The sequence below is a fragment of the Peromyscus eremicus genome, chromosome 1, assembly GCF_949786415.1.
Source record: "Peromyscus eremicus chromosome 1, PerEre_H2_v1, whole genome shotgun sequence".
NCBI lineage: Eukaryota > Metazoa > Chordata > Mammalia > Rodentia > Cricetidae > Peromyscus > Peromyscus eremicus.
In genome coordinates, this window is record NC_081416.1 from 169,054,305 (window position 1) to 169,192,810 (window position 138,506).

At 51.9% G+C, this 138,506-nt stretch overlaps 8 protein-coding genes across 13 annotated transcripts in view; 3 read left to right on the top strand and 5 right to left on the bottom strand.

The window, feature by feature from the left end:
- The first annotated feature begins 13,875 nt into the window (after positions 1-13,875).
- On the top strand, positions 13,876-16,405 carry Znf575 (zinc finger protein 575). Of its 2 annotated transcripts, XM_059253526.1 has the most exons (4): positions 13,876-14,288; positions 14,498-14,600; positions 14,924-15,089; positions 15,700-16,405. In XM_059253526.1, exons 1-4 carry the CDS (start codon positions 14,068-14,070, stop codon positions 16,341-16,343), a joined length of 1,134 nt encoding a protein of 377 aa, XP_059109509.1. In that variant the 5' UTR covers positions 13,876-14,067; the 3' UTR covers positions 16,344-16,405. The 2 variants fall into 2 exon arrangements, with proteins under 2 accessions (XP_059109509.1, XP_059109510.1); XM_059253527.1 differs by lacking the exon at positions 13,876-14,288 and having other exon boundaries at positions 14,492-14,600; positions 14,944-15,089.
- Positions 16,406-22,339: 5,934 nt separating this feature from the next.
- On the bottom strand, positions 22,340-51,604 carry Xrcc1 (X-ray repair cross complementing 1). Of its 2 annotated transcripts, XM_059280224.1 has the most exons (17): positions 51,424-51,604; positions 50,787-50,879; positions 40,549-40,665; positions 29,043-29,201; positions 28,407-28,481; positions 28,205-28,316; positions 27,708-27,817; positions 27,529-27,634; positions 27,093-27,351; positions 26,746-26,862; positions 24,883-24,970; positions 24,610-24,739; positions 24,217-24,271; positions 23,994-24,130; positions 23,223-23,313; positions 22,609-22,684; positions 22,340-22,513 (listed from the first exon to the last, which is right to left on the bottom strand). In XM_059280224.1, the coding sequence occupies exons 1-17, from the start codon at positions 51,472-51,474 to the stop codon at positions 22,400-22,402; spliced, it is 1,890 nt and encodes a 629-aa protein (XP_059136207.1). In that variant the 5' UTR covers positions 51,475-51,604; the 3' UTR covers positions 22,340-22,399. The 2 variants fall into 2 exon arrangements, with proteins under 2 accessions (XP_059136207.1, XP_059136215.1); XM_059280232.1 differs by lacking the exons at positions 50,787-50,879; positions 51,424-51,604 and adding an exon at positions 47,314-47,427.
- A 1,596-nt stretch (positions 51,605-53,200) lies between these two features.
- Pinlyp (phospholipase A2 inhibitor and LY6/PLAUR domain containing) lies at positions 53,201-60,033 on the top strand. The gene is made up of 5 exons (XM_059253528.1): positions 53,201-53,333; positions 54,222-54,338; positions 59,146-59,298; positions 59,484-59,627; positions 59,879-60,033. Exons 1-5 carry the CDS (start codon positions 53,264-53,266, stop codon positions 60,031-60,033), a joined length of 639 nt encoding a protein of 212 aa, XP_059109511.1. The 5' UTR covers positions 53,201-53,263.
- A 6,858-nt stretch (positions 60,034-66,891) lies between these two features.
- On the bottom strand, positions 66,892-72,287 carry Irgq (immunity related GTPase Q). The gene is made up of 2 exons (XM_059253529.1): positions 71,091-72,287; positions 66,892-69,775 (listed from the first exon to the last, which is right to left on the bottom strand). The coding sequence occupies exons 1-2, from the start codon at positions 71,648-71,650 to the stop codon at positions 68,542-68,544; spliced, it is 1,794 nt and encodes a 597-aa protein (XP_059109512.1). The 5' UTR covers positions 71,651-72,287; the 3' UTR covers positions 66,892-68,541.
- A 13,864-nt stretch (positions 72,288-86,151) lies between these two features.
- Positions 86,152-96,360, bottom strand: Znf428 (zinc finger protein 428). Of its 3 annotated transcripts, none has more exons than XM_059280268.1 (3): positions 96,055-96,360; positions 92,806-93,013; positions 86,152-86,790 (listed from the first exon to the last, which is right to left on the bottom strand). In XM_059280268.1, exons 2-3 carry the CDS (start codon positions 92,879-92,881, stop codon positions 86,294-86,296), a joined length of 573 nt encoding a protein of 190 aa, XP_059136251.1. In that variant the 5' UTR covers positions 92,882-93,013; positions 96,055-96,360; the 3' UTR covers positions 86,152-86,293. The 3 variants fall into 3 exon arrangements, with proteins under 3 accessions (XP_059136251.1, XP_059136259.1, XP_059136244.1); XM_059280276.1 differs by lacking the exon at positions 96,055-96,360 and adding an exon at positions 95,628-95,827 and having other exon boundaries at positions 86,152-86,751; XM_059280261.1 differs by lacking the exon at positions 96,055-96,360 and adding an exon at positions 95,628-95,826.
- On the top strand, positions 89,453-93,067 carry Srrm5 (serine/arginine repetitive matrix 5). Of its 2 annotated transcripts, none has more exons than XM_059280244.1 (2): positions 89,453-89,648; positions 91,199-93,067. In XM_059280244.1, exons 1-2 carry the CDS (start codon positions 89,482-89,484, stop codon positions 92,844-92,846), a joined length of 1,815 nt encoding a protein of 604 aa, XP_059136227.1. In that variant the 5' UTR covers positions 89,453-89,481; the 3' UTR covers positions 92,847-93,067. The 2 variants fall into 2 exon arrangements, with proteins under 2 accessions (XP_059136227.1, XP_059136234.1); XM_059280251.1 differs by lacking the exon at positions 89,453-89,648 and adding an exon at positions 90,130-90,294 and having other exon boundaries at positions 91,099-93,067.
- A 2,806-nt stretch (positions 96,361-99,166) lies between the features above and the next one.
- On the bottom strand, positions 99,167-107,778 carry Cadm4 (cell adhesion molecule 4). Its single transcript, XM_059253530.1, has 9 exons — positions 107,649-107,778; positions 105,675-105,821; positions 105,275-105,427; positions 104,895-105,029; positions 104,262-104,426; positions 104,078-104,168; positions 102,366-102,538; positions 100,883-101,011; positions 99,167-100,167 (listed from the first exon to the last, which is right to left on the bottom strand). The coding sequence occupies exons 1-9, from the start codon at positions 107,749-107,751 to the stop codon at positions 100,058-100,060; spliced, it is 1,206 nt and encodes a 401-aa protein (XP_059109513.1). The 5' UTR covers positions 107,752-107,778; the 3' UTR covers positions 99,167-100,057.
- A 21,951-nt stretch (positions 107,779-129,729) lies between these two features.
- The window catches only part of Plaur (plasminogen activator, urokinase receptor), an 11,849-nt gene continuing 3,072 nt past the window's right edge, over positions 129,730-138,506 (bottom strand). Inside the window, exons 3-6 of the mRNA XM_059253531.1 lie at positions 133,615-133,770; positions 132,846-132,980; positions 130,873-131,019; positions 129,730-130,142 (exon numbers count right to left, since the gene is read on the bottom strand). Coding sequence (XP_059109514.1) covers positions 129,913-130,142; positions 130,873-131,019; positions 132,846-132,980; positions 133,615-133,770 — 668 coding nt within the window. The 3' untranslated portion in view covers positions 129,730-129,912. The remainder of the gene's footprint in view (positions 130,143-130,872; positions 131,020-132,845; positions 132,981-133,614; positions 133,771-138,506) is intronic.

Genomic DNA, 138,506 nt, shown 5'->3' on the forward strand with positions numbered 1-138,506 from the left:
TTCCATATAGCCCAGGCTGGCCAGAGTCGTGGCAATCCTGCCTAAAACTCCAAAAAACAAAAACAAAAAAGAAATAAGATTTTTGTTTGGGGAGGGTTTTTATGGTTTTGTTTTTTCGAGACAGGGTTTCTCTGTGTAGTTTTGGTGCCTGTCCCGGAGCTCGCTCTGTAGACCAGGCTGGCCTCTAACTCACAGAGATCTGCCTGGCTCTGCCTCCCAAGAGCTGGGATTAAAAGCATGTGCCACCATCTCCTGGCCAAGAAATAAGATTTTTTGTGTATTATTTTTAATTATGTATATGTCGGGGGGTGCAAATGAGAATGAGTGCCAGTGTAGGTCCGGGGCAATGGATCCCCTGGAGCTGGAATTAAGGAGGTTGTGTGCTGCCCAGTGTCGGGCTGGGAACAGAATTTGGGTCCTCTATACGCTCTTAACTGATGAACCATCTCTCCAGTCGAAAAATTCTTTTAAATTGTTTACATTTTTGAAGGGACTCCACGTGCATGTGGAGGTCAGAGAACAACTTTGTAGGGTCAGTTCCCCCCTTCTGCCTTTATGTGGGTTCCGGGGACCAAACTCCTCAGGCTTGCCAGCCATGGTTTCTTAGCAACTGAGCCTAAGCACTTTGTCAGAAATAGTTATTTTCCTTTTCTCTTTCCCTTCTTTCTCCCTCTTCTGTTGTTTGTTCTCTCTCTCTCTCTCTCTCCTCTCTCTCTGTTGTTTTTAGACTGGGTCTTTGTAGCCCAGGCTGGATTTGAACTCCTACATAAAATGAGAATGACTTTGAGCTGCTCTGTGTGCACACACACGAACACACACACACACACACACACACACACACACACACACACCCCACACAAACACATCTTCGCTTCCCAAATGCTGACATTACAGGTGTGGGACACCATACCTGGCTAACTGGTTTTGCTTTGTTGGGTTTTTATTTTTATTTATTTTTTGTTTGTTTTCTTTCTTTCCCAGGACAAACCCTTTCGCAAACATCTGCATGCACGTGACTTGTGTTATATATAGCAAGTTCAGTATGAGGGTCATTTGTCTTCTTTGGGAGTTGAAGACTCTAAAAGCTTACTGATCCCTTATATCAAGGATGCAGAGATAGCTGGGTGTTATGATGCATGCCTATAATCTTAGCACTCAGGAGGCTCAGGTAGAGAGGATTGCTACAAGGTTGGGGCAATTTGTGTACATTGTGAGTTAGGCCAATTCGGCCTAATGTACAGTCAGGGTTACTATAGCTCCAATGAAACTCCATGACCCAAGCAACTTGGGGAGGAAAGCGTTTATTTGGGCTTACATTTCTACATCACAGTCCATCACTGAAGGAAGTCAGGGCAGGAACTTAAACAGGGTAGGAACCTGGAGGCAGGAGCTGATGCAGAGGCCATGGAGGGGTGCTGCTTTCTGGCTTGCGGCACATGCCTTGCTCAGCCTGATTTCTCATAGAACCCAGGACCACCAGCCCAGGGACGGCACCACCCACAATGGGCGGGGCCCTCCTCCACCAATCACTAATTAAGAAAATACCTGACAGGCTTGCATATAGCCAGATCTTATGGAGGTATTTTCTCCTTTGCAGTCCCCTCCTCTTTGACGGCTCTAGATTGTGTCAAGTTGGCATAGAATTAGCCAGCACGCCTACCCACCAAACCCCGTCTCAGAAACAAACTCAGAGCTGAAGGTCAGCACACAGACTATCAAACATTTTGCTCCTGGAAGCCTATCGATAACGGGGACACTCCTAGGCTAAAGGGTGTCGGGTGTGACTTCGCCATAGAGCCCTTGTGTAACATACATAAGGTTTCTATCCCCAGCAACAAGGAAGAAAAACCCAAATTCTCCACTCCAGTGGACCTCAGTCACATTGCACTTTGTCACAGAGAACAGCCGTGATGCCTCATCTAGACGCCGAGAGAGAATCCAGCAACAACAGTCCACCCACCATTATCTTAATCTTGCAGGTCTCAAGGTCCCTGCTGGGTGCCTCACAGGAAGACCTGTTAGTATAAACTATACACAACCACATATAACTATATGACCGGCTCCAAGGTTGAGGGGAAGGTTTTTATTGTAGATACGAGGGAGAATAAAGCCAGAGTCATCTGGATGGGTCCAGAACAGGGAGAGAAAGTCGTACACTGATCGTGGCCAGAGCCCACAGGTCATGGGGCCGGGTGGGGGATGGTGAGAAAAGAAGACAGAGTGGTTTAACGAAATGAGGAGAGCGAGAATGCATGGCTGAAATAGTAGGATTTTAAGGGAAAGGAGAAGCCAGGGGAGGGAAGCCTATGAGCTGGAGAAGTTTGGGGTAGGAGGCAGGGTGAGAAGAGCTGTGAAGAGCTATTGGTCCTGGGGATCCTGAGCAAGCCTGGAGGCCAGTGTGAGCTTTGATATGCTAATGGACACCACAGATAGCCTTTTGTTTCTTTTGGACCTGACCTTGTTATTCTCTTTACACAGCCTGGTTTGCTTTGACCCAACACTCTGCTTCACAAAAAAGTTACATAAAAGCCACGTTTTCCAAATCCTCTCTCCCCCCTGCTTTGGGGAACCCGACCCAGGAGTCCCATTGTGTTCTTCTCCCCCCAGCTTCAAGTCAATAAAAGGCAAGCTATCTTCTGACACATACACACACACCTTTGGTGTGGAACAAACGTATCTCCTACACCCCAAAATAAATACCACCAGTGCTGGAGTCCTCAGCATCTCTGGGAGCCTTCATCACGAAAGAGGCTCAGAGAGCCACTCAGAGACATGCCTATGCTTAGAAAATGGAATGGGGCATGAAGAAGGAAGCCAGAGGGTTAGAAAGAGAGGTGGGAAAGAACAGAGGAAGGACCGTGGGGTGTCTAACAGTAAAGCTAACACAGGCCGGGCGGTGGTAGCACACGCCTTTAACCCTAGCACTCGGGAGGCAGTGGCAGGTAGACCTCGGTGAGTTCGAGGCCAGCTTGGTCTCCAAAGCGAGTTCCAGGACAGAGACATACAGGTCCACCTGACTGCAGAAGATTGTGAGAAACTAGGCATGGTAACTGACGCCCATAATCTCTACAATTGGGAGGCTAAGGTTGGATGGCCATGAAATTTTGTTATTGTTTGCTTCTGGGACAAAGTCTCTCTGTGTAGCCTTGGATGTCCTGGAACTCACTCTGTAGATCAGGCTGGCCTCGAACTCACAGAGATCCAGCTGCCTCTGGCTGCTGAGTGCTGGGATTAAAGGCGTGCGCTACCATGCCCAGCTTTGTATTGATTTTGAGGCCAGGCTGAGTGACAGAGTGAGACTCAAAAGCATAACAAGATTGTAAGAGATGGATAAACAGAGGAGAGCAGAGAGGGATGTAATCTGGAGCCGGGAAGGGGGAAGAAGAGATGGCCCAAAAGGAAGAGGCAGAGAATGTTGCTCAGCCTCCCAGGCACTTATGAAGTCTCTTGTTTGCCTAGCCCAAGCTTGAAGAAGCTGGGACCCAGAAGACAGTCACCAGGCCCACTGGAGAGGGGAACAGTGCATACAGTCAGGAGGTATTAAGATTGTGGAAGCCCAGGACAGAAAGAGGCCAGGAAACCAGGACCTTTAGGCACAGCTGAAGAGCCAACCACACCTGTGGGGCCCTCCTGTGGTGATATTGTGTTCCCCAAAATATTGTGCACCCTAATAAACTTATCTGGGGTCAGAGAACAGAACAGCCACTAGATATAGAGGCCAGAAAATGGTGGCACACACGCCTTTAATCCTACCATTCCAGAGGCAGAAATTCGTCTGGATCTCTGTGAGTTCAAGGCCACACTGGAAACAGCCAGGCGTGGTAACAAGAGCCTTTAATCCCAGGAAGTGATGGCAGAAAGCAGAAAGGTATATAAGGCGTGAAAACCAGGAATTAGCCCAGTTAAGCTTTCAGGAATTCGAGAAGCAGTTCAGCTGAGATCCATTTGGATGAGAACACAGAGGCTTCCAGTCTGAGGAAATAGGATCAACTGAGGAACTGGCAAAGTGAGGTGGCTGTGGCTTGTTCTGTTTCTCTGATCATTCACCCCAATACCTGACCACGAGTTTTTTTTATTAATAAGACTTTCTAAGATTCGTGCTTCACCTTCCACTAGTGCTTTAGCAGGATTTTGGCTCCCTGTCCCTATAAGGGAATCCCTGGCCTGCCACACTCTAGATACAGGCTCTGCTAAGTCTTACCTGAGCCACACCCCAGCCCCTCACTGGGGGATGCTAGGCAGGGGCTCTACCACTGAGCCACACCCCCAGCCCCTCACTAGGGGATGCTAGGCAGGGGCTCTACCACTGAGCCACATCCCAGCCCCTCACTGGGGGATTCTAGGCAGGGGCTCTACCACTGAGCCACACCCCCAGCCCCTCACTGGAGGATTCTAGGCAGGGGCTCTACCACTGAGCTAAACCCCCAGCCCCTCACTGGGGGATTCTAGGCAGGGGCTCTACCACTGAGCCACACCCCCAGCCCCTCACTGGGGGATTCTAGGCAGGGCTCTACCACTGAGCCACACTCCAGCCCCTCACTGGGGGATGCTAGGCAGGGGCTCTCCCACTGAGCCACACCCCAGGCCCTCACTGGGGGATGCTAGGCAGGGCCTCTACCACTGAGCCGCGCCCCCAGCCCCACTTCCACTGTTTAAATCCCTGCCCAGGTTCCTCCCTGAGTTTACATTCCTTCCTAAGCCCTTTGACCCTGAGTTCTACTTCTGTCACCCCACTGTCACCCCACTGTCACCCTTAGTACAGAAGGCTTCCTGCTGGCTGTCTACGAGATGCAAATGTGTAAACATCTGTGTGAAAAGCCCTGTTCTTGCCTTGGAGACAAACAAGAAGGGTGAGCTGTCCATGTACATTCTAGAAGACAGACACACAGTGGGGAAGGGCAGAGATAACAGAGGAGTGGAGGAGAGCGTGGGAAGCCTCCTGCCGTGGTGACTTCTGAGGGAGACCTTTGAAAAGGGAACCAGAGGAGCCAAGAAATGAAGGAAGACTCCTGGGAAGAGTGCAAAGGCCCTGAGGTAGGACTGGCCACAGCAAGCACAAGAGCCAACCAGCGAGCCAGACTCTGGGGAGGAACAACACTTGATAGGGGAGATCCCCTAAATACAGCACAGTCCTTTCTTCTTGAGGCCTGATCACCTGCTGTTCCCAGGACAATTTGAGCCCATTCGGCCTAATTGAACGCACAACAAAAACAAAACACTGGACTCACAAGATGCCTCAGCGGTAAGGGTGCTTACCTCATAGCCTGAATACCTGTGTTCAAGCCCCAGAACCCACCAATAGAAAGAGTCAACTCACCACTCAGGGGTGGTGCACACCTTTAATCCTAACACTCAGGAGGCAGAGGCAGGCAGAGTTCAAGGCCAGCCTGGTCTACAGAGCAAGATCTAGGACAGGCACCAAAACTACACAGAGAAACTCTTTCTCAAAGAAAACAAAACCAAAAGAACAAAAATAGTCAACTCCCACAAGTTGTCCTCTGATCTCCGAATACAGATTGCCACGGGCATACATCAAGCACACGCATATAACTAACAAATGTAATTTTTTTTATTTTATTTTATAACAAATGTAATTTTTTTTAAAATATCGGTAAAGGGGCTGAAGAGAGCCCCGTGCTTAACGGCACTACCTGGGACAGGGTGTGGTGGTGCAAACCTTTTATTCAAGCTCTGGGAAGGATCTCTGTGCATTCAAGGTCACTGGTCTACATAGTGAGTTCCAGGACAGTCAGAGCCACATAGAGACATAGAGACCCTGTCTCCCCCCCCCCAAACAAACAAACAGAAAACAGAGAAAACAAAACAAAATGCTTGCTGGTGTTCCAGAGGACCAGAGTTTGGCTCTCGCCACCCACATCACATGGTTCACACTCACCAGTGTCTCCAGTCCCAGAGCATCCAGTACCCTCCCTTCTCTGGCTGCTGCACATGCCCATAACTAAAAATAAAATAAATCTTTAAAAAAAATATTGGCAAAAGCCAGGTGGGGTGCCACATCTCTTTAATCTCCTCGTGTCTTTTTAAAAAATGATTTATTTTTATTTTATGTGCATTGGTATTTCACCTGCATGTATGTCTGTCTGTCTGTGAGGGTGTCAGATTCCCTGGAGGTAGAGTTACAGGCAATTGTGAGCTGCCACGTGGGTGCTGGAAATTGAACCCAGGTCCTCTGGAGGAACAACCAGTGTCCTCAACCACTGAGCCCTCTCTCCAGCCCCTAATCCCCTCATGTCTTTAATCCCAGGCAGGCTGATCTCTGTGAGCTCAAGGCCAGCCTTGCAGCAGTCCGCTGGCTCAAACGCCATTACAAGATGGCGCCGGTTTCCTGTTTATCCCGAATGCTAACGTGTCGCTCTCCCGCCCGATAGTACTGACCAATCAGCTTACCGCCCAAGCTCCGCCCCCAGAACCTGCATATAAGCCAGCTTGCCCCGGCGCCCGGGGCCCTCCTCCCGTACCAGCTCTCCCGAGAAGCCATAACCGAGCAGCGTTCAATAAAACCGTGATAGAGGAAGAATCTTGGAGTCGTGTCTTGCTTCCCCGCTGGTCGGGGCGCGCCGCAACTGGTGCCGAAACCCGGGAAACTTCGGACCTTGCGAACGACTCGGAGGAGGGCCGAAGATTCAGAACCTCACACGGGAACGGTGAGTACTCATAAGGTATGACTGACGCCTATGACACCAATCTTGCCTTTTTGTTGGACTTTTTCCCGTTGATAATTTTTGTGTGGGTTATCTTGGTGATTGGGTGCTGCTTTTGGCTGCGCTGCCACCGCGCGGAGGAAACTTGTTTGTGTTGCTGTGAGCGAAACGAAAGTAAAGTTTGTGTTGCTGCGAGCGAAACGAAAGTAAAGCTCCTTAGTGGGGACAGTCTTTCGTTAGCTCGTTGTTTTCTTTGAGTAAACCTGGTGTAGAGAAATCAGTTTCAAAGATGGGGAACTTTGACTCACATATTGAGTTTTTTGTCAAACCTGTGAAGGAATTACTGGGTGCAAGGGATATTAATGTTTCCTCCGGTTCTATAAAAAGGGCGCTTAAAGAGATAGATCAACATGCGCCATGGTTCGCGGTATCCGGTGATCTCACGATGAGTTCCTGGGAAAAGCTAGGAAAAGATTTAGAAAAACACAAACAAGATCTAGGAAAAGCCACCTTGCCTTTTTGGAGATTGGTGAAATCTTGTCTGGATGAGGAAAAGGCACAGGAAGCAGTAGCAAAGGGGAGAAAGGCTATGGCAGAATGGCAGGATAGTCAGTCCGAAACCGGTAAGGAAACAGAAGCTAGCAAAGAAAATTCTAAACGTAAAGAAAATAAAAGAGAAAAGAAGAAACAAAAATTACAACATACAGAAAGGGAACCTTCAGCACCAGCGTACCTATGGTCGGAGCTGGCCGCTATTAATTTGTCTGATTCTGACTCAGAGTTAGATACTGAGGATGAGATAGACCTAGAAAGGGAGGCTGCGGGGTATGAGCGTGAAAGCTATGGCCCAGGGCCCGGAGCCGAGCTATCACGACCACCGCCCTTCGCTCCTAACTCACAAGTGAGTACAGGAAGCTGCGCAGGAAGTCATCGCATTCCTCCCAAAACCTGGACTAAACTAGCAAATGCTTTCCCGGTGTTCGAAGACCCAAACACACAGGTCAGGTCTCATGAGCCTGTATCTTACAAGATGTTAAAAGATCTAGTACAAGCAGTTCAGACCTATGGCCCAACTGCCCATTATCCTCTGTCTATTTTAGACAGAATAGCTAAGGATGTTTTGACTCCGGCAGACTATCAGGAAGTTGGAAGGGCAGCTTTACCCCCTGGTACTTATCTAGAATGGAGGTCTCTGGTCACAGACCATGCCCAAATTCAGGCCCGGCGTAATGCACAAAATGGCCAGCCAGCCTGGACGGCGGATATGTTGTTGGGTCAAGGACAATGGGTAAATAACCAGATAAACTTCCCCATTGAAATTTACAATCAAGTGAAAGAGATACACGTATCCGCCTGGAAAAAACTGGTCAGAAAAGGAGAAGTGAGTGGAAACCTTACTAAGATCATTCAAGGACCAAATGAGCCTTTTGCTGATTTCGTAGCCCGGATGCTTGATGCTGCGGGAAAAATTTTTGGGGATATGGAAACAGCTCTCCCCTTAACGCAGCAACTTATTTATGAACAATGTACAAAGGAGTGCAGACGGGCTATCACGCCCTGGAAACAGAAGGGGCTTGAGGCTTGGTTGAAAGCATGTAGGGAGATAGGGGGCCCTCTCACCAATGCTGGCCTCGCTGCAGCAGTTATGACAGCTGTCAACCGAGGAAGTGGCTCTAAAGGAAAATGTTATAATTGCGGAAAGCCAGGACATCTAAAGAAAGAGTGTCGGTCTCCTTCAGGAGGAAACCAACAGAGGATGCCAGGCACCTGTCCCCGATGCAAAAAGGGAAAACATTGGGCAAATGAATGTAGATCAGTGAAAGATGTTAATGGGCAGCCCCTCCAGCCGATGTTCCCTGCGGTCTCAAAAAACGGATCACGGGGCCCGCGACCCCGGGGCCCGAAAGTGTTCGGGGCTATTCAGAACGAGGCATCGGGGGAATTCCCCCCGCCTCCCTCCAATCAGGGCAAAGAGCCACGTCAGCAGCCGCAGGGTTGGACTTGTGTGCCGCCTCCTCAATGGTACTGACTCCTTCTATGGGGGTGCAGGCCATTGATACTGATCTTATGAATCCATTAAATAAAAATGAGGTGGGCCTTATAATTGGGAGATCAGGTAGTTCCATTAGAGGATTGATGGTTTTGCCAGGTGTTATTGACCCTGATTACCAGGGGAAAATCAAGATTATGTGCTGGTCTCCCAAGGGATTGTTTTCAATTGCTCCAGGAGACCGCATAGCTCAGATGTTGGTTCTCCCCTCTCATCATTCTAGATTTCCAGCTTCTGATAGGGAACGAGGCCTTAATGGGTTTGGATCTACAGGGAAAAATGCCTTCATGCTTGCCATGGGTTTGGATCAGAGACCTACGTTAGAATTAATAATAGAGGGAAGGCGATTCCTTGGATTATTGGATACAGGAGCTGACCGGAGTGTCATAAGACAGGAAGAGTGGCCCTCAAAGTGGCCACTTACTATCGCCTCCCAGTCCCTTCAAGGCTTAGGATACCAAGAAACACCTAGCATGAGCGCTAAGGAGCTTACTTGGCGCTCAGAAGAACAAGAAGGAAAGTTCCAGCCTTTCGTTGTATCACTCCCCGTTAATCTATGGGGACGGGATGTGCAGCAACAGATGCATTTGCAGCTTACCAATGAGTATTCCCCTGCATCACAAGCTATCATGAGGAAACAGGGATATTTTCCAGGAAAGGGGTTGGGAAGGAACCTTCAGGGAAGAAGTAGTCCAGTTCAGCCGTCATCCCATAGGTATAGAGAAGGGTTGGGTTTTTCATAGGGGCCTCTGAGGATAAGCAACGATTAAAGATACCCTGGCAAGTTGATACACCCGTTTGGACACCTCAGTGGCCCTTGTCAAAAGAGAAGCTCCAAGCGGCAAAACAATTAGTTGCAGAGCAGCTTCAGTTACATCATATTGAGCCTTCCACGTCACCGTGGAATTCTCCCATCTTTATTATTAAAAAGAAATCAGGAAAATGGAGATTGTTACATGATCTACGCTCCATAAATGCACAGATGGTTATTATGGGACCCGTACAACGAGGTCTCCCTATGCTTACAGCATTACCAAAAGGATGGCCTGTGATAACAATAGACATAAAGGATTGCTTTTTTTCTATTCCCATTCATGAAGAGGATAGACCTAGATTTGCTTTTACAGTTCCAGCCGTTAATCATGAAGCTCCTGATGAACGCTTTCAATGGCGAGTTTTACCACAAGGCATGGCTAATAGCCCGACTATGTGCCAACTTTATGTTGGCCGCGCCATTGACCCTATTCGAAGTCAGTTTCCCAATTTGAAAATTATACACTATATGGATGATCTTCTTATAACTGGAGAAAAGGTTAAGCAAGTCGAAGAATGCTTGCAAAGCCTTTTGAAAGCTTTAGCAAATGCAGAGCTTTATATTAGCCCTGAGAAGTTACAAAAGGGCATACTTGTTGATTTTCTTGGTACCCGTATTTCCCCAGATGAGATTATGCCCCAGAATATTACCTTACAAACTTCATGCCTTCATACATTGAATGATTTTCAAAAATTTTTAGGAAATGTTAATTGGCTAATGGGATATTTGAAAATACCAAAAGGAGACCTTATGCCCCTATATAAGATATTGGAAGGTAATCCTGATTTGACCTCTCCCCGACAATTGACATTGGAAGCTCAAAATTCTATCCAAAAGATACAGGAAGCGTTAAAAACAGCTCAATTAAAAAGATTAGACTATACTCAGTCATTCCAATTAGTAATCCTCCCTACAAAGGTTGTCCCTCTAGGAGTGGTTTGGCAGAATGGACCTCTTTGGTGGCTGCATGGACAAGGATTGGGATCTAAAAATGTCCACTATTATCCCGATTTAGTGGCAAGGCAGGCGTTAAATGGCCTGAAGTGGTGCCTTGAGTTTTTCGGCGAGCCACCAGCAACATTGATAGTGCCCTACACCAAAGAACAAATTGAGATTTTAACAGGTGCGACCTCATGGTGGGCTATTCTTGTGGTTAGTTTTGCAGGATATATTGATAACCATTACCCTAAACATCCTCTGTTAACATTTGCCTCGGAGGATACTGTTTATTTTCCTCGAATCACATCTCAAAATCCCATCATGAATGCCCCTGTAATTTATACTGATGGCTCAAAGACCGGCAAGGGTGCCATGTCCATCGATGGTCAGACCTACAGTTTCCAGTTTCCTACCACCTCCCCTCAGGTAGCAGAATGTCTTATTATACAAAAGGTTTTTGAGAAATATCCTAATATTTCTTTTAATTTGGTCTCTGATTCCCTATATGTTGTCAATTTACTTAAAAATTTGGAAATTGCTGCCTATATACAACCTTCTAGTATGGTGGCGCCGGTATTAAGACAGATTCAAGCCTTGATGTTACTTCGCTCTCAACCTTTTTATGTGACTCATATTCGAGCACATAGCGGGCTTCCAGGGCCAATGTCAGCCGGGAATACGTTGGCAGATGAGGCCACCCGCATAGCCATAGCTGCTTGGATTATGAGTACACCTTGTGAACAGGCACAAAAGTTCCATGATAATTTTCATGTATCTGCTAACACCTTGCGCCTGAAGTTCAATATCTCCAGGGAACAAGCTCGTAAGATTGTCAAAAACTGCCAACATTGTGTTGCCTTTCACCATCCACCGCATATAGGAGTTCTCCCCAAAGGGCTGAAACCCCTAGCCTCGTGGCAAATGGATGTTACCCACATCTCAGAGTTTGGGAAACAAAAATATGTTCACGTTTCAGTGGATACCTTTTCTGGCATTATTTTTGCCACTGCCATGACTGGTGAAACGACACGCCATGTCATTGCCCATTGTCTAGCTGCATGGGCCAGCTGGGGTAAGCCTTTGTTCTTGAGAACGGATAATGGTCCGGCTTACACTTCTTCCTCATTCCATTCCTTTTGTGCAACAATGGATGTTCAACACTCCACTGGCCTCCCTTATAATCCACAGGGACAAGGCATAGTGGAACGTGCAAATCGTACTATTAAAGAACTGCTTCAAAAACAAAAAGGGGGAATAGGGCGCACCCCTGGCGAGCGCCTCTCCTTGGCTCTTTTCACTCTTAATTTTTTAACTTTGGATGAAGCATCTAAGACCTCTGCTGATCGCCATGTGGGCGTAACACCAGTCCTTCGGGAGATGGTGTTATGGAAGGATGTGCTAACAAATAAATGGATGGGCCCTGACCCCGTATTACGTAGGTCAAGGGGATCTCTTTGTGTTTTCCCACAGAATGCAAGAGACCCGATTTGGGTGCCGACAAGACTAACACGAGGGGTACAACAACATGAGGAAGATGGAGAAGATGATGCTGACCTTCCTGAGAATTTGAAATGTTACAATTGAATTTCACCGCCTCTATTGCTGCCCTAAATCAGACGCGTGCTCATTTGACCACCTTGGGAGAATTTACTGATTTTTTGGTCACAGCTGCATCTTATGTGAAGGAATGGGCTGGGGTGTGGGCGATGGGAACAGTGGGCTTGATTGGTCTAGTCATACTGGGTTGGATCCTCTGTAGGTTGATAAAGCGCAATCGTACAGAGCGTACACTTATGCTCAAAGCTATGGCCGCCCTGGATGCTGGCGGTTCCCCAAGTATCTGGTTGGCCCAGCTGAGGGAACTGTAGGCTGTCCTTGCACTCGGAGGGCTCTGCCCATTGCACCCGATTAGGAAGCCTATGATACTGCTCCTGCACACGGAGAGCTATGCTCATTGCACCCGTTTTGAGAGTATCATTGTTCCTCCTACTCAGCACTCGCCCATCGAGCAGGAAGCTCATCATGAGGAGACTCCTAGCTCTGGGTTGCCAAAAACAAAAAGGGGGAACTGCAGCAGTCCGCTGGCTCAAACGCCATTACAAGATGGCGCCGGTTTCCTGTTTATCCCGAATGCTAACGTGTCGCTCTCCCGCCCGATAGTACTGACCAATCAGCTTACCGCCCAAGCTCCGCCCCCAGAACCTGCATATAAGCCAGCTTGCCCCGGCGCCCGGGGCCCTCCTCCCGTACCAGCTCTCCCGAGAAGCCATAACCGAGCAGCGTTCAATAAAACCGTGATAGAGGAAGAATCTTGGAGTCGTGTCTTGCTTCCCCGCTGGTCGGGGCGCGCCGCACAGCCTGGTCTACATAGTGAGTTCCAGAACAGCCAGAGCTACATAGTGAGACCCTGTCTTAAAAAAAAAAAAAAAAAAAAAAAACAGCATTAATTGAACACTTAGCAAGTTGTAAACACTTTCCATTGATAATTCAATACCAAGAGACCTCCATTTTCTGGATGAGGACATTGAGACCCAGAAATGTGAAATAACTCATGGTCATGCAACTGGAAAGTGGCAGAGTCCAGGGCAAACCAGTTACTCAGCCCCACCAAATAACTCCTGTGGCTCCCAGGCCTGGCCAGATCTTGCGGGTTACCCGGATGAAGACACACCAGTGCAGAGGACTTTTAGGAGCACTTTACAATCAAGTCAGTGCAGGGCAGGATATTGCACATCACTGCCTGGAAGAAGGCCAAGCACTCAGTGTCACCCTTGGCCTGGCACTCCTGGACCACCCAGGTTAGGGAAGGGAGGTACCAGATGCTGGGTGTGGCCTGAGGCTCTAGTCACCCAGTGGTGACTTTTGGGTGTGTCACCCAGTTCACTGAGCTCAGAGTCCTGCCCCCTGCCCTCTCTGGAAGAAACAGGCAGGCCTTCCGTAAACACTTGGAGGAGTGGACTCTAATCTACCCGGAGCTTTTGAAACTGCTCCCAGAGGTTGAACTCAGACTATCTACAGAATTCTCAGTACAAGGCCAGAGAGCCATTGCAGCGGATAGCAGCGGCGGCCAAGCCTAAAGATCCAAGTTCGCTCCCTGGGACGCACACGATGGAAAGTGAGAACTGATTCCCACAGGTTGTCCACTGACCTCCACACACTCAAACACATCCACATACAACAAATAGTAAGTGTAACAAACTTTTGAAAGAAAACAACATGGGCACTAACAAAAAGAAGTAGGGCGTGGCTGTACATGTCTGTCTCAGCACTCGGGAGGTGAAGGTTTGAGGATCACCAGTTAAAGGTGATCCTCAAACTCCCTCGATTTTGTAGGGAGTTCAAGGCCAGCCTGGGCTACTTGAGACCCCATCAGAAAAAAAAAAAAAAAAAAAAAAAAAGAAAGAAAAGAAGAAGAGGAGAAGAGGAAGATGCATGCAGCCAGCCACGGTAGGCCCCACACCGTGCCAGCCATGCACTTTTTTAGGGTCCTTTGGCCGATAGCTTCGCGCTTGCTCACGAACTTGCCAGCTGGGTGGCGTATCCATCCCCGCCTTCCACCGTGTCTTCCCCCGGCGGCAGCCTCTTACTGGCCGTGACTGCGCATGCGTGCCGACGCCCCCTCCAGCCCCGGATGGGAGGAGGGGGATGGAAGTGAGGTTGGGCCCCGCGGCTTTGCTGGTCTCCTTCTCTCTCTCCTTCCCTCGGGCGGCGTCTCTCGGCGCTCACAGGGCGATGCAGATCCGAAGGTTGCAAGATGGCACACAGGTTTAGCTAAGACGGGAGGGTTCCGGAGCCCCACCCCCGGGAAGAGGCCGCCCTGCAGGTGAGGAGGGCAAGATCCTGGTCCCCTGGAAATAGATTGGGGGCAGGACACCAGGATCTCTCCGCGGACCGAACGTAGACTTGGGTCCGGGTGTCCTGGTTCTTGAGGAGTGCATGCGATGCCAGACGTTTGAGACTCCCTCCAGTGAAAGTCTACTCTGGTTCTCTAGGTGGCTCTACACACACCTTCCTTTTCGTCTTTTTCTCCAGGTCTCCTTATCCTCTGAGGTTCCCAGTTCTATACCAGGGATGCGATTTATCGACCAGAAGGACAGGGTGGACACCGCATCCATGGACTGAGACTAAAGGCAGGGTAAAGTTCCCCCCTTTCCACTTGAAATCCCTCCCACTGCACTCGGAGGGCCCACCTCTAGGACAGTGTGTCCAGGGACACGCCCACTGAGCTCAAAAACCCGCCCCTGGGTTTGGGTGGCGCGGCCACTGACTGTGATCCTTTTTGTATAGCCCCGCCCTCCCAGGCTTAGCCGTCCCGCCCACTCCGAAATAGCCCCACACCCCACTAGCAAAAAAAAAAAAGATCTCTTGATTTGATTTGCATATCCCCGCCCAGTGTGCGCTTAGGCTCCTCCTTCCAGCCCCGCTGCTCGGTCTTAACAGCTGACCTCCTGATTTTAGGCTCTCACCCCTGTCTCCAGGAACTTGGTAATCACCGGCTTCTTCCTCGCCCTCTGCTCTGCTGCCCCTGGTTCCTCTGCCAGCAAGATGCTGGGTGGAAGCTTGAATTCCGAGGCCAGGATCTCGGAACCTAGTCTCACTTGCCAGGACCCAGTGACCAAAGGAGGTGAGAGCAGCCCGGGTTGTACATAGGGATCATTCCCCAGGATTGACAGCTGTGAAGAACCAACGTTAGGACCATTTGGGATTACACACACACACACACACACACACACACGCGCTTGCATGCAGGTTACGGGGGATTTCCCCATCTGCCTGGACCTCCCATTTGCTGGGGCTCAGGAAATAACAGGAGGTGCATAGGGGATAATGTGGGATTATGGGGAGTACTAGAAATGAACACTTTAGTAGGTTTCAGGACCAAGGTTGGCAATTCTTTTTTGGCAGCCTTTGAGGAGGTCAAGATAGAACGTGGGGTCAGAGGGCAAGCAGACGTGAGGTCCCATCCTTAATGGGACCCCAGTGTGACACTTGCCTGCTCAGACACTTTGAGATGTCCCTCTGGTGTACGGTGGTAGCGCAGGCCTCTAATCCTAGGATTCCGGAGACAGAGGCGGGGGATCTCTGTGAGTTTGGGGCCAGTTTGGTCTGCAGAGCGAGATCCAGGCCACCCAGGGATGAGGCTGTTTCAGAGAGAGTGGGGAGGGGAGACAGAGCCTGGCCTGGGCCCTGGGAGTGCCTGTTACCAGAAGCTCATCAGCTCTCCTGTCCCCAAGTTCCCCACCAGGACCTGCTGAAACTCAGCCAGCCGGGTGCATCTGGGAGCGAGCCCTCCCGGCCCCGCCGGCGGCCCCCACCCCAGCGCCCGCACCGATGCCCGGACTGCCCCAAGGCTTTCTCGTACCCGTCTAAGTTGGCCACGCACCGGCTAGCACACGGCGGCACCCGCCCGCACCCGTGCCCCGACTGCCCCAAGGCCTTTTCGTACCCGTCCAAGCTGGCCGCACACCGCCTCACGCACAGCGGAGCTCGCCCGCACCCCTGCCCGCACTGCCCCAAGGCCTTCGGCCACCGCTCCAAGCTGGCAGCACATCTCTGGACCCACGCGCCCGCCCGCCCCTACCCGTGCCCCGATTGCCCCAAGTCCTTCTGTTACCCCTCCAAGCTGGCGGCCCACCGCCACACGCACCATGCCACCGACGCCCGCCCCTACCCTTGCCCGCACTGCCCCAAAGCCTTCTCGTTTCCCTCCAAACTGGCGGCCCATCGCCTGTGTCACGACCCCCCAACTGCGCCCAGCAGCCAGACCACTGGCAACCACCGATGCTCCAGCTGCGACCAGGCCTTTGGCCAGAGGCGCCTCCTGTTAGTTCATCAACGCAGCCACCACCCGTCCGAGGGCCAGGGAGAGAGGGAGTGAGCAGTGGGTCCTCACACCCCCTCGGCCTCCATCACGTGTCAATAAAGACCTGGAATTTCTAAGCCCTGCTCTATGTGTGGACTTCCCTTTAACAGGGAGAAAGAAAGGGTCTTGATACATGTAGCCCAAGCTGGCCTGGAATTCTCCGTCTTCTTGTGTGGCCTCCCAAATCCCGGGTTCCCCAGTTATGTACCCCCCATTCCTCCCCACCCCCACCCCCGTGCTCGTTTGGGATTGGCTATATTGGAATCTGGTTTAGATGTTTGGGAAAAATTCTATTCCTGTGGAGAGGCAGGTGTCAATCAGGTTGGCACTGGATTCAAACCTTGATCACTGGCTCCACCTGCTCCCCTACGCGCGCGCGCGCGCGCACACACACGCACACACACACACACACACACACACACACACACACACACACACACATATTGGTATGGCAACGGTAAAAAGCCTGCTGGCATCTTGGGTTGGTGAGGCACACGGGCACACAGGCTCTTTGCTTACTGTTGAAAGTAACTCGGTGCCTCTGCCTTAGCCATAAGGCATTTACAACACGCACTTATTTGTTGCAGGGATTTATCTCGTACGCTCAAGCCTGTAGTAAAGGCTTAAGGGGATAGCACTGTGGTGTGGCCACACTGGGGCCAGTAAACAGAGGGGAATGTGTGGCTGTAGGAAAGAAGCCAGCACTGTGTATACAAAGTGCCCTGAGCTCAAGAGGTGACAGGGGCCAAAACAAAGGGCAGTCCGCCAGCAGCACACATACTGGAACAAAGCTGGAGTGCCTCTGAATCTCTTGGGGATCTTGGACAAGGTTTGTAACTTCTCAGGACTCAGGTGCATTATCTGGGAGATAGGACTTTGTGTTTGTGGGATATTTTATTTTATTTTTTGGACAGGGTCTCATGTCTCCAGGCTGTCCTTGAACTTACATGGTGTTGGGGATTGAACCAAAGCCGAATGCTAGGCAAGCATTACACATACAGACTCGCACACCTTTTTCTTTTCTCTTTCTGTGTGTCTGAGCATTTTGCCTGCATTCATGCATGTGCATCACATGTGTACCTGGTGCCTGTAGAGATGAGAAGAGGGGGTGAGATCCCCCGGAACATTAGAGAGGGTTGGGAGCCGCCATGCCGGTCCTAGGAGCAGAACCCTGGTCCTTTGCACAAGCAACAAATGCTCTTAACCACAGAGCCATCTGTTAAGCCCCAATAAATACACCCTCCCCCCACCCCACCCCCCGCTTTTGGCTGTTTATCTTTTTTCATTTTATTTTTTTTAAGATATGGTCTGTGTAGCCTTGGAATTCACGATTTAGATCAGGCTGCCTTCAGTTTCAGAGACCTGCTTGCGTCTGCCTCCCAAGTGCTGGGATGAAGTGCGTGCCACCACACCTGGTCCCCTTTTTGGTGTTTTAAGATAAGGCCTTATTCTGTAGCCCAGGCTGGCCTTAAGCTTATGGCAATCCCCCTGCCATGGCCTCCTGAATGGGGATTGCAGGCGTTTGCCAACGCTCTTGGTATAACAGGGATGCTGTAAACGGTGTGGAAGAGAAAGCTGTCGTGCCAGCACAGTGAAGCATTTGAAGTCTGGAGTCCGTAAGGATGAGGGAACTGATGTTGCCTACACCTGTGGTCTGTAGCTCTGAATTAAACACCTACTGCGTGTGGAGCCCTGCATGGGGCACTAAGGGTACAACGGTGAAGACCCGGTCTAGAGACAGTGGACACTAGTCAAGTAGTGGCCCAAACCAAAACAACACAGGGCTGGCAAGATTGGTCAGCCTGATGACCTGGGACCCACATGGGGTGGGGGGCCGACTCCTGCAAGCTGTCCTCTGACCTCCATGTGCATGCTGTGGTACGCGTACCCCCTCGCCCCACGCACACACTAAATAAATAAATGTAATACCAAAACCGAGCTGGGAGTGGTGCCACACACCAGTAGTTCCAGCACTCAAGAGGCAGGAGGATTGCAAAAGTTCAAGGCCAGACTGGTCTACATAGCAAGTTCCAGGCCAGCCAGGGCTATAGTGTGAGGCCTTGTCTACAAATAAAATATACTAACAACACACATGCTAGGTCTACTTGCAAGAACAAGTCTGAGAGGCTTGGCACACTGCTTTCCAGACACGGGAAGATGGGAAGGCTGCAGTGCTAACATCTGTGGTCTTAAATGCTCACAGTCCCATGCTTGTACTGACATATGCCAAGCCTTACCCGTCTCCGGGGGATGACAAAATATTCATGTGAGGAGCCAGACAATTTACAGGATTTGTTATCTTCCTCCATCACGAGGGTCCCAGGGATCGAACTCGGGTTGTCAGGCTTGGCAGCAAGCACCCTTACCCACTGAGCCGTCTCCCTGGCCACCTGGTTTTTTGTTTGTTTGTTTGTTTGTTTGTTTGTTTATTTAAGAGATGAAAGGAGAGGTTTTCTTGGCTAGGTTTCAGGTAATACATCATGATGTAGAAAGTGTGATGGCTGAGGCATTCAGGGGTTAGATCCATGGCAGTGGGAACACTCAAGATTATAGCATGGCCTGCTCATGCCGTCTTAGGAAGCAAGAGGTGTTTTGGTTTTTGAAATAGTTATTTCAAGCTGGTCTTACATGCATTATGTAGCTGAAGATAACCTGGCCCTTTTTTTTTTTTTTTTTGAGACACTATGTAGGCCTGGCTGGCCTGGAACTTACCATGTAGATCAGGCTAGCCTAAAATTCAGAGATCTGTCTGCCTCTGCCTCCCAAGTGATAGAATTAAAGGTATGCACCACCACCACCCGGCTCTTAGGTTTTTTTAAGTTTAGATTTTACTATTTTATGTGTATGGGTGTTTTGCCTGCATGTATGTCTGTGTACCATGTGCATGCCTGGCATCTGCGGTGATCAGAAGAGGGCACTGGATCCTTTAGGACTGGAGTTATAGGTGGTTGTGAGCCACCGCGGGGGTGCTGGGAATTGAACCTGGGTCCTCTGCAAGAGCCAGTGCTTTTAACCGCTGAGCCAACTCTCCAGCTCCTAAGTTCTATTTTTCCCCCCACCAAGGGTGGTATCTCACTATGTAGCCCAGGCTGGCATCAAGCCTAGAGTCTACCCGCTAAATGCATATGCCACCTAGACCTGGGTTGAGATACAAATCTGAAGAGTAAAATCCCAACTGTTTAGATGGAAAGGAGAATTACATTAGAGACCAGAAGCAAAGAACGTTTATTTGAAACCAAAAACTGAGCACACGTCATGAAAGGAGAGAGATGAGCCTGACCACGCGCAGGCGCAGTTACACCCAGGAGGAGACTCACGCCTGCAAGCATGTTAGCTGGTGCACTGGGACCTGAGGAGGTGAGGAGCTAAGAGCTGAATGTTCCGGAAGTGGACAGAGGAAGTGAGCAGGCCGTTGTGCTGCCAGCCGCTGGGGAAGCCTTGGAGGAGGGGGGAGGGGGGAGGGGGATCCTCCCTGCCCAATCCTAGCTGTGGGCCCTCTCTCTGGGTTGAGACCTGTCCATTAAGGGTCCTTCCAAAGCTCTCACAGCAGCAGTGGTTGCACAGAAGTGAGGCACGAGGGGTGCATATTGTATAAGGCCAGCACTTATAAAAGTGGAGAAAGGAGGGTCAATTCAAGGTCACCCTCAGCTACCTATGGAGTTTGAGGCCAGCCTTGGGCTATGAGACTGTCTCAAAAACAAAGAAACCAAAGGCATTGAGGCCGAGAGGACTTACCCAGGAGCAACAGGACAGTGGCTGAGTGGGTGGAAGGGGGTCTCTCGGCAGCCCTACTTCCTGCCGCTCCTCCCCAGGGCAACTTGTGCATGTCCTAGTCCCTGTAGAGGGCTGGTACTCCTTTGAGAGTATAACCTTCCTCATAACCCTATCTAAACGACCCCATCCTGCCCATTGTTTGCCATGCTGCCCTGTTCAAAGTGCCCACGCTGCATTTGCCACCGCCCAATGCTGCGCTGAACACCTGCTCACTCCCCTGCCCTGCTACTGCCAAGCACTCGGGTCCCATGAAAGCAGGGACTAGCGTCTTTCTTCACTCTACATCCCTAGCATCTCACAGATGGAGGACATGTCACTTCATGGTGCTGGGAATGTGTGGGTACGGCATGTGGCAAGGGAGTATGAGGCGGGAAAGATGAAGGTTCTGGGTCAGTGGTTATTAAACAAATCAGTGCAGGGCCTGGGACACAGCCCAGTGGAGTGGTTGAATGCGAAGGCCTGCAACCAATCCCCAGTACTGTCACCAAAATAGTGATTAGCCCAGGTGGGGACCATGTCACCAGGGAAGTCTTTCTCTGTGTAGCCCTGGCTGTCCTGGAACTCTTGCTGCAGACCAGGCTGGCCTTAAACTCAAAGATCTGCCTGCTTCTGCCTCCCAAGTGCTGGGATTAAAGGCACACACTGGCTTTTCTTTCTTTTCTTTTTTTTCCAAGTTCACCAAGACAGTCTCGTGTCATCCAGGCTGGCTTCAAACTTGCTATGTAGCCAAGGATGACTGACCTTAAATTCCTGATCCTCCTGCTTCTACATCCCAGACCCTGTGATGACAGATGTGTACCACCCCATGTGGCTCATCACGGGGTCTTTGTAAGACAGAGAAGCAGGAGAGGCATGAGCCCAGTGATGTGAGGTGGGCAGCCCCTGTGGGCTGGAAAACGTTGCCTGCTCAGTCACACCTATTTTAGTCTAGACACCCACTCTGGATCCGAGACCTCCAGACCTGCTGGAGAACTTGTCTGAAGCCACCAAGTCTGTGGCACCTGACTTCAGTGCCGGGAGTGCGGCTGGACCAGATGAGCCACGACCCACTGACCAGGTACACAAAGCCCCAAAACAGGGCCAGTGTGGCCAGTCAGTCAGCGAGACAGTGGAGGGCGGAGAAGATCGGTGACCCTTGGCTGGGTAAAGTTAGTTAGCAAAGGGCCTGGCACGTCCAAGAGGAGGTTACCCAGGGTCAGGTCTCAACTCTGACCCTGGCCTTTGTCCTGCTTAAAGCCCTTTCTGGCCCCACCCCAGAAGGTCCAAACTCCTAGGCCTGGAGTTCACAGCCCTCCAGGGCAGGCCCATCCAAAAGAACTTTCCCTGGAGATGGTGTGTTTTGAAATTTGTGACCCTGTGACCGAGGACTGATGTCAGCCTCCCTGACTGTCTTTTCTCTCCCTCTTCTTGGCCTTTTTTTTTTTTTTTTGTGGTGGTGGTGGTGGGGTAAGGTCTCACAATGCACCTTACGCTGGCCTCAAACACTTACTGATCCTCCTGTCTCTGCCTTCAAGAACCAGGGCCATATACCATTATTCTTTTATATTAAAAGGCTACCTGTGTCTAGTGGCAACCACAATGGCTGGCACCTGAGGACTGTGCTCATCTTTCCAGCCAAATCTACCCCAGAGCCCCTCCCTGTGAGCAGCCTCAGGCTACGCCCACCTCCTCAGGCTACGCCCACCACTGGCTTTTGTCCCTGTCACACACACACACACACACACACACACACACACACACACACACACACCTGTTCCTTTTTCCCTGATCCCCTTACAGCCCTGTTCCATTCCCACCTTCAGCTTGGAGTCTTGAAGGGGCCTCCAGGATAACCTGATGACAACAGCCTTCCTTCTGCCCACCCTGCCTCCCAGGTGGATGTAAACTATGCTGGCAATACCATAGTGTCACCAGGAAAGGGACCTGGGAAGCCGGCACATGCTCTGAGCATCCACGCCTCCAGCTCAGAGCCCACAGAGAGACACCCGACGCAATGGCGCAGATCAGGGAGAGGGACAGTGCCGAGTGAGAGTTTCAACTCCCCACTCCTGTCAGCACAGGACTGCAGAGCCACTGGGGAGAGGGGCTTCTCAGCGGATCTCCGGTGGAGGGGCCCGCCTGCCTCTTCCCAGAGCCCTGGCCAGCACGGAGGGCAAGCTGACCCCAAGCCGAGCTGGAGCCCCCGAGGAAGGAACAACTGCTCCAAACAAAGTCTCCTTTATTAAACCCCCGTGTGCGCACACGGGTGTGCACACTCAGGCCTGTGCATACATCACATGTGCACACGATGCGCATGCTCAGGCCTGGGGCACCACCCCATACAGCTGGTGGGGGAGTAATTTCTGCTTCTCGTTACAGCTGTAGATCCAGCGGGGCCGGACGAACGCCAGGGAAGGGTTGTCCATCAGGGCCTGGGGGAGAGGGCCACATGGGAATACATAATCAGAGGACAGAGGGAACACCAAGGTGGGTCGGGGTTCCCCACCTCTGGCCCTCCAGGGCTCACCTCCTCAAAGCTGGGGTCCCACTCCTGGGCTGTGATAACAAACTGGACCCGCTCACTCATGTAGTCCTCAAGCTCCCTGGGGGAGAGAAGAGGTGGGGGGGTGTGAGCGGCCTGCCCACACGCTCAGGTGTGTCTCACTGTCCGATAGAGCACGTTCTTTCTCTTGCCTCTCTGGCTGAGATCCATATTAAAGTCTCTTTTTAATAGCCCCGACTCTGCTTGAGGCGGAGGGACACCATGATGCAGGGCCCTTCCAACACACAGCTCCTAGTGTTCTCCACGTGGTAGGCAGTGTCCTCTCTCCAGCCAACTTTTCATTCTCTTTTCTTCCTGTTTTCTGTTGTTTTTTAGCTTGACCTCTGCCCCTTGGAGCTGCCTGTGAGACCTCCCACACAGCGGCCTTGACAGGTCCCACCAGCAAAGTCCTCCAGAGTGCTAACCTCTCTGGAGTGGGAGATGAGCAGGGCTCCACGGCACAGTGGACGGGGCTGGCACGTGGACTCTGCGGCCTGTGCTCGCCCTGCTGGGCACTCTCACGTCACCTTCCCACAGCCCATACCCTCTGAGTCAAGCTGCCAGCCTGACCGGGACCCAGCACCAAGCCCACAACTGACCCATTGAAAGCTGTCACGTATCGGGTGAGCTTCCTCTTCTCGTCCCCAGGGAACTCCCCGTACAGGAAGAAGTGTTTGCCCTGGAAGAAGTCTGTGCGAGAAATGGGAAAAGGGAAAACGTGAGGCCCCCAAACCCCAGACCTCGACCAGGATCCTAGAGTACTTGGGAACAGAGGAAGGTGGAGGTGCTCACAGAGTGGGGACCCATGACATCCAAGGCGTCAGGGGCACGGGCACGCACGCACGCACGCATACGCATACACATACACACACACACACACACACACATACACACACACACCATTGGCTTAACATTGTCAGCAACGAGTGTTAAACATACAATGTGCCAAGCTGGGGAGTGGTGGCGCACGCCTTTAATCCCAGCACTCGGGAGGCAGAGGCAGACGGATCTCTGAGTTCGAGGCCAGCCTGGGCTACAGAGTGAGATCCAGGACAGGCACCAAAACTACACAGAGAGACCCTGTCTTGAAAAAAACAACAACAACAAAACAAAACAAAAACAAAAACAACCCCCCACTCAGGTGTGCAGGGACAGCAGGGCAGCCAACAGCTGAGTTTGGGGGCAGGGTGGGGAGTCTTGAATCACTGGTCAGCAAATGAGGTCGCTCACCCTGGGAGGTTCACCATACAGCAAGATCACACTGGTGGGAGCAGGAAGCTGTCGGCAGGGGTGAAGAGGGAGCCCCAGGAAGGGAGTGCTGGGGGGGGGTAAGACACAGCAGTGCCCCTCAGAAGTCAGGGACTTCGGACCTGGGAGCTCTGGAATCGGCAGGTCAGCCTCCGTGGAAGTCTCGTTGTCTGTGTTCTCGTCTGTGGAGCCAGCATACGGGTCCTCGCCGTTCTCCCCCGGAGCTGCCGGCTGCCTCTGCTCCCTCTGCTTGGCCACCCTGGGACGTCAAGCCGTGTGGAGAGAGCACTCAGGGAGCAGACGCCCACACCCAAGGCCAGGCCACACCTGCCCAACCCAGCCTACCTCCTCAGCTCATCCTCGGTGTCCCCGGAATCTTCCGCCCCGTTGTCCTGCCCTTCTGCAGTAGCAACTCAGTCAGCAGGCTGTTTTTCTGGGGAGTCTGTTAATACCCCTCTCAGAACGGCACCCCCGAAAATAGAGCCAGGGGCTGCGAACTCAACCTCAGCTGCCTTCTCAATCTAGCTTTCTGGACCCACAATGCCCTCCTTCACTCCACTCATTGAGATACAGCCCCTCCCCCTCAGACTCAGAAATCTGTACCCCAGTCCTGTCCCAAGACCCAGGATCCAGGCCCAGCCCTCCTCCCTCAGACCCAGGATCCAGGCCCCGCCCTCCTCCCTCACAGACACAGGAGTACAATAGGAGTACAGACCTCCCCCTCACTCAGACTCTAACCTGACTGTTCCCCCTCGGTGTCACTATTGTCCTGGGGTCCTGGTGAGGGCACTTTGGTGTCTTTTGGAGTTGGTGGTCTTTGGGGTGAGCTGGGTCCTGCTGCCTCGGTCTTGGCTTTGGCCTGGGGCCGCTGAGGAAGGAGGGCTGGGTGAGGTCAGAGGCAGTGTGAAGCTGTGGACAACCAGCAGGGGGCAGAAGCGGGAAGGCTGAGGCAGTACAGCAGACCCTGGTCGACTCCCAGCACTCCCTCCTGGCCGGGTCAGGGCATCGGACCTTTCGGGGAAGCTTGGGAGTTTCTTCTTCACCGCTCTCACTGGGAGAGTCGTCCTCACTGCTGGAGCCGAGACCTGCCATGAGGTACCTAGGGAAGAACAGGCCCTCAGGCACAGAACTAACGAAGAAGGCTGCGGGTGTGTGTGGGGGGTGTGTGTGACTGTAATAGGAATCCACTGCCCTGCCCCCTCCCAGCTCCAGAGGGGGTCCACAGCATGCTAGGGGAAGATCTGTTCCATTTGAGAGAGAAAAGAGCAAGGGGAGAAGGTCTTCCCTTTGGGAATCCAAGTAGGATGCTGAGCAACAGGGGGAAATTCTCAAAAGCAAATTCAGGTGGAACTCTGAATCTGGGGTCCCTGCACCTGCACATTCAACCAATCACAGATCAAAGCGGCGTCTGTACTGAACATCCACAGACCTGCTCATTACTCCCAACAACATGGTATGAGAAGGGCTTACATGGCATCCACATAGTGCTGGTTATAAACCACTGGAGATGATTCAGAATATGAGAGGAATCTGGCCTGGTGGGCAGGTCTGTAATCCCACTATTCAGGAGGCTGAGGCAGGAGGATTGCAAGTTCAAGGCTTGCCTGGGCTACAGAGTAAATTTAAGACCAGCCTGGGTAATTTAGTAAGACCCTCCATCAAAATAAAAACTGAAAAGGATAGGGACACAGCTCAGTGGTAGAGCCCCTGCCTAGGATCCCCCAGTGAGGGGCTCAGCAATTGCTCTTAGCATATGGGAAGACTTGGGTTCAGTTCTTAGCAACACACAGACACACACACACACACGAGGCTGGAGAGACGTTTCAATGGTTAAGAGCTTGTACTGCTCACAGAGAACCCCCAAGTTGGGTTCCCAGCACCCACACCAGGTGCACAACTGTCTCTCACTCCGGCTTTAAGGGATCTTGACACCACTGGCCTCCTCAGGTACCTGAGCACACACATGCATACCCCCACACAGATATACACACATACACATAATTTAAATAACAATAAAATATTTTAAAAGTATGTGGAAAGATATGTGCACTTTTATGTAAATACTCTTTTGCGGCTTATAAGCAACTTCTGTATATGCATATTTTTAAAGATTTACTTATTTTTATTTTACATGTGCAAGTGTTTGCCTGCATGTATGTCTGTGCATCATTTGTGTGCCTGGTGCCCACAATGACTAGAAGAAGTCATGGGACACTCTGAGACTGGAGTTAGATGGTTGTGAGCTGCCATGTGGGTGCTGGGAATTGAACCCGGGGCCTCTGGAAGAGCAGCCAGTGCTTTTAACCACTGAGCCATCTCTCCAGCCCCAACCATGTTCAGAATCTTGATCCTCAATAGATTGTGTGTGTGCTGAAACTAGGCCCCACTCTGACATACTAGGAACCATCAGGACACACCTGTGGGATAAGAGAGCCCACAAACGCCCTCACATTCCTTCAGGATGATCACGGGGCTGTGGTCGATGCTGACACCAGAGAACTAGCTTCCACGGGGTATGTGGATCCCAAACGCAATATGGAGTGCACTGCCTCCTCCAGGTCAGTGGACCCTCCCACCTCGGACACAAGTACGCCAGGTTGAGCCTACTTCTGAACACTCTCACGTGACATCCTGTGACCCAAGTCTCCTCGCCCAGTCCTCAGTGCTTGGATCTGACTGCTCTCCTCCACCTCACAGGTCGTCCCTAGCTCCTGCTGTCAGCAGCCCTGTGGTTCTTCCACCTCCCACTGCATCCTCAAGGGGACGGACGGACGGACGGACTGACGGACGCGGCTGTCGGTCCCTGCACGCCCAGCTCTGGACCAGAGGCAGGTGTGCGAGCTGCCTGGGAGGCGGGACATAGCGAGGCCTCACCTCCGGGAGGGCAGCCGGCGGCACATGCGGTGACAGTCCAGCACCCACTCTTTCCGCACAATGCGGCCTCCGAGGCCCAGGACCTGGCTGTACTTGGGAGTGTTGGCAAAGGCACACCTGGGGGATGCAGAAGAGGGACGTCAGAGGTGACCTGAACAAATGCAGCAGGGTGAGAGACAGCAGAGACGGGGCCGAGGGAGGCAGGAAGCAGAGAAAGCGAGGCAGCCTCCAGAGAACTAAGGAGGCAGAGACAGACAGACAGAGACAGACCAGGGACAGTGAAACCAAGAGGACACGCAGGGCAGCACAGGGATCGGGGAGGGTGGCATGGACGGTCGGAGGCCTACACGAGGTGTGTGCTGTCCGGGGTCCAGTCTGGCCGATACTTGGCCCCCAGCTCCAGGGCTTTGTCCCGAAGCTCCGAGCGGAAAGGATTCTGGAAGCCACTGAGCACCACCACCACACCCTGAAGAACCTTCCCCAGCTCCTGCGGGCCAGCTCGAGCTACCCCGGGCTCCGGGCCCTCTCCGCGGGGCTTCCCTGGGACTGCCTTCTGTGCTGGGGTAGAGGCTGGCGCTGCAGCTGGGGCGCGACCAGGAGCAGGCACTGGGAGTCAGAGAACGGAGGTTCAGTTGGTACCCTGGGGCTGTCACAGCGTCAGGAAGCACCAGCTCCCACAGGACGCGGGAACCAAGGCCCTCCTGCCTCCTTTCTTAGACCCCGGCCCTTCCTTTGTGACATACAAGCCCCGGTCTCTCAGAGTAAGGAATCCAGTTTGCTTACATTTGGGTCTCTTGAGGGCGGGTGGCCCTGCTGAAGGTTTGCTGGGAGGCTTCCTGTCTTCTAGACTCAAGTCTGGTTTCCTCTTCCCTTTGGGAGACTCCTGAGGCTGAGGAGGCAGGGATGGGTTGAGGCTTCCAGCTTCTGTCATTCTCCACACCCCCAGTGTCTGACGCCCTCACCTTGGAAGAGCTACCCAGAGCCTTGGAGACTGGAGAGGCAGAGGAGGCCGCACTAGAGGCCTGCAGCGTAGCTGCCGCGTAGCTGGGTCCTGCTGGGTCGCTAGCAGAGGCTACAGAGGGAGACAGTGGACTGACATGAGAGGTCAGAGCCAAAGACACTGCAGCCCTATCTACCAGCTACCCTCAATCCAGAAGTGACCCAGGGCTCTAGACCTCCCTCCTCGAGACTCAGCAGTCCAGGCCCCAGCCTTCCTTCCTGGACAGCCTCGGCCCGGACCCAGGATCTAGCCGTGCCCCTCAGCACTAAGGTTTCCCTTTGTTAAGACAAGCCAAGTGTCACACAGCTGAGGCTGAACTCCAATTTTCTAGCTAACCGAGGAGGACCAGAACCGTCTGATCCTCCTGCCTCGTCTCCCCGTGCTGCGGTTTCCGGCAGGGGCCTAGGAGGTGAGCCCTCTGTCACCGCCAGCCACAGCAACCGTGCTTCCCACACGCACCCGAGGACGGCTTGCTGATGCGGCCGAAGAACAGGGCCCCTGGCTTCAGGGAGTTGGCACCGTCATCCTCCTCTCTCACACGGAACTGGCCGAGCTTGGTCACCGTCACCTTCTAAGGTCCCGCAAGGTCAGTGCTGTGGGAAGGCTGTGCAGGCAGGGGAGAGGCAGGGAGAAGGCCGTGGGGGTGACAGGTGCGGCTTACCTGGGACGGCGCCTCCGCCTCATCTTTGTCTGGAGGGCTGTGAAACCTCACAAAACTCAGGCCATAGGGTGAGTCCTGGAACGTGAGGTGTCTGGGTAGGACAGAGCTAGGCTCTCATGCCCCTTCATGTAGGGGGGCCCTTTCCGGCTCAGTCGAAGCAGGTGCCCAGGGAGGACGATGGTGATGATAATCACATTACCCCTCACTGAGCCCTAACTGCAGACAAGGTCAGGGCTCAGCCCTCAACCTGGACTGACTCTCCGGCTTTCATTGCAAATGGAAGTCAGCTGGCGGGCAGCGAGGCCACCTCCAGGTGCCCTGTCTGGGTCCACTTCTGAGATATAGAACTACCCAGGGCTCTTTGCTCCTCTGCTGTCGGGATGCAGAAGGTAGGAGCCTGAGTTCCTGGCCCCAGTATGATGGCATTAACCAGAGCCTGATGGGCCTCAATTCACCCTCTAACACTCCCTCCAGGGAACTAAGCTGCTTGTCACTGGAGGACCTCAAACCCACGGCTGGAAACAGAGACCAGGATCCGACAGGGACAGCAGCTGTCCACTGCTCCCCGCTCTCTGGACTCAGTATGGGCCTCTCGGCACCCCTGCCCTGGGCCAGGTCTGCCTCCACACTAGGTACCTTGCTGTACGGCTGGCTGCACACAATTTTAACGCGGTCCCAGCGCTTCTCGGCTGCTGCCCGGACTAACTTGTCAGGTCCAAACATACGCACTCGGTTCAGGTTCGAGCCACTTCGGCTCTCAGACGGGGACATGAAAGAGGAGGTGACCAGAAGGACCTAGGCAGAGGACAGCACAACGAATGAGGAACAGAGCGAGATGACGACACAGAGGACACACACCCCAAGGAGTCCCCCGCAGAGGCGTCTTGGTGAGAGGCGCAGGACTCGAATGCTCTTTGGAAAAGCACAGCCGAGTCAACTCAAAGGCCAGGAGAATTACAGGAGGCCAAAACCGAGAGACCCAAATCCAAAGATGGAGAGAGCAGCGTCAGTTATCAAGGGGTGCTTCCCCGCCCACGCCCACAGGCAGGGCTGGCCCTGTGCCGTCATGGGTGGCTCTGCTGAGCGGAGGAGGAGGAGGAGGAGCGAGAGGCTGCCAGCGGCAGGACAGAAGGCCCCCTCGGCCGCGTGCAGACGTTGGGAGCACTACCCCAGCTCCCTCTGCCGCATCCCGTGAACCCAGTCTGCAGCATCCTACACTAAGCCCCTCTCTGTGACACAGCAGTAGAAAGGGGGGGGCACACCTGCTCTTCAGGGTCTGTTTCAGCCCCCATGACCCCTCTACACTCTGGCAGATGTTTCCATTGTCCCAACCTACCTCTGTGCCTCACCCCAGGGGCCACGCTGCCCTGCATTTTCTTCATCAGACCCCAATCTTACAGTACCAGTTGGTAACTACATTCTCATGTAAATCCTGTCCACAAAAATAATGGGCATGGTCTCTGGCTCCAGGTCATGGCAGGGCCACCACAGAAGCAAGGATGTGGATAGCCCTGTCTGGACTACATAGTGAAGCCTTGTTTTAAAAATAAATACACCAAGCTGGGCAACAGTGGTGCACACCTTTAATCCCAGCACTTGGGAGGCAGAGGCAGGCAGATCTCTGTGAGTTCAAGGCCAGCCTGGTCTACAGAGTGAGTTCCAGGACAACCAGGACTGTTACACAGAGAAACCCTGTCTCGAAAAAACAAAAACAAATCAACCAAATAAATAGAATATAATGGTTCATGACTATAATCTTAGCTCTGGCTACAGAGACTAACTCTGTCTCAATAATAATAATAATAATAATAATAATAATAATAATAATAATAAGAAAGAAGAAATAAATGAATAAATACACACACTTATGAGGACACAGCTGCCATGACAGGGGTCCCAGAACCCACACACAGCAAACTCTGACTCAGGAAGGCCACAAAGATTCAAACCATCAAACATACACTATGCATGCTTAAGAGTTCAAGGAAATATTTCGCCAGGTGTGATGACGCACATCTTTAATGCCAGCACCCTAGAGGCAGAGGCAGGCAGATCGCTGTGAGTTCAAAGCTAACCTGGTCTACAGAGTGAGTTCCAGGACAGTGAGGGCTACACAGAGAAACCCTGCCTTGGGGGGGGGGGGGTAGAGTTCAAGGAAACACATGGAGATACTTACAGCAGATGAAGGAAGAAATGACCATCAAAACTGACCGAGTAGGTCTGGACGAGAGAGCTGTGTGCCCAACACAATGGACTAAATCAAGATTGGGAGCAAGCCCCACCCTTCTGCCGTGGTTGGACCATGATGTAGCTCTGACCAATCAGACAGAACACAAAGACTTTTTCCTTCTTTTTTTTTTTTTGTTTTTTGTTTTTTGTTTTTCGAGACAGGGTTTCTCTGTGTAGCTTTGCGCCTCTCCTGGAACTCACTTGGTAGCCCAGGCCGGCCTCGAACTCACAGAGATCCGCCTGGCTCTGCCTCCCGAGTGCTGGGATTAAAGGCATGCGCCACCACCACCCGGCTTTCTTCCTTCTTAAAGGAAGGTTAGAGCCAGCTGGTCATGGGGGGCGGGGGGGGGGGGCTGGCCTCTAATTCTAGTACTCAGGAGGCTGAGGCAAGATCACAAGTTCAAGACCAGTCTGAGCTACACAGTGAGATGCTGTCTCAAAAAAAGGGGGAGGGGGAGAGGTGCGGCTCAGCTGGTGTAAGTGTTTGCCTCACACACAGGAAACTGGAGTTAAATCACTTGTGCAGCATAAAATGGGCTGTGGTGCTACACACTTGTAATCTGAGCACTCAGGAGGTGGAGAGAGGACGTTCAGAGTGCAAGGCCACCCGTAACGACACAGCTATGTTCAAAGTCAGTGAAAGAGGGGTGGGGAGCCAGGTGTGGTGGCGTACCCTGTAAACCTGGCACTGGCACTTGTGAGGTGTCGTCACGATCAGTGTGTAAGGCCAGGCTTAATAACATAGCAAGTTTGGGACAAGCCTGGGCTACATATGACCTTTTCTCAAAAAACCACAGGGAGCAGACGATGCAGGGAGGGTGCAGAGGATGCAGGGAGGGTGCAGAGGATGCAGGGAGGGTGCAGAGGATGCAGAGAGGGTGCAGAGGATGCAGGGAGGGGGAAGAGGATGCAGGGAGGGGGGAAGAGGATGCAGGGAGGAGGCAGAGGATGCAGGGAGGGGGCAGAAGATTCAGGGAGGAGGCAGAGGATGCAGGGAGGGGGCAGAGGATGCAGAGAGGGGGCGGAGGATGCAGGGAGGGGGCGGAGGATGCAGGGAGGGGGCGGAGGATGCAGGGAGGGGCAGAGGATGAAGGGAGGGGGGAAGAGGATGCAGGGAGGGGGCAGAGGATGCAGGGAGGGGGCGGAGGATGCAGGGAGGAGGCGGAGGATGCAGGGAGGGGCAGAGGATGCAGGGAGGGGCAGAGGATGCAGGGAGGGGCAGAGGATGCAGGGAGGGGCAGAGGATGCAGGGAGGGGGAAGAGGATGCAGGGAGGGGCAGAGGATGCAGGGAGGGGGAAGAGGATGCAGGGAGGGGCAGAGGATGCAGGGAGGGGGAAGAGGATGCAGGGAGGGGCAGAGGATGCAGGGAGGGGGAAGAGGATGCAGGGAGGGGCAGAGGATGCAGGGAGGGGGAAGAGGATGCAGGGAGGGGGCAGAGGATGCAGGGAGGAGGCAGAGGATGCAGGGAGGGGCAGAGGATGCAGGGAGGGGGAAGAGGATGCAGGGAGGGGGCAGAGGATGCAGGGAGGGGCAGAGGATGCAGGGAGGGGGCAGAGGATGCAGGGAGGGGCAGAGGATGCAGGGAGGGGGCAGAGGATGCAGGGAGGGGGAAGAGGATGCAGGGAGGGGGCAGAGGATGCAGGGAGGGGGCAGAGGATGCAGGGAGGGGCAGAGGACGCAGGGAGGGGGGAAGAGGAAAGAGGTATGAATGGGAGAAGGAGGCAAATCCAGGGCAAGAGGGCCACTGAATTTCTCCCATGCCACTTCCTGTACCTGCTGCTTCTGGAGCTTCTAATGCTTGATGGAGTAACAACCACTTCTGACCACTGGGCCAGATCCAAAAGAAAGGTGTCCATCACCACCCCCACCCCCGCAACTGTCAGATAAGCTGGGTCTGCCTAAAGCTAGCCTTTCCTCCTGAGGAGAGAACATATTTGTCTCCTGGTGCTGTAAGCAACATTCAGCTGGGCTTTTTGTTTAGTTTTGTTTTAAATTTCATTTCTTTTCTAACTGACATACTGTCAAATTTATAAAATTAAAAATAAAAACTTCACGAGGGTGAAAAAGGAGAATATAAGGACGCGCCTCTTGATGCACAGCTCTGACTATGGGAAGGAAAAAACAAAGAAAATCACACAGAACAGAAGCCACTCACTGGCCTCCACTCCACTCGCTACCAAGGGCCAGACTCTGAACTAAACTGCAGGGCTGCATTTCACACAGAGGGAGGTGGGTGGTGAAAAGAAATGCAACCGGCAGCTGGGGGCTGCCATCAACACTCAGCGGCAGAGACCGCCACACATCTCTTCCTACTCACTGTGAAGAGAAACCACTCGGCTTGACATGCTGCCTTTAGGCTTCCAAATTAACCTTTTACTCCCTAGTCTGGGCTACCTCCAACGCTGATGAATCTCTTTTGTACAATTTCTTGTACTGGGGATGAAGGCCAGACCTTCACATATGCTAGACAAGTACTCTACCACTGAGCCACACCCCACCCCTCACTGGAGGATTCTAGGCAGGGGCTCTACCACTGAGCCACACCCCAGCCCCTCACTGGGGGATTCTAGGCAGGGGTTCCACCACTGAGTCACACCTCCAGCCCTCACTGGGGGATTCTAGGCAGGGGTTCCACCACTGAGTCACACCCCCAGCCCCTCACTGAGGGATCCTAGGCAAGGGCTCTACCATTGAGTCACACCCCAGCCCCTCACTGGGGGATTCTAGGCAGGGGCTCTACCACTGAGCCATACCCCACCCCTCACTGGGGGATTCTAGGCAGGGGCTCTACCATTGAGTCACACCCCAGCCCCTCACTGAGGGATCCTAGGCAGGGGCTCTACCATTGAGTCACACCCCAGCCCCTCACTGAGGGATCCTAGGCAGGGGCTCTACCATTGAGTCACACCCCAGCCCCTCACTGGGGGATTCTAGGCAGGGGCTCTACCACTGAGCCACACCCCACCCCTCACTGGGGGATTCTAGGCAGGGGCTCTACCACTGAGTCACACCCCCAGTCCCTCACTGGGGGATTCTAGGCAGGGGCTCTACCACTGAGTCACACCCCCAGTCCCTCACTGGGGGATTCTAGGCAGGGGCTCCACCACTGAGCCACACCCCAGCCCCTCACTGGGGGATTCTAGGCAGGGGCTCTACCACTGAGCCACACCCCCAGCCCCTCACTGGGGGATGCTAGGCAGGGGTTCCACCACTGAGTCACACCCCCAGCCCCTCACTGGGGGATTCTAGGCAGGGGCTCTACCACTGAGTCACACCCCCAGTCCCTCACTGGGGGATTCTAGGCAGGGGCTCTACCACTGAGCCACACCCCAGCCCCTCACTGGGGGATTCTAGGCAGGGGCTCTACCACTGAGCCACACCCACAGCCCCTCACTGGGGGATGCTAGGCAGGGGTTCCACCACTGAGTCACACCCCCAGCCCCTCACTGAGGGATTCTAGGCAGGGGCTCTACCACTGAGTCACACCCCCAGCCTCTCACTGGGGGATTCTAGGCAGGGGCTCTAACACTGAGACTACATCTCCAGTCCACAGGTTATTTCCAATGCTGTAATCTATAACTTCCTTTTACTTTATACTGAACATGAGAAACCAGGCAACATGTATATAACAAGACACAGGAATTGCAAAAGAATTTTAGGCACAAGCACACAGAAATGGAAAAGTGCTACTCAGGGACACCCCTGGTTCTCACTGAAGGCGTCTAAGCAAGCACTCCACCACAGATCTCTAATCTCAATGCCAACCTCATTTTTCTCCTTTTTAATTGTGAAACTTTTCGCCAAGTTGCTCAGGCTGGCCTCAAACACTCTGTATAATAGCCTAAGCTGGTCTTGAACTTGCAAACCTCCTCTCTCATCCTCCAGAGTAGCTGGTACTACCACCAAGCCTGTCTTTCTTAGCACGATCTGGATGGAGGAGAAATGTTGACTTTGAAGGAAATGGTGTTGCTGCCGTGTGCTCTGGAACTAAGATGGAGGAGGAGCCTTGACTGACTACCCTGATCTGCCCCTTTCTCCTTCCTTTGCTCTTCCAGCTGTCTCTAGTTCCCATGTGGAAACCAAGCATTTTAAGCCCCTGAGCTTTGACACAGTTGTGACTGAAATTTAACAACCTAAGACTTAAGTAAAAGTACAATTCAAAATTTTGCAGAAATATAGCTGTTTCTAGACCCTGGGAACACAAAGGCCTGAGCTGGCCACACCACCTTCTAGAGGGCAAACACTGAATAAATACTCACATATAAGATGCAACAGTTTAGCTTAAAAATGCACCATATTCTATGTTTGCTATTATGAATTAAATTCCAAACTATGTTTTGGAAGAGAAGCAGTAATTTTTAAAGATTTCTTTTACTTGTAGTATGTGCATGAGTGTAGGTACCTATGGAACCTAGAAGCGTGGCATCCCCTGGAGCTGGGGCACAGATGGTTGTGAGCTGTCTGACACTGGTGCTGAGAACTGACGCAGGTCCTCTGCAAGAGCAGTACTCTCGCTTAACCGCTGATGCAGCTCTCTAGCACATGTGGGGGCGTGACTCGGTGGTAGAGTGCTTGACTAACCCGTGGAAGACCCTGCAACCCATTTCCAGGTTGAGAAAAACATAAGAAATTCAACACACACAGGTGGCCATGTTGCACATGCCTGCAATCCCAGCACACAGTCTGATGGGGTAGGAAGATCGGGGTTCAAGGCCAGCCTCAGCTGCATGAGTTCAAAACCAGTCTGGGCAACATAAGACCCTATCTTTAAAAAAGGGTAAAGGTATCTTTATTTGCAACAGGCACAACTGTTGTGTGGTATTTTAATCACATTCTGACACTCTCAAGACTGCCAATAAAAATTTGCTTTGAATCAGAGGGCGGAGCTAGCTACTAGCTAACCAGAGTTAACCAGAGACGTTTGGAGAACTGAGGACAGAGAAACAGGAAGTAATAGGATGTGGCTGAGAGAGGGTCTTGGAGAAAGAGAGAGAGGAGGTCACTGGTTGCTTCTGCGCTGCTTTTCTGATCATTCAGGTTTTTACCTCAATATCTGACTCCCGAGTTTTTATTGTTAAAGAATAATTAGATAAACACATCATCCGGTGCCCAACGTGTGGCATGAAATAATGAGGTAGCTGCTCACCTCTGGCTTTGCAACCGCCATTACATTATAAAACTGGAGAGGCCCAAGGTTATTAGAAAACCAACCTTAATATATCCAGTTACCATTCAAGAATGACCACCAGATAGATGATAGGTGCCCAAAGGCTATTCAGAAGTTCACTAGGATCCTATAGAAATGTTAGATTTGAAGAGATTTAAGGAAGCAGTAGTTTCATATGGTATGCACTCACTTTTCATAAAGCAAATGTTAAATTCATGGGCCACTCAGAATAGAATTATTCCACAAGACTGGAAAGACTTAGTTACAGCAGTATTGGAGGCTGGTCCTCAGATACAATGGAAACCTTGGTGGAGAGAGGAAGCTAGGGACATAGAACAATGAAGTAGGGCTAGAAGTATAGAAATTTCCAAAGAACACCTTCTCACTGAGGCCAGTTTGCTGATGTGCAAAGACAGATTAGGTTTGATGATCACACCTCGGCCCTATGCTGTACAGTAGCTTTGAATGGTTGGGACAAGGTTGAAGAATCAGGAGAGAGGACTGAGTCACTTATTAAAATTACACAAGGCCCCAAAGAAGCCTTCACTGATTTTTTACAAAGATGACTTCAGCTGTAAATAGAATGATATCAGATCCATAAGTTAGACAAATATTATTAACCTTTGGCTTTTAAAAATGTTAATTCAGAATGTAAAAGGGTGATTAGGGCTTTAAAGGCAAGATCAGCATCAACAGATGAATGGATAAGAAATAGGCTGATATTGGATCTCACATTTATGATAATACATCAATAGGAGAACTGATTTCTAAAAGTTTTAAGAAAAATCAAAATATCAGGTGTTTTAATTGTGGTAAACAAGGTCATCTAAAAAGAGATTGTAGGCAAGTTGTTCCTAGAAACAATGCTTTTTCTAGAAATAATCCAAAGAGAAGGCCCCAGCCTTCTGGAGTATGCAGAAGGTGTGGCAAAGACCAACACTGGACTAATGAAAGCAGATCAAAGGGACAGACAAGGTAACCCTTTGCCATGGAGAAACACCTTAGGGGGCCTCTCACAGGCTCCCATGTCAAATTTGGTTCAGTCATTCCTTGTCAGCATTGGGGAAACTCCTCCACAGAGCAATTAAAAGACTGAATGCCTGTTGTTAAAAACCATGCTGTTCAGAATGACAGAACAGATTCATTCGATAAAACAAAATTTTCAGGAGAGACCATAAAACAAGTATTTTGGCAAACTTCTAAAATGATCAGAGATCAAAGTTAAAATACAAATAAAAGGCATTGAGACTGAGGGTTTGGTAGACACAGAGGCAGATGTAACAACTGCACCAAAATGTTGCATCCAAATTGGCCTCTTCAGGAGGTCAATATTCAGCTCCTAGGGATTGGAACTCTATCGCAGGTAAAACAAAGTAGAAGATGGGTTGAGTGTATAGGGCCAGAAGGACAGATAGAAAAATTAAAGCCATATATGGCTAATATAGCCATGAATTTATAGGGATGTGATTTGTTGGAAAAGACAGATTAACATTCCCCCAATCTCAGAAGCAAATTGTAAAATAAAGAATGCTTCTGAGAGAAATATTAAAAGGTATTATCAAGAACAGTCACAGACTGTTCAAATTGTACATAAACAGGGCACAACAGCTGTTGGTCTTCCAAGGTACCAACAGCTCTACCCTTAAAATGGTTAACTGACAAACCTGTGTGGATGGAACAATGGCCTCTGACATCAGAAAGATTCCAGGCCTTAGAACAGCTGGTTACAGGAGCAGCTAAATGCTCAACATATTGAAGAATTGACCAGTCCTTGGAATTCTCCTATATTTGTCAATAAAAATAAATCTGGAAAATGGAGAATGGTAAAAGATCTAAGAGCTATTAATAAGGCGATTCAGCCAATGGGCTCTTTACAGACTGGAATTCCCTTGCCTTGTCTAGTACCTAAAGAATGGTCTATTATAGTGACTGATTTAAAAGACTGTTTCTTCACTACACCTTTACAAGAACAGGTTAAAGAAAAATTTGTCTTCACAGTGCCTACTTATAATAATTTCTAGCCTGTTAAAAATATCAGTGGGCCGGGTGGTGGTGGCACATGCCTTTAATCCCAGCACTCGAGAGGCAGAAGCAGGTGGATTTCTGTGAGTTCGAGGCCAGCCTGGTCTACAGAGTGAGATCCAGGACAGGCACCAAAACTACACGGAGAAAAACCCTGTATTGAAACAAAATAAAAAAGGTATTAGTGAAATGTTTTTCCACAAAGGATATTAACTAGCCCTACCTTGTGTTAATATTTTATATTAAGAGCCATTGAAAATAATTGATGGGCTGGAGAGATGGCTCAGAGGTTAAGAGCACTGACATCTCTTCCAGAGGTCCTGAGTTCAATTCCCAGCAACCACATGGTGGCTCACAACCATCTGTAATGAGATCTGGTGCCCTCTTCTGGCCTGCAGACAGACATGCAGGCAGAACATTGAATACATAATAAATAAATCTTAAAAAAAAAAAAAAGTTTCCTCAATCTATAATTTACCATTATATGGATGATATCTTACTAGCTGTTTCAGACACAGATACCTTAGAAAAAATGTTTGAAGAATTAAAGAAAATTTTGCCTTGTTGTGGGGATTACAAATTGCTGAAAAAAATACTAAGAGGAGATTCTATTAATTACCAGGGATATAAGATAGGTTCACAAAAAATTCACAGAAAGTACAAATCTGGAGAGATCAATTACAAACTCTTAATGACTTTCAAAACTTGCTGGGAGATATTAACTGGCTACAGCACAGAAATGGATTGACAACTCAAGAACTAAGGAATTTATTTCAAACCTTACAAGGTGATAAGGGCTTAAATAGTCCAAGAAAATTATCAGCTGAGGCTGAGAGAGAATTGGTTCTGGTAAAAAAGGAATTACAGGATGAACATGTGGATAGTTTGGATCCAGAACTTGACTGTGTTCTGGTTATTTTACCTTCTACACATTCTCCTACAGAAATTCCAGCACAGAGAGAGATAATTTCTTAGAATGGATATTTTTATCACACAAACAGAGTGAAAAATTAAAAACCTATGTAAAAAATGTTTCTGAATTGATTCTGGAAGAAAAATTATGACTTCGTCAATTAGCAGGAATAAACCCAGCAGAAATTGTGGTACCTTTTACTCATGTTGAAATTTTCTCTTTATGGGCAGAAAATGAACACTGGCAAAGAGCTTGAGACAATTTTTTGGGAGCGATTAGCAACAAGTATCCCAAAAGCAAGAGAATTCAGTTTATAAAGAGAATTAATTGGGTCCTTCCTCACATTGTATGATGAATCCTACGTTCTATACTGATGCAAATAAATCAGGAAAGGCAGTTATATAAATCAGGAAACAAATAAAATGGCTCAAAGCCCTTATGACTCTGTTCAAAAGTCGGAATTATGCTATTCTCATGGTATTATTAGATTTTCCAGAACCTCTTAATAATATAGTTACCGATTCTCAATATACAGAAGAATTGTTTTACATATTAAAACTGATACATTTATTATAGATGATTCAGAATTAACTTTGTTATTTATTCGATTACAAGAAATAATCAGAAATAGAAATCATCCTTGTATATAACACATATCAGCTCCCATACAGGTCTACCAGGCCTTCTAGCACAAGGTAATGCTGAAATTGATCAACTATCAGTAGAAAATGTGCTAGAAGCCTCAGCATTTCATAAGAAACACCATGTTTTTTGGGTTTTTTTTTTTTTTATTTTTTCAAGACAGGGTTTCACTGTGTAGCTTTGCGCCTTTCCTGGAACTTGCTTTGGAGACCAGGCTGGCCTCGAACTCACAGAGATCCACCTGCCTCTGCCTCCCAAGTGCTGGGATTAAAGGCGTGCGCCACCACGGCCTGGCTAAGAAACACCATGTTAATAGCAATGGTTTGAGGAAAGATTTTTCTATCACATGGCAACAAGCCAAGGAAAGTATAAGGAAATGTCCTTCTTGTTCTTTGTATAATCAAACTCCACTAACTGCAGGAAGTAACCCAAAGCGTTCTGAAAGAAATGAAATTTGGCAAATGGATGTGTTTCATTTTTCAGAGTTTGGGAGATAAAAATACGTACACCATACTATAGATACATATTCAGAATTTCAATGGGCAACTGCTTCCACTTCTGAAAAGGAGAAAACACCTTGTAGTAACTGGCTTCAACTTAGACTTGTCAGTTCTATCGCGTGAGTTTAATTTTTACCCGCTATCACTTCACTGGTAAACCAGTAGGCTAATACTCTGAGCTATACTGAACTCACCAGTCAAAACAGGACCTGCGAGCCAGGCTTGGTGGAGTGCACCTGATACTCCTGGCTGAGAGAGGCTGAGGCAGGAGAACAGCCTGGGCAAAAGGAGAGGCCCATCTCAAATCAGTACAAAGCATCAGTCACAAAGAACTCTATTTTGTCTCTAGCAGACAGGCTACCAGAGTGGTGACCGACAACGTGGAACCCCAGTTCCCAGGCCACCTGTGAGAGACTTGCAGGCCTGACTAAAGCAGCTTCATGCTCAAGCTGCAACTGGATTTTACAGCCAGTGACAGCCTCGCGTGGCTTATTTAACCAGGCAGCCGGCCTTTCCCGGTGATCAGGCAAACACTCTGTGCCTGCTCTGTCTCCTCAGCACACACAGGACCCTCCACAAGGTAGGCTAGGTGGCTCCTCCACCGCCGTGTAAGCATGAGGGACAGAGATGGGGATTCAGGGGTGTCAGCATCTCCCAGCCCTGCTTACCTCATAGTCCTGTTCACCAGCTGTGGTCCCTCCGGCCGAGCTGCCCACCAGCACCTCTACAAAGGCTGAGCCGTCATTCCCAATGTCTATGCTGTGTATCTGCTCCTCCTTCTCCAACTGTGGGGCAAAGAAAGGCCACCGTGAGTTCCTCCCTGGCTTGCTTTGGAACAGGGGACAGGAAGAGAGATGATGTCCACCTGGGCTGCAGTGTCCCCTGGAATGTCACCTATACGTCAGTGGGGACCAGAAGTGAGTGGTGTCATGATGTCTCTGGCAGGCAGCCTAGAACACGACATGGAATTCACAGAATGAATGCACACATACTCCAACCCTACTACACACTTGCTTCACCAACAGACAGCTGCACACCCCCACCTCGGCCGGTCCACTGCCTGCCGTGGAGCTGTCCTTGGTGGCAATGACCAAAGGCACAGCTAGGTTCAAGTTGTCATACAAGGGGCACGTGGCTATAGAGGCTCCTGGACAAACAAAACGGTGCATGTCAGGGGCTCCTGGGGTTCTGCTCATCACCAAGTCCGGCGTTTGAATCGCAGCTCTGACACATACTAGCTGTAAGCCCTTGCTGGCTCGCCTCCAGGGGCCTCTACTTCCTCGTCTGTGAAAACAGAGGGCTCATCAAATCAAGGATCACCCACATAACTAACTGGCTGGAGGTCATGGCACACAGTAGGCGCCCAGTAGCTGCCAGCCAGGCATTGTTTTGATATTGGTGACTTCTGTCACATGTTTGTTTGTTTAAGACAGGGTTTCTCTGTGTAGCCCTGGCTGTCCTGGAACTGACTCTGTAGAGCAGGCTGGCCTCGAACTCAGAGATCTAAGTTCAGTCTGCCTCTGCCTCTGGGATTCAGTCAGGACTGGAATCATTTTTCTGAGATAGCTTGAAGACTGCCATCCAGTGCTGTGGGATGGTCTGTATGGCAAATGTGTTGCTGATTAGTCAATAAATAAATCACTGATTGGCCAGTGGCCAGGCAGGAAGTACAGGCGGGACAAGGAGGAGAATAAAGCTGGGAAGTGGAAGGCTGAGTCAGAGACACTGCCAGCCGCCACGATGACAAACAGCATGTGAAGATGCCGGTAAGCCACGAGCCACGTGGCAAGGTATAGATTTATGGAAATGGATTAATTTAAGCTATAAGAACAGTTAGCAAGAAGCCTGCCATGGCCATACAGTTTGTAAGCAATGTAAGTCTCTGTGTTTACTTGGTCGGGTCTGAGCGTCTGTGGGACTGGCAGGTGAGAGAGATTTGTCCTGACTGTGGGCCAGGCAGGAAAACTCTAGCTACAATCCAGTCCAAACATGAGGCTCTAGTTTTCCTTTTTTTTAAGTTTATTTATTTTATTGTATGTGTATGAGCATTCTGCCTGGATGTAGTTTGTATGTCACGTGCTTTCCTAGTCCCTGCAGAGGCCTGAGGAGGGTGTCAGATCCTCTGGAAATGGAGTTAGACAGCTGTGAGCTGCTGTTCGGGTGCTGGGAATCAAACCCAGGCTCTCTATAAGAGCAACAAGTGCTTGTAACTGCAGAACAAACCCTCCAGCCCGTTCTCATTTTCTGAGGCATGGCCACTATAGTCCAAGCTACACATTATCCAAAAGCTGGGATTACAAGCATGAGCTACCACAGCTCTTCAGTTTCACGTGCTTATTTTTAGTTTTCTTTTGGTGTGTGTGGGGGGGGGGGGTGCACAACAGACAGGGTCTCATTTTGCAGCCCGAGCACATGTGGACTTAGGATCCCCCTGGCTCCATCTCCCAGATACTGGAATTGAAGGCAGGAGCCACTTTGCCTGGAGTGGCTTTGTCAAATGCTGCCCCAGAAAAGCCCCAGGCTTCCCACTGAATCTATTATCTGGGAGCAGGAGCATTACTTGATACAGGCTCATTATTCTTGGGAAGAACGAGCTATTTATGAAGACTCTCACAAAGGCCTGCAGCTCCAGCCTGAGGGCTGAAGACACAGAAAGGTGTGGGTGTGGGGCAGTCAGGACGGGCACTGCTGAGTCTCCGGCTGTCCAGTCTGGGGCTCTTTTATAAGGTCCTAGGATGAAGTCATTACAGCCCTCAAAGATATCTAGTCTTGGGTTCAGATGTAGTTCAGCTGGTGGAGTGCTTGCCTAGGATGCAGGAACCCTGAGTTCGAGCCCCAGTAACGCATAAACAGAGCATGATGGAGCATGCCTGTAATGTCAGCATTCTGTGGAGGCACTGAAATGAGAAAACCACATTTGCTCAATCCTGACCCGCCATCCGGCTAAAACTGAGTTCAGCCTGACCCTCAGGCGTGCATAGTATTTACAGGAACCATAACTCACCGGCCATGGTTCTGCATGGCGACACAGCTGTGCCCTAGTCTTACTGAAGTTCATATCCTGTCATGCTAGCTAACAGCCATCCTAGCCGCGTTACCGGGATGCACCAAACTTGTGGTTTTTACCTCTATAACACCCCCCCCTCACTGAGCTCCCGCCTCTTTATCATGTGATCACAGGAGGGCGTGCTCCTGGCTGGGCCTGGGTGGCTCAATAGAACCTCCAAATCCACGAGGAGTTCGTCCTGCTCTCCTCTTGGTGAGAACAGCAGGAGGATCAGGGGCTCAAGGTTAGGGCTGCAGAGATGGCTCAGCTGCCAGAGCCCCTCCAACCCACAAGAAGCTCACAGCCTCACGTAACTCTAGGTCCTCGGGGACCCAACGCCTCTGGCCGCTGCAGGCACCTGCACTAAGACGCATCCACCCCTCTACACACACTTAAAAATAAATCTTTTTGTAAAGCAAATTTTTAAACTGCCACTCAACACTGCCCTCCTCTGCCATATTCTAAACCACAGCCAATATTTCTGAGGGGGAGCTTCCTCAGATGAGAAAGGGGAGTCGTGGTGATATCCCTCACAGGAAGCTAAGACGCCCCAAAGTAATAACTGCTGCCAGCTGGGCCTGCAACCACAGCTACTTGGGAGGTGAATCCAGAGTTCAAGGCCTGCATGGGCCACAGAGTAAGTTCAAGAGCAGACGGAGCAACTTAGCAAGACCGTGTCTCAAAGGGGGGGGGGGGGGGGGGCGGGGTTGGATGTGGGTCAGTGATGGAGTGCTTGTCCAGCCTGTACAGGGTCCTGGGTTCGATACCCAGCACCACAAAAGCAAAGCAAAACTGAGCGCTCACGTCAGTGACAGTGGAAACAAGGCAAAGCCTGCTCTTCTACCAGGGCTCCAAGTAGGGACGCTGCAATCACCTCCTCGCCACAGATGAGCCGCCTCGGGCAGGAAGTGGTTGTGCCAGGGCTGTGCAGGAAAAGCCCGAGAGAAGGCGGCCAGCTGTCCACAGGGCTGTGCGTGGGCTCACAGCACCGCCCATGGAGAGAACGTAGGCCAGCACAGAACCTTCGGGACACTGAGCCCAGCTGACTTCCTGTACGCTCAACCATTCTTCTCCAGCTACATCACCCATCTCGTATCTAAGAAGGCTGAGGCTCGGGGCCTTGGCTCCGGCCACCCCAGAATCTGAAATACTCCTCACACCTCGCCACCGCCTGTACCTTCTCTCTGAGCAAGATTCGGATGTCAACGCTTCAGACCAAACAAAGCGGCACCCACAAAGGGCTCCTCTGCTCCTGAGTGCTTCACCTGTCCTCACTAGTACCCCCTGGAGCCCGGGCTTCTTACTGTTGTCTCCCTGCCCCCAGGGCTGGGGATGTCCTGGGGCTGCCACATCAGGCTGAGCTCTACCACCGAGCCCCACCTGGGTCTCCTGTGTCCCAGGCAGACCTCAAACTTCCTATGCAGCCAACAATGTCCTTGAACTTTTGGTCCTGCCCCTTCTCTCCCTGGATTAACACAGTGCTAGGGACCAAACTCAGGACACCACCAAGTGGGCTGCACAAGCGGCCCCAGCCTGCTCTTCTGTACTTGCATTTTTGTTTGTATTTTTCTCATCTTCCCGGGCAGACCGCGAGGCATGAGACCGGACGACACGGGCCACACGGGCCACAGAGAGTGGGCAAAGCTCTGAGAGACGGCTGGTGAACAAGCTGTGCTGTGTGCACTAGCTGAAAAGAGAGAGAGGGACTGGAAGACGGCTCCGTGGGGCGCGTGCTGGCCTAGCACACAGGGGGCAGCACAGGCCTGCAGTCCCAGCACTCAGGAGGCTGAGACAGGAAGGTCACAGGCTCCAGGCCAGCCTGAGGTACAGAGTGAGACCCTGTCTTGAATTAATACCAGTAACAAATATCAGGATAGTGGCACACACCCCTCATCTCAGCAGTCTGGAGAGGAGCACAAGTCAAGGCCAGCCTGAGCTGCACGCAGTGAACGCCTTTCTCAAAACTTTGAAGAGCTGGGGGAATGGCTCAGCGGTTAAGAGCGATGGCTGCTCTTCCAGAGGTCCCAAGTTCAATTCCCAGCAGCGACATGGTGGCTCACAACCATCTACAGTGGGATCTGATGCCCACTTCTGGCCTGCAGATGTATATGCAGACAAAGCACCCACACACATAAGTAAGAAGAAGTTTTTAACATGGAAAAAACACAGCAAGTACAGTGATGCAAAGGTTAGGGGTCAGAGGCTCACAGAGCTGGAGGCCAGCCTGGGCTCCAGGAGACCCTGGCTCAAACGACAATAACAAGACAGAGCAAGCATCATGTGTTCCACCGTGCGGCTGACACTCAGGCGGTCTACCAGTGTTCTAACTGGACCTGTCCCAGCATCCCCTCCAGGACAGGTGGGGTTGGCAAGAGGTTGAACTCCCAGGCTGGAAGCAGGTGACCAGCTGGGCACAGAATAGCCACGGCTAACAAAAAGAGGTGTGTGGAGCTGACATAAGCAGAGGCTGAACCCTGTGTGGCAATACCAGTGTTGTGTAACAGTGTTTGGAGGACACACGGGGAAGTAGGAGAGCACACAGGAGTCTACTGTCTTCTCCCCTGTCACTGCAAAGGAACCACAGCGAGCGCTGGATGAACTCAAGAGTTACCCACAAACTGGCAAGGGCAAAGCACGACCGGATCTTCCCGGGGTCTCTGATGCGACGGACTCTACAACGTGGCAGTGCTGACTCTCGGCTCCTGAGCCTGACCCTCTCGTGTATTCTGGACAGGGAACGAGGAGCCTGTGCAGACCTAAGTGGGAGCCTATCTTTCCGCTGCAGAGGCCCTGGTGGCTCCCATCTCAAACAGCTTTCCCAGCCTTGAGTGCTGTGGGATGCTCCTACCCTCACCCCATCATCAGCTCTGGTCCTACCCTGCTCACGGGCCTCCTCGGCCCACCTCTCATGTACCAGATGGATGCAGCCTGCTGACCTGTCCGTCCCCTCCCTGTGGATGCACAGCCTCCTCTGCGCAAAGTCACCAGACTGCAGGCCGCAGAGGTGGCTCAGTGAGCCAAGATGCTGGCCTGAAAACCCACATAGAGGAAGGAAAGAAGTGACTCCTGCAAGTTGTCCTCTGACCTCTACAGATGTACACATGTGCAGCGATGCACACACCCACACCCAATAAATGTAGCTTAAAAAAAAGGTTCAGCCGGGCAGTGGTGGCGCACACCTTTAATCCCAGCACTCGGGAGGCAGAGCCAGGCGGATCTCTGTGAGTTTGAGGCCAGCCTGGTCTACAGAGCGAGATCCAGGAAAGGCGCAAAGCTACACAGAGAAACCCTGTCTCGAAAAACCAAAAAAAAAAAAAAAAAAAGTTCACGCCTTTAATCCCAGCACAGAGGAGGCAGAGGTGGATTTCCATGAGTTTGAGGCTAGCCTGATCTACATAGCAAGTACCAGGACATCCAGGGCTCTATAGAATGACCTTATCTCAAAAATAAGTCACCAGTTAGCCAGGCAGTAGTGGTACACACCTTTTATCCCAGCACTCGGGAGGCTGAGGCAGGTGGATCTCTGTGAGTTCAAGGCTAGCCTGGTCTACAAAGGAAGTTCCAGGACAGCCAGGGATACAGAAAAAACCCTGTCTCGGGGCGGGGGAGTCACAAGTGGGGCTGGATTGCTCAGTGGTTAACAGCACTTACTGCTCTTGCAGAGGATCCACATAGCTCACAAACACCATCCCTAACTCCAGTTCTAGGTGATCCAGTGCCGCCTTCTAATCTCCAAGGCACCAAACACTCGAGTGGTTTGTGTACATGCACACAGTATGACACTCACATACATAAAATAAATCTCTAAAAAATTGGGGTGGGGGTTGAGACAGGGCTTCTCTGTGTAGCGCTGGCTGTCCTGGAACTCGCTCTGTAGACCAGGCTAATCTTGAACTCGGAGATCTGCCTGCCTCTGCCTCCCCAGTGCTGGGATTAAAGGTGTGCGCCACCACACTCAGTTTAAATTTTTCAAAAAGTAACCAGACTTCATATTTAATTAAAAAGCTGACCGCACCACTTCCCGGCTGGACTCTCCCACTCCCCTCGCTCTACCGCACTCATGGCTGACTACCTGATGGTACAGGACCAACTTTCTGAGCCTGATAAAGACGCTGGCATCTCACGTAGCCCAGGCTGACCTTAAACTTGCTATATAGCAGAGGATCTTCAATTTCTCATCCTCCCGAGTAGTGAGATGACAGGCATGCAGCACTATGCCCAATCTGTGTGGTGACCGGGCTCGAACCCAGGGCTCGGAGTGTGCTAGGCAAGCTCTCCTCCAACCCACAAGCCCAGCCTCCAGAGGTGAATATGCTCATTTGTGCTGCCCCCTGCTGTACCGACACAGGACTACAGTACCAACTTACTGAAAGCACTTAACACACACCTGGTGCCCTCAGAGGCCAGAAAGGGCATCTGATTCCTTGGAACTGCGGTGACAGAAGGTGACACACGTGGGTACTCTTACCCACTGAGCACCTTCCAGCTGCACGCTCATTTATTTAACGGGTGGGGGTGGGGGTGCACGCACGCCATGTGATGCTAGTTCTCTCCTTCCACCAGGTGGGGTCCAATGACTGAACTCAGTCTGTCAGGCTTGGCTCCGAGGACCCTTACCCACTCGGGAGCCTCTTAGAACTCCCCAAGTCGCATCCCAAAGAAATTGCATGCTCTTCCCAAGCTGCTTCCACTCTGGGTTTCCTAATTCCGTGAGAGCCACATTCTATTTCAGTCTTTTCCATACAGTCCTGTGCTTCACCTGTCTGGCTCGCTAGCTCTCCAAGTCCGTCTCCAGTCTTTTGTTCCCACCGAGTGCTCTTACAGAACTGAACGTCATTTTGCAGTGTGTGGGGGATGTCACCTGATCATAAGCAAGGCCTGAGGAATCACTGTCCCACAATGAAATCGCCAGTCCCTCCCTTTGTATCAACTCCTACATGTTGACAGAGCACTTCTGCAGACATTATGTCACCAGGTTTTTACAACCACCCCAGCCTTGGGTGTCTTTATTCTCAATGGGTACATTCAGAGAAATGAAAAACATTTGCCTGAGGTCGGAGTGAGTAAGAGGGAGAGCTAGGATTTGAATCCAGATCCCCAAACTAAATGGTAAGCAACCTGGTTCTCACACAGCTTAAAAGACGGGCTCTCAGTTGCATAATTTCGCTGAGCCTCAGTTTCTTTATCTGTAAAATGGGATAATGACAGTTTGTAGGTCATGGGGTTTTACAAGGGCTGAATGAATCAAGCCATGTGAGGTGTGTAGGCTGCTGACTGGCAGGTTATAATGGTGAATAACATTAGTTTTCATTACCAGTCTCTTATTAGGGATTTAAGAGACACTTAAACACCTAAAATTGGTCAAGAAATGTCATGGATCTATGTTGGTTTGTTTGTTTAAACTTCTCTATAATCTTCAAAAGGCTCTGTGAGCCAGAACTACTGAGCAAAGAGGCCACGGATACATTCAGTATGAGAGACAGTCTGGTAAAGTCTCGTCCCCTCCAACGTCCTTCACCTAATACCCCTCGACTCGGAACGGAGAAATGTGGCCGACACCAAGGGAAGTGTGAGCTGGGCACAGTGGTTGTGGTGGTGACTGGAGCTTGTAGCTCAGCAGTGCATACGGAAACAAAACAGGCTGGCAACACTGTCAAAAGCACCAATACTCAATGTGGGCTATCTCAGCACCGTCACCCATGAGTGGTCACAGAGGCAGGACAGTAGGACGCGCAGATAAAACACTTGGGCCACCACACAAGTACCAATGGGCAGGCGCTTAAAAGCATCTAATTCTCTTTTCCCACCAATTTTTTAAAGACTTATTTTTATCAGCCAGGTGGTGGTGGCTCACATCTTTAATCCCAGCATTCGGGAGGCAGAGGCAGGTGGATCTCTGTGAGTTCGAGGCCAGCCTGGTCTACAGAGCGAGTTCCAGGACAGCCAGGGCTACACAGAGAAACCCTGTCTCAAAAAAAACAAAACAAAATAAGATTTATTTTTATCGTTTTAAAGATGTGTATGGAAGGAGGGTATGTCCCCAGAGGCCAGCAGCTTCAGATCCTTGGGAGCTGGACTTACAGGCTGCTGTAAGTCATCAGTGCGTGCTAAGAACGGCACTCAGTCCTCTCTGGGAGGGTAGTTTGCACTCTCAACCACGGAGCGATCTCTCCAGCACCTTCCTCAAATTTCTTGTTCCTTTCAAAAACAAACTTTTTTTTTCTTTGATTTTTTTTTTTTTTTTTTTTTAAAGACAGGGTCTCTCTGTGTAGCCCTGGCTGTCCTGGAACTCACTCTGTAGACCAGGCTGGCCTTGAACTCACAGAGATCTGCCTGCCTCTGCCTCTGCCTCCTGAGTGCTGAGATTAAAGGCCTGTGCCCCTGCCACACAGGGTCAGAAACAGACTCTTGGGCCAAACTTTACTATGTCTTAATTCCAGGACTTGAGAAGCAGTGGGGAGGGACTGTTAGGAGTTCTCACAGAGAGCCTATCTAAAAAAAGAGTCACACGTGCCCCAAGAAAAAGAAAAGGTCTCCAAACTTGCAGAACTGTGTTTAGCTTCAGTTAGAACATTATAAAACATACTCAAAGGCCAGGTCTGGGAGTCCACTTGGGGGATCACAACGCGATGACAATTATGAATTTCAGGCTGAGGGTAAGAACCAGGACCCACACAGTAGGAGAAAAATGACTCCCACAAGTTGTCCTCTGACCTCCACATGCATGATGCCACAGGACTTGTGTGCCCATGCACATAAAAGAAACTGAAGTAAAAATTTTAAAAAGCGGTCAGAAACAATTAAAAAACAAAATACAGTCAGAAACAAGTCAGTCAGGCTGGGGACATGGCCTCTTGTCTGGCCTGCACAAGGCCTTCAGTTCAAACCTCAGTACTGTGTGTGTGTGTGTGTGTGTGTGTTTGTGTACTGTAAGTCAAATAAAAGAAAGGTAAACAGACAGAGGCCAGCCATGATGGTATCTACCTGGAATTCCTCCATCCCAGATGGACAGAGAATCAGGAGTTCAAGACACCCGCTTCAATTTAAGAAAATGAAAGAGAGTCAGGTGGTGGTGGCTCTCGCCTTTAATCCCTGCACTCAGGAGGCAGAGGCAGGCAGATCTCTGTGAGTTGGAGACCAGCCTGGTCTACAGAGTGAGCTTCAGGACAGCCTGGACTGTGTAGAAAGACCCTTCCTCAAAAACAAAAACAAACCAACCAACCAAGAAAAGCCAGTCAACTGGCTACTTCCAGTCCCATCTTATACCTGCTGCATTAACTTACTAATTTTGTGGTACTAGGGATGGAACCAAGGGTCTCAGACGGTCCAGGCAAGCCCTGTACAGCTGAGCTGTACTCCTAACCCTTTAGTAGTCCCTGTGATGCGAATTACTTTTTATTTTTGAGACAGGTTCTAAGTTGTTCAGGCTGGCCTTGAACTTGTGACACCCTCCTGCCTCAACCTCCCAAGCAACAGGGATTACAGGCCTAGGCCATCAGCTCCTCCAAGTCTGCCCTCTTTATAATGAAACTGATTTACGTCGATACCCTTCATGGCTAACCTTCTGGTCCCGAGGACACAAGAAACATAATCCTGACGGACACTGTCCCAGCTGAGGCCCAGAGGTAGAATCAACCTACTCAGGTGCACCCACTGACTCCTGCTCATCTCTGGGCTTAGACTCTTCCCTCCTCTGCTGAGGGGGCACTGGGATTTCAACTTGCCCGTTTTGCAGGCAAGGGAGCCGAGCAGCACTGTCTCTACCACAGAAGGGGACGCAACATTCAGGCAACTGGCTCGGGAATGTGGGCCCGGAAACTCACAGCCCCGGGACGAGGAGATGGGAAAGAGCAGCATCACCTGTAGGACCACAGAGATGGTCTTCTCGCCTGCCTTAGCTGCCCGCCACTTCCGGTACGTGTCCGCCTTAAGGAGGTTTTCTGCACAATGGGTCTGCAGAAAAGAGCAGAAAAGTGGAAGTTCGTTAAAGAAAGCTTATTTGAAAAAAATAAAATAATTTGCCGGGCGGTGGTGGCGCACGCCTTTAATCCCAGCACTTGGGAGGCAGAGGCAGGCGGATCTCTGTGAGTTCGAGGCCAGCCTGGTCTATAGAGTGAGTTCCAGGACAGGCTCCAAAGCTACACAGAGAAACCCTGTCTAAAAAAAGAAAGAAAACAAGACAAACAAATAGTGAAAATAAAATAATACAGTAATTTTCGAAAAGCTAGCCGGCTCTCAACGCTTACACTCTGCCCCGAGTTTTCCTCCCAGTTTTCCCCCCTAGAAGTTGCCCAGGACCCCCCTTTTTCCTTCCTTCTCCGGGAGTTCCACAGTGGCCCCAAACTTCCCAAACTGCCCATCTCTCCCGATGCACGTCCAGCCTCCACCCCGCAGCCCCCCTCAGAATGCCACCACGTTCCCCTTGGCACTTCCCAAGTCCTCAGTCTCCCTGAGGAAGCCCCAGTGTCTTCCCGCCGCTCCCACGTCAGCCCCTCACCGAGTCCTGGCTGCTGCAGGACACAACGTGGCGGAGGCTGATCTCCGGCATGTCCACACCCGTGGACGTCCGTCCTACCACCCACAGAGTGAAGAGGAAGGGTTCCAGCAGCAGCAGCAGCAACAGCAGCAGCAACAGCAGCAGCAGGGGCCCGGGAGGAGGTTGGGGGGGAAGCGCGCCCTGCACCGGACTCAGTGCGCAAGCGCGCCAGGCTTGGGCCTTTCAAACCGCGGCGCGCCGCCGCGCACGTCGACACTGCGCATGCTCGGTTGGACCTCGCCAGAGCGAGGCGCCGGGTCCCCTTAGCAACAAGCCGTCCCTCCGTCCCCGCCTCTCTCTGACCCCACCACTCTCAGGCCGGGCTTCGCGATGACGTAGGGACTCGGCTTTCTGGGAGCCTAGCAACAGGAGCGGCCTCGGTGATTGGGTCCTACGTGAAATCTGCCCTGCTCATTGGGCCGAGCGGTTACCAACCAAACCCGAGCTTTGGAAACGCAGAGGCTTGCTGAGAGTTTCCGGAGCCTGAATCCTGCTTGCAATATGATCCCCTCCACCTGTTGTTGCGGACACGCTCTGTTCCCCTTCTCCCTCCAAACACGCGCACACACACACACACACACACACGCACACGCACACGCACACACACACACACACACACACACACACACACCAGACAGACGCGCGCACAGAGACAGACAGACGGACAGACAGACGCGTGCCCGCGCGCACAGGGAGACAGACAGACAGACAGATGATAGACGGAGATCTCATATCTTTCTTAGCCCTTGGCTTGAGACCAAAGAGAGGAAGAAAAATCTTAAACACAAAACATATTCCCAACACATAGGCGCGAACACACACACACACACACACACACACACACTCGCAGAGATAATAGATAGATGGCAGAGAGCTCTCAGACCTGTATTAGCTCTTGATCTAACACCAAAGAGAGGAAGAAAGATCTTAAATACAAATTATGGCCGGGCAGTGGTGGCGCACGCCTTTAATCCCAGCACTCGGGAGGCAGAGGCAGGTGGCTCTCTGTGAGTTTGAGGCCACCTGGTCTACAGAATGAGTTCCAAGATAGCCAGGACGGTTTCTCAGAGAAGCCCTGTGTCGAAAAAAAAAAAAAAAATTATGCACCGTATACACGCGCTCACGCGCACAGGCTAGCACGCTCCCACAAATGCCTTGGTTTCCCAATGCTCTGTGAGCATATCTCTCCATCCTAGCCCATTTCTGGCCCCTGACAGGCTCTCTTCTGTTCAGGCCCCTCAAGACCCAGGGACACGTCCCTGGGCGGGGTTGGAGCTGGACACAGATCAAATTCAGAAGAGTGAGTTGAGTGTAAGGCAGGCACACGAAAGGGAAAGGAAAAGTTGACAAGGTGCCCAGCCCCCGCAGGACGGGCCTAGACATGCTGGGCGCTCCCAGGTTAGGATCCAACCCACGCTGGATGCCTCCTTGGGAAAAAGGGAAGAGGGGGTGCCAGTCTCCGAACTTGCTCTGCACCCGCAGGGAATCAAGTGGCCCAACTCCAACCTTAAGCTTTGTGAACAAAAAACGGGGGGGCGGGACATAAGTGACCTTCTGGGTCCAGGTGGAAGAAGACACTGGGAATCTAGAGACCTCAGGTCCCGGTGCAGGAAGGGGTTGCGTCCAAGATGTTCGGTTCTCTTGTGGATGCTGGCTTCATGGCTCCAACCCGGAGGCTGTGGAGGACTGCCATGGGTTCTGACCTCAGCTATTTCTCACCCCAGGGTGAAGGTGGGACCAGACCCGCCCTTCCCCAGCTTCCTATAAGGGCAGAGGACCTGGGACTACAGGTTCACACACCATGAGGCTGTCTAGAAGACACAGGACCTTTCTGCTGGCTTTCACACTGCTCTGCACCCTCTTGGGTCTTGGTAAGTGACAAGGGGACCCTGTCTCCTTCCTGGTATCTCAGAGGGCATTGAGCAAGGTCCGAAGAGAGAGAGAGAGAGAGAGAGAGAGAGAGAGAGAGAGAGAGAGAGAGAGAGAGAGAGATCCTGAGAAATCAGATTCATGAAGGATGCAGAGAGTAAGGAGGAGACAACCTGGGTCTGAGGAAGCTTGATGGGCCCTAGGAAGGGCCTCAAAACATGGCATCTGAGTTCTGGGAAATCAGATGAAAGCTTGATTATCAAGAGAAAATCTTTAAAATGCAACTAATTAGTAAGGAGAGAGGTGTCCTTTCTCTCTGGACTTAGAGGAATTCAGGTCTCCTAAGCCAGCTTCACTGTCCCTGGGTTCCTCCTCTATCAGGACCGAGGAATTCATGTCAGTGATCTGTCTAGACCTCACTCTCCCGGTTTGCCTTAGGACACAGACCTCAGAGTCAGATACCCCTGCCTGAGCTACCAGACTTCTGTGGTACCTTCAGGGAGGCGCGTTCCACACCCCAAGAACCAGCTGGACCTGAACTTTTACAAAAGCTCCGTAGAAAACTCTGCCACGACCCCTCCCTGCCTCTGAGCTTGCTCAGAGGACCCTGGCGTCCAAAGTCTCCAAGCCTTGTAATTATTAAGTAAAACAGGCTCTGTGGTAGAGTCATTTCCCGCCCTGGAAGCCACTTCGCTGGCATCGCCACCGCTTCCACGTCAGAGTCCGAGCAATTCCCTGGACAGTCCTCGGGGCTCCACCCACGAAAAACCAGGAAGACCCTAGCCCCTCCCCCAAAGTCATCGCTCCCGTGAGCTCCAAAGCCCACGTCCTGGTCTGAAGACTACCCCAGCCATGACCACACACCCTGCTCTCTGCTCTCTTTGCTGCAGGGTGCCCTCTAATCTGTGAGGTGTGCAAAGGCTCGGGGCACACTTGCAGCGGGAAAATGAAGACCTGTGAAGCCGGCAAAGACGCATGCGTGGTTCTTGTGGGCGAGTCCAGCACAAGTAGGAGGGTGTGGCTTCAGCCAAGAGGGTGGGAAGGCATGGGTACCTTTACGGTAGAAGATACCACCCTGTAGGTGGGAGATGGTGACAGTGAGTTGTGGGAGGAATGTGATGGGCTGGAAAACGCTATGGTCAGCGCAGTCAAGAGCACTGGCTACTCTTGCAGAGGACCTCTGTTCAATTCCCAGCACCCACATGGTGGCTCACAATGGTCTGCAACTAAAGTCCCAGGGGATCAGACGCCCTCTTCTGGCCCCCACCGGCACTGCATACTTGTGGTGCACATACCTACACGCAGGCTAAATATCATACAAATAAAATAAAACGGGGAAGGGGAGGGGAGCTGGGTGAGGAAAAGATGAGAGGACACGGGAGCCTAGCAGGAGGGAAAGAGTCTTCCTTTAAAAACCGTTTTTATTTGTAATTATGTGTATGGAGGGGAGGCGTTACGCAAGTAAGCGCAGTGCTTGCGGAGGTGGGAAGAGAAGGACAGATCCTTGGAGCAAAAGTTACAGGCAGTTGTGAGGCACTGATGATAGGAGATGAACTGGGGTCTTCATGCTCTTAACTGAAGAGCCATCTCTTCAGCACAAGGGAAGGACAGAATGGAGGGCAGGGCAGAAGCCTGGGGAGACAGGAGGGAGATGGTGTTAGGGTCAGGGGGAAACAGAAAAGGAGGGACCTGACTGGAAGAGGGCTGTAACTCTGAGGATTGGTGCAAATACGTTTGGAGAAAGCAGGGATGTCGGAAAGGGGTGAGGAGCAGGAGAAAGCAGGGATGTCGGAAAGGGGTGAGGAGCAGGAGGATGATATCCAGTCTGAGGCCAGCCTGGGCTATATAACAAGATCCTGACTTAAAACAGATAAAAAACAAGAGGAGGAGGGAGGTGGGGGGGTAGGAGGAGAGAAAGAGACTGAGGGGAGGAGGGAGGGGAAGATATGGAGAGGGAGAGGTGGAGGGGAGGGGAGGAGGGAAGGGGAGATAAGGAGAGGGAGGGGAGGGAGGGGAAGATATGGAGAGGAGGGAGGAGGAGGGGAGGGGTCAGGGAGAGAAGGGGATGGGGAGGCCCAGGAGTACATCGGGAGTGGGGAATCTGGCCTAAATCAAAGACAGCACCCCAGACCTCAGATGAGGAAATAGAGAGCAATGGGGTGGGTGTTCATTCTCAGTGGAAAGAGAGCGTGAGTTACAGGGGGGCGGGGTGATTTCCAGCCAGGAGGGGGACTGAAGGCTGGAACAAGTGAAGGTCATGTTGCTTTGTCATGATCTCTTTCAACATTAAAAAACTCTGTGTGTGTGTGTGTGTGTGTAGGTCAGAAAACAACTTGTAGAATCAATCCTCTTTCCACCATGTGGGTCTCAGAGATAGAACTCGGGCTGGGAGGCTTGGAGCCTTGGTGGCAAGCACCTTTACCTATTGGGCCATATCGACAGTCCCAAAGGCCATCTTTGAGGGCAGGACAGTACCTATAGAGACAGCAAGTGTGAAAGGAAGGTAGGATTGAAGGCTGACTTTATCCGACCCACTCAGCCAGTGTTAGGTGAGGGTGACCAGGAAGAATGAGGGATTTGAGTCCTGTAAGCCAGAATGGAGGCCAGAGCCTTGGGTTTTATTGGGAGAGACCATGGTGGGGGGGTGATATCATGATGAAGGTGAATTTTTTTTGTTTGTTTTATTTTTGTTTGTTTTGTTTTTCGAGACAGGGTTTCTCTGTGTAGTTTTGGTGCCTGTCCTGGATCTCACTCTGTAGACCAGGCTGGCCTTGAACTCACAGAGATCCGCCTGGCTCTGCCTCCCAAGTGCTGGGATTAAAGGTGTGCACCACCACCGCCTGGCAATGAAGGCAAATTTTAAAAAAGACATAAAAAGGAAAGGACAGGACGGCTCCTGAGTATGCTGGAGGAGAACGTTTATTGTAGATAAAAGGGAGAGCATAGCGAGAGTCAGAGACATCTGGGAGAGTCCTGAGTGGACATGACCAGACTGAGTTGGGCCGTGTGGGAGACGGGGAGGGGAAGGAAGAGGGGAAAGAGGGGAACCAGGTGTAGCAGCCAGGAGGCCAGAGGTACAAAAGGGAAGGGGTAACCCAAATGCCTGGACTATACAGGGAAAAACCTCTGGGGGAAAGGCAGCCAAGCCCCTGGGCTTGAGAGTTCAAGGTAGAGGGTGAGATATGCCAGCCATACCCTGTAACAGGCAGGGACTGAGGGATGCTGGGAGAACCCGGAGGCCAGGTCCCTTTGATATGTTAAATAGGCACCTCAGCCATTTGTCCAGGGTTTAACAGAAGGTGGGGGGAAAGTCCACCTCACAGAGACACAGGGGTAGCCTTAGGCAGCTTGGGAAGAACTTGCATCCACAGCACAGGGGACTGGGTGGAATGGGTAAAGGAACTGGGTCACACGCAGGGGGGCTACCTACAAGCCGCTGTACACTAGGCAGATTGTGAATATGGCCTTTCTGGGCTGCTACGGGCAGATGGCTCAGCAGGTGGAGACCCTGGTGTGGAGGACCCTGAGTTTGCTGCCTGATCCCACAGGTGGCAGAAGAGAACAGACTGAGGAGAGCCGGCCTGGACTCTTACCACACTCACTGGGGGCACGTGTGCATACATATACTATTCATGTACATATAAAACAAAAACTTTATGAAATTTGGTAGGTATGTACAATCTATGGTGCTAGTCATAGGGGACCGTCATAGAAAAGAAAAACAAAATTACATACATATCGTCATCATTTGGTTCATTGTCTCCCTTCAAAGATCCCATAGCATATTTCTCTACGTCCTCCCTTTCTTTCTTTTTTTTTTGGGGGGGGGGTTCGAGACAGGGTTTCTCTGTGTAGCCCTGGCTGTCTTTGAACTCTGTAGATCAGGCTGTAGACTCACAGGGATCCGCCTGCCTCTGCCTGCCAAGTGCTGGGATTAAAGGCGTGCGCCGTCACTGCCTGGCCCTCCCTTACATCTTCTGGAACAATGTCATGTCTTCCGTTAGTTCATTCACCAACCCAGCTGAGCTCTAGTTCCAACGCTCCATCCTTAACTCCGTCATGTACTGTGCAAACTATTTTTTGCAACTTAACTACGTCATGGCAAGCCATTTCTTGCACTTGAAGCTCTTCTAATTCTGTCTCTGTGGCTTGCCCGGTCTTCCCAGTGGCAAAGCCTCAATCACCACGGGAAACACCTCATGGGTCAATCGCACAGAGCTGTGTGCCTTGATGCCTACCGTAAGACCCTACCGGGATGCCGGGCGGTGGTGGCGCACGCCTTTAATCCCAGCACTCGGGAGGCAGAGCCAGGTGGATCTCTGTGAGTTCGAGGCCAGCCTGGGCTACCAAGTGAGTTCCAGGAAAGGCGCAAAGCTACACAGAGAAACCCTGTCTCAAAAAAACCAAAAAAAAACAAAAAAACAAAAAAAAAACAAAGACCCTACCGGGAAACTACAGCCCAAAGGCCCAGCTGCACTGCCACGTGTGGAAGCCTGTACACAGCCACTCTGTCAGCGAGATGTTTTGGAGGACTGTTATAGCCAACGTGGGCTCTCAAGTTGGACGATTCTTCTCTTGCTGTGTCTGCTAACAAACAAGTGTCTGCCAACAGACCTGCTGCCGCCTGTCAATCAACGTGACAAGGGCGTTTTGTGTTTGTTTGGTTTGGTTTTTGTTTTTTTGTGGGTTTTTTTTTTTTTTTTTTTTTGGTTTTGTTTTTTTCGAGACAGGGTTTCTCTGTGTAGCTTTGCGCCTGTCCTGGATCTCACTCTGTAGACCAGGCTGGCTTCGAACTCACAGAGATCCGCCTGCCTCTGCCTCCTGAGTTCTGGGATAAATGGCATGCACCAACACCACCACGCGGCCTGAAAAGGGCGTTTTGGCCGGGCGGTGGTGGCACACGCCTTTAATCCCAGCACTCGGGAGGCAAAGGCAGGCGGATCTCTGTGAGTTCGAGGCCAGCCTGGTCTACAGAGTGAGATCCAGGACAGGCGCAAAGCTACACAGAGAAACCCTGTCTGGAAAAATCAAAAAAAAAAAAAAAAAAAAAAGGTGTTTTGTGGAACCTTCTTCACAGAGTTTAGAGAGGACTAGCTTTCCTACCCCAAAGACAACACCATCTTTACATCTCTTCCCTACTGTTCCCACAGTCTTCATGACATTCTCAACTCAGGAAACTCTTCCGTTTGGAGAGAATGAAGAGGCTGACGGGCCATACCCAGTGCCAGTGGAACTCATGGTGCAGACCAGGAGGCCGAGGAGCACTTCCAGGCCTGAAGCCACACACATACATTTTATTAAAAAAAAAAAAAAAAAAAAAGTACTTATTTTAGGCAGGTGTGTGTGGTGGTGCACACCTTTAATCCCAGCACTAGGGAGGCAGAGACAAGTGGGTCTCTGAGCTCTAGGCCAGCCTGGTCTCCAGAGCGAGGTCCAGGGAAGCCAGGGCTACACAGTGAGACCTCGCCTCAAAAATGTTATTTTATATGTAGGTGTATATAGGTCTATGTGTTTGTATGTGCATGTGGGTGCCCAAGGAGGCCAGAAGAGGGCGACAGATCCCTGGAACTACAGTTGTAGATTGTTGTAAGCGCCCAGGTGTGGGTGCAGGGAACCAAACTTGGGTCCTCTAGAAGAGCAGCAAGTGTTCTTAACCCACGAGCCATCTCTCCAGCCCGAGTGGTTTTATTTTCGTGTGTGTGTGTGTGTGTGTGTGTGTGTGTGTGTGTGTGTGTGTGTAAGAGTCCCCGTTAGGGAGTGGTGAGATAAGGAGGTAAGAGGAGGGAGTGATTGATTCCTGTCCCTACTCCGCAGAGGGCCGGAAGTCCGTGAGCACCTTCAAGGCCTGCATGAAGTTCAAAGACTGCTACTCAGGCTTCGTATCCACCACCATGAGTCCCAATGACTACATGGTGTCCAACGCCCACTGTTGTCAGAGCGACGGCTGCAACCGCGGCTCGGTGCCCCGTAAGTGCCACCCCAACCAACAACAGCAGGCCTGCCGCTGTGACATCTGGCAAGCCCTTGGCGGCTGCGGGGCCTCTGTTTCCTGACCTGCAAACTCCACCAACCAACCCAGCGTTCCCCAGGTTCCCAGGATGTTGGGGGTAACAGTTCTCCCAACCTGCTTTATACCCCGTCTTCATTCACAGCTCCCCAGAACAATCGAACCGAGAACGGCCTGATGTGCCCCTCCTGCATTGCGCCCTTCCAAGAGACGTGTCCCGGAACCCAGGCGGCCCGTTGCGTGGGCCCGGAAACACACTGCATCTATTTTGCTGGCAATGTGCAGGCCGGTGAGCTGCTGCATAGACTTTGATGGGGTGGGGTGTGGTGTGTGTGTGTGTGTGTGTGTGTGTGTGTGTGTGTGTGTGTGTGTGTGTGTGAAATAGAGGTCCACACTTCCCCATTATGGGCGATGAGGGGGAGTTCCAGAGCACTGGACGATGAAATGATGGGGCAGGGCGGGGGGGGGGGGGGGGGGATGTGTGTGTGTTAGACTCCTGGGTCGTGAAGAAGCTGACTCCATTCTGAAATGCTGTCACAGGTATCATCAACACAAAATTTGCCACGAGGGGCTGTGCTACGGAGAGCGCCTGCTATACCAAGACTGGAGCGGAAGTGCCTTCGGCCTCCTACCTCTACTTCCTGCGCCGGGCCGACTGCCTTCCAGCCCCCTACCCCCCTGGCAGGGGTGAGTGAAGAACTAAGGAGTATGTGCCTTGAGGTCCCCATTTGTCCTCAGCCTACAGCTCTCCAGGCGCCTGTGAATTAAAACAGATGAACAGAGCAAACCTCAGTCCTTGTGACCAGATGCATCTTGGGAAGGTGGGTGTAAACAGTACAGGTCCTGGCGTTCCTCTCGGACCCAGTTCAAAGGCTGAGGCTGAGGTAGGAGGATCCTGAGTTCAGGACCAACCTGAATTCAGGTTGCACAGCCAGACCCTGTCTCAAAAACAAACAGAAAAAGGAACCAGGCTGTGGTGGCGCAAACCTTTAATCCCAGCACTGGGGAGCACTGGGGAGACAGGGGCAGGTGGATCTCTGTGAGTTTGAGGCCAGCCTGGTCTACAGAGTGAGTTCCAGGACAGTCAGAAAGCCACACAGTAAGACTGGGGTGGGGGTGGGGAGGCAGGTCAGCCTGGGCTGTGTGAGAACCTACCTTTTTAAAAAGAAAAAGGAGTGGCCAGGTGGTGGTGGCGCACACCTTTAGTCCCAGCACTTGGGAGGCAGAGCCAGGCGGATCTCTGTGAGTTTGAGGCCAGCCTGGTCTACAGAGTGAGATCCAGGACAGGCACCAAAACTACACAGAAAAACCCTGTCTCGAAAAACCAAAAAAAGGGACTGGAGAGATGGCTCAGTGGTTAGGAGCACTGGCTGCTCTTCCAGAGGACCTGGGTTCAGTTCCCAGCCCCCACATGACAGCTCACAGCTGTCTGTAACTCCAGTTCCAGGGCTTCTGACACCCTCACACAGACACACATGCAGGTAAAACACCGAAGAACATAAAGATAAATAATTATTTTTTTAAAAAAAAGAAAGAAAAAGGAAAAAGAAAACAAGCAAGTAGTGCTTGCTTTATATTAAGGGTACCATGCCAATCTCCCACACTAAGTATTTTATATTTGATTTTATTTATTTAGTTATTTATTTTTGGTTTTCGAGACAGGGTTTCTCTGTGTAGCATTGAGCCTTTCCTGGAACTTGCTTTGTAGACCAGGCTGGCCTCAAACTCACAGAGATCCGCCTGCCTCTGCCTCCCGAGTGCTGGGATTAAAGGCGTGCGCCACCACCCCCGGCCGTATTTTATATTTTATAATCATGCTATGATCACAGTTCCATGAAGTTGATTTGTTGCTTTGCTGTTATTGTTTGAGACGGTCTCATTAGGTAGTGCAGTCTAGCCTCAAACTCAAGGCACAGTCTCTGCCTCACCCTCTAGAATGCTGGGATTACAGCTGTGAACAACCCTGCCCAGTTGAAATTGATATTATCCCACTTTACAGGTGGGAAAACTGAGGCAGATTGTGGCTGGCACTCGCCTTGAGTCCAACAGCTAGGATAGGTGAGAAGCCTGATTTGAACCCTGGTCTGTCACACACTCCAAAGGCCTTGGTCACCTCTCTTGACTCTCTGTGTCTCACCTCAGTTTTCATGTCTTGGACGGGTGGCTATTAATAGTGAGAACCTCAGGGTTGTCGTATGATGGAAAATGCTACTTGCAAAGCACTTACAGCAGTGGGTGCCACCTTTAAAGGAATGTCTCCAGACACTATGTTTCAGTAAATACTAATCAGTGTGATGGCTGCCACTTACAGGGTGGCCATTAGTCCGCAGGCACCCACTGGAGCAGGCTACAGTGTGCTACAGTATCAACTTCCTAATCTCAGGGGCTGAAAACAACAAAGGTGTATGAGTCAGCCAGGGCTGCAACAACGCCACGTAACAAACCAGCCCCAAACGAAGACTTAAGACAACAAGCATTCTTGTTTCTAAGGGCCTGTAGGTTGGCTGGGATGGCTCTTCTTCTAGCTGGTTTGATCTAGAACTGGCTCCTCCATGAACTTCCGCAACTCCTCTGCGTCAGTGGCTCCCTGGCAGATGTTCTCACAGCTGAAAGCCAAGTGCATATAAGGTGGTTGTTGTTGTTGTTGAAATAAGCACTGGAAGCACTCCATTGACTAAGGTGAGTCACAAGGTCAAAGCCAACATCAACACGGATGTCTCACTGGGAGGGAGGGGTGTGTATGTGCTGAATGAGCACCCATTCACAAAAGCCTGGTGCTTTCCTTCGCTCTACAAGTTTGGCATAATCCAAAGTGGGTTTCAGCTCATTCCAGGCATGGATCAGCCCATTTCTTTGCCAAAGGGAAGTACCTAGAAATGCCTCACCTGTATGATTAAACACTGTGTGACCCAGAAGTGATTCAACACTCTCAGCTCCATGGATGGAGCTAGTCACATGGCCACACCTCACCAGGAGTAGACTCCTCCTCCAGTCACAAGGCTGAGAGTTAGGTATTTCAGAACCAGCGAGTATGACACACCCTTCCCCCACCCCCTCACCCCCGGCCTTTGAGAGGCGGACTCTCATCTGCTTCAGGGATCTACACAAGAGGCACTAACATTCTCATCCTGCCTCTCAGGAGGTGGGTCTTGAGGCTCACAGGGAGATGCCAATTCGAAGATCACATAGCTTAAATGTAATAGAGCTTGAGATTTTAGCAGGGCTTGGTAGAGTACACCTTTAAACGCAATGCTTGGGAGACTGAGGCAGGAGGATAATGAACTTAAATATAGCCCAGGGAACATACCAAAAGCTTTGATCAATTTTGTGTCAATAGTGGGGAAAGGCCTTGACTATGCTAGGAACTTACTACTTACTTACTACTGAACTTACTACCCCCAGCCCCTCACTGGGGGATTCTAGGCAGGAGCTCTACCACTGAGCCACACTCCCAGCCCCTCACTGGGGGATTCTAAGAAAACGCATCGCCATTGTGCCTCTCAATGTGGCAGTGACGGCAGGGAGCCCAAGGACAGCCAGAGGAAGTCCAATCAGGACACTTCAAGCCTCTGATCGCACCGTGTTTGCTGTTGTCCCCGTGGCTAAAATCCAGAGTCAGGCCGAGAGAGCATATCCAAGTGTCCTCGGAGAGACTGAACTTGGGAACCATGGGTCAGGCTGGCTCCAGAATTCAGTTGCTTGGCCATCACAGGTTCTTACAAATCACCAAGTTCACCAGGCAGTGGTGGTGCAGGCCTTTGATCCCAGCACTCGGAAGGCAGAGGCAGGTGGACTTCTGTGAGTTCGAGGCCAGCCTGGGCTACAGAGTGAGTTCCAGCCAGGGCTACAGGGCTACACAGAGAAACCCTGTCTCAAAAAACCAAAAGAAAAGAAAAATCAAGTTCAAGGCTGAAGAGATGGCTCAGGAGACGAAAGCACCTTTCCCAGAACAGACCCGCACACAGATGCTTAAAATTAATAAATCAAACCTTTAACAAAAAGCCACACATAATAGGATTTCTACTCTCTTTTATTCGTTTTTCTGAAACACACCATAGGTTGACCAGACTGTTGGATTTGTCCCCTGTTCCAACAGACAGTCCCTTCATGAGCCAGAAATGTAGGGTTCTCCCCCATGTTGAGGGTTATCTCATCCACTCATCAACTTTTGGAACCTGCTGTTCTGACAGGGCCACGGCCAAAATCCACTGTACAGTTGCAGTTCCAGCCTGGAGGGCTGACATTTCCCAGAATCCCTGCCTCTAGGCTCTTCCAGACCGAGGTGCCTCATGGGAGCATCCTGTTAGCAGCCCACAAGGGAGGCTGAGCCTTTTCTGTTTGTAGGCTTCCAGAGATGGGCACCTCACTCTCAGCTTTACTTACACCCTGGAAAAGCCTAAAACCCTAACAAGAGATGTAGGCACACTATGTCGTAGCTTACACCTGTAACCCTAGAACCTCAGAGGCCGTGGCATGAGTTTGAGGCCAGTCTGAGCCATAGAGTAAGACACCCGACCTCGGAAAAGACACACACACACACACACAAAAGTCATAGTTTCAAAGGCAGCCATCCCTGCCTGTAACCCAGGACAGAAGAGTGACAGGACGATACCTGGACCAAGAGTTTGAGACAGTCTGGACCCTCGTAACAAAAGCACCAGCAACACAAAATCGCTGCTATATAAGTATGGAGCTGACCAGCCATGCAACGGCTACAACATGCTGCTTTTTCCGATGCATCTCAAGAAGAGACAGCAGCAAAGCGCAGCGCAGGGCAGGGATGCCAGGAGGCACCAGAGTAAGACACGGTCAGAGCTGGGTACGGTGACACATGCACGTGAGGTGGAGGATTTCAAGGCCACCGCCAGCTACATACTGAGTTTAAGGCCAGCCTAGGCTGTGTCAAAATATCAGAAAATAAAATAACACAGAACCAGCGTGTTAGCGAGAGTGGGGCACTTCACAGGAGTCACCGAAGGTGCCAGGTTGGCTGTCTGACCGTTACCAGGCCAAGGGGAGTAGGACCCAGGCAGTACAGACTGACATCTGTGTTCAAAGCCTCTCTGGAGGGATGGCGGTACATGTGAGCTGGGCATGTGTTCGAGCGTGTTCACGTGCCAGTGTGCATGCTCAGACACGTGCCTGTGTCTATACAGCGAAATCTCAGCTACCTGCTGTGGCGGTGAAGGCTGCTGACGGACAGTCTACACTCTCTGTCCCGATGTGGCTATGGAAGATTGCCTAGATTAGCTTAGCTGAGCTCTACCTGCTGTTTGAGGAACCATTCAACAGGCTGTGGTCCTGGGGTGAAGAAAAAGGAGGAACTGAACCGAGTACCAGTATTTCTCCGCTTCCCAAACGTGGCCTCACCGTGACCAGCTGCCTCACCCTCCTGCTGCCGTGACTCTCCCTCCACGGTGGACTGCATCTGTGGATAAGCTGCTCTCCCTCCAGTATTTTGTCACACAACAAGGGACGCAACTAATACACCTTGCTAGATGCCCTCTGCTGGTGACTTGCCCAGTATCCTCTTATCTCAACTCTGCCCCTGGGCCTTGTGCACAGACCCCCTATAATCCTGGAGTCACTTTCACATCTGCATTGGTATACAGTGTGGCCACTAAGTGTCCGACAGGTGGGCTAGTGCCGCTGAGAAAGAGCAACCTCAAATTTTATTTGTATTTGATTCACTGACACAGGGCAGGTTTGGAAAAACTATAAAGCCAGGAGTTGGTGCAGGCTTGTGACCTCAGTGCCCCAGGAGGTTGAGGGAGAAAGATCCCAAATTCAAGGCCTGTCCGGGAGGGAGTGTGTTCAAGGCCAGTCCAGGCAACTTAGTGAGACCTTGTCTCAAAAAGAAAGAAAGAAAGAAAGAAAGAAAGAAAGAAAGAAAGAAAGAAAGAAAGAAAGAAAGAAAGAAAGAAAGAAAGAAAGAAAGAAAGAAAGTGGTAGAGCCCCTGCCTAGAATCCCCCAATGAGGGGCTGGAGGTGTGGCTCAGTGGTAGAGACCCTGGCTAGAATCCCCCAGTGAGGGGCTGGGGTGTGACTCTGTGGTAGAGCCCCTGCCTAGAATCCCCCAGTGAGGGGCTGGGGGTGTGGCTCAGTGGTAGAGCCCCTATCTAGAATCCCCAGTGAGGGGCTGGGGTGTGGCTCAGTGGTAGAGCCCCTGCCTAGAATCCCCCCGTGAGGGACTGGGGGTGTGGCTCAGTGGTAGAGCCCCTGCCTAGAATCCCCCAGTGAGGGGCTGGGAGTGTGCCTCAGTGGTAGAGACCCTGCCCGTAAACAATACCCACCCACCCCCACCCCACCCCCTACCCCACCCCCCACCCTGCGTCCCCAATGAAGAGCTAAGGACATAGTTCCAGTATAGAGTGTTTGCCTTGAATATGTGAGGCACTGGGTTCAAACCCCAGTTTTGGGGGGAACTTAATCGACACAACATGGGTATGTGAATTGGGTTCTCCACCTAGGAATTCAAGTATTTCCAATTGGGTGTATCACGTGAGCTGAGGTGTAAGGAGCAATGGGCTCCCAGTGGAAATAATGCCAGGCATCTCACTAAGAGCTAATGGGAGCTGGGAGCTGGGGTTTAGGGCTGTAATCAAGCCCCAGGGAGGCTGAAGCAGGGCCTAAGCTAGCTGACTCAAGCATCAGAAGGACCTAATATCAGGCAGGATGGGCTGGGGCAGGGAGAGAGAAGAGGCAGGGGCCAGAACACCGGGAGTTCAAGGCCAGTCTAGACTAAATAGTGAGACAGGGCATGTTGCTCAGGTGGGCCTGCGACTCTCTATTGTCACTGAAGATGGTCTTAAACTTTTTTTTTAAAGATCTATTTTATTTATTCAGTGTGCACTGGTGTTTTGCCTGTATATACTCTGTGTGAAGGAGTCAGATCCCCTGGAACTGGAGTTACAGACAGCTGTGAGCTGCCATGTGGTGCTGGGAATTGAACCCGGGTCCTCTGGAAGAGCAGCCAGTGCTCCTAACCGCTGAACCATCTCTCCAGCCCCGGTCTCAAACTTCTAATTCTATCTCCACCTCTCACATGCTGGGGTTCCATGCACACGCCGCCATATCAGGTGTCCCCTTGACTTTCACGGGGGCACACTCCGTCAGTGCTGAGGCTTTAGGGTTAGATGGGGATAGAACCTAACAGTGTAGCCCTCTTATGGTTCGAATCCTTTCATCTGACAGATGGACTTATACAACACTCATTCAAGTGGTGACCGTGGCCAGCCTGCACCTGCTCCCCATTTCCTCTCCCACCAGGTGCTTGCCTCTCCCTAGCTTGTCCCTTTTTGTAACAAGGTATTGACAACCTGAATTCCAGGCCATGTGCCAATGATCAGTAAACTAAAATAATAAATACTAGGCACGTACCGCGTGCCAGGCACTGCTCTGGATGCTAGGGTACACCCAAGAAAAGGACGGGCAAGGGCAAGAGCCGACAAACAGGAGAACGAAAGGATGGATACATAAGTAAAGCCATTATTTTTCTTTTCTTTTTTTTCGGTTTTTTTCGAGACAGGATTTCTCTGTGTAGTTTTGGTGCCTGCCCTGGAGCTCGCTCTGTAGCCCAGGCTGGCCTCGAACTCACAGAGATCTGCCTGCCTCTGCCTCCCGAGTGCTGGGATTAAAGGCGTGCACCACCACTGCCCAGCCTGTAAATCCATTATTGATAGTAATGTTTACTACAAGGACCATCAAGTGGCCAGGATCCGTGTAAGCTACTTGGGGTCATTAGGAGGCTTCTGAAGGGGCCATTTCAGGGAGACCTGATGGATGAGGACACAATCTGAAAAAAAGGATGGGGAGGCAGAGCATTGCACAGAAAAAGAGAAAATGCCCCAGTCCTGAGGTGGGACCCAAGCATCAGAAAGATAACTCAGGCTTGCTGGAGATGGGCTGGAAATGGAGAGAGGTGGGGACCAAGGCACACAGTGACTTGCTATGTTGATGAGCCTCTGGCCTGCATCTCTGAGTCTGGTGGTCCCATCTACCAGGTCCTCCTTTTCTGCTTTTGACACTGAACAACCTTATGGTGGCACTTGCCACCTAAACAAACCACAGCACTGTGGTTTCTGCCTCTGCCTCACTCCTGACACCTTCCCACAGCAGCGAACGCCTGCCCAGCTATTGTAGGAAACCCTGCCCACAGCAGCATCCTGTGTGGGCCAGGTATCTTGGGGACATGGGAGGAGGCCATGCAGAGAAGTCTAGACTGCCACAGCAGGACCCTCCTGTCTTTCCAAAAAAGCAGGACCACAACACTCCAAGGCCCAAGAGTTAAGGTCGTCACAACAGAAGAAACCAGTGATAAACTCAAGTGAACAGAAGCACGCATGCCAGAGACCCCAGTCACCCAGCACCTATAAAGTGGGGGTACTCACACCCCTTCCCAGTAAAGCACAGAGAGGCAGTTGCCAGGATCCCAGGACATCAGGGACTCACCGGAGGTATTTCTTAAGTGTAGGTTTCTACTCCTCCATACCCCAAAGACCCAATTCCCAGATTCTGGCCATCAGGAGACCACCATTCCCAGACCTCTTGTCCCTTCCCTTCAATTTTGTGGGACAGTGTTCTCTACAACAAAGCCTTGGAGAGCAAATGGTGGATGATCCTCCACTCTCCATGAGACCAGGGGGTCTCCAGCAAGCCCCTGATCTCCACGGATTTCCCACCACCCAGGAATTGACAACCAATGTCCACAGAGCCTTCTTAGGAACCAGCGTTTAAGATTCTCATTTGAAATGAAGGTCCCAAGTCCTCTTGGGTCGGTCCTGAAAACCTGTTCTTTCTGGGGCAACTTACATCTCGTTTTCCTTTGGGACTCAGCACTCCAAGGGTTCTAACTCCCTATAGCACCGTCCACAGCCATAGGTCCACCTACAGTCAGGCAGGAATTGAGGCGTCCAGATCTAGGACCAGATGCCAGCTGGAGGCCAAGCGGCTCCCATTTCCAGAGTCCAGCCCCCAACTCCCCTCACTACATTACTGTCTGAATGGCAAACTAATGGTGCTCAGACCCTATGGTGACTCATTCAGAACCCAGGAAATCGGGTGACTGTGAAGTTGCAGATTTCATCGAGAAGTCAGTCTCCTTCAAGTCCCCGGGTTTGAGTACTACCCCTCACCCCTCAATCTCAGAAGCTGTGGGGCCAGAAACCAAGTCACCAGACACTCCGGCCCCCCCACCACACCCCTCATTGGTTGGGCTCTGGGGGTCCCAGCACCGCCTCAGCATCAGCCAGCATCTCATCCAGGGCCTGCAGCAGTACCCCATGAGCAGCCCGGTAACCCAGCCCACCGGTCGCCGCTGCGCCACCTGCGGGCCATAGGAAGGAGAGCGCACCCAGCGCCGCGCCTCCCGCGGTGCCCTCGCCAGCCCAGGATCCCAATCTGGCCTCCACCTCAGCGCGGGTCACCGGGCCCGGGAAGCGCGTGCGCGCGGCCAGCACTCCAGGGGCAAGGCCCAGGGCACGCTCACGGCGTGCCACTGCCGCTGGTTCGAGGCCTAGCGCGCGCCGCCATTCAGCCAGTTGTCCCCGGAGAAGTGCCACATCGCAAGCCCAGCCCAATCCTGGTACTGGGGCGGCCGCCGCCGCCAGGCTGGCCAGCAAGGCTGGCCTCCACGCTCCTGCCCGCAGCGCCGCCGCCTTCCTCCGCGCTGCGCGGGGACTTGCGGGTGGCAGCGCCAGCAACAGCGCCCCGGCCTGAGCCGCAGGCAGTGCGCGCTGAAGCCAGGTTCCCAGCCCCGGGAGACCACCCGGCCGCAGAGGGAACACCGGCGGAGGCACCTCCTCCAGTACCTCCCACGGCTCGTCCTCCGGACTCCGAGCAGCCGTGGGGCCCGAGTCCCCGGAGCCACGGTTTTCTTTTCCTTCGCTGCGGGCATCCCCTGAGCTCCCGCCGCTTGCTTTCTCGAGCTTCTCAGCCTTTTCTTCTTCCAGAGCCTCGGGTGGATCCTCGCCCTGGCCGTCCGTGCGCACGCCGACGAGTGGAGCATCTGGTGACACCAATGAGCGGACCTGGGCCCAGGTCTCTTCGGTGGGAGCCCCAGGAGTGACGAGGATCAGGGCATCGTAGTGGGTTGGGTGAGGGGTGGTGGCAGGGGATGTGGCGGTGGGGCCCAGGGGAACGGTCCAGAGCACCACGTTAGGGCGCTCTGGAGCCGGATAAGGGGTGGGCCCAGTGGGTTCCGAAGCAGGCGCAGCACCTGGGTCGCCAGGATCCAGTCCCAATAGCATGTCTAGTACAAGGCCTACGTTGGTAGTGCCGGCCACCGCCAGGTCCAGTCGCGCGCTGCCCAGGCGCTCAAGGCCAGCGCGCACCCACGACAGCGCCGCCTCCAGGCCACCGGTTTCGAAGGCTTCGCGCACAGCTTCCAGCTCTGCTGCGCCCAGCACCTCGAAGCCATCCTGGGCAGGTGGCAGGAACCTGCGGGTGGGGGAGGGAGAGTAGGAAAAGGTCAAAGGCAGAAGAGTTTTAAAAGCAGGAAAAGCACGGGCGGCGGTGGCGCACACCTTTAATCCCAGCACACGGGAGGCAGAGCCAGGCGGATCTCTGTGAGTTCAAGGCCAGCCTGGTCTACAGAGCGAGCTCCAGGACAGGCACCAAAACTACACAGGGAAACCCTGTTTCGAAAAACCAAAAACCTAACCAACCAAACAAAGAAACAAACAAAAACAAAAACAAAAAGGAAGAAAAAGAAAAAAAGAAACCAGGTGGGGCGGGACCATAAAGTTAAGGGAGGGTCTTAGGACTACCCAGAGGTCTGGATACTGCAGGGCAGATTTCCAACAGACCCTAAAATGAGGACCCTGTTAGGATTTCCCCAGATACAGTCCTCAGGACCAGGACTTTTCCAAATATGTGCTGGGCAGGAGAAATTTTCTAGGGGGTGGTGGCAACTGCCTTGTGGCCTATGGCACCCCCAAAGGCTTTTTTTAATTTTATTTTACTTATTATTATTATTATTATTATTATTATTATTATTATTATTTTGCTAAGGGTGGATGTTAGGAAGGGCATGTGAGGGGAGAAATCTCATCTAGCACTGGCGGGGCAGGTGAGGCTAATAAATGAGAAGTAGCTCTTGGACAGATGCATAAACTGAGGTAGCTGGCCGCTGGGGAGGGGTGGATTTAGGAGAGAGCCAGTAAGCAGCACAGACCTGAGAGGGGGTTGGGGAATGGAAGAGCGGAGTGAGCAACGGAAACAGAGCTCCTTAAGGGTTTGGTGCTGGGGGGGGGGGGGAGTGTCACTTGAGAACCAAGCTGATGAGGAGTACGGGAGTGCTGGAAAGTCTTCGGGGAAAAATCATCGAGGAATCACAAATGTCACAGAGAAATGGAGTCCGGAATTTTGTCTGTAGATAGTATTTGCGTATGTCTGGGCCTCTTCTCAAATCTCACCAGAGAGGAGGCTTGTGATATCAGAGAGCTTGCACGAGATAAGACCTTTGTGGCGGGCCCTCCGGTTGACCCTTGGCGGGTGCAAGCTTTTTAAATAACAGAAAAGGGTCAAAAAAGCACCCATTTATGGTGGAGCCTCCCTGATCTCAAAATCTGTGCTCATGGGCGGGCGGGCGGGGGTTGGGGGATCTAGGGTAGGGTATGGAAGAATAGACAGCCAATAAAGTCTTGTCTCCAACTGTCTAGGAACAGGGCTCGAGAACCTTAAAGAGCACGGTGGCTGAGCTGGGTCTAAGCTAAAGGCACCAGGCCACCCCACCCAGCGCATGTCTCCTCACCTCTGCAGCGCCTCCGCCTGGGTCCGCAGCACCACCCGCAGGCGCTCTAGCTCCTCGCCGCAGTCACCGCTGTTGCAGTTGGCCGGCAGCACAAAGAGAGGCGCAGCTCCTAACCCAGCACTCTTCAGCAAGGCCGCAGTCTGATCCCGGGCCTGAGCTGCATTCTGGGAGTCTCCAGGACGCAGATTCCGTACTGCCAGCAGCGGGGTCCCTCGGGCCAGGGCGGCCCGCGCTGCCTCTCCCAGAGCTGCGGTCAAGGGCTCCTCGGTCCCCTCAGGTCCTGGTAGCACCAATACCAGCAAGTTGGCCTCCGCCGCCCAGGGCCCCGGAGCTGCGGGTGGGCAGCTCAGCTCGCCCAGGAAGAGGCCTGGAGCCGCAGCTCTCAGACTGGGGACTCCAGAATCCGGCCGTCCTTCAGGAATCTCTACCATGTCTACATTCTTGTCGCATAACGCGGCGATCAGCGCGGACTTTCCCGAGCCCGGAGGCCCCAGGAATAAGGCAGTCACGTCACCCTGCGGCAGAGGCATTGCTGGAAAGCAAGATGTGGGGAAAGACATGGGTCAGGGAACACGCAAGACTTTTTGTTTGCTTCTTTTTTTAAGGCGGGGTCTCACTGTGTAGTCCTGGCTGGTCTGGAACTCAGAGAGCCTCTGCCTCCCAGAACGCTGAGATTAAAGGCATGCGCTACCACACCCGACAACACCCTTTCCTAGCTGCCCCACTGTAAATCCAGATTTCACTCCTCCAGCCTGTCCTCCACTTCCATTCTCCAGTGTCACCCTGTAGGACCTAGAAACCCAACGCCCATGACCTGTTCCCTGAAGAGCTAGGCGTCTGTCCATTCTCCACCCGAATGCATTTCTCTATTTCAAAAACTCAGAAATCTGACTGCCAATCTCTCGGAGACTCGAGGATGACCCTCCCTCTCCCGGTTCCAAATCACCAACGGAGCAAAGTGTAGACGCGCCGGGAGAGCAGCGGGAGCCCCGCCCCTTAAGACGAGCTGCTGGAGGCCAAAGGGGTTGAAGCGTCAGGATTCAGAGACATCCAGACGCCTTCGGTAGCTCTATCCTGACGTCTTTCCTTCCAAGACCGGGTGTGTCTTGGAGTGCCGCCGCGAAGACACAAAGTTCTGGCAGCACTCAACACCGGGGGCGCTCTCTCTTCCTAGCTAAGACTCTGGGCATAGGAACAATGTAGCCCAAGCGCGTGCGCAGAAAGCTTAGTGGTGGTATTCCCACCACGACCAGCAACCAAAACGCCTGCGCAGTAATTTAGGCTTGTACGGCAAAGGGAACAAGAAGCGATGCGCCCGCGCAGAAAGCCTCGCGTTGTACGGAACGCAGTCTAACGTCATCATCATGCAACTCGGTACAGGGAAGGACCTCTCCACCTGCTAGTCCCAGGACCTGGCTGGCGTGACTGTACTAATGCCGGACTGCAACCTTGTATCTGGCTCGGAGACACGCGTGGGGCAACAGGCCCGGAGATCACTAGAGTCTGGAGACTGGGAAGACTCTACCCTGCTCTCCTCCGGTGGCAGCGCTGTGGCGATCGACTGCCAGGCGCAGATAAGGCTTTCCTTGCTAAGAGAAGGAAAGCTAGAGGGCGTCGCGAGCTAAGGGCAGAAGGCAGTGCGTGGGAACAGCGCAATCCAGATGGTTATAGGTGACACAAGAATCATAGATGACAGAGAAGGATATCTCCTGGGAAGAGGCGGGCTAAAGTGTGAGTGCCACTAATTTATCTGGACCCACGTGAGAAACTAGGACGAGGCTGGTATGAAAGATCAAGGGTTCCACCTTTCAAGGATTTAGTTTGGTGAAGATCAGAGAGCCAGGCGGTGGTGGTGGTGCACGCCTTTAATCCCAGCACTCGGGAGGCAGAGCCAGGCGGATCTTTGTTGAGTTCGAGGCCAGCCTGGTCTACAGAGCGAGATCCAAGACAGGCATTAAAACTACACAGAGAAACCCTGTCTCGGAAAAACAAAACAAACAAAAATCAGCGGTCACAGGGGCTTGAAGACCAAGGGGTCACAAACCCGAGGAGTCTCTCATATGAGACGGGTGAAGCCTTTCTAGTGAGTGTGTCATCAGAGTTCAATGGCTATCAAAAAATTAACAGGCCCTCTATGGCTGGTGACACATGGGCAGCCTCACCCATTCTTTTTCCTTGACTAGTACATGGAGGGCCATCCCTCTAAAGAGACCATGGAGTGGCAGGCTTCTCCCAGGGAGAGGAGTCCTGGAGCTCAGGAGTGACATTAAAGGGGCCTCTGTATCTCAACCCTTCCTGCTGGAGGTGGCTGCAGTGACCCTAGCTAGCTACGTGCCAGAAATGGCCTCCCTCCTGGATCAGGTGTACTTTGCTCTGCGTACAGGCAGAAGCAGGATATTATTCAGAGGGACCAGGGGCTTCCAGGTGAGGCTTGGGCTGGGGATGGGACAGTGCAGCTGGGGCCTGGGAACGAGTCCACAAGGTTCTTGTCCCAACTCGTCCCTAGACACTCAATGTGACTGGGCTTCATTTTCTCACAACAAGAGGGTGCAGCAGCCGGGCCGTGGTGGCGCACACCTTTAATCCCAGCACTCAGGAGGCAGAGGCAGGAGGATCTCTGTGAGTTCCAGGACAGCCAGGGCTATACAGAGAAACCCTGTCTCGAAAAACAAAACCAAACAAAAGCCCTCTATTTTGTGGTGCTTGCAACAAATTTATTCAGGGGGCTGGAGAGATTCAGGGGTTAAGTTGCTCTTGTGGAAGACTTGGGTTTGGTTCTCAGCACTTGAATAGTGGCTCACAACCATACATAACTCCAGTTCTAGGAGATCCAGTGCCTTCTTCTGACCTCTTCAGGCACCAGGCATGCACTCGTTGCACATACATACATGTAGACGAAATAGAATAAAGAATATAAAAGTATGAATCTAGGGGCTGGAGAGATGGCTCAGAGGTTAAGAGCACTGGCTGCTCTTCCAGAGGTCCTGAGTTCAATTCCCAGCAACCACATGGTGGCTCACAACCATCTACAGTGAGATCTGGTGCCATCTTCTGGTGTGCAAGGTTACATGGAGGCAGAACACTGTATACATAATAATTAAATAAAAATCTTTAAAAAAAATATGGCCGGGCGGTGGTGGCGCACGCCTTTAATCCCAGCACTCGGGAGGCAGAGCCAGGCGGATCTCTGTGAGTTCGAGGCCAGCCTGGGCTACCAAGTGAGTTCCAGGAGAGGCGCAAAGCTACACAGAGAAACCCTGTCTCGAAAAACCAAAAAAAAAAAAAAAAAAAAAAAAATGAACCTAACTCAGGGGCTTGTGCATGCTATGCATGTGCTTGACCACTGAGCCACACCCTAGCCCTGCACTGGGGGATTCTAGGCAGGAATCATGTTTTAAAAGGGTTTTTAGGGCCGGGCGGCTGTGGTGGTACGCACCTTTAATCCCAGCATTAGGGAGGCAGAGGCAGGCAGATCTCTGAGTTTGAGGACAGCCAGGGCTACACAGAGAAACCCTGTCTCAAAAAACAAAAACAAGTGTGTGTGTGGGGGGGGGAGTGTCAGGGGGCACTATAGGATTGGGCTTGCGTGTCTGGTTTTAGGAAGGACTCAAAGAGGAAGGCTATTGCTCAGGGGTGGGTGTTGCCAAAAAATAGAGGCATCCATGATTTTTTCCCCCTTTTGTTCTGTTTTTCTGAGACAAAGTCTCAGTTTGGAGCGTGCTACGGCATCTGCAATTAACTCCTGAGAGACTGACAAGCAGCTCAGACATCTGGGAGTCAAATGTGTATCCCCGACTGTCCCATAGACTGGGCTGGCCTTCAACTCAGAAGTCCACCTGCCTCTGCCTCCCAAATGCTGGGACTAAAGACATGTGCCACCATGCCTGGCAATGACTGACCCAGGAGGGAGGGAGTGGGGCTGAAGCCGAGACTGGTACAGCAGCAGTCACTTGGGTTAACCAGTCACGCGCTTGGCTTGGGCAATCTTCAGTCTTGTCTGTCTCCCACCGGAGCCTTGTCTCTAACTGATGTTCTGTGAAACTGCATCTGTTCCCCAGAGGCCTGGCAGTGTCAATTCCCAGATGTCAGGGCTGCTTGTCACTGTCTCAGGAGCAGTAATGGCTGACACTGTAGCATTACAATGGTATGGAGCTGCCAAGTTCAAGACCCCAGTCTTTGGATGATGAAACTTGTCCTTGTCTAGCAAATGGAGATTCACCTCAGGCAGTGTCTTAATCACCATGCTCACCACTTTGTCGGACAGGCAGACCTTCGGTTCTGATGCTGGCTGCACCTTTCATTTCTTTGTGCTTCTGCCTGCTCATCCACTACAGCAGGGATCTATATATATATACACACACACACACACACACACACACACACACACACGTGTGTGTGCACGCGCGTGCACACGCGCGCTCGCGTGCATCTTGCTTTCTGCATAGAGTAGTCATGGGTGATTGCTGGCGTGGTTCAAAGGGTTTGGAAATTCCTCCTGCCCTTCCCCCTCTCCCTTCCCCATATCCCTCAGGCCACCTAGGGGTTCCACATTGCACCCATGACCTCATCACCTTCACCAAGGCAAGTTCCAGGAGCATCATCTGAAGTGAGAGCACCGGAAGACGATGGCCCCTGAGCTGCAGGGGCCTTCTTGACTCTGCTTCACCTGTGCCTGCTCATCCCCCTCCTCCAAGGCCTGGATTGTCCACCAAGACCCAGTCCACTTCTCAGGCAGCACCACCAAGTCCGTGATGCCCACAACACCCCTGGCTCCTTTGCCTGGACTGAGTGTGGTCGGGACTTTGCCCAGAAAGCAGGGCTCCATCAGCACTACATCGGGCATGTTTAGGGGAGCCCTTGAGTAGGCATGAGCCCTCTCTGCAGTGATGGGGCTCCACAGCTGGGGGAACCACCCATGCTAGGGCCGCAGGTCTCCTGGAAGGATTTAATTAGCCTACCAGGAAGGCAAAAGTCGAGGCCACATCTGCAGTTTTTCGAGAACATAGGGTCTTTCCAGAAGCAGAGACATTGGATGAACAGATGTGTTGAGAAAGCGAGAAGGAAGAATTACTCCTATCTCCTTCATTCCCAGTTAAATAGCTTCGGATTCTATAATCACCTTTAATTTTTCCCAGATGGATGCCAGGGGCTGCAGGAGGAAATCGCCCTGGCTCTGTGCCTGGGTGGGGGTGGGGGAGTGAAGGGCTGCTAGCCTGCGATGCTGAGTGAGTTCCAGGCCTGCATAGAGCCTTTGGGGATGGGGAAGTAGGAGTGAGCTGGACCCTGAGGTCCCAGGGCTGGGGGTGGGGGTTACAGTTTTAGGCCCTGTCTCTTCCTTCCCTACGCCAGCTTTCCCCGACTCAGGGGCAACAGCGCAGCAAGGTGCTGCCGGCCGCCAGATAATTGGCGCTCCATTTTACTACTATGTATACCGTTCTAGTGATGGGGTACTTTTATATGCACAAATGGGGTGCCACGAGTAAACCAGCAGAAAGGGTGTCTGAAAACCAAGCATCCATGTTAAAATAGCTGAAGAGGGAGCCCTGGCTTCCGAGTGGGAACTGCCAGAGAACATACGGAGTGAGGAGGAGGGCACAGGGCAGAGCCGGCCCAGCCCTGCAGAGGAACCAGTTTGGAATCAAACAGAGATGCCTTCTGCTTTGTGTTTCATTTGGCCAACACTGAGATTTCCTGTGGAGGCCCTGGCTTTGGCTCTCCTCAAAGGCCCAACCAAGAGTTCAAACTGTCATTAGGGGCAGAGCAGTAAGTGTCAACCAGCCCTGGGAATGAGTCCCACCAAGCCTGTATTACTCCCTGAGGAATGTTCTAAAAGCTCACAGGAGAGCTGGGCATGGTGGTGCACACCTTTAATCCTATCACTGGGGAGGCCAAGGTACGTGGATCTCTGTCAGTTTGAGGCCAGCCTGGTCTACAGAGTTCTAGAACAGCCAGGGCTATTTCACAGAGAAACACAGTCTGGAAAAACAAAAAAACAGCAACAACAAAAGGCCACAGGTGAAGTGGATGTGGTAGAAAAAATTCCAGTTTTAGTGAGACAAACAAAAATGCACTTTCCAGATTCTCTTGCAGCTAGCTGTGGCACTGTGACCGAGTTCTGACCACAAATTTGGGAGAGAGACTTACCTTCCCTCTCCCTCTCTATGTGGAATGTGGACGTGGTTACCCAGCAGTCTTCACCATAAAGTCAAAAGCAATAGAGAATGGCAGAGCAACAAGATAGTAGGAGCCTGGGCCGCTGTCACCTTCATAGAGCATTGTGACTATGTAACAGAGAAACAGAAACTTCTGTCTTAAGCTGCGGTTCTTTTAGGTCCCTGTCCCATACAGGAGATTTCACAGCACAAGGCAGGTGTCTACAAACTGACTAGTTCCAGCTTGTTGCTTGGGTTTTCAAAGAAAGTTTTGGAGCACACACACTTGGACTCACTCAGTTCTTTTCTGCCTGGCTACCTTCACACTAACAGAAGGCTGAGAAGCTGCCTCAGAGACCTGAGGACCTATATCACCTGACCTTTTTAGAAAGTACAGTCCAACCCCTGGCTTCACCTTCTCAGATCTACTCGGAGTCTGGACAGCAGTTCTCGTATGGAAACTGTTACCTCCGGCTGGTGTGTGGGATGTGTGACAGGTTTCGCCTGGAGCAAGCTTTTTTTCTGGGGTGATGAATGGGGAAACTGGCATGCAGTCATTTGGCCAATACTTTTCTCTCCAAGACGCCAGTTTTACAGAAGTGAAGCCTTCCCTTTGGTACCTGGTGAAAGCCCTGTTTCTGTCTCAGGTGTTCTCCGACCCCACACATCTGCTTCCTTAACCAAACTGACAGATCAAATCTAATGTGTTCTCCTAAGACAGTGGTCTGGTCAGGTGTGCTTCTCACACCCCTCAGATGTCAAGGTCGCCAAGACTTGGAATGGCATGGGTGGTGTCGGTACAGCCACCTGAGTGACAAAAGGTATAAAAAGGGTTGGTGGGACTTCTGTGGTCTCTGAATTGCCACCATACTTGTGAGCTGTGCACGCTACTGTGTTCTGGCAAATTCTCATGCAGCTATATCCCTGAGGCCTGGCTGCTCCCCTTCCTACCACACGCACCTTCCAGTCCCTGCTGGAGACCACACTGTACCAGCCTGCACTGCCTTATGGCGTCTGCTGGCACCCTATCCATAGCATCTGAAAACCTTACTCATGAGGACCGAGCAGTCTCCTCCTCCCAGCTGTGCAGTCAGTATTTTCTAGCCACAATGCCAGGCTGGGTTCTGCCCCAGGACCTTTGCTCTTGCTCCCTATGCAGTGTTCTTAGCACAGGTCTCTGCAGAGGCCACATTGCTACTGGGCTCTCAACCCTGCCACCCCTAAGAGAAGCTGCAGCCTGCCCAGCTGACGTGCACCTACCCTATTTCTCTGCTCGGGCCTGCAGTTGCAGTTTTGGAGGGAATTCTCTCTATACTTGAATTCGATCTCTTAGGGATAAGAAATAGTGTGTCTCCAGGCCTCACTGCCTCACCCCCAGAAAGACAGTGTGTGGGATGCAGGCTCAGCATGCACTCTTGACTGTGTCCTGCAGACCAGCCTTTCCCAGGGGCTCAGTGATACTAAGGCTTTCTGCAAACTGCCAGGCTTCCTTCAGTTCTGAGCTTGAGGTGAGGACAGAGGGCTAAGGACATTAAGTGGTCACCGTGGCCATGGGGCTGGGCTGCCCCACCTCTCCAACACTGAACATTTGAAGCGCCTTTCTGTACTCTGAGTACAAGAGCCACTGTGGCCCTCTTGAGGTGGAAGCACCAGCCAGTTAGTCACTGCACCAGCTGCACAGGGCTTGTCCCCACCCCCACCTCCTGCTGTCCCAGTGAGTCCTACAGTGGAACAGATTTCTTTCTTCCTATCTATCTACACACAGACTTCTAAGTACCTTTTTTTGTTTTTAATCTTCATTTTTGGCCATTCTGACAAAGGGGCCAGAATCCTAGGTGTGTTAGGGCAAGCACTCTGTCACTGAGCCACACCGCCAGCCCCTCACTGGGGGATTCTAGGCAGGGGCTCTACCACTGAGCCACACCGCCAGCCCCTCACTGGGGGATTCTAGGCAGGGGCTCTACTACTGAGCCACACCCCCACTCCCTCACTGGGGGATTCTAGGCAGGGGCTCTACCACTTGAGGATGCTAGGGAAGGAAGCACTCATCTGCCTGTTTTTTTTAACTTTCTAATTTTTTTTTTCAATTTTGTGTGTATGGGTATTTTATTTTGCACTTATTTTATGTATATGGGTGCTGTTTGCATGCATTTCTTACACCAGAAGAGGGCATTAAATCACATTACAGATAGTTGTGAGGCATTATGTGGGTACTGGGAATTGAACTTAGGACCCCTGCACAAGCAGGCAGGGCTCTTAACTACTGAGCCATCCCTACACCTGGGAAATTTTGCTTTCATGTGTACCACATGTGGAGGCCAGTAGAGAGCATCTGATTCCCAGGGAGCAGGCTTACAAGCAGTCATGAGCTATGATGTGGGTTCTTGAAACCAAACCTAGGACTTGTGCAAAAGTACTCTTTTTTTTCTTGCAGTTTTTTTTTTTCTTTTTAAGATTTATTTACTTATTATGTATACAGAAGAGGGCTCCAGATCTCATTACAGATGGTTGTGAGCCACCATGTGGGTGCTGGGAATCGAACTCAGGACCTCTGGAAGAGCAGTCAGTGCTCTTAACCTCTGAGCCATCTCTCCAGCCCCGCAAAAGTACTCTTAACCACTGAGCCATCTCCCCAGCCCTAAATTGCACAGGCTGCCCTTAAACTTGGGGTAGCTGGCATCATAGACAGGCCTGTTTCACCAGGACCCACTCCTCCTTTTCCCAAGTTTGAACTCTGAGCACTGCTACCTGCATCTAGTGGGCCTAGTCCTTCAGAATGCCCACTTTAGTTCCCAGGTCCTGACCAGCTACTGACCGAAATGGCAGCCACAGTGCTTTCCGCTGCCTGGAATGCAGTCTCACAACAGGAGGGCCAGGCATGAAGGTATGGATCACTCCTGGGACATGCTGCCTCTTTCTCAGTTATCTATGCACTGTGGTCACAGGTATGTCCCCCAGTGTTCATTTGCCAGGATCCTAAGACTCAGTGTGACAATACTGAGGGGTGGATCCTTTAGACGTGGTTCTCAGCCTGTGGTGTGTGTATATGTGTGTACGTGTGTTTGTTCGAACGACCCTTTCACGGGTCACCTAAGACCTCAGAAAACACTGATGTTTACATTATGATTCATGACAGCAGCAGAACAAGAGTTAAGAAGCAACAGTGAGCATGTTATGGTTGGGGGTCACCCATTAGGAAGGGTGATGGCTAAACTCAACCAGACTGCATTGAGGACAGCCTTGATCTGTAGAGTATAACATAGGTGTGTCTGTTCCAGAAAAGATTAAGAAAGACCCACCCTGAACAAGAGCAGCAACACCATGCTGGCCCTGGGCCTGGATACAGCAATGCGCAGAACCAAAAGCAGAAGTATGGTCTCTGCTCCCGACACCATGGAGCCAGGTGACCATGGGCTTTCTCCATTCAGCTTTCTCCCCTTGAGGGGCTTCCTCAAACACAGTTAACAAGGGAGCACTGAAGCTGGTCAGACCCTTGGTCTTGAACTTCCCGGTCTCCAGAACTGTAATAAGTTTACATTCTTGCAAGGTGGTGGTGGCGCACACACCTTTAATCCCAGTACACGGGAGGCAGAGGCAGGCGGATCTCTGTGAGTTCACGGCCAGCCTGGTCTATGGAGTAAGTTCCAGGACTGTTTCACAGAGAAACCCTGTCTCAAAAAACCTAAATAAATAAATTTACATTCTTTTTTTTTTTTTTTTGATTTTTCGAGACAGGGTTTCTCTGTGTAGCTTTGCGCCTTTCCTGGGACTCACTTGGTAGCCCAGGCTGGCCTCGAACTCACAGAGATCCGCCTGGCTCTGCCTCCCGAGTGCTGGGATTAAAGGCGTGCGCCACCACCGCCCGGCCAAATTTACATTCTTTATTAAGTACCCAGCCTCAAGCATTTTGTTATGTCAGCATAAATGGACCAAGATACCCTATTCCGTGCACATGAATTTGTTGCCAGTTCTTGGATACTCAGCTATTATCGGTTCTGGGAAGAGTGGGTTTTAAGACACTTTGGCAGCCTGGGCTACCAAGTGAGTCCCAGGAAAGGCGCAAAGCTACACAGAGAAACCCTGTCTCGAAAAACCAAAAAAAAAAAAAAAAAAAAAAAAAAGACACTTTGGGGCTGGAGAGATGGCTTCACAGTTAAGAGCACTTGGCTGCTCTTCCAGAGGAATCAAGTTCAACTCCCAGAACCCAATGGCAGCTCTCAACTGTAACTCCAGTTCCAGGGAATTTGACACAGATATACGTGCAGACAAGACACCGATGCACATAAAATTTAAAAAGTAAATAAACTGGGGCTGGAGAGATGGCTCAGAGGTTAAAAGCACTGACTGCTCTTCCAGAGGTCCTGAGTTCAATTCCCAGCAACCACATGGTTGCTCACAACCATCTATAGTGAGATCTGGTACCCTCTTCTGGCCTTCAGGTATACATGCAGGCAGAACACTGTATACATAATAAATAAATCCTTAAACAAACACACAAACACACTTTGGTCTGTGAACCTTCAACAGGCTATCAAAAACGTAACAGCTCAGCAGATAAAGTGCTTGACAAACCTCCTGATCTGAGTCTGACTCCTGGAATACAGTGGGAGAGAAAACAGACTCCTTCAAGTTGTCCAGACACACACTTTTCAAAGATTTTCAATCATGTGCATCATGTTCGTGTGTGTGTGTGTGTGTGTGTGTGTGTGTGTGTGTGTGTACTAGTGAGGCCAGAAGAGGGCATCAGACCCCCTGAACTGGAGTTGATAGGCAACTGTGAACCACTCTCACAGACAGAATCCCATTCATGAGGGCAGACTCCGTCTCTGTAGCCTAATACATTTAAAATGCAAAGCTCCTTTGCTGAGGCTGAAGCGTCCAGGTGACAAGGGGGAACAGAAGGCCTCATCTATGGGAAATGACCTCTGGCAAACTACTGACCATGAGACTGGGCTTGGCAGTCCAGATCTCCATTTCTTTTTTTCTTTTTCTTTTTCTTTTTTTTTTTTTTTTTTTTTTTTTGAGACAGGGTTTCTTTGTGTAGCCCTGGCTGTTCTGTAACTCACTCTGCAGACCAGCCTGGCCTTGAACTCACAGAGACCCGCCTGCCTCTGCCTCCCAAGTGCTGGGATTAAAGGCGTGCACTAGAGATCTCCATTTTCTTTTAAATTTATTTATTATGTATACAGTGTTATGCCTGCATGTATCCCTGCACTCCAGAAGAGGGCACCAGGTCTTACTATAGATGGTTGTGAACCACCATGTGGGTGCTGGGAATTGAACTCAGGACCTCTAGAAGAGCAGCCAGTGCTCTTAACCTCTGAGCTATCTCTCTAGCCTGAGATCTCCATTTTCAAGAGAAGCCAGAAAGCTGTCTGTGGTATTACTCACCTTTCACAGGGCTGGTGTGGAGAGGGCTGGTAGTTCTTGCAGACCAGACCCGCCCTGTGAGGCACCACTTCTGACTTAGTGGTCAGAATACAAGCACCTCTTCTTACTGGCAGTGGACTTCCCCCAACTCAACCTCTATACCCGTTGTGGCGGTTGTAAAATGTTCCCGAATGGGCAGGAGACACAGCTCAGTCAGGAGAGGTTGTCTAGCATGAGCTAAGTCCTGGGTGCAGTTCCCAGCACTGCATAAAGCTAGACTTGGGGGGAGGGGAGGACCTCACACCTGTGATCTCAGCACTCCGGATATGAGGTCAGAGACTCAAGGTGGCAACACAGTGTGTTCCAGGCTGGCATGGGCCATGAGACCCTGTCTCAAAACAACAAAAATAAAACAAACAAATGTCTGTAGAAATCAGCCTTGTGGGGACTAGGGGTGTAGCTCAGTGGTAGAACACTTGCCCATCATGCACAGCGGCCCTGGGTTCATTTCCTGGTACTGAAGCTGCCTGGCCCTCTGCTCCTTTCAGCCCCCTGATGTCACCAGGCCTCCTCCTGCCCGCTCCACTCCCTCTCAAGCATCCCAAGAAGGCCCCTCCCTCAGACCTCCCACAGCACTCCCTCCGCCAACCCTGCAGCCTGAGCTTCTATCCGTCCGCTCATTCTCACTGACCGGTTGTGCATTTGTCCTTGGAACACTCACCTTCCAACAGTCTGACTCTGTGGCCCAGGCTGGCCTTGACCTCCCGCCTCAGCTTCCAGAATGCTGGGATTACAGGAATGTGTCACTCTGCCTGGTCCCACACTTTGCATGGCTTACCTAAGCACGTGCTTGCAGTCTCCCTGTCATGACACAACCCCCAGGGGTTGGGGCACAGCTGTCAGTAGTGCCTGTGCAGCACCCGTGAGGCCTTGGGTCCATGCCCAGAACCTCACAGACTAAGAGACGAAGGCAGGAAAACGCTACGGAGCTGTTTGAGGCCAGCCTGGACACACACAACCTTGTCTCAAAACAACAAAAAGTCACCCTCCGCTTCTGCCCACCCAGTCTACCACTGTACTCCCAGCTCCTGGGACAGCGCAGGCCACTTCAGAGGCTCTCCTGAATCAGCTGAGTGAGCCCAGCACCCCCTCTTCTCCATACGAAGCACTCCCTGAGCGGAGCCTGGTCCACTGTGAGCACGGACTTCATGATGCCATTCTGGTAACTCGGGTCCTGTTCCTAGAGGCTCCTAGCTGCCAAGCGTCTATGAGCTAATGTGTGAGGTGCCTCAGAGCAGGGCCTGGCAACGGCAAACGCGTGGTGAATGGTGCTATCATTATAACCAGCCTTCTATTTTGAAAGCAGCTTTGGTGCCAGGCCTCTCCCAATTAGTATTTCTTATCTTTTTTTTTAAGCAACTTTTTATTTATTATGTACAGTGTTCCAACCTGCATGTACGTCTGCACACCAGAAGAGGGCACTAGATGGTTGTGAGCTATCATGCGGTTGCTGGGAATTGAACTTAGGACCTCTGGAAGAGCAGCCAATGCTCTTAACCTCTGAGCCATCTCTCCAGCCCTATTTCCTATCTCAAAGCAGGGGCCTGGTCTCATTTCTTGTCTTTCTTTCTTTGTGTGTGTGTGTGTGTGTGTGTGTGTGTGTGTGTGTGTGTGTGTATACTGTTTTTTCAGACAGGGACATCACTCTCTAAACCTGGGCTGGCCTTGAATTCTCTCAACAACTTGTCACACCTTCCAGAGTGCTGGGATTCCTAAATCACCACGCACAGCATCAAGACACTAAACCTGCTGTCCTCAACCTCAGGGACCTGGTCTTAATCCCCAGCACTCAGTCATTCTGGCCTTCCTTATTATCCCAGGTAGGCTCCTGCCTTGTCCAGCCTAGAAAACAGTTCATTCTCATGCACAACTGCCTCCTTCCCTGGCAGAATTATAAGATTTAAAATTACATGGTGTATTTTTTTTGTTTTTTGTTTTTTTTTTTTTTGGTTTTTCGAGACAGGGATTCTCTGTGTAGCTTTGCGCCTTTCCTGGGACTCACTTGGTAGCCCAGGCTGGCCTCGAACTCACAGAGATCCGCCTGGCTCTGCCTCCCGAGTGCTGGGATTAAAGGCGTGCGCCACCACCGCCGGGCCTACATGGTGTTTTAAATAGGTGGCCCCATGAGTTTTGAATGCTTAGTTACCAGGGAGTGGCACTATTTGAAAGGATTAGGAGGTGTGGCCTTCTTGGAGGAAGTGTGTCACTGGGGATGGGCTTGGAGGGTTCAGAGCCCAGTGTCTGTCTCTGCCTCCTGCCTCAGCATCAGGATGTAGCTTTCAACTACTTCTCCTGCACCATGCCTGCCACAATAATGGACTAAACCTGACACTCTAACCAGCGTCTAATCAAATGCTTCCTTTTATGAGAGTTGCCTTGGTCATGGTGTCCCTTCCCAGCACAGAGTCACTACCACACCTTTCCAGACAGTTTGCCCTTCCCTTGTTTTTCTTCACAGCGCTCACCCCACCTAACATATGTGGCATCCTTTTCACTCTATCTCCAGTGTCAGCCCCACAGGGCCCACGTCAGCTCTGAGAAGATGAGGGTGTCATTTAATATGCAGAGCTGGAGCCAGGGCTCACTGGTTAAGAGTGCTTGCTTCTCTTGTAGAGGACCCAAAGCAGCCAAGTCCAGTGGCTGGCTCACAACAGCCTGTATTCCAGGGAATGGCACCCTCTTCTGGTCTCCTAGGGCACCACACACACATAAATCTTATTTAATGGTGCATTTACAACACTTAGCACATGGGAGGTACTCAAAACTATTGTTAAAGAGATCATGCAGATCAAGGGTAGTGCCGGGGTGCTGGGTATGAGTTCCTGGAATCTCTGACTCCAAACAGACAAGGCCATTGGCCAGGCACTGCACATCAAGGAAGCCCGGGGGAGCTCGCTATCATGGACTGTAGTCCTCTCTGTAGGAGGGAATCGGGTGTGATGATGACAGACTACTCATATACTCATAGCCTTCATGGCCCCTGCAAGCTACATCCTACTCGGAGGGCTTGGCTAGCTAGCCTTTCCCAGGCTTCTTTGCAGCTGGCTACAGCAATCAAATGACTTTCCAGCAGGGAAATCAGCCTATGCCACTGGCAGGCACCTCACCTCTTGCTGACTCCCTGTCCTCTACCAATAAACCAGGCAGGACACCCAGCATGGATCCAGGGGTGGCCTGGACCCCAGGACTCCTAGCTAAGTATGGTTGGTGGCTTCGTGCCTGTGATTCTGGCACTCAGTCTACGACAACAGAAACACAAGTTCAAAGCCAGCAGAACCTTGTCTCAAGAGAAAAATGGAGCCAAACAAAAATGGCTGGGGATGTACCTTGCCTAACTCAAAGCCCCGGGTTCAATCTCCAGCACTACATAAAATCAGTCAAGGTGGTGCATGTCAGCAATTCCAGCACTCAGGAGGTGTTTCCAAAACAGAGAGATGCTGGTGTAGACCGCTCACTATGTTCAGTCCCACACATGCAGCTCAGCACACACAGAATCCGGCTTTTATTCTGCCCTTCACACATTACTGCTAAGACAACACAGGTGGGTGGGAACCCAGCCCCACTCCAGCTTCCTCAGCCCCTGCTCCCACCCCCCCCTCACCAGCTCCCTGAGGGCCCTGCCTAAACCTCACCCCGGGCATGCAGCATGAAGTGACCATGCAGCTCCCCGAGGTTGTCAAAGGAGTCCTCACACTCCGTACAGTGGTAGGTACCCCCCTCCTCCTCGTCTTCATCTCCATCCCGCCCTGCTGGCCGGCTCTCCCCAGTACGAGATGGCTCCTCTTCTTCCTCACCAAGAGCCCTGCCTTCAGGGGCTGGGGCTTCCTGGGTTGCTGTTGTAGGGCAGCAGAGTCGGCAAGGTGGGGTACCCGGTGGGGCCTCTGCCAGTGGTGATCGGCCACAGAGCTGGCAGGGCTGTGCCGGTGGGCCAGCAGGCTGGGCTGCTCGGGGGGCCCGGCGGGATGGGCCTCCCCTGCCCCCACCTATGCGCTGTTTCACCTTATAGCCAGGGTCATATTCGGGGTCGTCAGTGGTCTCCTCTTCCTCCTCTTCCTCTTCCTCCTCCTCAGAGTCGGGCTCTGAAAGAGTGTATTCAGAGTCAGAAGAATGCTCCGGGCCTGTTGGGGCAGGTAGGAGAGACATGGCATCAGGGCTGTGTGTGTCCAGCTGCCCCCTTGAGCCCCATTCAAGCTCACTGTATGGGCAGGACAGCTTGGCACACAACACAGGTGCAATGTATCTATCTATGTGTCTAGCAAATGAATGTCTGGCAAGAATTGTAGCTGTCATCTGTAAAGCTGGTACTCAAGGAGGCTGAGGCAGGAGAATCACTGTAAGCTCCAGGACAGCTGGCTTAGAGAGAATGAGATACTGTCTCAAATGAAAAATAGACAGATGGGCATCAGCGGTGGGGTAGACAGCAAAGACAGTATGTGTGTACTCACCCAGCTCTTACAGCAACACCTGAGCCAATGTGGAAACTGAGGCATAGAGCAGGCATATGACTCACTCACCTACAGTTGTCACACAGTCTACCACAGAGAGCTAAATATGAAAATGGCCTGCACTGGACCATTCCAGGAAGACAAGCATCACAATAGGTGGCTAAGTAGTAAACGAAAATGCAGAAAATGTTTTTCCCCATTCGTATATGAGTGCGTGCGCGTGTACACAGAGACTTTGTGTGCTGTGGAACATTTGTTTAATGATGCAAAGATGTGTTGCATTCTTTTATGTTGCATTTGTATAACTCTGTGAAGCTGTGTTACTGTGCCTGTCTACAACACCTGACTGGTCTAATAAAGAACTAAATGGCCAATAGCAAGGCAGGAGAGGGACAGGCAGGGCTGGCAGGCAGGGAGAATAAATAGAACGAGAAAAAAGAGAAGAGGGAGGACACCAAGGGCCAGCCATGGAGTGCTGTGGGATGGTCTGTATGTCAAATGTGTTGCTGATTGGTCAGTAAATAAATCACTGATTGGCCATTGGCTAGGCAGGAAGTATAGGCGGGACAAAGAAAAGAATTTTGGGAAGTGGAAGGCTGAGGGAGAGACACTGCCAGCCGCCATGATGACAAACAGCATGGGAAGATCCCGGCAAGCCACGAGCCATGTGGCAAGGTATAGATTTATAGAAATGGATTAATTTAAGCTGTAAGAACAGTTAGCAAGAAGCCTGCCACGGCCATACAGTTTGTAACCAATATAAGTCTCTGTGTTTACTTGGTTGGGTCTGACGGCTGTGGGACTGGCGGGTGAGAGAGATTTGTCCTGACTGTGGGCCAGGCAGGAAAACTCTAGCTACAATGGAGTAAGGAAAGAAAGACATAGAATAAAGGAAGGAAAAAAGCCCAGGGGCAAAATGTAGTTAAAAGAAAAATGGGTTAGGGCAGGTGGTGGTGGTGCACGCCTTTAATCCCAGCACTCGGGAGGCAGAGGCAGGCGGATCTCTGTGAGTTCAGGGCCAGCCTGGTCTACAAGAGCGAGATCCAGGACAGGTGCCAAAACTACACAGAAAAACCCTGTCTCGAAAAACCAAAAAGAATAAGTCTCTGTGTACTTATTTGGGAGCTGGGTGGTGGACCCCTAAAGACTGAAACAACAATAACAAGAACCAAGTACACCTGTGCCGTGGAGAGGCCAGAAGTCAGTAACGGTGCTCTCCTTAATCACTTGCCATCTTGTTTTTTTTAGATGGTGTCTCTCACTGACCTCAGAGCTCACCACGACGCATCTGACGGGCCGACCCCAAGACCCTCTTGTCTGTGCCTTCCACGGTGGTATCCCAGGTGTGGAGACAGTGCTGGGTTTTGACCTGGACGCTGGAGACCCAAACTCCTGCATTCACGCTTCTACGGCAAGCATTGTACCTACTAATCTATTCCCAGACCATTTGGTTTTGAGACAGGTTCTCATATAGCCTAGGGTTGGCCTTGGACTCCCGATCTTCCTGCCTCCACTTCCCAAAAACTGAGATTACAGGCCATACCTGGCTTTTCTTTTTTGTTGTTTTTAGAAGACAGAACACATATATGTGCATATGTACATATGTATGTATGTACATACATGTTTCAAGATGGCCTCATCATCTTGCCTCAGATACACAAGTCAATTAAGTATAGACACATTACTATGATTTCAGGGCATAAAATACATATACACAAGTTTGGGTTTAAAAACATGATCAGGCTGGGCGGTGGTGGCGCACGCCTTTAATCCCAGCACTCGGGAGGCAGAGCCAGGCGGATCTCTGTGAGTTCGAGGCCAGCCTGGGCTACCAAGTGAGTTCCAGGAAAGGCGCAAAGCTACTCAGAGAAACCCTGTCTCAAAAAACCAAAAAAAAAAAAAAAAACATGATCAGAGGCTGGCAAGACAACTCAGTGGTAAGGGCACTTGCTGCTAAGCCTGACAACCTGAGTTTGATTCCTAGGACCCACACAGTACTGGGACCTCCATTCCTGGTACCAAGAAGGTATATCCACCCTCATTAAATCAATTAATAAAATGTAGCGAAAGCTCTGAAATGAGAAAAACGTGAAGTGATGCTAAATACACGAGTAGCTGGTCTGGGGCCACACGCATGCTGGGGTCTCTATGGCCAAGGGCTGGCAGTCCTCAAGATGCCTGCTGCAGCCCCACTGGGAAAGGCCTGCTGGAAGTACCCCACTGGACTGTGGCAACAACTTCCCTCTGCCCCTGCTTCGTCCTGCAGCTCACGGGGATGGTGTTTCTACCCTCACTCACATCACCATGGTGGCAACAGATGCTCAGGGGGCCCTCCGACCTCATCATCTGTCCTCACCAGTCACCATGGGCTCCTTGCTGTCTCAGTACCACAGGGGACCCCTCCGACCTCATCATCTGTCCTCACCAGTCACCATGGGCTCCTTGCTGTCTCAGTACCACAGGGGACCCCTCCGACCTCATCATCTGTCCTCACCAGTCACCATGGGCTCCTTGCTGTCTCAGTACCACAGGTGTGCTCCTACCCAAGGGCCTTTGCTTCCCTTTCTGCAGATCAAGCTCCAACCCTCTGTCACCCTATTCCATAGCAGCCCTCCCCAGCACTGCCAATACCCCTCACCCTGCCTTAATTTTCTCTTGCAGTCCAATCAACTGCATACCAATTGTACTGATGTTTCTTCTTGTCCCCAAGAGAAGTAGTGGTTGTGTGTGGTGGCCCTGATGGCTAGGACACTCTTCATGCTGAGTATCTGTGGAATGGACACTGACCTTCTGTATGTTGTCCCCTCTGCTATGGATGCTCTGTCCTGCTCTCCCCTTGGTGAGCCACCCTAGACCTCCTCTTCCTAGGTAGCCAGTCATCTTTTCTACTGGCCTCTCACTGTCCCCTCTGAACCACAGGGCTGTGTCCTCTGTGCATCCCTCCCAGTCTCAGGACTGCTTCAATGTCCCTGCCCCATTCTGCTGCCCTCTACCTTCAACAGGTATCTTCCTGTATGCTGTGAATATGTGTTGCTACTATTGGTTAATAAGCTGATTTGGCCTATGGCAACCCAGGATACAGCCAGGAGGGAAATCCAAGAGAGATACAGGGAGAAGAAAGGCAGAGTCAGGGAGACGCTGTGAGCTGCCAGGGGAGCAAGATGCAGTAGAACACAGGTAAAGCCACAAGATATGTGGCGATACAAGGATGAATAGAAATGGCTTAATTTAAGATGTCAGAGCTAGCTAGCAATAAGCCTGAGCCATAGACCAAAGAGTTTGTCATTAATATTAATTGACTTGTGTATCTGAGGCAAGATGATGAGGCCATCTTGAAACATGTATGTACATACATACATATGTACATTTATAAAAATGGCTGATGCCTGGGCGGGACCAAGAAACTTCAGTCTACAGATATTCCCTGAGGCCTAGGCATCTCTCTGCACATCGTTCCACACTATGTCCACTTGGCCCTTCCTATTCAGGCCTCAGGACCCAGCACAGGCAACCCTCTATCACAGCCACTGCCCTGACGGTACTGGTTATTGCTGCCCCCATCACTTTCTAGGGGCTGTGGCATTCTAGGCCTGATGTCTCTCGTCAGCCTGGGAACTCTTGGGGTTCCCACCTCAGTCTAGGAGAGGACAAGTGGGTCATAACTAATGGTGAGCCCAGGCTCTGAGCTCCCTCCTCCAGGCTTTTCCCTCTGCTCTTCCCTGTGAAGACCCTTCTGTGCTCTACCAGCAACTCCAGCTCCTTTGTGAGGCCTAGCTCAATGTCACCTCCTCTATAAAGCCTTCTTGCCACCCCCAACCCAGCAATAACATCACCGAGGCCTGAAGACTCAAGGCAGACCCTTGTGAACCCAGCTACAATTTTCAGCCCTGCTGAGTCTGAGTGGATATGATTCCATTTACTAAGAGGCTCCAGCCTTGTGCCAGGGCCCCACCTGCTCTCACCTCTCGCCTCACCCTCCAGGGTCCTCAGTACCCACTATGACCTCACGAAGTTGCTTGTGATGAGCCACCTGGTTGTTGTCCTTGGCTACCAAATCTTGCATGTTTACCATGACTTCCAGGAGCTCAAGCCCCTTTGCACCCGCCATGCATTCTCCATCAAAGAGATCCTCCAAGCCCGGCATGGCTCCGGCACCCACTGGGCCCTCCGTGCCCACCACAGCTCCCACAGCTCCAGCCTCCCTGAAGACCACCACAGCAGCAGTATCCAACAGTCCCTCCGTGCATCCTAAGTCCCCTAACTTGGTCATGAGCCCTAATAGTCCTAAGTCTACCAGATCAACGGGTACCAAGACAGCTCCTTCATCCCGTCCCAGCAGCAGGTCCCAAGGCCACAGCAAGATGAGAACGTCCAGTCAGGTGAGCACTGACACCAAGGCCAGGAAGGCCAGCAAGGGCAGGAAGGACGGGAAGACTGGCATTATAGGACGACATCAGCAGAAAGGCCCACACAGCCGAGGGCGAACTCCAGGCAGGAGGGGAAGCCACAGCTCCAAGACGTCCCCAAGCAGATCAAGTACTCCTAGCAGGAAGAGAACTCACTCTGCCAAACCAGGTGTGGCCAAGAAGGCAAGGACCCCTACTTCCCACCGCAAACAAAGCCAAGGCAAGAGTTACAGCCAACCTAGAACCAGCACCCAGGAAAGGAGCGCCAGCCAGTCTAGAAACATGTGCCAGGAAAAAAACCCCAAGCTACCAGGAGCCTCAGACCCGAGGAGCAGCTCCAGACTACCTATAATCCCCAGTAGGGCCAAGAGCCACAGCCTAAGTAGGACAGCCTTAAAGAGCTCTAGCAAATCTCCTGTGGCGTCCAGGAGAGCCAGGAGCTATAGCCAGGTGATGTCCCCCAGCAGGGAACAGACTCACACCCTGGCCAATGCCATGTCAGGAATGTTCAAGAGTTACAAGCAAGACAGCAGCCTCAGCAGGACCCAAAGCTTCAGCCGTTCTAGGACCCCCAGCAGGACCCGAAGTCACAGTCGCTCTAGGACCCCCAGAAGGTCAAGAAGTCGCAGTCACAAGAGGACCCAGAGCCAGGTGAGAAGTTACAGCTGGAAGAGAAATCGTGGTAGGGCAAGAAGTCGTACCCGGAGGGTCACACCCACACATATGAGATGCAGCCAGTCCAGAGCCCACAGCCAAGAGGAAAGTCACAACCCATGGAGAGCTCCAGGAAGAGAGAGAAGCCAAGCGTGGTCCAGGACTTCCAGTGAGGAAAAAAGCCACAGCCGGTCCAGAAGTACCAGAGAGAAAGACCAGAGCCGACCAAGACCCGCCAGGAAGAAGGGGCACAGGCGGTCTAGGAAGCCTAGCGCTGGGAGCGGGCGCAGCCAATCTAGAAACCCCAGCACAGACACAGCCCAAAGCCAGTCTCCAGCCTCCACCAGGAAGAGAGCACTGAGCAAGGAGAGCCGCGGCGGCCAATCGAGAACCACCACCGAGCAGAGCTCCCGAAGGCACTCTAGAACCCACAACAAGGACCAAGAACCCAGCCAAGCTGCAGCCCCTGAGAGCCGCCTAGGGAAGCCATCTCCCACCAGGACCAGGAGTGCTAGTCAGAAGAGAGTCCACAGCAAGGGAAGGGGTCAGTCCTCATCACGACTTCCCAAGGGAATCCAAGTCCAGGACGACAGCTTTGTCAACCCCAGGACTTGTAAGGCCACCTCACCTGGGGAAAGGTCTTCATCATCTTCCTCCAAGCTGGCGTAGCTTCCAGTCTCAGTGGGCTCACGGGTCTCTGTCATGGCCAGGGGAGGGGACAAGAGACAGGAGCAGAGCAGCGACTGGGCAGGGTCCCTCCCCGGCCAGCTCTCCCACGGTCACACCTCCAGCCACAAACTCTTCTAACACGGGATGTTGGCAGGTAGAGAGGGACGCTGGACATGGGGAAAGGAAAGGCCTGTGGTGACTCAATAAATTTTTACAAAACACTTGTCCCCATTCCAAGACCGCTGTGTGCTCAGTGAGGTAACGATGACCTCCAGACTCTGCCTCCTGGAGGCCTCAACTTCTGTATTTTGTCAACAAGACTTAGTGGTTCTTATTCAGTAGGGTAGGGAGAGATGACATCCCTAGTTATTTAAAGGTAGGCACTGGCATGGGCACCAATCATAACTAAGTGTAAAAGGAAAACACCTGTGCCAGGCATTAGCTCTTTAGCTGCTGGATGGTAGGGAGGTCTGGGGCTGAGGGAAGATACCTTTGTTAACTATTAGGGACACAGAAAACTTGGTACAGCTGTGACACTATCCCGGAAGTGTTTTGTTTTCGTGAGACACGATCTCAAATACCCTAGGCTGACCTTGAATTTCTGATGCTCCTGGATCTACCTCCCAAATGCTGGAGATCAAACCTAGGGCTTCATATATGCTTGGTAAGAACACTACCAACTGAGTCACATTGCTACCCTTCAGTTTTTTTCCTTGCTTGAAATGGGGCCTCATGTATCCCGAAATTGGCCTCAAGTTCACTAAGTAGCCTCAGATGGATCTTCCTGCCAAGTGCCAGGATCACAGGTGCACCACCATACCTGGTGTGCCAAGCATCAACTACACTCATTTGTGAAAGTCAGCCTTGCCTAGGTCTGAACTTTCTCTGGCTATAGCTTCACAAGGAACCCAACTTCTCTTGTTTCCTTCTCTGGAAAGCCTGCTTCCATGCCTTCACTAGTACACTCATAACCACGCAGAAAAGGCTCCCTAGAGGCAGAAGAGGGAGAGTAAGTAAGGAACTTACTTACAGAAAGGACCTGCAAGGTGGCCCAAAGCCCAAGATCACAGGTCACCTCACCAGACTGGTGGTTGAACAAGGATTCGAAGCCATGCTTTGAATATCAGTAAGCTCAGACACATGGCAGCCCACACCTGCAATCCAGCCCTTAGGCTGGCAGAAATCTCAAGTTTAAGGTCACTGGTGACTACACAGAGTCTGGGCTACATGAGACCCTATCTCCAAAAAACAGACTCATAGAACTTGTAGGTGTGTGGCAGACTACTGCCCCGCCCATCCCTCCAGCCACTCCAAACTTCTGGAGGGTGCATACAGGCCCTTTATAGCTGGAGGCGGAGGGGTCCTAGTTACATCCTGCAGTGGCCATCGGCAATTTTCTCCTTCCTCTTTGTGGGCCTTGGAGAACTAATTTTCACCTTGCAAAGCCCATATATAAACATCTTCTGTACATCTCCTCAGCCCTAATAATCCCTGTCTCTCCCAAAGCACACATTTCCTCCTCCTCCTCCTGCCCTGTGAGAGGGCCAAGGTAGAACTAAAAACCACCATATCCTTACATTCTTCATGGACTCTTGCTATACAGCCCAGGCTGGCCTTGAACCTGCAATCTTACCAACCTCAACCTCCCAGGTGCAGGGATTATAGATATGCAGCCACTCCATCTGTCTCAGCCTCACTGAAAATATGACAAAGCCTGTATGTTAGGCACTGGGGACCCAATGGTAGAAAGCACACTATCTCTTCAAAGCATAGATGTCAAAGTCACTGCCAGGGGAATGAAGCTGAAGCAGGAAGAGTCGGGTGGCATCAATGGATGGGGACTTAAAAGACACCTGGATCAGGCCTTTTAAGGACAGAGCATCAGTAATTGGCAAGGAAGAGCTCTCATGATTATCGATCACATGCAGGGCCCCTCTAATTCTGGAATTCTACATTATGCCTGGAAAAACTCAAAACAACTGGTTCCAATATTTAATATTAAATATTTAATATATCCGGGCGGTGGAGGCACACGCCTTTAATCCCAGCACTCGGGAGGCAGAGCCAGGCAGATCTCTGTGAGTTCGAGGCCAGCCTGGGCTACCGAGCGAGATCCAGGACAGGCACCAAAACTATACAGAGAAACCCTGTCTCGAAGAAACCAAATAATAATAAAATAATAATAATAATTTAATATACGTGTTCATGCAGTACCTAGGACTACGTAAACGCATTCTGTTTTGAGATCGGGTCTCACTATGTAGCCAGAACTGACCTAGAATTCCTGACCCTCCTGCCCCAGCCTCGGGTTGCTGAAGTTATAGGCATGTGACACACACTGGGCTTTAACTGTTATTCTCCTGGCTACCATACCCGGGATCGTCAGGACTTTCCCTGGGGTTACCTGGGGACAACCATCCCTTTCCAAACCCACATTACACAAAGCTCCTTTCCAGAATGTTCTGGACATCAGGTGGAACCATCCCTCAGTACGGAAATCCTGTACGCAGCCAGACTGACTTCCAAGACCGTACGGGTACAAAAAAGAAAACATCCTCAGTACTACAGGTGAAAATCAGCTGGGCGTGGTGGTGCACCCCTGCAAACTCAGCACTTGGCAGATTATAAATTGTAGGTCATCCTCCACAATACTGTGGGTTCAAGGCCAATCAGGGCTACATGAAACCGTCTCTCCCACCTCCCACAAAGGCCAATACTGTGGCCCGGACCCCACACAACACTGAACCAACACCGTGTGCGTGAACACAATTAGGTAGGTACCTTGCCGCACAACGCTACGTAGGACAAGGGCTGGGACAAACCCGAATACCAAACAATGCCCGGTGACAACTTCCCACGATGCCTCGGGCCTTTAACGACCACCTTCTAAAACGCCAAGCACCGAAACGCTCCTTGTCTCGCGGAAAGCAAGCGTGTGCGACACACAAAAAATAATAATAATAAAATAAAGGACCCCCTCCAGGAGCCCAGGCCCTGCCCAGAATGCCCCAGGCTCGTAAAACGCCTGGGCCACCGGCTCCCACGGCTGCAAGGCGAAGCCGCGGTGGGTTCTGAGCCGCGTGCTGGGAGAAGCAAAGGGACTCTCGGGCCGGTCACCCTGCCAAGCGGCCGCGGGCTCCCGGCATGCAGCGGGGCTGTATCGCCCGCGTCCCAGCATGCCCCGCGCACCCCAAGCACGGACACTCACCGACGCCGGCGGCCCCGGCTCGGGCTCGGCGGTGGCGGCGGCTACAAGCCCGGGCACTGCGCCTGCGTTCAGGGAGCCCCGGCGAGCGAGCGAGCGAGCGAGGGGCGAGGGGCGAGTGGAGCTCAGGGCGCGTGCGCGGCCAGACGGACCATTGCTGGCCGTCGGTGGGAAGAGGGGCTCCGAGAATCGGCGCAGGCTGCGGAGCTTGCAACCGGCGAGGGTGTCGGTCTCCGCCGCTCAGGGCCCCGCTGGACTTGGTACAGTCCGCGGCTCGACCACCGGGGAGCTTCAGGAATCGAGCGTGCGTGCGCGCTGGAGCTAACGCGCCTTATAAATAGGGGATGCCTTGGGGTGGGGTGGGGGGTGGGGAGGGCTGGGGGCCTAAGTCCTCGGCTCGGATCCCGGGGTTGGAGGCTCTCTCATTTGCATAATCCTAGCGCGGGACAAAGGAAGGCCTCCCGCACTGGAGGATGTGATTTGCATATTCCCGGGAGAGGCTGTCCTTCCGAGCGCAGTGATTAGCATATGGATGGGAGGAGGGGGCACCTGGGCACGGCGCATGCGTGTAGGGACTGCCGACTTGCGCGAAGTGGGCTGGCCGCCTTTTCCTGAAACTACAGAAGGTCTAGGACCCGGTTCATGCCCCTGCCACCCAGGATAAGTCTTTATTGCTCTCTTGTGAATTAGGCCAGCACGTGGTTTCTGCGTTTCGAGAGATCTGGTACCCCACACACACCCAATTTAAGGAAGACGAACCACATTTGTTTAGACTAATACCTAGAGCTGCTGACCTCGAAGAGGTGGAGAATGGGAGGCTGTGGGTGCCAGAAACGCCTGCTCCAGCCCAGGGTTCTGCAAGGGCTTCCAGGGCTTGATTTTTTAAGCCAAGTCTGAACAGGAGCCAACTAGGACTCTCTTGGCAGAGGGACTAGCTAATGCAAATGCCCAGAGGCAAAGGAGTTGTCTGCATTCTTAAAGGAAGTACAGGCAGCTTCGTTTGCTGGAACACAATTGGAGAGCAGAAAGTCTCCCATGGGTGTTTGCTTCCTTTTCTTTTTCTTTTCTTTTCTTTTCTTTTCTTTTTTTTTTTTTTTTGAGGCAGACTCATGTAGCTCAGGCTAGCCTCTAACTCCCTGGGTCAAAGAGAATGACCTTGAACACTGCCTCTTGAGTGCTGAAATTACAGGCATATGGCAGCAAGCCCAACTCCAGTAGGTGATTTTAAAGAGCTGTAACTCTATGTTGACTATACGTAGCCGTCACCACAACCCCCCCCCCACACTGTGCTCAGAAGAACTGATTTTATCACTAGCGACCTGAAACGCTCCCATTAAACCGTAGAATACGAAGTTTTGCTTTGTTTTGTTTTTGAGACGGAGTCTCCTAGTGTAGCCCACGATGGCGTGGAACTCTCGCTCGCTCCAGGCTGGTTTTCAGGCATTCCCCACAGTTCTCCTGCCTCCGCTTCCCAAACGCTGGGATGACAGGGTTGCGTCACCACACCTGGCCTCTCAGTTAAAACTCTGACCCTGATGCTTTTTCTGGACCCACCCACCTTTTTTATCAGGTCCAGATCCCCAGCACTTCAAACACAGTCATCTTTTTACTGTCTTGGGCTTTGATCTTGCTGTCCGCTTTATCTGAGAATGCTCCCCCCCCCCCCCCCCCGCACCCTCCCCCTGCTCTGTGCTTACTCCATCTCAGCACTGATGTCAATCTGAGGGACCTTCCTGGGTGATATAGCCTCTGCAGACCGAGTTAATTAGGGAACTGACACAGCACCTGTTTCAATAAATGATGCACTTTTGATGGTGGATGAAGGTGGGGTGAAGAGTGCCTGGGACTTTGTGCTCCTTTCTGTCTCCTTCACTTTGTACCAAACAGTAGCCGCCCCCAACCCCCCCACTTCCTCCCCCCACCCTCCCACCCCCTCACTCGCCTGAGGCTTGCTATGTAGACCAAGACGGCTACGGGAATCTACCTGCCTCTTGTCTCCGAGGAGCTGGGATTAAAGGTGTGTGATTTTTTTTTTTTTTTTTTTTTGAGACAGAATTTCACCATGTAGCCCTGGCTGTCCTGGAACTTGCTCTGTAGACCAGGCTGGCCTTGAACTCAGAGATCCACCTACCTCTGCCTCCCAAGTGCTGGGGTTAAAATCGTGAGCCACCCCCACCCCCCAGCTTCTTTTTTTAGACAGGAACTTAATGTGTAGCCCAGGCTGGCCTCAAACTCAGTCTCCTACCTCAGCCTCTAAAGGACTAAGACACTCAGCTGGCATTTTAATGGCCTTCTTTACAATTCTATTTATTTATTTGTTTGTTTATTTATTTATTTATTTTGGTTTTTTGAGACAGGGTTTCCTCTGTGTAGCTTTGTGCCTTTCCTGGAACTCGCTCTGTAGACCAGGCTGGCCTCGAACTCACAGAGTTCCTCCTGGCTCTGCCTCCCAAGTGATGGGATTCACCGCCTGGCTTCCAATTTTAAAGAAAGCATTAAACTTTTTTGTTTGGGGGGAGGGGTCACATAGTCTTGCTAAGTAGCTAGGAGTGGCCTGGAGCTTGCTGTGTAGACCAAGATGCCATGGGATTTGCTTAGGCCCCTGTGCCTCCACTCCCTGAAGGTTGCAGGTGTGTGCCACTGTTCCTAGCTCGGAAATTGTCTTCTGGCTTGGTTTTGTTTTTCAAAGCAGGGTTTCTCTGTGTAGCCCTGGCTGTCCTGGAACTAACTGTAGCCCAGGCTGGCCTCAAACTCACAGAGATCCACCTGCCTCTGCCTCCCGAGTGCCAGGATTAAAGGTGTGTGCCACCACCATCAAAATTATTTTCTCTGCTACCTTGCTGAGTCTGATTCCTTCATCAAAGTTTCATGAAGGTCAGCACAGGGTCCCCTTTTCACCCTGAGTTCTTAGTGCCTAGAACAGGATCACATTTCAGATTCCTGCTGAACTGGAGTAGGTAGAGGTGGCCTTGGTGGGGTCTGGCCCCCTTACCTTCCTGTGTATCAGAATCCATATCACTCCCTTCCCACCCCTGCATCTCCCCCTCCCAGTGTATAGTAGTGGACAGACACACACAGCCACCCCAAACACGTGTTCTCTCCTCAGTTTAATGGTGGTTAGTGGGATTGCCAAACCCCCTCCCTATCCCCTCCCCGCCCCGTACAAAAATGTGTTTTGCTTTGTTTTTTTAAACAAGAAAAAGGGGCAAAAGCCAGGAATGGGGGAGAGGGGTGCAATCTGATATTTTTCATACAGATTTTTGATTTTTTAATATATTATATATAAAACCATAGAGACCACACATCCCCTTCCAAACTCCTTTCCCCCTCCCCGGGGGGCCTGGAGGAGAGATGGGGAAGGCCCCCCCAGGAGTGGGTGGACAGACAAACATGGGAGGGGAAAGACATGGGGGTGGAGATGGAGGGAAGGGGAGCCGCCCAGGAACCCGGAAGGGGGACTGGATAAAAGTTGGGGTTGTTTCCCTCACTGCCCCCATCAGAGTTTTCACACAAAGACACAGAATTCCCGTTTCCACGCCCTCCCCCGCCCCTCCCCCCACCGTGCGAACATGGCTTTGCAAAGAGGTGCCCAGAGCTCTGTGGAACTCTTACAATGGCTGGCATGGGGTCTGGGACCCCTAAGAAATCTGTGTTCCCCTTCCCTGCCCACCCCACCCTTCCCAGAATCTGACTCCCTCCCCACAAGACCTGGTTCTGTTGCCTAGGGGTTCTGGCTTTCCCCTGTTTTCTTCCCCCAACCCAAATCCCTATTACCCCTCCCTGGACTTGGGGTCTAGAAGGGACCTTCGGTCCCTGTCTCCTCTAGGGGACCCTAAGCCTCTGGACCCTAGCCTTTGTCCCTGGGAGAGGTCCAGGCATCCAACACCCCCAATCCCTGCCCAAACGCCTGAGGTGTTAGCTGTGGGGGGAGAAGCCCGCCATCCCGGACTCTGGTCAATCAATGTCTTTGCTGGTTCCTTGCAGCTGGCAGTGGGTGGGGATGGGGTCAGATGAAGAACTCTTCTTTCCGCTTGTGTCCGTCGCTGCCGTTGAGGAAGGCTTCTCTGGCTTCTCCCTGCTCGTCCAAGCCGCTGGCCTCATGGGTCAGATAGGAGCCTGAGGGAAGAAAGATGCCCCCAGGGCAAAGGGTTGTGTTGTGTATGTGGACCCAGGAAGTGGATATAGGGGAAGGAGACAGGCAAGAGACACATCACATGAAGGAAGGAGGAGAAAGGGAACCAGAGTCAAGTTGAGTGAAGCACGCACGTGACAGAGGCAGAGAAAGAGGTAAAAGCGGAATTAGGAAGACCCCAAAAGTTCACAGAAAAAAAACCCACCCTTATCCCTCCAACTGCCCGGCCTCCGTTTTTGAGACAGGGTCTCCAAAGCTTCAAGTGGCCTTGAACTTTGCATACTTCTGCCACCACCTCCCAAATCCTGGGGTTAGAAGCATGCACCACCACGATCCATTTTGTGCAGTGTTGGAGGACGGAGTCCACGGCTTTGCTAGACAGTCTATCGATTGAGCCCTATCCCAGGACCCTTCTCTCCTCCCCCTTCCACACCCGTTTCTTTTCTGATATTATTCCCTCACGTCTATGCTGTCAATAAGTCCAGCTATTTGAAAAATAAATTATCCAAAATCCCTCCCCTTAATTCTACTAAATTTCAGCCCTTTCAGAGCCCAGGTCCCAAAGCCCTTCCCCTACAGAGTATTGGTCTAAAATACGGCGTGATTTCGAATCCAATCTAGGGTCTAGGCTCCGCCCCCTCGTTATCCAGAATCAAACCGTCCACACCCTTCCAAGACTTCAGGTGCCGCCCCACTTACCCTTCTGTCGGACGGAGCACCAGACCATGCCCACTAGCACACATATGATCAGAAACACTAGTAGCGCCAGGATGCCGCCCACAATGGCGTAGGGAACTGATGTCTGGGCTTCTACCACTGCGCCGGGGTCTGTCAGAGGGACAGGGTCGTCAGAGAAGGTCCTAATCCGGCCTACTGTTGCCAGGCCATTAAACTATTCTGCACACAGCTTCGCTCCTCAAAAATGCCTGCCGTTTGTAGACCATTTTTCTTTAGCTCCAGTTCCTCTGGGAATCCTTGGCTTTTACACTCGTGGGACTTCCATTCCGAGTATCTATGAACCTCCTCACCTTTTCACCCCTAAGCCAGAAGTAACACATCCCACTCTAGCTTTGGGGTTTTCAAAAACATTTTACTTAATTTTTTAAAAAAGATTTATTTATTTGTTATGTATACAGTGTTCTGTTTGCATGTATCCCTGCAGGCCAGAAGAGGGCACCAGATCTCATTACAGGTGATTGTGAGCCACCATGTGGGTGCTGGGATTCCAACTCAGGACCTCTGGAAGAGCAGCCAGTGTTCTTAACCTCTGAGTCATCTCTCCAGCCCCTATTTTACTTAATTTTATGTATCCGTGCTTGCTTGGATTTATGTGCACCAAGTGTGAGGACACTGGATCTGGAACGTGAATTATAGAGTTGTGAACTGTCATGTGGGTGCTGAAAATCCAGCCCCGGTCCTCAGCAAAAGCAGTAAGCACACTTAACTACAGAGCCGTCTCTCCAACCCCTGTTGTGTGTTTATTGAGACAGGGTCTCACTATGTAGCTCCAGCTAGCTAGGATTTAGGCTTCCACTATGTAGACCAGTCTGGTTTGCTTTTTTTTTTTTTTTTCTTTCTTTCTTTTTTTTTTTTTTTTAAAAATGTCTCCTGTATTATAGACTGGTCTAAAAATCGATGAAAGTGGAGCTGGAGAGATGGCTCAGCGGTTTAGAGCACTGGCTGCTCTTATAGAGGACCGTGGTTCAATTCCCAGCACCACATGGCAGCTCACAACTGTCTGTAACTCCAGTTCCAGGGGATCCAACACCCTCATGCCAATGCACATAAAATAAAGTTAAATTAAAAATCGGTGGAGATGGCCTTGAACTTCTTATCCTTCCTCTGCCTCCAGAGTTCGGGGATTACTGGCATGGCATCGGATTTATGTGGTACTGGGAATTGTATCCAAGCTTTATCATACATACAAAGCAAGCACTCTTATTAACTAAGCTACACCTCCAGCCAACACCCCCTCCAACCGCCTTTTTTGGTAGACTGGTTATTTAGTTCAGGCTGGCCTCGAATGAGTGATCCCTTCGCCTCAACCTCCAAAGCGCTGGGACAACAGTAGAGTCCCGCCATGGTCAGCTAGCGTGTTCCTTTTCTTTTGACTCAAATTCCGCCCTCACGCCCGGTAGCCAGTCCCGGCCCCGCCCCCAGGCCTGACACGCTCCGCCCTCACCGTAGACCACAAGCACGTAGAGCGCCCTCGCGTGGCCGTGCTTGTTTGCCGCCTCGCAGGTGTAGGTGCCGTTATCTGCAGATACCAGGCCCGGCAGGGTGAGCGTCTCACCCACCGCCTCCGCTCTCTCCGGCAGAGACTCATTCCCCCGGTTCCAGCGGATCTGGCTTGGCCTGGCCATGGGTAAAAACAGAGTTAGCAACCCAAGAATCTGACTTCTCCAGGAATCTGGATATGCAGCTCCGAGCCAGCATTAACTTCCACTGTCACTGCTGGTGTGTGTGTGTGTGTGTGTGTGTGTGTGTGTGTGTGTGTGTGTGTTTTCCAATGGTAGACCCTTTACCAACTATGTATAAGGTGCCAGGTTCAATCCCCAGCAATGAAAGGGAGTGAAGAAGATCCGACAACTCTGTCTGTGAAATGTTTCAAAGGGTAGACACTTGCTGATAAGCCTGATTATGAATGAGATTCCTGGGACCCACATAGTGGAAGGGCAATTCTCACGAGTTGTCCTCTGACCTCCCTGCATGTGCAGCGGTATGCGTCCCGCCTCTCGCAAAAATGTATTTTTAAAAGTATGTATGTGTATGGGGGTTTTATCTGCATGTATGTCAGTGCACCTCGGGCCGGCAGTGCCCTCAGAAGCCAGAAGAGGGCGTCGGATCCCCTGTGACCGGAGTTACAGAGGACTGCAAGCCACTACATGGGTGCTGGGATTTGGACCAGGGTCTTCTGGATGAACAGCTGAGCCATTCCTTGGGCCCCATAATTTTTTTTGTTTTGTTTTGTTTTTCAAGACAGGGTTTCTCTGTGTAGTTCTGGCTGTCCCGGAACTCGCTGTGTAGACCAGGCTGGCCTCGAACTCACAGAGATCCGCCCGGCTCTGCCTCCCAATTGCTGGGATTAAAGGTGTGTGCCACCACCACCTGGCACCGCCTGGCCATAACCTTCCTTCCTTCCTTCTTTCTTTCTTTTTTTGTTTTGTTTTGTTTTGTTTTGTTTTGTTTTTTGAGACAGGGTTTCTCTGTGTAGCTTTGCGCCTTTTCCTGGAACTCACTCTGTAGACCAGGCTGGCCCCAAACTCACAGAGATCCGCCTGCCTCTGCCTCCCGAGTGCTGGGATTAAAGGCGTGGTCACCACCGCCCAGCCTCTTTCTTTCTTTTAATAAAAAAGGGCCATCTCGGGCTGGAGAGATGGCTTAGAGGTTAAGAGCACCGACTGCTCTTCCAGAGGTCCTGAGTTCAATTCCCAGTAACCACATGGTGGCTCACAACCATCTGTAATGAGATCTGGCGCCCTGTTCTGTATACATAATAAATAAATAAATCTTAAAAAAAAAAAGGGGGGGGCCATCTCAGTCCAGCGGTGGCGCTTGCCTTTAATCCCAGCACTCGGGAGGTGTGCTACAAAGTGAGTTCTAGGATAGGCAACAAACCTACACAGAGAAACCCTGTCTCGAGAAACAAACAAAAACAAACAAACAAACAAAAGAAAAACCAAAACCAAACAAAAGGACCATCTCTCAGCCCTTTTCTTGTGGAAAACCAAGTGACAGGCTTGAGGCCAGCTTCTACATGTAGCCAGAGCTTTAAGGATTCACCTCTTCCCAGCCCTTTTCATCAGGAGTCCGGCTTCACTATGTTTTCCGTAGGACCCAGGAGTGCAAGCCCCAAGTCTCCTCACCCCTCAGGAGCCAGCAGTTAGGTCTCACCTGGGGTTCCCTGTGACAGCACACGTCAGCACCAGCGTGTCTCCCTCCCTCACTACAGCTTGAGAGGCATGGATCCGCGCCGTCGGGGAGTCTGCAGCGCAGGAGGGAAAAATGAGAGATCGTTCTGCGGGGTGGGGGACCTCCAGGGCCCGGCGGCCAGTGTGCAGACCCCAGAGCTACTTACACTGCACGTCCAGCACGTACTGCGTCTGCTTGCTGTGTCCCGAGGGCAGCGCCTGGTTCTGCGCCTCACAAATGATGATCCCGCCGTCGTCCTTGCGGTCTACACGGAACCGCACGGTGCTCGCCACGCTCCACACCTTGCCGTTCTCCTGGCCGCTGCTCACTCCTGCCGGACCCAGTCCAGAAACGTCAGGCCAGGGGTTCTGCCCTGCCTCCTGATCCCAACGTAGGCTGCTGGCCAAGCCATATTCCTAACGATATAAGCCTGGCCTTTTTCACCGAGCCACACCCCCTGTCTCTTCCACACCTTAGGAGTCTGGTCTAAGGTTTGTTAGTTTCGCTTTGTTTGTTTTGAGGCAGGGTCTGGAGTGGTCCAGGTTGGCCTCGCTCTGTAGGCGAGGATGATCTTGAACTCCTAATCCTCCTCCCTCCTCCTCACAAAGGTTGGGATGACAGGCGTGTGCCATCACGCCTAGCTCAACTGCTGAACAGCGAATGGAAAGCGTCAGTCAGAACCGGTGCGCTCTTCCCCAGGCCGCGCCCACCATTAGCCCCGCCTCTTTCCCAAGCCCGGAGCCCCCACCCCACCCCTGCCCTGCTCTTCCACCCTGCCTGCCTAGCTAGGCCTGGGTACCTTTCAGCTCCTTGCGATCGCGATACCAGCGCAGAACCGCTGCGGGGCGCGACCGCGGAACCAGGCAGCTGAGTTCCACCTCGCCGCCCTCCACCGCTTGCTCTCGGACCTCCACCACAGGATTCTCCGGAGCCACTGCGCAGAAAAAGGGCGCGGGTGTTTGGCGGGGGAGGGGGGTCAAGGGAGGCACCGAGGTAGTCTCAAGTCAATCTGGCTGCTGGATCCTAGGGACCAATGGGAGCCAGGGTCCCACAGGTGGCAGGGGTCATACGCAGGGACCAGAGGTCTGGTGGAGCCAGACGTCCAGGGCGCATAGGTCTCAGGACAAGTGAGAAGCAGAGAACGAATGAGTGGGGCTCTGAGAGGGGGAAGGCCAGTACCTAGGACAGTGAGCGTGGCGATCTGGTGGTGGGTGTCCTCCGTGTAGAGCTGGCAGAAGTAGCCCCCCTCGTCTTCCAGGCGGGCGTCAGAGAGCCGGATGCGCACTCGACGCGGGGAGAACTCCTCCAGCTGGAATCGCTCGTCCTTTAGAGCTACAGGGAAGAGGGGGCTTCAACTTGGGGGCTTCTGGTCTCCAGACAGATGCAGCCCCCTACCTTTCCCCAGACATGGCTTATTCAACTGTTTGTTCCCTTGGGAACCCATTCCAGCGCCGCCCTACCCCCGCCCCCCCCCCCCCCCGCAGGACCACGACAGCAAAGGCTTTCAGCCCTGTTCCCCGTCAGAAGTGTAGATGTGTCCTCTTTGAGGTCACAGGTGTCAAGGGTCCCCCGCACTCACCTCGGGTGCCATTGAAAAAGAGGGTCTGCCGGGCTGGGTTCTGGATGACAACTATGGACCCATCGTACTGATGCAGACGGCAGGTGATCTCAGCCACCCCACCCTCGGCCACTGTCACATTCTCTGTCTGCACTTCCTGTCCCGTTCCTGAACCGAGAGAGAAACAGATGGGAGAGTCCCTGAGATGACATTCAGTTGTGCGTGCATGCGTGCGTGCGTGCTTGTGTGTGTGTGTGTGTGTGTGCGCGCGCGCGCGCGTGCGCGTGCATGCACTTGATCGCACATGAGGCCCTGTGTGTTTATATAAGTGGGGGAACATGGACATGTTCACATGCGTGTGCTGAGATCCAAGGCTGACCTATGGAGTCTTCCTCTAAGGTTCTTCACCTTATTCATTGAAGCAGGGTCTCTCAGTCGAACCCAGAGATCACAGATCCGGGCTGGGATTGCTGAACAGCAGGTCCACTAGCCAGTTTACTCTGAGGATCCCATCTCTGTTTTTGGTGCAAGCTTCCAGGACCACAGCCGACTTATGTGGGTACTGGGGACCTGAACTCTGATCCTTGCACTTGCTGAACTCTGATCCTGGTTTGTTGTTGAGAATAGTCTCTCACCCTGCAGCCCAGATTAGCCTCAAACTCATGGCAACCCTCCTGCCTCAGCTTCATGAGTGCTGAGATTACAGGTGTGAGCCACCAAACCTGGCCTTTAGTCCTCTCTCTCTCCAGTCTGGAGAGACAAAATGGTCTCCAGAGGAGCCAAGGCAAGACCCTGGCGTGTGTCTGTGGTAGCACAAGGAGCGTTAGGAGCAAGAGGAAGGGGAGAGAGAACTGCCCAGGAAGATGGACAGGAACTGGAGGCCCTGACAGAAGAAAGCCCCGTTGGATCTCAGAGCTGGAGTTCGCCCGGTGTGGGCACCCACTGAGGCTCACTGGATGGGTTGTCTTCCCACATCTGGAACATATATAGACCAGGCTGGCCTGGAATTGACAGGATCTTCCTGCCTGTGCCTCTCCAGTGCTGGAGTTATAGGTTTACATCATCACATCCGGTTACAAATTCCTTTTCCCTCTCCTCACTCAATTCTCTCCCTATGTTCCAAGCCAGCCTGGTCTACAAAGATCCTCTGCAAGCTGATTCAGCTGACCGTTCCATTCAGGAGGCTCACCATCCTGAATCTCCTGAATCTGGGCCAACTTAGGACTTGCAGTGACCAAGAGAACCTGGTAAATGTAGCCCTGAAAATTCTAGTCCTTGGGAGGCAGAGGCAGGAAGGATCTGGAGTACAGGGCCAGCCTGGGCAATATAGTAAGATCAAAGCTGGGATATATCAAAAGCAAGACCTTGTCTGAAAGACAAAAGATACAGATCTCTCTCTCTCTCTCTCTCTCTCTCTCTCTCTCTCTCTCTCTCTCTCTCTCTCTCTCACACACACACACACACACACACACACACACACACACACACTGGGGTGGGAATGTCTGTAGCTAGAGTGCCTGCCTAGCAGGCATGAAGCTCTGAGTTAGGTCCCCCGCACAGCATAAACTGAGTGTGGTGGTGAATGCCTGCAATCCCAATGCTTGAGATCAAGGCAGGAGGGTCAGAAGTTTAAGGTCATCCTCACTTACATAGGGAGCAGTAGGAGACCAAGCTGGGGAGGGAGAGGTGTTTTTGTCAGAAATAATCTAGTAAGAGTCACAAAGCCCAGGCTTAAAGATGCCTAACAACTTCCTGTGTGCCATCTGCCACCCAGAGACTGTTGGTAAAAATACCCAGAATAGCCTCTTTGAGGCACCTGCCACCCATCCTGTGATGGAGGCCACCTTGAATCTCACACTCTAACTGACCCCCAGGTGGCCCCAGTGTAAACCGAGAGAAGTCTGCCCACCTGACTCAATCTAAACCTCCCACCCACAATCTGAGTAAATAGCGAGTTTCCCCCCACCGTTTTGGTGTTCGGAGACAAGGTCTCACCATGTAAGTCAAGCTGGTCTTGTACTCCTAATCCACATGCCTCAGCTTCCACAGTGGTATGGTTACGAGTGTACAGCACTGCCCTCGGGGTCTCAGCCGTCATTTTTCTACATTCTGAGTGGTCTGTTCCACTGTGACGTCCTGGCTCTGTCACACGCCTATGCTATTTTCCCCTAGCATCCCTGTGGCTGGGTGTGGCCATGTGACTGACTGGGGGCCAATGGCTGTAGTGCTGGATATAATTTTTCCCACCTTGTCTTTCTCCCCTACAACTGAGCACAAGTGTGCACATCTACAGGGCCAGAACAATCCAGGAAGCACATGGAAGAGCGGGGCCTCACATAAGAAAGAGCTCCACAGCTGCTTGTCCTCCATGGCCCTGCCTGAGACATAATTTTATTTTTAGACACGGTCTCTCTATACAGCCCTGCCTTACCTAGAACTTGCTCCATAGATCAGGCTGGCTTAAAATTCACAGAGATTTACCTGCTTCTGCCTCCCGAGTGCCGGGATTAAAGGCGTGCGCCACCACATCCGACTTGGTTGTGCACACCTTTAACCCCAGCACTCGGGAGGCAGAGGCAGGTGGATCTCCTAGTTTGAGGCCAGCCTGGTCTACAGAGCAAGTTCCAGGACAGCCAGGGCTACACAAGTAAACCTTGTCTGAAAACAAATAAAGTCTGGAAAACAAATAAAATAAAAATTTAAAAGGTGTGCACCAGAATGCCCAACTCAGATTGAGTTTCTGTTAACACATTAAGAGTTTGGGATTAGGGCTGGAGAAATGGCTCAGAGGTTAAGAGCACTGACTGTTCTTCCAGAGGTCCTGAGTTCAATTCCCGGCAACCACATGGTGGCTCACAACCATCTGTAATGAGATCTGGTGTCCTCTACTGGCCTGCAGGCAGAACACTGTATATATAATAAATAAATCTTAAAATACATATTAAAAAAAAAGAGTTTGGGATTATTTGTAACAGCAGTTAGCCCACCTTGAATAACTATTAGAAGAACCAGTTACAGGGCTGAAAGGTAATATTGGGCTGGGGGTGTGGCTCAATGATAGAGTCCCTGCAGAGAATCCCCAGGGAGGGGCTGGGGGTGTGGCTCAGTGGTAGAGCCCCTGCCAAGAATCCCCCAGTGAGGGGCTGGGGTGTGGCTCAGTGGTGGAGCCCCTGCCTAGAATCCCCCAGTGAGGGGCTGGGGGTGTGGCTCAGTGGTAGAGGCCCTGCCTAGAATCCCCCAGTGAGGGGTGGGGTGTGGCTCAGTGGTAGAGCCCCTGCCTAGAATCGCCCAGTGAGGGGCTGGGGTGTGGCTCAGTGGTAGAGGCCCTGCCTAGAATCCCCCAGTGGGGGGCTGAGGGCATGGCTCAGTATTTCCTTGACCTGGGCAAGGTCATGGGTTCCATTTCCATTAGCAAAGAAAGGAAGCTGAAAGCCAACCCTAACCAGCATCAGTACCTCCAGAAGCCTCAGTTTCTTTCCCAAGGTAACAGCACTACCATAGCTACCACTGATGAGCATGTGCTGCTGGAGCTCCTGTGGTAAGGGCACTGCCATGTCCTTCCCGACTGATCTTCACATTGCAGAAAAGGGGGCTTTCTCTCTCTCTCACTCTCTCTCTGTCTCTCTCTCTGTCTCTCTGTCTCTGTCTCTCTCTGTCTCTCTGTCTCTGTCTCTGTCTCTGTCTCTGTCTCTCTCTCTCTCTCTCTGTTTTTGTTTTTCAAGACAGGGTTTCTTGTGTAGCCCTGCTGGCTGTCCTGGAACTTGCTCTGTAGATCAGGCCAACCTCAAACTCACAGAGATCCTCCTGCCTCTGTCTCCTGAGTGCTCAAATTAAAGGCGTGTGCCACCACCGCCTGGCAGGGGGGCTCTATTTCAATCCCTGTTTTCCCAATTCCCTGATAATGAATCCGTGCCAGAGACTGATCTCAGAGCCTCACACCTCAAGTCCCAGGGTGTAGGTGAGGAAATTGGCCATAGTCAAAACTGCCAAAGCCAGGACCCTCTGACCTTTCGGCCTGCCTCCACATCCCTTCCGACCATCTGGGTAAATGTCCAGCACTGGTGAAAGGTTATGGACTATGTTGTGAGAGGCTTGCCATGGCAAGAAGCTATATTGGTTTTTTTTCTATCTGTTTGCTGATTTCTCATCTCACTAGGTTGCCCAGAGGTTCTGAACTTCAGGACTCAGGTGACGTTCTTGTCTCAGCCTCTCTGGTTCTGGAATTAGAGACATGTTCTACGGTGGATGGCCAGTTATTTGGCCAGAATCTATCTATCTATCTATCTATCTATCTATCTATCTATCTATCTATCTATCTATCTATTTATTTAACTTTCAATTTTATTTTATATATACAGGTGTTTTTGCCTGCCTGCATGTGAATGCACCATTTGTGTGTCTGGTGGCCACAGAGGCCAGAAGAGGGCATCTGAATCCTGGAACGGGAATTACAGACAGTTGGGAGTTGGTGTGGGTGTTGGATATGGAACCTGGGTCCTCTGGAGAAGCAGCCAGTATTCTTAACCACAGAATCGGCTCTCCAGTCTCTGGATTTATACTTATTTACAATTTAGTTGTGTGTGTGTGTGTGTGTGTGTGTGTGTGTAAGTACTCATGTGTGAGTGTCTGCACAGAATCCAGAGGAGGGCATTAGGATTGAATATCCCCTCTGTCACTCACCCACTTTAGTCCTTTGAGGCAAGGAGTCTCCCTGAACCTGGAATTCACGATTTGCCTTGGTTTTTCCTGTAGCGTGGCAGCTTCCACTTCCTGAGTGCCACGAGATAGATATGAGGCACCGAAGCCATTTCAACTGTCTTTAAATTATTAATGGCTGGGCATGGCAGAGCACACCTGTAATTTCTGCACTGGGGACGATGTGGAAGGAGGTTTTCCAGTCCATCCAGGGCTATATTAAAAGCACCTCTGCTTCGAAGAAACAAAACAACAAAATAAGCCGAGCGATTCTCCTTGTGTCTTTCATTCTGCCTTGTAATAGGTTGTCCGGTATGGGCAGCCCTTGAGTATCAGGGAAGTTTCTGGGCCTGGTACCCAGAGATAAGTCAGATGAGGTCCAGGCCCTTAGAAAATCTTTACCATTTATAAGGAACTAGCCACAAATCAATGTCATATTCCGTCAGAAGTGGTAGATTCAAGGGATTCCTTCTGTAGGATATAAGTAGGGACTGCTGGCTTCCCATCTCAACACTCTTCCACTTACCGTCAAGGAAGCCTCACTGTACTTTATGGTTGTGCCCTGCCCAGCGAGATATTTCTGACTCCCTTGCAGCTAGGTAAAGCCATGTGATAAAGTTTATTCTAATTAGACCTAAGCAAAAATATCATACAGTCATTTATGGAGTACTTCCTAATAAAAGGGGAAAAACCCTTTTTTCTACTGGGATACCCTCACGCATCCTGGAAACAGGATGGGATTGTGGGGTGCTGGCAGCCATTTTGGGTCCCAGTGACAAAGGAGTGATGGAATCAAGAGTTGGAAGTGCCCGGGTCTTTGGTGGCGATGTGGAGTGGACACACTTTCCAATTCTGGACTTTTTTTTTTTTTATGTTGGTGATGTCTAAACCACCCTTTGGATTTTATCTAGTGCCTCCCAGAATGACAAACGCAACACATTGAATCTTCACCTTGAATATTTTCTTCCCTACATTTTTACAAGTGCAGTAGGTGCCGCAAACCATCCACTCAGTTACTCAGGCCAAAAGACGACAAGCCACCCAAGAGTTCGACCTCTTCCTCAGCCCTAACACCCGTCCCTTCAGCAATGTCTGCATATTTTACCTCTTACACATGTCGGAATCCGTGTGGCTTTGTCTGTCTCCCAAAATCCTGGCCTCATCTCTCATCTGGATCTCTCCAGAACCTATCTGTGGGTCTCAACTTCCAAGACTGCCTCTCATGTCCAGGCTGACCTGTAACACATGACTGTCTTGACTTTGCCTCCTGAATGCTAAGGTAACAGGCATGCCACCATGCCCAGATTATATGGATTTTTCTTTTTCATTCCTTTTCTTTCTTTTTTCTCCTCCTCCTCTTCTTCTACTTTATTTTTCAAGACAGGGTTTCTCTGTGCAGCCCTGGCTGTCCTGGAACTCACTGTGTAGACCAGGCTGGCCTCAAACTCACAGAGATCCACTTGCCTCTGCCTCCCAAGTGCTCGGATTAAAGGTGTGCGCTACCACCATTCGGCTGCTTCCTTTTTTAGGTACAGTCTTACTGTGTAGCCCTGGCTGACCTGGAACTTGATATGTAGATGAGGCCTGGATTAAAGGTTTGTACCACTGTACCTGACTAGGGGGACTCTTTTACATTTAAGATTTGTTTTATTTTTTCATTATGTGCATGATGTGTCTGTGTGTGGGTATGTGCACATGCTGCAGGTGCCCTAGGAGACCAGAGGGTTTGGATCCCTGGAAGCTGGAGTTGCAAGTGATTTTGAGCCACTCCACTTGGGGGCTGGGAATCAGAACTCAGGTCCTCAGCAGGGATAGTATGTGCTCTTAACCACTGAGCCATTGTTTTGCTGTTCTTTTCTTTCTTTCTTTTTTTTGTTTTTTTTTTTTGTTTTTTGTTTTTTGTTTTTTGAGACAGGGTTTCCCTGGGTAGTTTTGGAGCCTGTCCTGGATCTCTCTCTGTAGCCCAGGCTGGCCTTGAACTCACAGAGATCCGCCTGGCTCTGCCTTCCAAGTGCTGGGATTAAAGGCCAGAAGGGGCGTCAGATCTCCTGGAACTGGAACAACCACCACAGATGGTTGTTATCTGCCGTGTGGGTGCTGGGATCAAGCCTTGGTCCTGCAAGGGTAACAAGTGCTCTTAACTTCTGAACCATCTCTCCAGCTACCCTCTCACCCCATAGATGCATTTTTCAAAATGGGACTCAGGGGACTAGAGATGTTTCAATGGATAAAATGCTTGCTGTTTATCAAGTGCGAGGCCTGATTTCCAGCGTACAAATAAAGCAGGCATGCACCTGTAAGCCAGGGGCTTGGGGTGGGGTGGGGGGTGCAGATAGGAGGATCCCCAGAGTTTACTAGTCAGCTACTCTAGCCAAATTGGTATGCTCCAGGTTCCTTGAGAGACCCTGTGTCAAAAAAAAGGGGGGGTTGGGGAAGAGGGGCAAGCAAAAGAGCTCAGTGAGTGAAGGTGCTTGCCGCTAAGACAGACAACCTGAGTTCGATCACTGGGACCCATGTGACAGAGGGAGAGAACCAGTCTCTGCAAGTTGTCCTCAGACCTCCATGAGTGTCATGACACCTGCCATCAACTCCCCCACACGCACTCAAATAAATAAATACACATAATTTTAAACATGCAGGGGCTGGAGAGATGGCTCAGAGGTCGAGTGCACTGGCTGCTCTTTCAGTGGACCCGGGTTTGAGTCCCAGCACCAACACGGTGGCTCACAGCCATCTGTAAACTCCGGTTCCAGGGAACCTTTTCTTCTGGACTATGAGAACACCAGGTACATACGGTGCACAGACATACATGTGACCAAAACACCCACGCTCATAAAATAAAAACGTAAGCAAATTAAAAAAAGAGAGAGAGAGAGAGAATCAGGTATGGTGGCATAACAGTGGCATGTGTCCTCAATCCCAGCACTCAGGAGGAATAGGCAAGAGGATCTCCGGGAGTTTGAGGTCAGCCTGCTCTACACAGTGAGTTCTAAGCTAAGGTGACAGTGATACTCTGTCTCAAATGAAATAAGCATATACGTAAAAGCACAAACCGAGGTGGAGAGCAGCTGAGGAGGTCACGTGACCTGGATCTCTGGCCTCCACACATGTGCACATGCATACAAATGTTCACACACTAACATGTACACACTCAGACACACAAAGAACCTGCTTACAGTATTATCTTCCATGCCTGCCTCTCACACCCAGGCTGTTCTTGAACACATGACCTTCCTGCCTTAGCCTCCTGAGTGATGTGTGGACCACCATGCCCATGTTAAAACCAGCCAACAGGGCTGCGGATGATTGGGCCTTTGCCCAGTGGTGTGGAAGACCTCAAAGCCCACCCCGGCCCAGCAGCGCCAGCAGCATCCAGCCCTCCCATGGCAGCCTATCACAAACTCCTGTGTGGGCCCTTCCAGGTACCCAACAGGCCCCAGGTGTCACCCCTCTCCTGTTCACTGCCCTCCAGACTAAGTGGCCTCAGTGTCCCTCAAGCACATTGAATTTGCTCCCCGCTCAGGGCCTTCGCATGTACTTCCCTCTGCCTGGTTGTCCTTTTCTACAACTCCCACCATCTCAGGGCTGTCTTGTGCGCTCCTTCAGTGACCTCTGACCTCCTCCGAAAGACCTTCCCTCACCCTCTGTCTCTTTGCCTCCAGAACACTTTCTGTCTCCTTCCCGTTGGTTGATGTAGTCTATGGAAATAACATCGAGGCTCTACAAAGGTGATTGTGTGACCCACTGAGGTTAAGGCTCCACACACACCCACACACACCCAGCCAGGAAGTGTGCATAGCCCTCAGTCGCCAGGCAGGAGGATCAGTGGTTCAACGTCACCCTCCCTTATGTATCTTGTTGGAAGCCAGCTTGGGCTGCAGGAGACACTGTCTCAGAAATGCAAATCTGGGGGAGCGGGAGAGATGGACCGTTCAGCAGTTCAGAGGGTCGCCTGCGACTCTTGCAGACAATCTGAGTTCAGTTCCCAGCACCCTCAACAGGCAGCTCACAACTTCCAGGAGCTCCAGGTCCAGAGGCCCTGATGCCTCTGGCCTCTGCAGGCACCAGCATTTGCATATACATATCCTAACACACACATAATTTTTAAAAGTAAGTCTTTTAAAAACAATAGCAGGAATGGAGAGATGGCTCACAGAGGTCAGGAGCACTCGCTGTTCTTCCAAAGGACCTGAGTTCAGTTCCCAGCGCCCACATCAGACCGCACACAACTGCCTATGAATCCATCTCCAGGAGACCCGATGCCCCTTCTGACTTCTGAAGGCACCTGCACACACACACACACACACACACACACACACACACACACACATACTCACACATACAGTGCAAAATTCACCAGGCATGGTGACACAAGCCTTTAAACCCAGCGCTTCAGAAGCAGAGGCAGAGATATCTCTGTGAGTTCAAGGCCAGCCTGGTCTACACAGTGAGTTCAAGGCCAGCCTGGTCTACACAGTGAGTTCAAGGCCAGCTAAGGCTACAGAATAGAGAGACCCTGTCTCAAACCAACAAAAACAAACAAACAAAAAAACAAAACGAGGCTGCAAGATGGCTCTGTGGGTAAAGACAGCAAGCCGAGTTTGATCCCCAGGACCCACATACACAAAAGAAATAAATGACTATAACAACAAAATTTTAAAAATTAGAAACAGAACATTTAGAGAGCTTGCAGAAGGTGCTACACTACTCAGGTAGGATCTTGCTTGGGCTTCCAGACAATTACGAACTGCAGCTTTATTTTGGTTTTCTTTGAGACAGGGTCTCACCACACAGACCAGACTACGCTAAAACTCACTATATAGGCCAGGCTGGCCTTCAACTCTTGAACCTCCCACTTCAGCCTCCCTAGTGCTGGGGTCTCAGACATGCTCTGCCACACCCTGCTTGGGGATCTCATTGTAAATGCCAGGCAGATCCCAGCTCCAGCTCTTGCCATCCATGTGACCTTGAGGAAGTGCCCCAACCTTTATTGGCAGAGTCCACGCCATCTGTGAGATGACCGTGATGCCAGAGATAGCTTCGCAGGAGTCAGCCTTGCACCCAGCACTCCAGAAGAGTCCTCTTTGATGGCTGTTATTACAGGCTCTGGGAACAAGCCAGGCCTTATGAAAACTAGTCTGCATGGTCAATACTTAAAAAAAAAAATCTTGCTGGGTATGGGGGTTGTAATACCAGCAACCTGGAGGCAGAGGCAGGAAAGATCTCTGAGTGTGTGAGGCCAGTCTGGTTACTTAGAGAGTTCCAGGCCAGCCAAGGAACACCTTGCCTTATAAACCAAAATCCCCAAATAATAATCTTGTGCTGGGATGTAGCTCCTTTGGGAGAGTGCTTGCCTAGCATTTCTTGAAGTCCTGAGTTTGAGCCCTGCTATTGCATAAGCTAGGCATGATGGTGCATACCCATAATTCCAGCATTTGGGAGGTAGAGGCAGGAGGATCAAGAGTTTAAGGTTGTCCTTGACTAAGCATCGAGTCTGAGGCCAGCCTAGGCTACATGAGACACTGTTTCAAAAAACAAAACAAAATCCAACCAAATGAAGTCTTAATAACTATCTCTCCAGCCCTCACAGCTAATATGAAGTTAGCCCCCATTTTACAGATGTGGAGAGTGAGGTATCCAAAAGGAGTTAGTGACAAAGTCTGCCATTTCCTGGGAGCTATGGGGACCCCCATATACACCTCTCCCATTTTCCAACTGCTCTCTGCTTGAGGGTGCAGATGGGGTGTGGGGGGGGCTTTTGTTGAATTCCCTCCCCCTCCTGAAGAGTCAGTAAGCGACCGTGTTTCTGCCTGGAATACTAATTGGCCCAAGGCTTTTGTTTCTGGTTAGGGGGGGTGGGGGCGGGACTTTCTGGTCAGAGAGGGGCTGAGCTTTTGGGACTGGGGCATGGACTTTGAAATGGTGTTGACAGCCAGAAGTCATCATGGGGACTGCGCTTGGAGAAAAGCAGAGGGGAGGTTCTGGAAAAGGGGTTGTCAGGGGACATGGAGAGACTCAGCATCCTCTGCCCTAGACTCACAAACACAGGCAACAACTGTCCCAGGCCCAGGAACCTCCTCCCTCAGACACAGGGCTCCGGGGTAAGCCCTCCTCCCTCAGACCCAGGGGTCCAGGCCCAGCCCTCCTCTTCAGACCCAGGGATCCAGGCCCAGCCCTCCTCCCTCAGACCCAGAGGTCCAGACCCCAGACCTCCTCCCTCAGACCCCGGGGTTCAGGGTCAGCCCTCCTCCCTCAGACCCAGGGGTCCAGGCCCCAGCCCTCCTCCCTCACTCAGACCAGGGGTCCAGGGCCAGCCCTCCTCCCTCAGACCCAGGGTCCAGGGCCAGCCCTCCTCCCTCAGACCCAGGGGTCCAGACCCAGCAGCCCTCCTCCCTCAGACCCAGGGGTCCAGGCCCAGCAGCCCTCCTCCCTCAGACCCAGGGGTTCAGGCCCCAGCTCTCCTCCCTCAGACCCAGGGTTCCAGGCCTGGCCCTCCTCCCTCAGACCCAGGGGTTCAGGCCCCAGCCCTCCTCCCTCAGACCCGGGATCCAGATCCCAGCCCTCCTCCCTCAGACCCAGGGGTTCAGGTCCCAGCCCTCCTCCCTCAGACCCAGGGTTCCAGGCCTGGCCCTCCTCCCTCAGACTCATGAGACAGGGGTCCACAGTGCACAGCTGGTGGATGTTTCCACAGAGACTAAGCAGGATGGGGGAGTACTTCCTGGGTCCTGAGTCAGCGAATACCCAAGGGAGTCTCAAGGTCACAGTTCTGGGAAGGTCATAGCCACCCCCTTTGTATCCGTTCCCCAGGGGGTCCCTGGAACCATGCCTCTTTCCTTTTCCCTCCCCTGGGAAGCTGGTACATTCCTGGGTCCTGCCTGAACCCCCCCTCAGCCCCCCCATCAATGGCGGAGTCCGAGCATCGTTGCACAAAGCATCAATTCTTCCAGCAGACCAGCCTTGTGAAGGCGCCTGTATTTGCAGGACCTAGGCATCAGGGTCCCAGCTCAACCTCCCTCAGAAACCCCCAGCCCCTTTCTCCTCAGCCAAGAGTCTCAGCTTCTCTTCCTTTTCTCAGTACCCAGAAGTACAGACTCCCAGTCACCTCAAACCTCTGACTTAGACCCCAGTCCTCCTCCCTCAGACCCAGGGATCCAGACTCAGCCTTCCTCCCTCAGACCCGGGGGTCCAGGGCCAGCCCTCCTCCCTCAGACCCAGGGATCCAGGCCCAGCCCTCCTCCCTCAGACCCAGGGGTCCAGACACAGCCCTCCTCCCTCAGACCCAGGGGTCCAGACCCCAGCCTCCCCCCTCTGACACAAGGGTCCAGACCTCAGTCTCCTCCTCTGACACAGGGGTCCAAACCCCAGCCCCTCCTCCCTCAGATACGGAGATCTGAACCCTGGCTTCTCCCCTCTTGAAAACTTTGGATTCCTGAACCATGATCCTGCCTTCTGTCCTTTGTATCCTGAGTGTCTGGGGACCGGGGCCTTAGGTGGGGGCGTCCAGGGGTGAGTCAGCAGCCTAACACAAAGTCCTCCCTGTGGCCCCCACGTTCCTGGGATACTCAGGACTCCCTGGATTCCAGGCTTCTGGCCCAGCCAGGGGGTGAGGAGTCCCTCAGAGGGTCACCCTGAGCGTGGGGTTCCCAGAAGAATGCAAGCTTCCTTTCAATTTTGCTTCTCCAAGCCTTGGCCACAGTTACCCTTCTATATCTTCCTCCACCAAGCCCCAGCAGCCCATCCCACTACCCTGGGTGTCCACAGAAAGGCCTAGGTGCCCAGTGTCTACAGGCAGAAACCATGGGTGCTCGGGCTCTGGTGCCATGGGCCACTGGATGCTGGCGGGACTGGCTACATCCAGCAACCCCCCCAACACACACACATACACCCAGAGAGAGAAAGCTGCCTTTGTGTTCCCCGAGTCGGGGACAGGCCAGGCTCGCACGACATTAACCCACCCCTGGGCCCTAGCTCCGCTGGGTCTAAGGTCTTGGAATCTGTGGAGGAACCTAACCTCCGCCCCCACACGGGGGACCCAGGCATTCAGTCCCTGAGTGGGTCGGGGTCAGTGATAGATATCTCCCAAGACCCATTCTTTGGGGTGAGTCACGATGAGAGGAGGGGTCCCCCTCTGTGCTCTAAGTGGTTGCTTAGAGCTGTTAACAGGGAGAAATGAGTCACCCTAGAAGGGAAACTTAACTTGGGGTCAACAAAGTCCCCTCCACAGGGCTCCCCAAGTCTTAATGGCCTCTTTATTCTTTCTCAGGATCTACATATCAGCTTCCTGCTGCGGGTCCAGTTTCCTGTTGTGGGTCCCCCCACCCCAACCCCATGTGCATCTCTGTGGTCAACTGCCCTGTAACATATTTCTATCTACCTTTTTCTCTCAACATCAGCCTCATTCTCTTCATATTCTCAACAGATGAGTGAGCCAGGAAAGATGGGATACCTTGTTTCTTTCTTTTCTTTCTTTTTGAAAGGCACAAATATAGGCTCCAGTCTCCCCCTCCTGCTGGCTGGGTAAGGAGATGTAGGGACCATTGATACTTCCTAAAAATGGGTGGTCAGGGCCCTTCGTAAAGATTCAATTAAAAAAAAAAGCTGGACATTGGAGCACAAGCATGTAATCCCAATACTTGGGAGTCTGAGGCAGGAGGATTGTTGTGAGTGAGACCAGCAGGGGGCTACATAGTGAGTTTAAAAGCCTTTTATACATAGTGAGGCCCTGTATTGGAGAGAGAGAGAGAGAGAGAGAGAGAGAGAGAGAGAGAGAGAGAGAGAGAGAGAGAGAGAGAGAGAGAGAAGGGCTGGGCGGTGGTGGCGCACACCTTTAATCCCAGCACTCTAGAGGCAGAGGCAGAGGCAGGCGGATCTCTGTGAGTTGGAGGCCAGCCTGGGCTACAGAGTGAGTTCTAGGACAGCCAGGGAGAAACAAAAACAAAACTAAACACAACAGAAAGAAAGAAAGAAAGAAAGAAAGAAAGAAAGAAAGAAAGAAAGAAAGAAAGAAAGAAAGAAAGGAAGGAAGGAAGGGAGAGAGAAGGAGGTAGGGAGGGAGGGAGGGAGGGAGGAAGGAAGGAAGGAAGGAAGGAAGAGAGAGAGAGGGAGGGAGGGAGGGAGGAAGGTAGGAAGGAAGGAAGGAAGGAAGGAAGAGAAAAGGGAACTGGATATCCATGAGAAGTACTATAAATGGGACCCTTTAGGACCATGCTCCCCAAAAGGAGAAACTGAGGCCCATAAAAGGACAGAGACTGACATTAAACTATGCTAGAGAGGAGGCCAGAACGCAAGCCCAGAGCTCTCCCTAAGACACCACGCTTGCCTTCCACTCATAAAGCCCCACAGCATGTAATTTAGAGGTCGTTTACAGAATGGATTAAGGTGCCAGGAAGCAGTGATTTTAACATCAAACCAGGCACAAGGCTCAGAGCCATCTGCCAGATGGTGCCCGAGATTTGAATCCAGAACTGGATAGGTAGTCAGCTGAGGCTACAAGGGCCAGGAGCTGCACGACCCCAATGGGTAGAGATTTCATGATCTCAGTATGTCGAGACACTAGAACAGCCCATAAAGAATCATAAAGAATCTTGTCTTTCTTCTTCCAGCACTGGGGATTGAACCTAGGGCCTCTCACATGCTGGACAAATGCATTGCCACTGAGCTCCATTCCCAGACCCTCCCTGGCTGCTAATTCTAAACAAGTACTCACTGAGCCACACCCCTAGCCCCTCATTGGTGGATTCTAGACACCTATTACTAGTAAGCTTCCTCCCTAGCATACACACCACCCCCTCTTTTTTTTTTTATGCTTTTATTTCTAAACTGAATATCACTAAGCAGTGATCCTGGCAACTCTTGAACTCATGTTCCTGCCTCAGCCTCCAGAGCTGGGGTTACAGGCCACCATGACCAACCACAGTCTAGAAATGGGAAGGTGTTAAGGTTCTAAAGACTTCCAGCATCCTAAGGGCGTCAACGTTCTAAATCACTCCAGGCTCTTTGTTTACTGGACTCGCTGGCTCCAGGATTCCAGGAGCCTACTTTCCATGCAGAAGCATAAAGAAAAATAAAAACGGATGGAAATGTACCATGAGTCCCGAGCTCTCACCTGGGAAATTGGGCATGCCCGTTGCAAAAGAGGGACTGATGAAAGCCAGGAAGCCACTACAGAAGTCTACAGAGGAAAGGCAGAACTTCTGATGTCGGCCTCGTCCTCCGAGGCCACCCTTGGGGTGGCAGGTGTGACCACACTCAACTTAGCTCTCCCATCATCAGTCGCAAAGTTCCAGCACCGTCACTTGATAGAGCTGGGGCCAGGAAAGAGGGCTCCCAGCCCTGGTCACCTGGTCCCAACTCCCTGTAGGAGCTCTCAGTCCTGCTTGACACCTCCCCATCAGGTATTCTCAGGCAAAGTAACTCGACCCACCGGGATAAGTGTCCCATGGTAGATATGAGACACATAGGGTTGTAAGTGTGAGTGTTCAGGTGACACTTCCTGACCTTGTCCCCAGCTCAGGGTCACCCTGTCTTGGGGGTCTTTAGCTTCCCACAGTGAGGGAGAAAGACATGTGGATGTCCTGGAGGGGGCTCTTCTGTGAAGTGTGGCCTGGGTGTGTGAATGGGTGGGAGGGTTTGGGGAGACATTTGTGGAATCCACGTGTGTGCCCACATGCCACTGTTCCCTATCCCACTTCACACATCTATACTGTCGCTGCCCTGCCTGACTCTCCTTTCCAGGAGCAAAGAGGGATACTTCGATGGAGGATGTACGGAGAGAGGAAGCAGAGTCAGTCCGGGGACGGGGAGACTGTGGGGATAGGAAGGAGAAAGGAGGCGGCTAGGTGGAGAAATGGGTGAATGGTAGGGGACGAAGAGACAAGGAGATGAGGCAGATGGGGACAGAGAAGGGAAGAGATACGGGGGGTCAAGGAGACAGGGAGAGAGATGGTGAATGGGGACATGGAGGGAGGGCAGCCACATAGGAGACGGAGCAGAGTGAATGGGGGGGGGCAGAGTGACCCAGGAAAAAGGGACAGAGGTGGGGGACAAAGGCAAAATGGAGAGACGGGAGAGGGGAGACAAGGAGAAAGGGGGTGGCAGACAGAAGGAAGGACAGGACTTGAAGACTGAGGGACGGAGGACAAGGGTGGGGGGAGAAAGCAGAGAGAGAAGGATCTAAAGACCAGGACGGAAGGACAGTGGGACCGGCCTGGAGAAGGCGGGCTTGGGGACATGGGGGGAGGAAGGGTCTCAGGCCCTTTGTCCCCGCGGGATCGGGGCCTGTGCGGGGTGGGGGGGCTGCGGCACGGCGGCCGGGGCCCGCGCCCCCCCCCTCCGCCCGCGGCTCCGGGCTCCTGGCCCGCGCTGCGCTTTGTCCCGGAGACGAGGGTCTCCCGCAGCCCCCCCCCCCCAAGCGCATTGTTTGGGCCTCTGCAGGCCCCCAGGCGACCCGGCTGTCACCGCGGCGCGACCCCCCTCCTCAGCCCCACTGCAATACGCACACCTCCCTCGTCACTCCGATCCAGCCCGCCGACCCGGCCCCCAACCCCGTCACCCTACCTGGCCCCGCCGCGGCCGCCCACAGCAGCAGCAGCGGCCACTGAAGCGCCGGGCCCGGCCCATGGTGCCGCCGCCACCGCCGCCGCCGCCGCCGCCGCCACCGCCGCCGCCGCCGCTCGCTCCCGGCCCGGCACCTGCACCTCCCGCGCCGCCGGCCCCGCCCCCGAGTCCGGCCCCGCCCTCTTCCCCGCCCACTGCGCGCCTGGGTGGGCGGGGCGTCGGGCGAGGGGCGGGGCCGGGACGGGGGCAGAGAGGCCCAGACAATGCGGGGTGAGGGAGGACGGGAGCGCGGACAGGGCGCGCACGGGGGGGGCGCGCGCAGGACAGCGCGCGGACCCGGGCGCGCGGCCTGCGCGTGAGCGTGACGGAGTCGTGGGAGCCAGTAGGGGAGGACTCAGGAGAGCGGAAGGTCGGGAGGGTCGTGTGAAGGTGCAAAGGTGTGCGTGCGTGTGCGCGCAGGCGTAGCCAGGGCGAGTGGGGCTCCCCCGAGGATGCTGAACCGGGAGACACGCGGAAGATGCGCAGGAGATGCACGAGAGATGCGTGGGAGAGGCGCGGGAGATACACGGGGGAATGCATGGAAGACGCACGGGAGATGCTCAGGGTTTGTGCAGAAGATGCACAGGCGACCCACAGGGGGGTGCGTGGGAGATGCTCTGGAGAGGCGCTGGAGGGCGATGCTCGGAAGCGCGCGAAGATGCGAGGTGCTGGCATGTGCTGCTGTGAGTGTGAGCTTTGAGGGAGAGGAGTGTGATGCAGCAAAGGTGAATGTGGGCAGGTGAGTAGCAAAGCGTGAGAGGCGGGGCCGGGTGGCTGGGCAAGTGTGGACTTCTCTGGGCAGGGCATCGAATGGAGTTCGCTCCCTTCCTCTGGTCCTGACCATGAAACCTCAAGTTTTAGTCTTGTTTCCCTGGGAGGAGCCCCCAGAAAGCTAACCGGACTGGAAGGAAGTCTTAGTCCTAGGCCCTGGGGAGGGAGAGGCCCCTGGGGCAACCTTTCAGGTGTGGCTTCTGGGTTCTGCACCCTTCTCCCCACTGTCTGGTCCAGTCTGTCTGTGTCACTCTGCCTTTCCGGTTCGGTTCCGTTCCCCAACCTGGAGGCTGACTCACCCCTCCAGACTTTGGTCCACTCTCCTCTTGGGCGTGGGTTCTCCTGAGCCCGCTCCTGTGGACACCCGATGGCCTGGAGCAGGCTTATGACCCACAGGACCCAGAAGAGTGAAAAACTGGCATGTGGGAGGGCCCTACCACTCGCAGGACTCAAGGCCAGCAGGTAGACGGGGTCCACCTGAAACGCTCTCCTCTTTTTTCTCCATCACTTCTGAATTGTTGTATATCCAGGTCAACCAAGGGTCATCATCACACAACACACTTCCTGTCCAGGGCCCAGCTCCCAGCATCCTCTCTGTCCTCAGTCCCAAAACTCCCATCAACTCCTCCAGTGTTCCCGGGACCATGCCTCCCAGCAACCCCTCTGACCTCAGGACCAACGCTCCAGCATCATGTCCCCAGGACCATGGCTCCCAGCATCCTCTCCGTCCTCACTCCAGACCCACAGCTGTGAGCAGCATCATTCCTTTCCAAGTCTCTTTACCACTTAGCTTGGGGAATGGGGTGATCAAGCCAGTTCCCTCTGTGACTTGGTGAGAGTGACGTGTGAGACTGTTTCAGGGATACTTGTTCAGGGTATATTAGCCTGCTTTCTGTTGTCATGATGACAGAGACTGATGAGTTGGGAAGGAAGGAGGTGTGCTTTGGCAAACAAACTCTGGGCTTTATCGGTTGATGGCCGTCCTGCTGGGAGTCCGAGGGGTGTCACATGGTGGGAGACAGGGAGCACACGTGCCTCTCCCGGTCTCTCTCCGTCTTACCCAGCTGCCGGTATTCAATCATGAGGGCTCCACCCTGATGACTTCATTGATCCTAAGCAGCCCCACCGGCCCCACCTCTGAGCACCATAGTTGGATTAAGTTCCCATCCTCTTAATGGCTCACAAGGGGATTAAATTTCTCTCCAGTGTGTGTGTGTGTGTTTCTGTGTGAATGTGTGTTATATGTGGGTGTGTTGTGTGCGAATGTGTGTGGGTGTGTTTGTTTCAGTGTGAATGTGTGTGTTGTGTGTGTGTTTCTGTCTTTGTGTGTATACGTGTGTTTCTGTCTTTGTGTGTATACGTGTGTTTCTGTCTTTGTGTGTGTGTTTGTGTGGATGTGTGTATATGTGTGTGTTTCTGCATGAATGTGTGTTTCTGTGTAAATGTGTGTGTGTGTTTATGTGTGTGTTTCTGTTTTTGTGTATGTTTGCATTTCTGTGTGAATGTGTGTGAATGTGTGTCCTGTGTTTATGTGTGTGTTTCTGTCTTTGTATGTTTGCATTTCTGTGTGAATGTGTGTATATATGTGTGTTTCTGTGTGAATGTGTGCGTGTTCCCGTGTGTGCAGGGGCACAGGCGTGTGTGTGCACCTGTGTATGGCAGATGAAGGATGGATAACCTTGGACGTCAGTCCGTGGTTGTGCCCACCTTTCCTTCCCTTTGAGATAAGTTCCCTCACTTACCTGACCTTCATCGACTAGACTAGACCGCCTGGTCAACCACGCCCTGGCTTCCCCCGTCTCTCTCCCAGCTCCTGGGATTAAAAGCACACACCACCGTGTCTGGCTACTTTTCACATTGTTCTGGGACTCCAGTGCAGGGCTTTACGCTTGCACACTGAGCGCCCCACTGACTGATCCGGCTCCCCAGCCCAGGATGGACTTTCAACACAGAAATTGTTGGCATGCATTCAAGACCCACGAGGGGGTAACTCATAGTGACCTTTTCCCTACACAAGCAGGTGGGCTTCCCCTTCATTAGTCTCTAGCTGATGTCCTCTCCCTCAGCTTGTGGGCACTCTGGGAGACACTGGCTTGGTTCTCATCTGTCAGATCTGCATCTTCCGTGCGAGGGCAGGGCCCTGGGAGAGTAGAGGTCCTGTCATTTCAAGGCACTCTGTCCGTAGGGTCTTGGTGCAAGTGACACAAAAACCCAACCCAACTGGTGAAGAAGAAATGATCCAGTGTGCTCAAGGTATGGAGTGCTTGCTTACTCAGTAGGCACAGAACCCCGGGGCCATCCCCAGCACCACGGAAGCCGGGCATGGTGGTACACACCTGGACTCTCAGTGCTCAGGAGCCGGCCGGAGTTCAAGGCCAGCTTCCACTCCGTAGTTTGGGGCCACTATGGCCTCCACGAGGCTCCGTTTCGGTAAGGGAGGGGATCTCTTCTATGAAGAGTTTCCTTCAGTAGACTTCTTTGTTCAACTGCCCTTTTCTTCCCCCCTGCCTAGCCTCCCTGGTAACTCTAGCCCCAGGGCTATCTGCCAGCCATCTTTTAAGATGAGGGGAGCCGTCCAATCTCAGGACAGACAGATGGTCAGGTCAAGCCAAGCTACAGGGCAATTGCTGTCATGTGTCCTTTTTTCTCTCCTCTCCTCTCCTCTCCTCCCCTCCCCTCTCCTCTCCTCCCCTCCCCTCCCCTCCCGTCCCCTCCCCTCTCCTCTCCTCTCCTCCCCTCCCCTCCCCTCCCCTCCCGTCCCCTCCCCTCTCCTCTCCTCTCCTCCCGTCCCCTCCCCTCTCCTCCCCTCTCCTCTCCTCTCCTCTCCTCTCCTCCCCTCCCCTCCCCTCCCCTCCTGTCCCCTCCCCTCTCCTCCCCTTTCTCTCTCTCTCTCTCTCTCTCTCTCTCTCTCGCTCTCTCGCTCTCTCGCTCTCTCGCTCTCTCGCTCTCTCTCTCTTGCTCTCTCTCTCTCTCTCTTTCTCTCTCTCTCTCTCTCTCTCTCTCTCTCTCTCTCTCTCTCTCTCTCTCTCCATGGAAGCCAGAGGGGGCCATCAGTTCCCTTGCAGCTGGAATCAGGCGTCTGCTCCATGCATGACTTGTTACGTGTGTGCTGGGACCCCCCAACTCTGGTCCTCGGGACTGACAGCAGGCACTCTCAACCACTGAGCCATCTCTCAGTCCCCCTTCTCCTCACCTGTCTTCCTCCTCCTCCCTGCCTCAACACATCAAGGGTCTCACTTTGTAGCCCAGATCCCACCTCTATCTCTTGGGTCCTGAAATCTGTGTCCCGTTGCCCCAGGTGATTGCCACTCGCCTACCCCTAAGCCAGTATCTGCGGCTGTGGGGGGTCTGAATGAGAATGGCCCCTGTAGGCTCATGTGTGTGAACACTTGGTCTCCAGCTGATGGAACTGTTTGGGAAGGATTAGGAGGTGTGGCCTTCTTGGAGGATGAGTGTCACTGGGGGTGGATTTGAGGGTTCAGAAGACTGGCCCCATGCCCACTTGACTCTCTGTGCCTCATGCTCATAAAGATGTGAGTTCCAGCGGTTCCCATCCCCATACCCCTGCTCCTCTATCATGGACTCAAACTTCAATATAAGCCCAATTAAAGGCTTTTAAATTTTTTTTAATTTTTATTTTATTTATTTATTTTGTTTTTTTCAAGACAGGGTTTCTCTGTGTAGCTTTAGAGCCTGTCCTGGAACTCGCTCTGTAGCCCAGGCTGGCCTCGAACTCACAGAGATCCGCCTGCCTCTGCCTCCCGAGTGCTGGGATTAAAGGTGTGCGCCACCACCACCCAGCAAAGCTTTCCTTTTTTATATTTTAAGTTTTATTCTTTACATACATTATATCTCAATTGCAGTTACCCCCCACCTCCTCCTCCCAGTCCCCCTCCCCTCCCCTCTCCCCTTGATCCATTCCTCCACCCCCATCCCCAAAAGAACGGGCCTTCCAGGGACATCAACCAAACACAGCATAACAAGCTACAGTAAGACTAGGCACAGACCTTACAAGACTGGACAAGGCAACCCAGTAGGAGGGAAAGGGTCCCAAGCACAGGCAAAAGAGTCAGAGACATCCCTACTCCTGTTGTAAGGAGTCCCACAAAAACACCAAGCTACATATAACATATATGCAGAAGACCCAGCTCAGACCCACACAGGGTCCATGATTGTGGCTTTAGTTTCTGGAGTCCCTGTGAGCCCTGCTTAGTTGATTCTGGGCCGTGTTCTCCTGGTGTCCTCAACCCCTCTGGCTCCTACAATCCCTCCTCCTTTTCTGTGGGGTTCCCCTGGCGCTGTCTAGTGTTTGGCTGTGAGTCTCTGCATCTGTTCCCATCAGTTCCTGGACAACGCCTCTGTGATGACCACTGGCCTAGGCACCGATCTATGAGTATAGAATATCATTAGGAATCAGTTCATTGATTAAGGCTTTCTTTTATCCCGTGCATTGGTCACAGTGTTTTGTCACAACGATAGAACCCACTAAGACAGTGGCCAAGGGAGCAGGACTATGCTAATTGTATCAGAGAGGACCATAGGTCCCACCTCTGGTTAGAGCGGAAATCAGCCATCAAGCACAGGTGGATGGTGGAGAGGCAGTTGTCGGGCCCACTCCCAGGGGGAGAAAACACCAGCCGGGCACAGTGAACTGCTTCCCCTACCCTTTGCTCTTTTCTAAGAATGACAGTTATCATCTGATAACCAGATGATACGAGGGTACGTGAAACAAGTCATGGAAATGGAACACCAAGCAGGGTTTGTCCACTGAATGTTCAAGAGCAGGTTTTTTTTCGTTTTTCCCAAAGAAATCACCAGAGTAAATGACCCCTTTGTTATTGCCTCCAAACGTGGGTGCGATGCCTGGAATGGAGGCAGCCATCTTGGGATCATGAGGTAGACAAGCCTGGGCCATTTAGGACTTGGTTGGAGCCACTGGGTTAATTCCCCTAACTCACGACTGCTTTTTATATGAGAAATTCCCCTAACTCACGACTGCTTTTTATATGAGAAAATCAATTTCCTTTTTACTTTCAACCATTCTGAGTTGGGTGCAGCCTTGGCCACGTGACTCATATAGAGTGTGTGGAAGCAATCCTGCTTGCCAACTAAAACGTTCTAAGTGGTGGGAACTTCTTTGGCTTTTTTTCAGTTACTTCTCCTTACTTGTGGCAAGATCCCTCCCACAGGGTCTGTTTCCTGGCTCCCAGATGAGTGGGCCGGCTGTGCTTCCTGAGAACCGCAGGATAGGAGTGACCTTCCCTGGCCCTAAGCAGAGGGGAGCCAGCCGTGGGCAGAACTGGCCGCGGTGGATCCTTTAGCTGAGATTCAAGTGGTTTTGGTCTTTAGCCCCACAGTAGGCGTTATCTGTCTACTATGTGGGAAGTCCAAGTAGGCAGTCTAGAGAGAAAGGGAGAGGGAGGAAGAAAAAAAAAGCAGCTCAGGGGAGAAATATGAGAGTAATGGAGGTGGGGAGGGAGAGCGAGAGGGACTTCGAGAACTGGGGGGATGACTCAGGAGATACTGTTTGGCACACAAGCCTGAGGCTTGAGTTCGATGCCCAGAACCCGTGTTAAATAAAAAACAAAACAAAACAAAAACCTGAGGTGTGGTGGCACTCGCTTCTAATTCCACCACTGAGGTGACTAGAGTGTCCCTGCAGCTTGACGACAAGCTGGCCCAGCCTGCTCCAGGCCAGTGAGAAGTGAGAGGGCTGTCTCAAAACCAAGGTGGACACCATCTGAGGAATGGTACCCAAGGTTGCCCTCTTGCCCACACATGCATGCAGGTCTGAATGCGTGCACACCAGCTCAGGAGGGGGGGGGGGGGGAGACAGAGTCTGCAGGAAGGAGTTTCTTCTGATTTACACAGCTTTCAGGTTCCTTCTTGTCCCCGGCGAACCCCAGGAGACCCAGGACTTTGCTTAGATTCAACCTCCCTGTAATATACCAGTTTCTGCTTAAGTCAGCACAAAGCAATTTTATCTCTTGCAGCCAAAGATCCTGGAAGACCAACTCAGGAGCCAGCAACACTGAGGCCCAGAGCGGACTGTGGAATAGAGAAACGTGATCTTAGCCTTTCATCTGCCAGAGGACACCAGAGGGCGGCCATTTCTGTCCCCACTGCAAGGCATCATGGGAGAGGAAGCCTTCACCTCCATGTCTTTTGCAAGGCATCATGGTGACGTTATCTTCAATTTGAAACAGGAAGCATCTCATAGGACACCATCTTCGGCTCTGTCTGCTCCAGGGCATCATGGGAAATACAGTCTTGGCTCAATATTATTACTTTTTTCTTGGAAGGCATCAACAATAATATAGTCTGGGGAATGGGGATATGGCTCTGTTGGTACAGTTCTTGGCCCCAGAAATATGAAAGCCTGAGTTCAGATCCCCAGTACCTGAGTAGAAAAGCCAGATACAGTGAGTAATCTGTAGCTGCATAGGCTTGGGAGACAGGAGGATCCCTGGAGCTGGCTGGCAACCAGTATCCTCAACCTGATGGGCTCAGGGTTCAGTGAGAGACCCTGTCTCAAAGCAATGAGGTGAAGGGGCTGGAGAGATGGTTCAGCAGTTAAGGGCACCGGCTGCTCTTCCAGAGGACTCAGGTTCAATTCCCAGCACCCACATGGTGGCTCACAACTGTCTGTAACTCCAGTTCCAGGGGATCTGACATCCTCACACAGACACACATGCAGGCAGGCAAAACAACAACCCGTGTAAAATAAACATAAAACATTAAAACAAACAACAAAAACAGTGAGGTGAAAAGCTGAATGTGGTGGTGCACGCCTTTAGTCCTAGCACTGGGGAGGCAGAGGCAGGCAGATCTCTGAGTTTGAGGCTAGCCTGGTCTACAGGGTCTGCCAAGGCTACATAGTGAGCCCCCCACCCCCACCCCAACTTTCTTCTTCCCGAAGCTGAATGTGACAGGGGAGCCTTATTCACTGGTACAAAAATCTTTTATTTATATATATATATAAAATAAATTAGAGGAATAGCAATGATAATAATAACAACAGCAACAACATTAATCACGAGCCCCCTGCTGCCCACAGCCTTTGTTCCCCTTCTCTTCTGGTTCTTAGAAAAACTGAGGCCCAAAGACAACAATGATACTCGCATCTATCCACAGAGATGGAGCTGGGGGGGGGAAGGACAAACGTCCCTGGGTCCAGCCAGGGCTTGGGGCTCAGGACTCAGTTCCAGGGGAGGACACCCCATAGTCCGAAGGTCAGGAGCAGGGAGACGATGAGGCTGAGGCAAGCAGGGCCTGGCCCGGGGGCCCTGCTTCTGGGGTCATTACAGCCACTGCCATCACAGCAGGAGATGTTGAGGTGGGTCAGGAGGAAGGCGTCTGCCACATGGGAGCCTTGGCACCAGGAAGCTGTGGTGCAGCCTCTCACGGTGTAACTCCGGTTTCCCGGCGCTGAGGAAAGAGGAGAGCCGTTGAGACAGGAGCCCTCAGTGGCAGGCTCCTGGTGGTGGGTGCCATAGCCAACCCCGTCCCCTGTTGTGAGCAGTGCTCCCCAAAGTGTGTTCCAAGGACCCCTGGCAGTCCCTCAGACTCACACCAGGGTTGCCTTCATAGTAACTCTAAGGTGTCATCTGGCCCTTCGGAGCTTCTGAGTGTACAAGAGACGCTTTTCCAGAGAAACCCCAGGACATGTGATATTGCAACAGGCTGAACAGGAAAGCAGACACGAGGACCAGATGTCTGCTGCTAAAGCCAGACGGGGAGAGGGCTGCCACACCGTAAACAATGACAGTCCCCTCTTTGCATTTTTTCATTATCAAAAACAGGTTTGTTTTTTTTTTTTTCCATTAAAACTATAATTTATGAGATCAGCTGTGTTGGCACATGCTTTTAATCCCAACACTTGGAAGGCAGAGGCAGGCGGATCTCTGTGAGTTCGAGGCCAGCCTGGTCTACATAGAGCTGCAGGCTAGCCAGGGCTACATAGTGAGACCCTGTCTCAATTATTTATGTTAATTATTTATGTATAACGTTGTGGATGGCTGATGTTGGTTTGACCGGGTCAACCCCCTTATTGCAATTTGCCCTTCCTGCGTGTAAGTACCACCCATCTGTCAGTCAGTCTGGTCAGCACCCTGTGCCACAATGGGTCCCCTTCCTGCTCCCTCCCACCAGGCCTCACCATCTAAGCCCGTGGCCTCCAGGCACTGATTCATCGGTCCCCGGCAGTCAATGAGGGAAGTCTCTTTGGAGGAACATCCATGGGTGCTGTTCCCCTCACAGCTGTAACACTGGAAACCATTCGGTGGTAAGTCCTGAAGATCCAGAACTTAAAGATGAAAAAAGACAGGGACCGAAGATAAGCATTGGGACCAAGCATCCGTCTCATCTGCCCACGCTCAGCCCCAGATGCTAGGGCGCCACCTGGTGGTCATGTGTGGGAACTACACCTTTTGGGGTCCTGTTCTCTAGGACAGCCCCACCCACATCCAGCTAGGCCTGATGAGGGACCCTAACTAACTGTCTTATGAAACAAGCCCTACCCTCTCAGAAGTGACCATACAGAGCGACATTGCTTACTGTGGCAGCCACTGGTCACCTGAGTTTCTTAAGGTTTAAATTAGTTAGCGTTACATATGATTCTAAGACTGGTGAGATGGCTCAGCAGGTAGAGGAGCTTTCGGCCAAGTCTGAGGACCCTAGTTCAATCCCCAGGCCCCACATGGTGGAAGGAGAACGGACCCCTGAAAGTCGTCCTCCAACCTCCACACATGGCCCACTGGCGTGCAGGAACATACACACACAAAATAAATGCAAATTTAAAAATAAAAATGATACGTGTGTGTACTATGTGCATGCAGATGCCTGCAGAGGCTGGAAAAGAGCATGGGATCCCTTGGAGCTGGAGTCAGAGGTAGCTGAGCTGTGAGCTGCCCAAACACGGGTGCTGGGAACTGAACCCAGGTCCGGGTGGTATCCCCTCTTCACCACTGGGCCATCTCTTCAGCCCCCAATACAGACGATGTTTATTACTGTGGAAACTCCTGTTGGTCTGCAGTCCAGGGATTAAAGGCATTGCTCATCATGCCTGGCTTTTCTCTGTTCATTTTCGGAGACAGGGTCTCATGTAAGCCAGGCTACCCTTGCAGCTCATTATGTGGAAGACAGCTTCAAACTTCTGAACTTTCTGCCTCTACCTCTGGAGTGCTGAGATTGTTTTTGGTTTAAATAAATTAGTATTAAACAGTAAGTTTGGGACTGAGATGGCTCAGTGGGTAAAGGTATTTGCTGGCAAGTCTGAGGACCTACCTGACGCGTGCCAGGCCCTGATGCCCACCAGCTGTCCCAGGAATCAAAAGCAGGGGTTTGCATAATTTTAACACTTTTTTTCTTTTAAAGATTTATTTATTTATTTTATGACTGAGTGCTCTATCTTCATGTACGCCTTAATGCCAGAAGAGGGCATCAGATCCCACTAGAGATGGTTGTGAGCCATCATGCGGTTGCTGGGAATTGAACTCAGGACCTACGCAAAAGAGCGGCCAGTGCTCTTAACCACTGAGCCATCTCTCCAGCCCATTTTTTGACACTTTTAAGAAAGATTTATTTATATCAGTTTATGTGTATGAGGTTCTGTGTGCACGTGTGTCTGTGTACCATATGCATGTGATGCCCATGGAGTCCAGAAGAGGGCGTCAGATCCCCTGGAACTGTAGTTACAGACGTGAGCATGTGGGTGCCGGGAATCAAACCTGGGTCCTCCGCAAGAGCAGCGTGTGCCCTTAACCACGGAGCCACCTCTCCAGCTCTATTTAATAACATTTTCATGAGATAGCTTCTTTGGCCTTCACCTCATGCTGACTGTGTTGGGACACCACCGTGGCCAGGACGGCCAGGCTCTATCTACCTTCTCAGGACTTTGTCACCACAGTTCTGACCCAGGGTGGGCAGAGCTGGGGGTCTGGGGCGGTTGAGTGGGCTGCATGTGCTGAAAGAGCGGCCCTGAGCCAGCCAGCCTCGCAGGCCAGGGCAGGCAGGCTTCCGGGAAGACGTGAGTGAGCCTGACGCGGGAGAAAGGGAGGAGGACTCAGGAAACCGAGAAGGATGGCAGTTTCCAGACGGAGCCAAGAGCGTCCACCCCGCCCTGTCCCTCACCTGGGCCACCATTGCAGCGCGAGGCGTTGCAGCATTTCAGGAAGTGAAAGGTGCGGTTGCCGTGGAAACCTGCTACGCCCGGGCACCCGGGAAGACTGCCACAGCCTCTGGTATAGTTCTCATCCTTCGCGCTCCCTGCAAGGGGCAGAGAGGTCAGATGGTGGTAAGGAGCTGGCTGTGGATTTACCCCCTTGAGCAGCCCCCCCCCCCCCCCCGTTTCCTTAGAGGCCTCTTCTTACTGAGGCTAACTTCATTCCTAGCCAAATGATTTCATTTTCCATTCTTCCTTTGTTGGATGATAAAGGGGGCCCATGTGATAAGTAGAACTTCGTGTATTTGTGGGACTTCCAGAAAGAACCCTTACTAAAAAGAAAGAATGGAGATATCTATCTATCTATCTATCTATCTATCTATCTATCTATCTATCTATCTATCATCTATGGGGTGGGAGGCTTTCTTTTTCCTTTCCTTTTCTTCTACCTGGAACGTGGGCACCAGTCTGGATGTCTGGCGGCCATATCATGCCATGGGGCACTCAAAAGCGTGCAAGCAGCATGTGAGACATGATGAAGTAACTGGGTTCCTGGTCACTCCCAGGCTGACCCAGTGACCCCGGACTTCCAGTCGTGTGTGTGTGTGTGTGTGTGTGTGTGTGTGTGTGTGTGTGTGTGTGTATGTGTGTGAAGTTGCCTCTTGCTTACAGTCCCCGTATTTGAAGGTCTCTGTCAGGTCCAGCCTAGAAGAGGACTCCCTGTAGGGGAGGGCTTACTTTCCGAGCTCGGCAGGGTCACCACCTCCACACATTGCTCTCCGGGGTGGCGGCACTGCAGGATCTGCTCCCGGCCCCTCTCACAGCTCTGGTCCAAAGAGCTGCAGGACATACACTCAAGGTAACGTCCCCGGGGAAAGGCAAGCCCTCGGGCTCCTAGGAAGAAAGGAAAGGGGTGGGTTGGAGGCCCTGCAGAGAACTCCCCTCTGAGTTCAATCATCACCGAGCCTACTTATCCCAAGTCTTTCTAGAACGTATCCTGTCTCTTTCAGCCATAGGTACCCCTCATACCAGCCTCTGCTCTTGCCATGACCATCTTCCACTCTACTTCTCACGTGGCCTTAGAAAGAAGACTTGAAAGGATATCTAACCCAGTTCTCCTCGGCTCAAAACCCTCACATACTCCCCATTGCTCTTAGAATAAAACCCAGGTGCCTAATTATGGCATTCAAGGCCCACTGAAGACTGGGTCCTGGCCACCTCTCCTGCCTCATCTCCGAGACCAGCCCTTCCCATGCTCTCTTCCATACTGGCTCCCCAGTCTCAGAACATAGACCCTCACTGGCCTCCAGACCTTCCTATATTCTGTTGTCTTTGTCTAGAACACCTTTCCGGTTGCTCCTTGTTTTTCCTAACTCCTCCCCATTCTTCATCATCTTATTTATCACCCCTTCTAGGCAGGGGCTCTACCACTGAGCCACACCCCAGCCCCTCACTGGGGGATTCTAGGCAGGGGCTCTACCACTGAGCCACACCCCTAGCCCCTCACTGGGGGATTCTAGGCAAGAGCTTTACCACTGAGCCACACCCCAGCCCCTCACTGGGGGATTCTAGGCAGGTGCTCTACCACTGAGCTACACCCCAGCCCCTCACTGGGGGATTCTAGGCAGGGGCTCTACCACTGGGTCATTCCCAAGCCCCTCACTGGGGGATTCTAAGCAGGTGCTCTACCACAGAGACATGTCCCCAGCCCCTCACCAGGGAATCCTCCTGCCTCAGTCTCCCAAGTGGTTCTCTCCGCTGGCATCACCATGACTGGTTAGATCATTTGTGAATGAGCAATGAGGAAAGGGACTAAGAGGCTTCCTGAAGGTCATGTGACCCACTTTCAGAAGAGCATCCTGGGAAGAAGTGTGCAAAAGGAACTCCCCCCACCCCCAAGATTGGAAATTCCTCTTTTGATTTTTTTTCCCTGACTCAGTGTCACTGGGTACCCCAGGCTAGCTCTCAAACTTGCCATCTTCCAGCCTCAGCCACCAAAATCCAGGAATTACAGAAATGTACCACAGTGCCTGGAGGAAGATCTGCTTTTCATTTTCATGGACGTTTGTGGGAAGCAGCAGGCTGTGGGCCTTTTAGGCATTTTTCCTTGAACAAGATAGATGATTTGGCTCTGGATGGAATGATTCACCTAATTGCCTTGAGCCTGCCAGTGGGCTGCCTCGGCTCAGACACAGCTCCAATCTCCTGGGTCAGGAAGAAGTGGCTGTGCCAGGCAGGAGGATGGTGTGAGCCAAAGTCTGGGCAAAGGGTGACATGGTGTTTCCAGGGAAAAGCAACCGGTCCAATTGGCCTAAGCTACAGGCTTTGAGCAAAATAACAAAATAAGTTATCATGGGTCAATCAAGTGGGGCTTTGACCTTTCGGGTCCTCCATCCCTGAGTGATAATTGTGACTCCAAGGTAGAGCATTCTGGAAGTAAAGGCAAAGACAAAATGTGCTATTCAACGAAACAGCTGGAGACGAAAGATTCTGGTTACATTGCGAGATCCTGCATCCCCTCCCCCGCAAAAAAAAAAAAAAAAAATCAAGGGCAGAGAATGCAACTTGATAGTAGAGCCTCTGCCTAGAATCCCCCAGTGAGGGGCTGGGGGTGTGGCTCAGTGGTAGAGCCCCTGCCTAGAATCCCCCAGTGAGGGGCTGGGGGTGTGGCTCAGTGGTAGAGCCCCTGCCTAGAATCCCCCAGTGAGGGGCTGGGGTGTGGCTCAGTGGTAGAGCCCCTGCCTAGAATCCCCCAGTGAGGGGCTGGGGTGTGGCTCAGAGGTAGAGCCCCTGCCTAGAATCCCCCAGTGAGGGGCTGGAGTGTGGCTCAGTGGTGGAGCCCCTGCCTAGAATCCCCCCAGTGAGGGGCTGGGGTGTGACTCAGTGGTAGAGCCCCTGCCTAGAATCCCCCAGTGAGGGGCTGGGGGTGTGGCTCAGTGGTAGAGCCCCTGCCTAGAATCCCCCAGTGAGGGGCTGGGGTGTGGCTCAGTGGTAGAGCCCCTGCCTAGAACCCCCCAGTGAGGGGCTGGGGTGTGACTCAGTGGTGGAGCCCCTGCCTAGAACCCCCAGTGAGGGGTTTGGGACTTGGCTCAGCAGTACAGAACTAGCATGCCCAAGACCCTACCTTCCATTTGCCGTACTAAAAACAAAATGTCTAACATGCAGACCTGTGACTCAGTCACCTCTTGGTTCTCCTGGAGTCACACACCTGAGTCTCTACCTGCCTCTGCCATGGTTTAGATATAGTTTGTCTCTCTGAGGTCATGTGTTTGAAGCTCCGTTTTCAGAGTGGCAGAGTGGGAGTGGAAGGACCTTGAGGCAGGGAGCTAGGCGGGAGGAAGCTGCCAGGCCATCCACATCATGGCTTTCGCAAGGGATTAATTAATGATTAACTTTGGAAGGGACTCCAGGTTGACTCCCAGGAGAGAAAACTGTTTTTAATTTCCCCCCTTTATTTTATTTTATATGCACGGGTGTCTTGCCTGCACTTATGTCTGTGCACCATGTGCACGCAGTACCAGCAGAGGGCGCTAGACCCCCCCCCCAGAACTGGAGTTACAGACAGTGTGAGCTGCCTGGTGTAGGTGCTGGGAACTGAACCTGGGTCCTCTGTGTCCTCTGGACCAATGTCTTAACCACTGAGCCATCCCAGAGCTGTGGATTCCTGTGTTTTGAATTCTCCCTCAGCATTTAGCCACGAGGTAATGGGGTTTGGGGGTGAGTGTGGTGTGTATGTATGCTGGGGGAAGAGCTCGGGCCAGAGCCAGCATCACGCTGTGTGGATTTCCTCTGCCTCAAACTTCGAGTTACATAAACCTTTTCTCTCCTGTTATAATTTATTTGGGTTGTTCTTATTTTTTTGTTTTTTGAGAGTAGGTCTTACTCTGCAGCCTGGAACCTGCTAAGTAGACCAGGCTGGCCTGGAATTTACGGAAATCCTTCTTCTGCATCCTCCCACGCACTGGGATTATGGGTGTGTGCCACCATGCCAGGTTGAACAAACATGAGGACCTGAATTGGGTCCCGAGAATTAATGTAAAACTCCACAGAGGCAGTTGCATAGGCCTGTAATCCCAGTGCTGGGGGTCGGGGGCAGAGTCGGGGGGCTCCCTCCAGCTTGCTGGCCTGCCAGCCTATCTTCAAATCTAGTGAGATGCTCTGTGAACAGCATAGGACACTCACCATCTTCCCCTGACATCTTTGTGCATGCGCACGTACACACCCACACATCACACACCCACATATCACACACCCACGCATATGCTCACAGGTGTACACACGCACACACATAAATACATACACACACGAACACAAATTCTTTTTTTTTCTGTCCCTTTGAATCAATCAATCAACATCTGTTCTAGAACTTGCCCAGCTTCCCTCACCGGCGCACACAGTCACGCTCAGCTCCGGAAGGGCTGATCTGTTTCAGCTCCGCCTTCACCCCCTGACTGGGGTCTCAGGGGATCTGAGGTGGCTACCTGCACCTCTCCAGCTCCGCCGGCCCAGGTGTCCCCAGGAAGCTCAGCTTGCTGCTGCTGGGACCCCCCACCTCTGCATGTACACTTGCAAAAAACTGCAGGGAGAATTGTCTCCAAATCAGGGGACCTCATCCAGGCCCAGGCCTGCCTTGCGGCCTCAGTCTTGGGGCCCTCTCTCCACGGCTCTGTTTCCCTTTCACAGCGCCGCTGTGTGTTTGTGTGTGTGTGTGTGTGGGGGGGGACGAGCCGTGCCACCTGTGAAACTCTGTCTGGCTTCTCTCTTCCAACAGTCACAGGGCCCCGAGTCCCTTCCTCTGATTTGTGCGCTTCAGAGACGTCTGTCATTTGTCCAGCTTTATAGCTGTCACCCGCAGAAGCATGGCACTGACGTAAGTGACTCCATCACGCCCAGAAAAGCAGCTTCTGTGCACGGGTCACACATCACTGAGGTCTCCTTCTCTACCTTCCAAAGCTATTCCATCAGGACACTTCTGTCCCCGCCCAGCGGACACCCCCACACGCCCCCTTACCCACCCCCTCCGTACCTACCCCTCATCCACCTATGTTCATTTCCCCCTCATACTCCAGGGTCCCTCGAATCTCTCTCCCATGCTAAGGGCAGAATCATTTCTCAAAAATACAAGTGGGGGAAGGGATAAAAAAATAGAAGAGAGGGTCTCAGGACGGGGTGCAGTTCGTAGATTGCCAGCACTCAGGAGGTGGAGGCAGGAGGACCAGGCATTCAAGGTCACTCATGGCCACCTGGCAAGTTCAATGCTAGAGAGGGCTATCTAAGAAACACAAAGGTCAGTCGTGGCGGCACACACTTTTAATCCCAGCACTCAGGGGGCAGAGGGAGGTGTATCTCTGTGAGTTCCAGGCCAACCTGGTGTACAGAGTCAGTTCCAGAACAGCCAGGGCTACATAATAGAGAGACCATGTTTCAAATAAACAAACAAACCCCGGGGTCATCAAGATGGCTCAGCGGGTAAAGGCGCTTGTAGCCAAACCCAAAGACCTGAGTTCAAGACCCAGGACCCTCAGAGTAGAATGAGGGAATCCACTCTCACGAGTTGTCCTTTTATCTCCACATGTAACATGGCAAGTATGTGCACACCTAAACCCGAATGAAACTTTCTTTGAAAAGGA

Coding starts and splice junctions, on each gene's coding strand:
- Znf575 (XM_059253526.1), top strand. CDS start 14,068: ATGCGTGCCGACGCCCCCTCCAGCCCCGGATGGGAGGAGGGGGATGGA. Junction 14,601..14,923: donor GGACTGAGACTAAAGGCAGG/GTAAAGTTCCCC, acceptor TCCTGATTTTAG/GCTCTCACCCCTGTCTCCAG. Junction 15,090..15,699: donor GGACCCAGTGACCAAAGGAG/GTGAGAGCAGCC, acceptor CCTGTCCCCAAG/TTCCCCACCAGGACCTGCTG.
- Xrcc1 (XM_059280224.1), bottom strand. CDS start 51,474: ATGCCGGAGATCAGCCTCCGCCACGTTGTGTCCTGCAGCAGCCAGGAC. Junction 28,482..29,042: donor GCAGCCAGCCGTACAGCAAG/GTACCTAGTGTG, acceptor CTCACGTTCCAG/GACTCACCCTATGGCCTGAG. Junction 26,863..27,092: donor CCGGACAGCACACACCTCGT/GTAGGCCTCCGA, acceptor TGCATCCCCCAG/GTGTGCCTTTGCCAACACTC.
- Pinlyp (XM_059253528.1), top strand. CDS start 53,264: ATGAGGCTGTCTAGAAGACACAGGACCTTTCTGCTGGCTTTCACACTG. Junction 53,334..54,221: donor CTGCACCCTCTTGGGTCTTG/GTAAGTGACAAG, acceptor TCTTTGCTGCAG/GGTGCCCTCTAATCTGTGAG. Junction 59,628..59,878: donor TGCTGGCAATGTGCAGGCCG/GTGAGCTGCTGC, acceptor ATGCTGTCACAG/GTATCATCAACACAAAATTT.
- Irgq (XM_059253529.1), bottom strand. CDS start 71,650: ATGTCTTTCCCCACATCTTGCTTTCCAGCAATGCCTCTGCCGCAGGGT. Junction 69,776..71,090: donor CAGGCGGAGGCGCTGCAGAG/GTGAGGAGACAT, acceptor CCCCACCCGCAG/GTTCCTGCCACCTGCCCAGG.
- Srrm5 (XM_059280244.1), top strand. CDS start 89,482: ATGGGCTCCTTGCTGTCTCAGTACCACAGGGGACCCCTCCGACCTCAT. Junction 89,649..91,198: donor TTGCTGTCTCAGTACCACAG/GTGTGCTCCTAC, acceptor CATGACTTCCAG/GAGCTCAAGCCCCTTTGCAC.
- Znf428 (XM_059280268.1), bottom strand. CDS start 92,881: ATGACAGAGACCCGTGAGCCCACTGAGACTGGAAGCTACGCCAGCTTG. Junction 86,791..92,805: donor TGATGAAGACCTTTCCCCAG/GTGAGGTGGCCT, acceptor CTGCCCCAACAG/GCCCGGAGCATTCTTCTGAC.
- Cadm4 (XM_059253530.1), bottom strand. CDS start 107,751: ATGACGGCTGAGACCCCGAGGGCAGTGCTGTACACTCGTAACCATACC. Junction 105,822..107,648: donor AGACCAGCTTGACTTACATG/GTGAGACCTTGT, acceptor CTCTCGGTTCAG/GAACGGGACAGGAAGTGCAG. Junction 100,168..100,882: donor GTGCTCCGTCCGACAGAAGG/GTAAGTGGGGCG, acceptor TTCTTCCCTCAG/GCTCCTATCTGACCCATGAG.